This window comes from Corythoichthys intestinalis, chromosome 16, assembly GCF_030265065.1.
Source record: "Corythoichthys intestinalis isolate RoL2023-P3 chromosome 16, ASM3026506v1, whole genome shotgun sequence".
Taxonomy (NCBI): Eukaryota; Metazoa; Chordata; class Actinopteri; order Syngnathiformes; family Syngnathidae; genus Corythoichthys; species Corythoichthys intestinalis.
In genome coordinates, this window is record NC_080410.1 from 50,089,946 (window position 1) to 50,234,124 (window position 144,179).

At 39.0% G+C, this 144,179-nt stretch overlaps 1 protein-coding gene across 4 annotated transcripts; it reads left to right on the forward strand.

The window, feature by feature from the left end:
- Positions 1-890: 890 nt before the first annotated feature.
- LOC130904472 (suppressor of cytokine signaling 3-like) lies at positions 891-88,629 on the forward strand. Of its 4 annotated transcripts, XM_057817237.1 has the most exons (4): positions 891-1,287; positions 3,120-3,288; positions 14,711-14,826; positions 15,124-16,118. In XM_057817237.1, the coding sequence occupies exons 1-4, from the start codon at positions 1,128-1,130 to the stop codon at positions 15,264-15,266; spliced, it is 588 nt and encodes a 195-aa protein (XP_057673220.1). In that variant the 5' UTR covers positions 891-1,127; the 3' UTR covers positions 15,267-16,118. The 4 variants fall into 4 exon arrangements, with proteins under 4 accessions (XP_057673220.1, XP_057673218.1, XP_057673217.1 ...); XM_057817235.1 differs by lacking the exons at positions 891-1,287; positions 15,124-16,118 and adding an exon at positions 87,578-88,629 and having other exon boundaries at positions 3,133-3,288; XM_057817234.1 differs by lacking the exons at positions 891-1,287; positions 3,120-3,288; positions 14,711-14,826; positions 15,124-16,118 and adding exons at positions 44,581-44,891; positions 87,578-88,629.
- Positions 88,630-144,179: the final 55,550 nt, after the last annotated feature.

The window sequence follows — 144,179 nt, forward strand, 5'->3', positions numbered from 1 at the left end:
TGGGAAAAAAATCCTAACTTTTAAGTGATGTGTGTTATCAAGCGTAACGGCATTTTTAGGTAATATATATATATATATAAATATATATGTATATATATTTTTTAATAAGATCTAAAAGTTTTTTGAGTGAAAGCAGTGAATTAGTCTTTTTTTTAATTCTACTTACATCTGAGATGCAATTGTTGGCTGTTTTCAACAATATACATCGAAAATAAAGACATTGATTGACTGAAAATGGTTCAAGATTAGATGAAATGTCTTGTTTTCTCATGTATATTTATAATTGCTCTTCACCTAAAAATATATTTGTTTTATCCGATTACTCGATTAATCGATAGAATTTTCAGTCGATTACTCGATTACTAAAATATTCGATAGCTGCAGCCCTAGTTCTATTCAATATATACTTAAAAACTTTAACATATTAAATATTTAACATATATATTTTTCCCTTTTTTTTTTTTTTTTTTTTTTTTTTTTTGCACAACACCCCCCCACCCCCTTTCTCTTAGCAGAGGATGGTTTGACCCCACTCTGGCGCACTCAAGGCTACACTACGTACGTGCCCTAAAGCGGGAAATTAAAATCTGTTATTGTTATAAACATAAATATGGCAAGTCCTCATAAATCGGGTGCACAGAAAAAAAAGAGATGAAAATCATAGAGGTGAACGAGAGAAAAATGTTTTTAAAAGGGGGACAAGAAGTCAGAAATAGGGCTAGAGTTGGCTGTGGACGGCGATGTCGGTAAGTGAACAACAGCCACTAAGGTAACCGGTGTGAAACGCGCCGCGCCCCGTCGCGATCTTCTCCCACCTTTCTAACCAGGCTGGGATGCGAAACCCACGCCGTGCTGCACGACGCTTCCACTCGGCAGGCAGGTACGCTAACCGCTGTGCCATAAGCTCGAGCCGACGGCACAGCCACCAGCGCGCCCACATGTAAGAATCGGCAGGGAGGTTTCTATGTTCCGCTACGGACCTGCGTGTACCTGTTACACTCACCCCCCGAAACCTTCGCTGCCGATCCGTGTAACGGCACCATTGTAACCGGTGTGAAATGTGCCGCGCCCCGACGCGATGTGATCCGCTCCCACCTCTCTAACTACGGTGGGACGCTATTGTTTCAATGTGTTTTATTTATTTTTTTAACAAAAATGATGTACCAAAAAGATTTTTTTCTCCCCAACACCAGGGGGTGCTGCAGCACCACACTTCACAGGCCACTGGCGTTTGGTCTGTCTGGACTGTCGCCTTGACTGAGGAGCAGACTCAGACGTCTGACATTGGTAAGAATGCCTGCGCTCTGGTTTGGCCCACATAAGCCTGTAAGTTGTTTCAGCTAATATATGTTCGTGTATGTATTTGTAATGAAGTTTACAGCTACAGTTTGTGGAGTTATGTGTAAGCGCTTTGCTATGAGAATTGTAAACACATTAGCATTCATAGCATTTAAGCTAGCGGACTTTTGTTAGGCATATTAGGCTAATTTAATCTACTAAATTTATATACTGATCAGACTAGGTGGACGTTTGAACGCCAATGGGGTTATTTTTGTCGAGTGTTTTATTGCTAAAATGCCTGCCGTTTTGTACATCGCGTAAGTCGAGTACGTCGTAACCCGGGGACGACCTGAACAGAAATTTGAGCCAATATTGAAAGAAACAAAATTCATTGATTTCTCAATTTTATTTAAAACTGCAGAATGGAAAAAAAATAAGCAATAAAATTGACTCCACTGTAAACAGAAGCTTAACAAATTCCAAAAAATCCAAAACTAAACCCATAGACTTCATAATTGTATTGAGGGGTCAATTTGGCCAGCCACTGCGCAACGCCTTCGAACGGGGCCAGGCATCCATCCCACAATCAGCTTCAGACACATGCAGCGATTCAACGCCGGATTTAGGAGAAATGTACGAAAGCTGTACCGCATACAAACATGAGGGATTGTGTCAGGAGGGATTTGTTCGAGGATTCAAGGTAATTATTATTTTTTTGCTTTGAACCCAAGAATTGAGACTGTTTTTCGTCCATTATCTATAAAGAATTCGGGAATTTAAGCATTTAGTTACAATAATTTTCACCGGAGAAGCTCTGTTCACATCAGGCGGCCACTAGCTACATTCACTAACAGACTAGCATTGTACTTTGACATATTTACTTAAAATAAATGCTTACTGCACAATTTTTTGCTTTTAACCAAGAATGGAGACTGTTTTACGACCTTATCTAAAAAAGAATTCTGGGTTTTAAGCATTTATCCACAAGAATTTTCTTCGGAAAAGCTCTGTTTACATCATGCAACCGCTAGCTACATTCACTAACAGATTAGCATTGTACTTTGACATATTTAGGTAAGATAAATGCTAACTGCAGATTTTTGTGTGTGCTTTTAACCAAGAATCGAGACTATTTTACGTCCATATCTATAAAGAATTCAGGGATTTAAACTTTTATTCAGAAGAATTCCACTCGGTCAGCTTTGACTGCCTCGCCAACAATGCAGGCCTCCTATTTATCGGCCCCGCACCCCTTGTCCCGTCAACACATTATGAAGTCTATGACTTACCTTAGCACCATTAACTATCGCAACTATCAGGTGCATATTACGACCTACTGTACAAGAGTGCCGCACGCATCCGAAGCCGTGCTGCTTTCACTGTTGGTTTTTAATTGGTCAATATCTTGTTCACCTGGCTAATCTTGCTTGTACTTGTGTTGCTAACTCTAGTGTTCAATTACGGTATAGTTGCACGAGGCTTATCGACTGCGCCGGAGGTACGAAAACGAAACTATCAATTCACAATGAGAAAAAAAACAAACAAAGGTAACATGTAACGCAGGCGACAATTAGAAAAATAGTGGGGTAAAAAGTATCACTTCATATTTGTACTCAAGTCAACTACAGATACACAAAAATGTACTTCGTTTCATTCCACCACTGATTGACGGCGATAGAAGTCCAATCTTTTTATGTTTTGTAAGGGGCTTGATGCCAAGTTCGTGACGTGGCTGAGTAGAAGCTTCCCAGGTGGTGGCACGAGTGTGCAAATAGCGGCATTCGTGTTGTTTCGTCTGATTTTATTTAAATGGAGACACATGTGACACTTCCAATTAGGACCAGGCTGTTTCCCAGAAGCGCCCCCAATCCACCCCGCCTTCTTCCTCCTCCCGGCCGGGCCTCAGGCCCAAGCAGGCACTGGCAGCAAGAGAGGAGAACCCAGTGAACACCCCCCCTCAACGGGAGTCCTCCTCGCGTGGAAACGACTAAGGCTCGTAAAAAAGCGGTGCGCGGCAACACAAACACACACAAACAAATGCTGTCCCCTCACTTCCACTTTTCTCACCATGACTACAGTGCTAATTGTTTGCAAATTGTTAGCCACCCCCAAATGGAAGTGATACCAACCTCTGCTATGTTGTTATTCGTCTACAGTAGGTATTTATTTTTATCTACCTATTCTCGATATAAAGTTAACGCACTTTAAATGTAATAAATGCAAAGCAGATGAAAAATAAAATCGTTGTTTAGTTGCTAGATACAGTGTCCCGTTCAGTAAACTAGTCAAGAATTAGAGCCACGTGCTCCCAAAATAAGGTTTGTTTTTGTTTGAGGTAATGTTTGTTTATGGATTTGTCATTTAGATTTGTTAAAAGCTTTGTTTTAAAAAAAAAAAAAAAAAAAAAAAAAAAAAAGTTAGCATTTTGTAGCATTGAAGCTAGCGGACTCTAGTGGCGACAGTGAATATGCCATAAATTATTTAACATGGCTGAATCCAGTTGCTCCAAACTTAAGGTATGTTTTTGTTTAAACTAATGTTTGTTTATGCATTTGTTATTTAGTTTAGAAGTGTATTTAGCAGTTTTTTTTGTGGGAATGTGTTTGAACGATTTGTTAGGAGGTTTGTTTAAAAAAAAAAGTTTGCATTTTGTAGCATTTAAGCTAGCGGACTCCAGTGACAACAATGAATATGCCATAACTTGTTTAACATGGCTGAATCGAGTTGCTCCCAACATAAGGTAGGCTTTTGTTTGAGCTAATGTTTGTTTATGCATTTGTTATTTAGTTTAGAAGTGTATTTAGCAGTCTTTGTGGGAATGTGTTTGAACGATTTGTTAGGAGCTTTGTTAAAAAACAAAAACAAAATTTTTTTTGTAGCATTTAAGCTAGCGGACGCTAGTGGCAACAGTGAATATGCCATAACTTGTTTAACATGGCTAAATCCAGTTGCTCCCAACATAAGGTATGTTTTTGTTTAAGCTAATGTTTGTTTATGCATTTGTTATTTAGTTTAGAAGTACACTCCCGTTCAAAAGTTTGGGGTCACCCAGACAATTTTGTATTTTCCTTCAAATGAGTTGCAAAATGAATATAAAATATTGTCAAGACATTGGCAAGGTTAGAAATAGGGATTTTTTATTTGAAATAATAATTTTCTCCTTCAAACTTTGCTTTTATTAAATATTTTTTTGCAACAATTACAGCTTTGCAGACCAATGACATACTAGCTGTTAATTTGTTGAGGTAATCTGGAGAAACTTCAATCCATGCTTCCAGAAGTACCTCCCACAAGTTGGATTGTCTTGATTACAGATAGAATACCAGCTGCCGGCTCCTTTCCTAAATAGTACTTGCATAGATTGGAGGTGTTCTTTGGGTCATTGTCATGTTGTCGGATGAAATTGGCTCCAATCAAGCGTTGTCCACAGGGTATGGCATGGCGTTTTGATTGTTATGTTTACATCTGTAGTGCTGCAATGCATGCTAGGAGGCATGTTGGACAACAACAGTGTTGACAGCAGGTGGCAGCAGAGGTTGACTGTCTCCTCCAAGAGAACAGTGATGGCCAAATGAAGCTTCTTGAAGCAATGACTCTTTGCAGCCATTTGTTTCAAAGCTTCATGGTGGTTCATTTGCTCTTATGACAGTCTTATGATGCCGCTGTCAAATAAAGTGTTACCGGTTGATAACTTTTGGTGTAAATATCCCATAATAGAGCGATGACAGCTGCGGCTTATAGTCCAGTGCGGCTTATTTATGATCAAATGCCATTTTAGTGTCAAATTTTGTGGGTGGCGGTTTATAGTCAGGTGCGCCTTATAGTGCGAAAATTACGGTAGTCGAAAATTAAATAAATGGATCATGCTGATTCAGTGCTATCAATTTCATTAGTTGGCTATGTAGTTTTTTTTAATCTTTATCAACCCTAAAACCTGATCAAATTGAAAAATCTGTCCAAAGCAAACTAAATTCTTGCTTTCGAGCACCTAATGTAGTGTCTGGTGACAGTGAGTGTAGCCTACGTGAACATCTGAGTCATAAATCTCCAAAAGTGTGCCACATACTGTATTTGTCGTAAATGCGAGCGATATTTGTTCTGCCAATCGACAATAAATAACCATTGCAGACTGAAGAGGGAGAGTGAATGATTCCTGAGGGCAGCGTTTCTCAGAAAGAGGATTAGAAGGCAGCCACAACATACAAAGCTGTGCACTCCTTTTCCTTCCCGTGGCATAGAATGCTGTCTTTCATTAGATGAGCCTCTCATCAAACTTCCACTTCTTTTGAAAAGGAAGTGTAACACAATCTGTTCAGTCACGCTAGTTGACTCCCAAGTTTTCACACACTTTTCCCTGTAAAATGTGAACTGATTATTAGGGTTGTTCCGATCATGTTTTTTTGCTGCCGATCCGATCCCGATCGTTTTAGTTTGAGTATCTGCCGATCCCGATATTTCCCGATCCGATTGCTTATTTTTTGCTCCTGATTCAATTCCAAGCATTCCCGATAATTTTTCCCGATCATATACATTTTGGCAATGCATTAAGAAAAAAATGAATAACACACGGACGAATATATACATTCAACATACAGTACATAAGTACTGTATTTGTTTATTATGACAATAAATTCTGAAGATGGCATTTACATTATTAACATTCTTTCTGTGAGAGGGATCCACGGATAGAAAGACTTGTGACTTTGTATATTGTGACTAAATATTGCCATCTAGTGTATTTGTTGAGCTTTCAGTAAATAATACTGCAGCCATTCAACCCAAATGCATGATGGGAAGTGGAACCATGACTGTGCGTAGTGCTACCAATTGATATATCTTCTCTGTGTTGGGAAATAACATAAGGTGTTAAGAAAAAGAGCAATTGCTACCTTGCTTCCCCACATTGCTTCCCATGATATTTCTAATTGTAGGGAGAGGGATTGTAAGGCTTTAGCCTATTAAAAAAAGCCTCCAAAGGCTGCTAAAATTAACCCTACTCATTTTACGCTGCCTTTTATCTCTCTAAATGGGTAAAACGGCGCCATTACAGATTGAACGCGACAATGCGTGAGTGGGTCGTGCATAGCATGCATTAATTGCGTTAAATATTTAACGTGATACATTTTAAAAAACTTAATTACTGCCGTTATCGGGATAAGTTTGATAACCCTACCTTAAGCCTAAACTAAAGACTCTGGATGAGTGTAACATATTATGTCTGTAAGTTTCCAACTATTTCCAATGAACATCGACAGACGAGCACATATTGTATTGTCTACAAGGACAACGCCAACCTGGTGATAAAACACACACAGCAGCGAAATGGTACATTATTTTCAGTGAATTATACCCACCTAAACGCCACAAACTGTAGGTAAAAAAAAAAAAAAAAAAACTAACCCCAAACCGTAACCCTGTCTGAGAGTTTTAGAAGACGCTCGCCGCTTGCATTAGCCTAATGCTAACGCGAATGCTATGCTAACACTACAAGTTACATTTAGTATGTGATGATCACTCAGCACAGACCTTTGAAGACTAAAGCAACATTGTGTATTCTCTCTGGCCAAGATTAGAAAACAAATCTTAGCGTGTGTGTATGCTGGAGTGACTAGAGACGACACTGGTGAGTCAGAGGGGGGCGAAGCACATCATGAGTGAGACAACCAGACGCTGCTACGGGTCATATCAGGTCTTTTGCAGACATTTGGGGGGCATGCCCTAGTCATATCAGGTCATTTGGGGACAATTGGGGGACACGTCTTATTGATATCTGGTCATTTCCTGTTGATTTGTGGACATTTTGTGAATTGTCCAGGTCATATCAGGTCATTTGGGGACATTTTGGGGCATATCCTGGTCATATCAGGTCGTTTGGGGACATTTGGGGTGGTGTCCTGGTCATATAAGGACATTTGAGGGGTGTGTTCTGCTCATATCAGGTCATTTGGGGACATATGGGGGGCGTGTTCTGGGCATATCAGGTCATTTTGGGACATTTAGGGGGGCGTGTCCTGGTCATTTCAGGTCATTTGGGGACACCCAAGGGGCGTGTCCTAGTCATATCAGGTCATTTGGGGGGAGTGTCCTGGTCATATCAGGTCATTTGGGGACATTTGGGTGGTTGGGGGGGTCCTGGTCATATCGGGTCATTTGCAGACATTTGAGGGACATGCCCTAGTCATATCAGGTCATTTGGGGACATTTAGGTGACACGTCCTATTGATATCTGGTTATTTCATGTTGATTTGGGGACATTTGGGGAATTTTTCAGGTCATACCAGGTAATTTGGGGACATTTGGGGGCGTTTCCTAGTCATATCAGGTCATTTGGAGACAATTGGGGGGGGTGTCCTTGTCATATCAGGTCATTTTGGGACATCTGGGGGGCGTGTCCTAGTCATATTAGGTCATATGGGGGCGTGTCCTAGTCATATCAGGTCATTTGGGGGGTGGGGGGGTCCTGGTCATATCAGGTCATTTGAGGACATTTGGGGGGGGGGTGTCTTGGTCATATCAGGTCATTTGGGAACATCTGGGGGGCGTGTCCTAGTCATATAAGGTCATTTGTGGGGCGTGTCCTGCTCATATGAGGTCATTTGAGGACATTTGCGGGGGGTGTCCTGGTCATATCAGGTCATTTGCAGACATTTGATGGGCATGCCCTAGTCATATCAGGTCATTTGGGGACATTTGGGGGACACGACCTATTGATATTTGGTCATTTCATGTTGATTTGAGGACATTTTAGGAATTTTCCAGGTCATTTGGGGACATTTGGGGGCGCTTCCTGGTCATATCAGGTCATTTGGGGACAGTTGGGGGGGCGTGTCCTAGTCATAACAGGTCATTTAGGGGGCGTGTTGTGGTCATATCAGGTCATTGGGGGACATTTGGGGGGGTGTCCTGGTCATATCAGGTCATTTGGGGGGGCGTGTCCTGCTCATATCAGGTCATTTGGGGACATTTGGGGGGCTTGTCCTGGTCATATCAGGTCATTTGCAGACATTTGGGGGGCTTGTCCTGGTCATATCAGGTCATGTGGGGACATTTGGGGGACACGTCCTATTGATATCTGGTCATTTCCTATTGATTTGGGGACATTTGTTTTTTTGTCATTGAAAATGAATGTGAAATCTGGACGTCCATGGCTGTCAATGACATCGACTTACATTTACATCAATGTAATCCAAGTACATTGGCATCAATAGAATTGATATACATGGCCGTCAATGCCATCAGTCTAAATTGGCCTCAATTTAATGTAAATGCCATTGGAAATTAATGGGAAAATTTTGCAATGCAAGATAATTTGCGTCTGATGAATGGGGGGGGGGGGCAACTTCACAGAGGTATTTTTTCAGTACTTCCGAAACCGATGCCTGCATTTTAGTCATGTATCGGGCCCATTGTGGTACTTGTATAGGTGTAACACTAGTGTTGAGTGCAAATTTTCTTATGTTTTAATATTTGCTAACAGTATGTAATGAATCGAACCTTTTCCATGTCAATGTAACTTCATTGAATTGTTCTATCGTTATCATCACATAACAGTGGTAGTTACCCATTTAAACTTCCCAAATGTCACCCCAGGGCAGGAAAAAAAAAGGCATTCCTGGAACCGGTGAATGTGTATGTTTAGTTTTTATGCGTCTTATCAGCAGCCCAGATTGTGACTAGGCCTCGCTTGTAAGTGTGAATATGTGTAGACAATAAAAGGCTTCTGTCAATGATTTGACACGTTAGCAGAAGTTGATGTCATGTAACCGCCCGGGTTGCCAGTAGTCATTATTACACTTACTGGAAGGAATGGACTTTGTTTTGGGGGGTAGTGGTGGGTAAGGAACAAGAAAGAAAATGTGGCATTTTCGGCGCATTCACTTACTTGTGAGTGTGTGTGGCTTTCATTCTGGGAATTCTACGTGTGTGTGTGTTTATGTGGTGCCAGCATTATCTCCTGTGGGATTTTAACAAGTGACCTCACATCTCATTACGTTATCGCTCGCCCAACAAAGCTGGCGGCGCACGTCCAGAAAGACCACATCTCGCATTTGAAGGCAGAGCTTTCTGGAATGTTGCGAGACCGTTTGTTTACAAGCCGTTCGGGACTGACTGTACCGGTCCTTCTAGGATTTCTGTCTGGGAAGAGGGATAGCCAAGGGAGTAAAACAATTAGGAGGGAAAAAAAGCAAACAAAAACAAAGGAGGCGGTGGTTTTGGAGCACTTCCAGAAGAATTTCCTGGCTTTGAGGAGTTCAGAAACAAGGGAACCAAAGCGGATTTTTCTCTTTAATTTTTTTTCCTTCTTAACTTATTCACTGCCTTTGATGGCAATACACGTCCAATACATTTCCAGTTTAAATGGATTGGACAATTTAGATTAAAGATGCACGATAATATCGATTACCGATAATTCTCAGCCGATAATGGCAATTATGACGTCCCATCAATAATCCAGATTAAAAAAAAAAATTCAACCGATCATAGACTTCATAACTAAAGATGTCCCGATCTCGTCATTTTCAAAGTATCGGAATCGGCAAAAAAATATCGGACATGCCTTTTTTAATATATATATATATATATATTTTATTAAATCGTTTTCTAATTGTATTTAACGTTACAGACAGAATGTCTTACACTCATCCAGAGTCTTTAGTTTTGGCTTAAAGTAGAGCTGTCAAATTTATTGAGTCAACGGTGGTAATAACATTAAAATATTTAGCGCAATTAACGCATGCGTTGCACTACCCACTCACGCATTGTCGCGTTCAATCTATAATGGCACCGTATTACGTATACATAGAGCTAAAAGGCAACGTAAAATGAGTAGAGAGAATTTTGGCAGCCTTTGAAGCCTTTTTTAAAATTGGCTAAAGCCTTACAATCCCTCTCTCAACGATTAGAAATATCGTGGGAAGCAATGTGGGGAAGAAAGGTAGTAGTTGATCTTTTTCTTAACACCCTACTTTATTTCCCAACGCTTAGAAGATATATCAATTGGTACCATTACGCACAGTCATGGTTGCACTTCCCATCATGCATTTGGGCAGAAGTTCAATGGCTGCAGTATCATTTACTGAAAGCTCATAAAAATCCACTAGATGGCAATATTTAGTCACAATATACTAAGTCACATTTATCCTTTAAGAATTACAAGTCTTTCTATCCGTGGATCCCCCTCACAGAAAGAATGTTAATAATGTAAATGCCATCTTGAGGATTTATTGTCATAATAAACAATACAGGGTTGTTTCAATCATGTTTTTTAGCTCCCGATCCGATCCCGATCATTTTAGTTTGAGTATCTGCCGATCCCGATATTTCCCGATCCGATTGCTTTTTTTTTTTTTTTGCTCCCGATTCAATTCTAATCATTCCCGATCATTTTTCCCGATCACATACATTTTGGCAATGCATTAAGAAAAAAAAATGAATAAAACTCGGACGAATATATACATTCAACATACAGTACATAAGTCCTATTCATAACCTATCGACATGACACGGGAAACGGGGCCGATTCGTAGGGGCCTATTTTCAAAAAGTTCAAGTTCAAATATTTTCAAAACCAAAGCTGCTACCGACCTAAAACCAAAACAGGCACATACCTTAGCCATATATGAGTCTCCATGAGCAGCGGTATCAAAAAATTCAAAGTCGTTCCCTTATAAAATCCAGATGATTTTTTTATATAAGTATAACACAACTTAAAATGGCTATAAAAGTCTCATATTTTAAACTAAATGCACAAAAATCACCAAATGCAGAGATAATCACCTATATTCATTTTATATTACTTCAGGATCAATAGCAATATTTAACATTTAAGGTTCTCACCAAAATAGCAACTTCTTTTTTTTTAGTGCAAGTTTTTTAACAGCAAATAAATCACTCAATTTAACATCAGAAATTTAATTTTTGAGAAAAACATGCAGAATCAATTATACATAATATGTAAATAGAAGATTAATTCTATATACAATCACAATATATAGAATAGCCCTTTATTATCATTATACACTATATACTGTTAGCGAATGAGGCTAGTGGCTGCCTGATGTAAACAGAGCTTTTCTGGCAAAAATTCCTATGAATAAATGCTTAAATGCCCTTAAGTCTTCATAGACATCGACGTAAAACAGTCTCGATTCTTGGTTAAAAGCAAAGAAACCGTGCAGCTAGTGTTTATTTTACGTACAGTATGTATGTCGAAGAACAATGCTACACTGTTAGCGAATGAGGGTAGCGGCCGCCTGACGTAAACAGAGCTTTTCTGTGAAAATTCTTGTGAATGCATTATAAAATCCATGAATTCTTCATAGATATGGACGTAAAACAGCCTAGATTCTTGGTTAAAAGCAAAGAAACCGTGCAGTTAGCGTTTATTTTAGGTATACATGTCGAAGTACAATGCTACTCTGTTAGCGAAAGAGGCTAGCGGCCGCCTAGCGTAAACAGAGCTTTTCTGACGAAAGTTCTTGTGAATAAATGCTTAAATCCACCCACTGTTAGCGAATGAGGCTAGTGGCCGCCTGATGTAAACAGAGCTTTTCTGGCAAAAATTCCTATGAATAAATGCTTAAATGCCCTTAATTCGTCATAGATATCAACGTAAAACAGTCTCGATTCTTGGTTAAAAGCAAAGAAACCGTGCAGCTAGTGTTTATTTTACGTACACTATGTATGTCGAAGTACAATGCTACACTGTTAGCGAATGAGGGTAAATGGTAAATGGTGTTATACTTATATAGCGCTTTTCCACCTTCCAAGGCGCTCAAAGCGTAGTGGCCGCCTGACGTAAACAGAGCTTTTCTGGTGAAAATTCTTGTGAATACATTATAAAATCCATGAATTCTTCATAGATATGGACGTAAAACAGTCTCGATTCTTGGTTAAAAGCAAAGAAACCGTGCAGTTAGCGTTAATTTAGGTATACATGTCGAAGTACAATGCTACTCTGTTAGCGAAAGAGGCTAGTGGCCGCCTAGTGTAAACAGAGCTTTTCTGGCGAAAGTTCTTGTGAACAAATGCTTAAATCCACCCAAATCAATTAAACTAAATGCAAACACTTTCAAAACAAACCATTACAATGCCACTTTAAGTAAGCGAATACTCGAATCAGCAAAATTTAATTTGAATATTTTTTCTAATAAAATTACTCGAGTTACTCGATTAATTTTTGCAGCATCCATTTGGAGTTCAAATGGATTGGATGTCTACCGCCGTCAATGGCAGCCAAGCAATGTAACGGTTGATTGACCGAAGGCCTACGCGTGAACACTGAATGAGGTCAGCTGATGCGTGAGTGTAAATGTAGAAGCATGCTGTCATGTATGGAGTCATACTCCCTAATTAAAATAGAGGAAGCGTGTCATGCAGTATGACCTACTCGTCTTGGACACTTTGGCGCCAGATGGGAGACTCCGTTTTGAAACCTCTCATGTCTGGATAAAATAGGGCTGGGCTATCTGGCAAAACAACAACAAAAAGGTATGTTTCAAATGGTCAGTTATCGTCTTTTATCACGATTGAACTCATTGAAGTGAACTCATTAATTGGCTCTCAGTGGCAATGACTTCATTTTGGCATTTTACGTCATTTCCTCTTTATTTTCGGTCGTTTTTCCTTTTAAGGCATTTTTGGGTCACTTCTGAGGGGTATGGTATCTTTTCTCGTATTTACAGTTTGACTGTTTGTATCACTCTAACACACCCAATATAAAGTAAATAGCATTTATATCATAGTTTAAGAAAGACTAGCCTAGTATCTTTGATATTATGAACAGTTGGACTTGGAATGATTAGAACTTGCAGCGCCAAGACAATGGGCAGATAAGGACAGAAAGATACAGGACGTCTTCTGACCACTGAAGACCAACGCGGGCCTCATGCAATTGACTGAGCAAGATTGACACTGACAACCAGGTGATAGGCAAGACATCTTCAAGCCCACGTCTGCACCACCATATCCTGCAATCAGTTCTTCCGGAAAGTCCAGAACAAATGGCGGGACTTCTTGTCTTGTCATAAGGAACATCTGATACGGAGGAACCCGCGACCGAGAAGTGAACACTCAGCACTCACGTGGCGCTAAGGGTGGCAAAGGATGGTGGGCTGTTGGGGTTTCCGTGGCGTGCCATGCCAGTTGGGGGCTGCGGTTGTGGCTCGTGGGCCGGGTGGACGGACGGACGGGGGTGGGGGTACGGTAGGTGGTGTGTCCCTTCTGCCCATCCCAGAAGGCGGGTGGCCCAGGGGACCACCCTGGATCCCGAGGGGTGACGATGGCCCCTTTGCTGGGCTGCGGGAGGGGGAATGGGCTGCGCTGGCTCCCCGGGCTGGCTGGGTGGGGACCGTAGCCCTGGGGTGGCGCCCGCTCAGCGTCTTCGCTTGTCTGCGGGGCTGTCACATGTTTGATGCGGCTCGCGCATGGCTGGATGTGATTGGGCACGCTCGGGATTGGCGGTGGGGCGGCGGCGCGGCGTAGGGTCGGTTGCCAACGGGCTTACACTCACAAGGGATTCACACGATTACTGGTTTCTAGATTACAGAGCTGATTTGTGTACACTCCACTCCTCCCGATCACTTATCTTATAGACTCCCGCCCCCCAACAAATACATCTAGCTGACAATAGCACCAACATATTCATAGTTAGTGTAGGCGTTCAATGTATTTCTTTTTTTTCTTTTTTTTGCTTGTTTCTTTTCTTCTCTTCCCCCATAACCCCTTCCTGTTCGCTGCTTTTTCTTATTAAACAAGGTATGTTAAATGATCACAATGGGAGGGAAAAAAAAGTAACGCCCGAATCCTCCTGCCCAATCCACAAACAGACAATAATCCTAAACAACACCCAAACACACCCTTCTTGCGGACCACAGCCCGCCTCACCAGAGCCTTTAAAAGACTGTTTAACTAATCATTGTCATTTTTCTCGGGAATCTTTTGTTACCTTGTGATATAGTGACCCTGGATCCAGTTTGCCTCCTTGCCTGGGTCTCTCTGTGCTGTATGATTGCTTTCGACTCAGAATAAATTGTCAATTTGTGTTTCGAAGCCTTTTTCCAGCTTTTAAAATTGAGTCAGTACAAGAGGTTAAGACTAAGGTGAACGCGTGTTGTTTGGCCTTTTGGCCAGGTTGTTGGTGTCCTCCGACCTGGGTTGTTGGAATTAACGCTAGCGCGGTTCGGCTGGCGTGGTTCCCACAATCTGAAAGGTCAAATTTCTTCACTACCTGATGATGTTGGGCATATACAGGTCAATGTCGATTTTATGTTGCGTTGTCGGCGGTGGCGTGTCACCTCATACCTTCCCTGAAAGCCAGTTAATGGGGTAGCTTATGGTCCGGGGGACATATCACCTTTATATCACCTTTTTGATATATTGTCACACCCATGTTGTGTAGTGAGTTGCTGTATTGTTTTCTGTGTCATAGGTTGCAGACCTGCGTGACAAAGGCACCATTGAGAAAGGCGCTCTCCTCATCTCAACTGAGTCACAAAGCAATCACTTCCTCATGGCGTACATCTTCTCATCCATCCATCCATTCAGGTGTGTGTGAGTTATTTTAACCTTGAGGCACACAAAGCACGTCCATGTGGAAACTTCTCAGCGCGCTTACCGGCACCGCGCCGGATCAGATTACCGCCCGTGTTTGCGTAGCGTCACGCTGCAGATAACCATTCTAACTATCCGTTTTGCATATGAATAAAGCGCATGCGTGTGTGCGCGCGCGCGTTTAAAAGCCACAAGGTTCTCAGCTATCGGCGCGGTCTCGTCCCGGCCGCTGTTCCGGCGCAGACGCATTCATTAGGCTTCTTCCCAATGACATCAGCCTGCTATTTGCAGGCTCGCTGGTGGGAATCAAAGTCCATTCTGAACATCCCCATTATGTCACCGCCTCGTCCGTCTCCCTCCCGCCACCCGATACTGATAAACGGGCGGCGGCGGCGGCGGTGCCAGGCAGCCCGGCCGGCTCGGATCAATCCTAATACCGCCGCGAATAACAACGAGGGCCGCTTCTCAGCATACGCTATTTGCCAGATAGGCATTTTTCACTGCCTATGACCTCATGTCTTTATTGAAGTCGCAAAGACAGGCTGTTTGTTTCCCAAAGTCTAAATATGATATAGTGCAAGAGGAGCAAATGTATTAATAGTAAGTTATGAGTTACAAGAAAATACTCACGTGATTGCAGGAATGAAAATAAATGCAAGCAGCCTGTGAAAACATTTATTGGGATTTGCACTACATTGATTTTTGTTGTATTTTTGCAAGCTATTTTCATCCTTCTGTTAGTTTATCACTAGTAGATGTCCAATCCATTTGGAGTGGGAGGGATGTCAGCAATGGGAGATTTGTAAACACTGAAGGATATACATAAGCGGATTTTAAGGGGGGGCAGGCTCCCGGTGGCCGAAAAGTGTCATTGCATGAAATTGACTATCCTATAAACCCTACCCACGTGACGTCACAACTCCTTCCTCCTGCCTGGTGCCGCCCAATTGTCCGTCAACACATCATGTTTACCTGTTACGGCTACGTACATTCCTCCTATTTACGACGAGTTTTTCTGCTCGTTAACATTAATAATCAAAATGGTGAAGGTGTGTGTGGCGGTCGGTTGCAATAACAGAGAAGATAGACGGAGAAGACGGAGAGACTTGAAGTTCTACCGGATTCCGAGAGACCCGGAGAGAAGAGAGCGAGATGGGCTGCTGCAATTCGACGAGAAAACTGGGCTCCAAACGATTACCACAGATTATGTAGTAGTCATTTTATATCTGGTAAGATGCATTTAATATATATTTAGAGGGTTTTGGGCTGACAACCACAATTAAGATCATTGCTAGGCTAATCGCCGACAACATACACCTATGTACTGGACTGTCTCAGAAAATTAGAATACACAATATTCTAATTTTCTGAGACAGTCCTGTACATTAATCCACCATTTAAAGCAGGGGTGTCCAAACTTTTTGCAAAGGGGACCAGATTTGGCGTGGTAAAAATGTGGGGGGCCGACCTTGGCTGACGTCCTTTACATAGAACAATATACAGGACTGTCTCAGAAAATTAGAATATTGTGTATTCTAATTTTCTGAGACAGTCCAGTATGTAGTGAGAGTGCTATCGCTAAACCATATAAACATTAAAAGCCCTAACTCCATTGACAAATGACATGAAATACATTAGACTTGACAGTGGATGTTAGCAATAACAAAAGATTTTGAATTGAAAATTTCGTAACTCACCTTTCCAAGCACAAGATAGATTCCTGCCGAATTTTCGTGGACGAGGACCTGTTTCACCCAACCGGCAATGAAGTATTTATAAGCCTCCAAGCTCTTAAAGTTTTTCAAACTTTCGTGAGAATAGGCTGATTTTGTGTGGACAAGATAGTTGTAAATATCTGGGTAGCTAGCAGATGTCAGGCAAAGACGGCGGGTCGAAAAACATCGATTTAGGCATCAAATATGGATCTGGCGAATGGATAAACTGAAGCTTTTCCACATAACGCCTTTTATGCAACGCATCAAGTGAGTTTACAGCATCCGAAAGCACCGGGTCTTCCATGAAATGCATTATAAATTGCTCGATCAATTGAGACCATTGATAATACAGACACAAAATGACGGACAAGGGGGCGGAACCATACAGCGAGCACGTGATTTTGTGACGTCGGTGGGTAGGGTCTATATACTGTATGTAAAAGTTTTAAAGCAATAAAACTGCAACAAAAATGAATGAAACGAAAAAAGAAAAAAAAAATAATAGGGCAAAATTATTTTTCGAACAGAACATGTGACTAGCACCTTAGACGGTCATTTGCTTTGCATATAATTTTCAAAAAAAAAAATAAATAAATAAAAAAATAGGGGAGGGCAATTTTATTTTTCAAATGACTTTTTTCTTTGATTACAAAAACATTTTTTTGATTGAAGCAACTTTTTTGGGAATTGAATGATTTAGACACAAATGTTCTACCTATAATATGGCCCAAACACAAAAAGGATTGCTTCAAACCAAGAGAACTTTTTCAAGAACTTTTTCAATGAAAAAATTAAGTGTTCAAATGCAAATTTTTCAATCTCAAATATTTTTTCGTATTGATTGAAATTTTTCATTTGTTGATTGAAGTGATTTTTCGTTTTGAAAATATATATTTTTTTGAAAAAACTTATTTTTTGATTGAATAATAAAGACAAAAATGTCCTAGCCAAAATGTGGCTCAAACACAAATCAACATTACTTCAATCCGCCGAGGGGATACAATTTTTTGACTGGGGTAACTACAATGCAACAACACCGGCGGGCCTCGTTTTTCCCCCTGTAAACTCTATGTTGATGCCTTTTCCCAAAATGCTCTACTTTTGTCTCATATGACCAAAGAACATTCTTCCAAAACGTTTCTGGCTTTCTCAGATAAGTTTTGGCAAACTCCAGCCTGGCTTTTTTATGTCTCTGGGTCAGAAGTGGGGTCTTCCTGGGTAGGTGGGAGAAGTGGACAGTTTGGACCATTATGGAGTAATTTTGCCATGACGTACTGAATAAATGCATTTTTAATATTTCGTATTCCATTTAGACTGTTATTTGTCATGACTATACCATTTATTTAGCAATGGCGTACCGCACGCAGGCTATTTTTAGACCGTGACGTCGCAACGTAAAGCGGAAGTAAAGCCGAAGTGGGACATTATAGACCCGCCCTCGCATAGACCCAACGTAAAAAGTGCTACTTTTTGCCGGTAATCTTTCAAAAACGAACATGCCGATCACGCATTGCTTTTTTGGAACTTGTAGAAACGACTCTAGACATTACGACCATGAAGGATGTTTTCTTCATACGTTCCCGGAAACCAAAAACTCGGGAGGAAAAAATGTGAAGACCAAATCAACTTGCGCGGACTTTAACAACAGCTCGGCGAATCCATTCACGTTTCATATGCAGTAAACATTATGTTGGGTTGGCATGGTCTTTCAGAGGACAAAGAGGTAAGCCATTTTTATATTTTTACTTTATTTTTTTAGCGTAACGTTGTGCCGTACTGCTTCTGTCTGACAATGAATGACCTGAAAAAAATTACAATGGTATCTGACTGCCACTGTTACCGTTTCTGTTATATATATATATATATATATATATATATATATATATATATATATATATATATATATATATATATATATATATATAAAACAACTTTAGTAAGGGGGAAGTATAAATAAATTATAGGATTATGATGTGTTATCAATGAAAAAATTAAAAGTGTTCGTTGGCTGTCACTGAGTAGCATTTGCGATCGCTACACAAACTAACTAAATTACCCCCAAGAACGGTAAGAGACGTAGGACAACCAGAGGATATATAAGAAAGACAGGGCTGATGGTAAAGGATAGCTTGTTGAAACCGGTGAATGTCATTGTCAGTCGCGTCGATTAAAAAAAAGCTAAAGCTATGCTTAGGTCAGCTCGTTTTTTTCGACTTTTTCAGCCTTCGACACTAAAGCCATCTCTTTAACTGAACATTTTTATGTTCTTCCACATCTATGCCAGTCAATTTGGCACCAGGCACATCATTTTCGGAGAGAATTGGTAGGTTTAGCGCTGTAAACATCTCCTTCGTACACGATTTCCATTCATTTCCTATTTGGGACAAACGGTGGCTTGTCCTTGCTTTAGCAACAGTAGCTAATGTCATGAATATTAATGAGCGGAAGTGACGTGTTGCTTGCGGTACGCCATTGGAGAAATTGGTAGGCGTGGCTTAACGGCAGATTAAAAGACTAATTTCTCGTCATCTGCGCTTTGCCAAATTGTTGTACATTGTCGAACCGTCTCAAAATATGATTCTAATTCACTTAATAATCCTAATTAAGACTTTTTTTCTATCCTGTCGTAGACACTTTAAATCTCCTCAGGCGGAGGGTTCACTTATTTTTTCCCCCTTCTGTCATTGTTTGCATGCTATCCTCAAATATGAAAACTAGGGGTGTCAAACGATTGAAATTTTTAATCGAGTTAATTACAGCTTAAAAATTAATTAATAGTAATTAATCGCAATTAATCGCAATTCAAACCATCTATAAAAGATGCCTCTGTAAATTATTATTGGAATGGAAAGATAAGACAAGATGGATATATACATTCAACATACGGTACATAAGTACTGTATTTCTTTATTATAACAATAAATCAACAAGATGTCATTACCATTATAAACATTCTGTTAAAGCGATCCATGGATAGAAAGACTTGTAGTTCTTAAAAGATAAATGTTCCTACAAGTTATAGAAATTTTATATTAAAACCCCTCTTCATTTTTTCGTGGTGTAAAATTTTCAATCAAAAAATAAACTAGTAGCCCGCCATTGTTGATGTCAATAATTACTTACACAATGCTCAGGGGTGCTGAAGCCTTTAAATCAGTCGCACCCAAGCACCAGCAGAGGGCGGCAAAACTCCGAAAAACACAACAAGTACACCTTTCACTGTGCTGTCATTTTAATGTTTGAGCGGGGCATTTGTCGTTAATTGCGTCAAATATTATAACGGGATTAATTTAAAAAATTAATTACCACTCGTTAACGCGATAATTTGACAGCCCTAATGAAAACCTGTAAATGTTTGGGTGATTTTAGTTAAACCAGACACTGTATTTTCATCTGTGTGATTTTGACAAAGACCAGATCACATTTGATGGTGATTTTATGCAGAAATGTGAGAAATTCCAAAAGGTTCCAATACGTTTTCATACCACTGTAATAGACAGGTAAACTGATCTCGGGCTTGGAATGAAATAAACTCTTGCATGGGAAAAAGTTGTTGAGAAAGCTTGGATGTGGCGTCAATGTGGGATAAACGGGAACAATCCAGAAGATGAAGCAAGCGGGATGGCTTCACTGTTGAAGGGCCGTTACGCAAGTTTCTGCCTCTCGCTATGTTGTGCAGCACCAAACACCCCAACCAAAAGGTCAAGAGTTTTGCAACGCGCATTGTGCCGTTTTTCTTTCACAAAGTGACTGCGTGACGTGGCGTGTGTCTGTCGCACAAAGTCAAAGTGGATTGATTAATCATGCCAATCTGTTCTTAAAGGAAGCCCGCGTCTTTCCTGTAAGGCTTCGGCACGCGGGATGAGATAGGAGGTTTTTTTTGGTTTTTTTTTTTGCACTAAGGACAACAGCATTGTGTATGATGTGTTTCCTATTCCTGTAGAGAAACAAAGTAACCCGTGACCTGTCATGCGCTGCACATGTCAGAGATGAGTGCACTGGCGGTCATTCCAGTTGTGAGTTGCTTGTCAAGTATTTCAGTCAAAATAACTTTTTAAAGCCTCTTTTTAATATAGCCAATAAACGTAAACTATTTTTAGCTGAATTATAGAAAGGACTAAATAATACATTTTTGATTAAGATAAAAAACGGCATTATTTTTAATGCAATTTTATTCATTTCTGAATTGCAACTTGAAAAAGAAATATAATTGAATCCGCTTAAGCAGCCGAATTTGATTTGGCCCTGTGACCTTTGACCTCATTACTCCAAAATTGAATGGCCTTAACTTACAATCATATCCTGCAAGTTTGATCATACGTGGTCCCTTTTTTTAGTGATCTTGAATGCAAACAAATTAACCCTTTGAGGCAGGGGTGTCCAAACTTTTTGCAAAGGGGCCAGATACGGTGTGGTTAAAATGTGGGGGACCGACCTTGGCTGACGTCGTCTACGTAGAACAATATAGTCAATCAAATTTTAGCAAGCCATTCTGTGTGTCACATTTGCTTTATTATTTTTAATTAATTATTTCAACAATCTCGCAACTAGCCTTTTTTGCATTCTCTTTCGACTCTCGGGCTCTTGCGATATACTGCTGATGTAAAGTTAAGCTTAAAGTCTACGAATCTTCCCTGTAATCTTGTCGTACATGTCATCGTGTCTTGTTTGGTAATATCGCCTCACATTGAACTCTTTGAAAACAGCGACTGTCTCTTTGCAGATGAGGCAGACACAGTTGTTGCGTATTTTAGTGAAGAAATAGTCCAATTTCCACCTATCCTTGAAGTGTCGGCCATTGCAATCAGCTTTCTTTTTTTTATTGATTGTCGCCATTATAGAAAATTGGGAGTAAAGGATCAACATAGGGTAATGTTGCTTCGAGTGCTGCTGCCTTTTAGCGGGTAAATGAGGAGCAGCATTTAGTGTGTAAGCTACTTCATATGCTGGTAGCAGTACTGCCGACCAATTTATTAAGTCTGTGCCAGACGTTATTGATTTCATGACAGAGGCTGGGGGCCGGATGAAATTTGACCACGGGCCGCATTTCTGCCCCCGGGCCGAACTTTGGACATGTCTGCTTTAAGGGCTTATTTTGTCGGAATTTGCACGCCTTGCAAACAGTAACATTAGCTGCTACTGGCTGTGTGCTGCGGTTGGCGAACCTCAGCAATGGCCGACGGGGTACTTCCGGTCGTTTTGCTCAGATTAAGCTGGCGTATGTAATACCATATTGGCCCGAATATAAGACTGTGTTTTTTGCATTGAAATAATACTGAAAAAGAGGGGGTCGTCTTATATTCATGGTCTAGACATTATATCCATTCACGATGCTAGATGGCGCCAGATATCATTGAAGCGATGTTCTGTCATGACAGATCTCAGCTACTCTCAAGTTTAACCAGTTTGCATTATTTTATTGCAATGTTTTTCCTTATTCAGATTTGTTTCAAGACTACAGTTACAGTTGGACTTCACTTTGATGGTTAATGCAGTTTTAGCAATGTTGTTGTTTTATCACAATAGATTGGTTTATTTTAGGGCTGTCAAAATTATCGCGTTAACGGGCGGTAATTAATTTTTTAAAAATTAATCACTTTAAAATATTTGACGCAATTAACGCACATGCCCCCCTCAAACATATTAAAATGACAACACAGTGCAATGCCAACTTGTTACTTGTGTTTTTTGGATTTTTGCTGCCCTCTGCTGACGCTTGGGTGCGACTGATTTTATGGGCTGAAGCACCTATGAGCATTGTGTAATTACTGACATCAACAATGGCGGGCTACTAGTTTATTTTTTGATTGAAAATTTTACAAATTTTTTTAAAACAAAAACATTAGGAGGGGTTTTAATATAAAACTTCTATAACTTGTACTAACATTTATCTTTTAAGAACTACAAGTCTTTCTATCCATGGATCGCTTTAACAGAATGTTAATAATGTTAATGCCATCTTGTTGATTTATTGTTATATTGAACAAATACAGTACTCATGTACCGTATGTTGAATGTATATATCCATCTTGTGTCTTATCATTCCATTCCAACAATAATTTACAGAAAAATATGGCATATTTTATAGATGGTTTGAATTGCGATTAATTACAATTAATTCATTTTTAAGCTGTAATTAACTCGATTAAAAATTTTAATCGTTTGACAGCCCTAGTTTATTTACATTTCAAAAACCAGAAGCCATTCATTTACGAATGTGATTATACTTTAGTTTAAGTATTTAAATGTTCAGATATTAAGATTTGAATGAGGCAAAATAACATGCTTTTTCTCTCAAATATATTGTTATAATAATTTGTTTCGGATATACTGTAATTATTTTCTATATAAAAATTAATTTGGTGTTCAAAAAGTCTTTTTTTTTTTTTTCAAACTTGACCCCCCCTCTTTTTCAAGACTCATCTTATAATCAGGGCCGTCTTATATTCAGGCCAATACGGTAATATTCCTATCTCCCAAGAAAAATAATGTTCACAAAAAGAAAAGCGCTCAATGCAAAGAGAACCGGCATTCCCGATCAAAATAGCTATGCAAAATACACATAAAACTTACTCAGGCTTTGGTCAAATTCTATTCAAACATTACGTTTAGCTCAACAAATTCACTAGATGGCAATATTTAGTCACAATATACAAACTATCAGAGGTCTCGTACGTTGTGAAGTCAACACTCAAATGAACGTAAGGTACAATGAACCCGGAAACTACGGCGTCAGTCGAGGGGCAAAATGCACTCGTTGGCTAGATCTCGCCATTGACGCCTTGTGGTATATTTCAATCACTACCTTATATTGTTAAAGATACTGTGGAAGAACGGCAGGGAGCCCATGTGACGTCCCGCTCGGCAACATCAACAATGGCGGGCTATTAGTTTATTTTTTGATTGAAAATTTTACAAATTTTATTAAAACGAAAACATTAAGAGGGTTTTTAATACAAAATTACTATAACTTGTACTAACACTTATCTTATAAGAAGTACAAGTCTTTCTATTCGTGGAGCGTAGATCCCTGTAACAGAAAAAAATGTTAATAATGTTAATGCCATCTTGTGGATTTATTGTTATTACAAAGTATCGGAATCGGCAAAAAAATATCGGCCATGCCTTTTTTTTAATATATATAATATATATTTTTTTATTAAATCATTTTCTAATTGTATTTAACGTTACAAACGTAATATGTTTCACTCATCCAGAGTCTTTAGTTTAGGCTTAAGGTAGGGTTATCAAATTTATTCCGATAACAGCGGTACTTAATTTATTTAAAAATGTATCACGTTAAAATATTTAACGCAATTAATGCATGCACTGCACGATCCACCCACGCATTGTCGCGCTCAAGCTGTAATAGTGCTGTTTTACCTATATAAAGAGATAAAAGGCAGTGTAAAATGAGTAGAGTGAATTTTGGCAGCCTTTGGAGCCTTTTTTTAATTGGCTAAAGCCTTACAATCCCTCTCCCTATGATTAGAAATATCATGGGGAAAGAAGGTAGCAAATGATCTTTTTCTTAACATATTATATTATTTCCCAACGCAGAGAAGATATATCAATTGGTAGTACTACGCACAGTCATGGTTCCACTTCTCATCATGCATTTGGGCATGGCTACAGTATCATTTACTGAAAGTTCAACAAATACACTAGATGGCAATATTTAGTCACAATATACAAAGTCACAAGTCTATCCCTGGAGCCCTCTCACAGAAAGAATGTTAATAATGTAAATGCCATCTTGAGGATTGTTATAATAAACAAATACGTTACTTATGTACTGTATGTTGAATGTATATATTCGTCCGAGTTTTATTCATTTTTTTCTTAATGCATTGCCAAAATGTATATGATCGGGAAAAATTATCGGGACTGATTGGAATTGAATCGGGAGCAAAAAAAAGCAATTGGATCGGGAAATGTCGGGATCGGCAGATACTCAAACTAAAACGATCGGGATCGGATCGGGAGCAAAAAAACATGATCAGAACAACCCTAATTGTTATAATAAACAAATACAATACTTATGTACAGTATGTTGAATGTATATATCAGTCTGTTTTTATCTTTCCATTTCAACAATAACTGACAGAAAAATATGGCATTTTTTAGAGATGGTTTGAATTGTGATTAGTTAGGATTATTTTTAAGCTGCGATTAACTCGATTAAACATTTTAATCGTTTGACATATTATATTATTTCTTATTTTTCAAAATGTAACATAAAACTGTCCCCTAATGTCAGTTAAGTCATTGGATTGAAAGGGAGTGGCAAAAAAGTAGTAGTAACATCATGGTAAAGAATAGTTGTTGTCATTCAATTCCAAGAAAAAAACTCATGACTTGCAGGACAGCTGGATTTTTTTTTTTTTTTTTTTTTCAGTAATATTTTAAAATAACCCTTTTTGTGTCATGTGGCACGTTTCTCGTACAATGACATCTCCATTATCGCAATAGTGCAGCTCTTTGTCGAAACAGGTGTGGTGAAATTCTCCATTTCCACATGATCACCTGACTTGTTGTAATGCATTTACTTGCTGTTTAATCAATGCATGAATCTCAACTTTTAGGTGTTTTTCTCCACCAAACGTCCAAAATACAGATCATTTCAATAGAGATTGTTTTAAGAGAGAGAGAGAAAAAATTTTTTTTTTTAAATGATGTTAATCCAACAATTTTTATTTGATTTTAAATGCAAAATATCATTAGCCACACAGCATTTAATCATAAATGGAATCTTGTCTGTGTGTGTCTTTGTTACCTATGGACTCTGAAACGCCTCGACTGATTTTCTTGAAAATATACACATTTGTACAACCCCTAGCAAAAACTATGGAATCACCAGTTTCGGACGAGCGCTTACTCAGACATTTTATCATGTAGAACAAACTCGGATAGAAAGCTTGAAAAAATAATGAATTAGTTCAAAAGTCATACCTTTCAAGTTGTATGGTTTCGGCGTAATTTGTACAAGTGAGCACTGATTTTTAAATGTGTACGCCGTACGTTCAAAATCTTTACGTTTTTCGTGTATTACGTTTTTTTTTCTCCGTTCGGATTTGGTCACGCTTTCAGCAACGAGACAATGTGCGTTAAGATGCGTTACTACATTGGTTGAACGACGTGAGAAAAGTCAGAGACACTTGAGAGAGAAGAGTGTTTGTTGTGATGCTGTAGCAAACGCGATGCTAGGCTAGGTGACTCCAATATTTCCTGACTGTAGCCGACAGCCTACATTCTATGCCTAGATATCACGTGCGAAATGACAGACTCGGCGGCGTTAGTAAACAGCCGCCATTTTAAAGCAGTAGACTCCTCAGAAAGGCTCTGTTGTAGTGAACCTTCCTAGCGAACCTAAGTCACTTTTTATCTAAAATACTCTTAAATTGGCAAAATCTTGACTTGAATCTATCTTTAAATGATGAAACAGTTTTAAAACTTTAACATGTCGAAAATAGACAGAAGGGAACTAATGCAAAAACGGTAGCAATTTAAACAACTTTAACAGTTGATTCACAACATTAAACGATTTTCAAACACAGCAAACGTGACTTTTTTTTTTTTTAAATAAAAAAAAAAAAACAAAAAAACATGAAAGGTAACGCCAGTTACTTTGCCAAGTAACTGAGTTACTAACTCAAATACTTTTTGGGAGAAGTAATTTGTAACTTTAATTAATTACTTTTTAACAGTAAGATTAACAACACTGGTCATAAAGATGAAGTCTGCCAAATAAAAAGTGACGAAAGTATTCTGCTGATTCGTTGTTGAACATAATTTGCCTGCAACTATTGCTGATCACTTCTCAGAATTAGCAAAAGAAATGTTCACTGACTCAAAGATTGCATCGATAAGTTCATTTTATCAATTGACATTTTGAATTTATAGTTGGACACACTAACGAACTACCTTCAAGTCAAACTGAATTGCGAGCTGAAGTGCAGCCATCAAGACATGATAGAAATTGCCAAAAGTGCTACATACAATTATAACAAAAATGTTAAATTTTAGTAATCTTGATGTAGCCAAACCAAACTTCACTGTTTTCTGAGTGAATCTCTGATCCATGCGGGCTCCAGTAGGTCTCCTGCAATATTTGCGGCAACTGTGGTGTAATTCAATGGAAGATTCAGATGAAAAATCCACCTTTTGCCACAAAACATTGAAGTTTGGTGGTGGCAAAATCATGGTCTGGGGTTACATCCAGAACGGGGGTGTGCGAGAGATCTGCAGGGTGGAAGGCAACATAAATAGTCTGAAATATCAAAAAAATCTTAGTTGCCTCTTACATTCCTAACCATAAAAAGGGACAAATTCTGCAGCAGGATGGTGCTCCATCGCATACTTCAATCTCTACCTCTAAGTTCCTCAAGGCAAAGAAGATCAAGAACCTCCAGGACTGGCCAGCCCAGTCACCAGACATGAACCGGATGAAAGAGGAAGCATGGAAGACGAAACCCAAGAATGTTGATGAACTCTGGGAGGCATGCAAGACTGCTTTCTTTGATGTTCCTGATGACTTCATCAATAAATTGTATGAATCCTTGCCGAAGCCCATGGAAGTCATACAAAATATTCAATTTGGATCTCACAGCACCACTACTTCATTCGCTTATGTTATGTACCATATTTTGTATTTGAAGTACATTTTTTGTTCAATTTTCACACTACTTTCTGTTGGCGACAAAACTTTTGTCTTGCCAAAATTTGACCTTTATGTCTTCATAAAATGATAAATCTTTTTTCAGTGAAACAAATATATTTTTGTACATTCAACATCATTTGGGAGGGTCTTAGCTTTCATATGAGCCATTTCTGAAACCAATTGAATAATTAAAAGTAGAGCTGAAACGAGTACTCAAGCAACTCGAGTAACTCGAGTTTAAAAACTGATCGGAGTAATTTTATTCCCCTCGAGTAATCGTTTATTTTGACAGCTCTAAGCATCACGTTTTGCTCGGACTACTTTTAATGCGGGACAACGCGCTGTCACGTGCGGAGAGGAAGAAGGAAAAAAAAAAAAAAACTTACTGCAGCCGACAGCCGCCACAAACGACGCCGACGTTGCTAAATACTAGCCCGCACGATGCTACGTTGGTACAGGTAGCGTCTGATAAGTCTCATAGAGATCACATGTATGTTGAACTAGGTGCCCATGACAGACTCGGCCGCGTCTGGGCAGCGTTAGTAAACAGCCGCCATTTTAAAGCAGTAGAGCGCTAAGCGCTAATAAAGAGCGCTAAGCGCTAATAAATAAGATTAACGTTACTGTCGCTACTAGCTCACGTAACGTTAGCCCTGCGGAGGGCTAGGTTTCAATTAATTATGACCACTGTCGATGCGTGGCTAACGTGTCTTACATACAGGCTTTAACATAACATAGCATTGTGGAGTGATGAGGGTGTAAAATAAAAACTTAATCATGCTAACTATCAATTTTAGCTCAGTAGTCATTGCTGGATAAAACACCAAGTAGCACTGGTCCCTAATGTGCTCCAATACAGCCTGTATCATACATTTATTTTGAGCACTGCAAAAACTCAGAATCCTATCAGGACTTACAGTTTAGACTAACTTAAAACTTAACTAGAACTTAAAAATGGCTTGACACAAAGAGAAATTCAATTGAAACACGTGGGAAAAAAGCCTAACTTTTAAGTGATGTGTGTTATCAAGCGTAACGGCATTTTTAGGTAAGATATATATATATATATATTTCTAATAAGATCTAAAAGTTTTTTGAGTGAAAGCAGTGAATTAGTCTTTTTTTTTTTTATTCTAGTTACATCTGAGATGCAATTGTTGGCTGTTTTCAACAATATACATCGAAAATAAAGACATTAATTGACTGAAAATGATTCAAGATTAGATGAAATGTCTTGTTTTCTCATGTCTATTTATAATTGCTCTTCACCTAAAAATATATTCGTTTTATTCGATTACTCGATTAATCGATAGAATTTTCAGTCGATTACTAAAATATTCGATAGCTGCATCCCTAATTAAAAGTCAGGTTATTAGCATTTGTTTCTACAAAATGGATTACCGACAAGACTGTAAATTAAATCTTCAATCCCTCCCCCGTTTGGTAATGAACAAAAAGCAGAAAATCGTGTAATTTTTTTCCCATCAAAAATTTTTGCTCATAAAATTCTGACTCTCCATATCTCTTAATTGGCGTGATGCAAGCAGCTTAGTAAAAGAGAAAAGTCCAACATAATGATTCAGTAACGTATTCTTAATGACGCTATCGCCACAAAAGGATATAGCAATCATTATTTCCATTTGTGGCAGCTACTGTCATGCTAGCATTTTTTTTTTTGCTTCAAATTGCAAACGTTATAGCATTGCATAATAACACCAATTGCTTTTCATAACTATAAAAAAAAATCCTTTGTGTGGTGTGGCTCAGCTACTGACGTGAGCTTTACGTCATTAGTTTTCACTATTGGCAGAGATCAATGGTCTGATGGATTGTTTCACCACCATTGATGGCGGCAGATGTTCAATCCATCTGGACTGAGGGCTGGCAGCGAAAAAAGAAATGCTTTTTGACGGTGGTCCAAATGGATCGGACGTCTATAGCCGTCAATGGCAGCCAAAGAGGTATCCGCCTAGCTTACAGATGATCTCAAAACGGTGAAAACCTGTTTGCTATGACACATACAGTATTATGGCAACACTGTACTTGTCACCGCCTGATGAGAAAAATCCAGAAGATAACAAGCGTTAACTGCTGTTTCCTGAAGGCGACAGGCTAAAAACAAAATGTTCCCCGGAGAATTCCTGGAATTCTGCCACACGCAGAAGTCAACACGCAGCACGTGCTGTTGGCCCGTCCCAGTCAGGAATGCGCTGTGGGGGAAGAAGAGAGAAGAAAAGCAAAGAACACGCTCGGAGGCCTGACACTTCCCGGCACTGACGGCCGGGGAGGCCTGTTGAGCAGGAAGGCTTCGTTAGCGGCGTAGCGGAGCTCGTTGCTCAATTGGCGGCCGTGCGCGAAAGAGGAAACAGACAGGTAGACACAGGAAGTGGATGCACATCACCGTCTGATGTGACGGGAAGCTAGCATGATGAGTGGAGACGTTTATTGCCAGGAAACGGCCACCTGACTGCGTGCATGGTTGGCACCTTGCATTCCACTCGCACTCACTGTCAATCTAGAAAATCTTTTGAGTCAACCCGGTTTTTAATATTTCCAACAGACTAATTTCTGAGTCAGGTTGTTGATGAGGTCCACGAATACATGTAGGGAAAAAAAAAAATATATATATATATATATTTTTTTAACTCATTCACTCCCAGACATTTTCACCGGTGCAAGGCCTTTCGCTTTTACTGGATTTTGACTGATTTTGCAAGGCCCACAGAAAATTCTGTTCTATTGCTATATAAACATGGAACCCACCAAAAGAAAGATTAGACTTTTTTTCAGCAGGAAAAAAAAAGTTAGTTCATATCATTTCCCATTCTTTCGAAATGAGCATTAGAAAATAGCTTAGTTTGAGTAATTTTCCAATTTCTGATGAAAAAATAGAGAAATTGAGCTTTTTGTAAAAGCATCAGGGCTGTCAAACGATTAAAAATTTTAATCGAGTTGATTACAGCTTAAAAATTAATCGCAATTCAAACCACCTATAAAATATGCCATATTTTTCTGTAAATTATTGTTGGAATGGAAAGACAAGGCACAAGATGGATATATAAATGCAACATACGGTACAAGAGTACTGTATTTTTTTATTATAACAAATCAACAAGATGGCATTAACATTATTAACATTCTGTTAAAGCGATCCATGGATAGAAAGACTTGTAGTTCTTAAAAGATAAATGTTAGTACAAGGTACAGAAATTTTATATTAAAACCTCTCTTAATGTTTTCGTTTTAATGAAATTAGTAAAATTTTCAATCAAAAAATAAACTAGTAGCCCACCATTTTTGATGTCAATAATTACACAATGCTCATGGGTGCTTAAGCCCATAAAATCAGTCGCACCCAAGCGCCAGCAGAGGGAACTAATCCATTATTTTTTCCAAGCTTTTTATCTGAGTTTGTTCTACACGATAAAATGTCTGAGTGAGTGTTCGGCCGAGACTGGTGATTCCATACTTTTTGCTAGGGTTTGTATTTCAACAATGTATTTAAAATATCATTTTTTTTGGTCTTTTATTAGTTTTCATTTGAATATGACCATAATAAAAATTCACCCATCCAATTAACGATTTTGATTAAATCAATGGATTATTATCACAAAAAATCTCCAATTTTTCTGACGTGTTACAGTTTAATTTTTTCTGTTTTATATTTTGGAAAAAAGGAAAAAAACATTCAAAATGAACTACGAACGCCCGGATTGATCACTGAACATCTCATCAGCCTAGAAACATTACAACACAACTAATTGCTCACTGCACGCAACACGTCACTTTTGATCATTAATATTCATCAGGTTAGCAACTGTTGCTAGGCGGGTCAAGCTCGCGTTTGTCCCTAATGCTAAATGCATGTAAATAGTGTACGAACGAGATGTTTACTGAGCTAAACCTACCAATTCTGTCCGAAAATGAGGTCCCTGGTGCCAAATTCACTGTTATAGATGTGAAAGAACAAGGACCGTCAAACGATTAAAATTTTTAATCGAGTTAATTACAGCTTAAAAATTAATTAATTGTAATTAATCGCAATTCAAACTATCTATAAGATATGCCATATTTTTCAGTAAATTATTGTTGGAATGGAAAGGTAAGACACAAGACGGATATATACATTCAACATTCGGTACATAAGTACTGTATTTGTTTGTTATAACAATAAATAAACAAGATGGCATTAACATTAACATTCTGTTTAAGCGATCCATGGCTAGAAAGACTTGTAGTTCTTAAAAGATAAATGTTAGTGCAAGTTATAGAAATTTTATATTAAAACCTCTCTTAATGTTTTCGTTTTAATGAAATTTGTAAAATTTTCAATCAAAAAATAAACTAGTAGCCCGCCATTGTTGATGTCAATAATTACACAATGCTCATGGGTGCTTAAGCCCATAAAATCAGTCTCACCCAAGCGCCAGCAAAGGGCGACAAAACTCCAAAAAACACAAGTAACAAGTGGACATTGCACTTTGCTGTCATTATAATCTGTTTGAGCGGGGCATGTGCGTTAATTGCGTCAAATATGATTAATTTAAAAAATTAATTACTGCCTGTTAACGCGATAATTTTGACAGCCCTAGAAAGAACATACAAATGTTCAGTTAAAGAGATGGCTTGAGTGTTGTTGTAGAGGGCTGAAAAAGAAAATTAGTTATCGTGATAGGCCTATAAGTCCAACCAAATTAAATCAGAGCCATCCACGAATAACAAGAGGAAAAATTTTAATGTCCTTCCCAAGAAGAAGAAAAACAACAAAGCAAGCGAGGTTTTGAGACCTCCCTCCGGGTAGTCTTAAAATTCAAAAGGCCACTACTGCTAACAAAGCAAAAAGCAACGAAAACTTCCTCGGCGGCGGCGAGAACCTCCGCTCTATGCCAGCGCGACAAATATTTGATATGAAAACACATTTTGGGCTGGTCATTCCAGAGGGAAGACTTCCTGCAAACTTCCCGTGTGTGCCCAATGGCTTTTTACGGGAATGCTGAGCGGGGCTACATTTCTGAGTCAGTGTGGGAAAAAGCAGCTGCTTTTTTTTTTTTTTTTTAGTTAGTTTAAAGCCACGAGTTGTCATGCGCTAGACCGCGATACATAAATATACTGACTGACTTTGCATAATAATGAGGCGGCGTACCCAAATCAAATGACTTGGCTGTCAATGGGAGCCAATTGGAGAACTCACATTTTCAAAATGAGGGATCTAACAAAAGATGAAGTTGGTTGTTGAACCAAAAAAGTGAGTTGATAACATTTATCATCATTTGGTAACACTTTATTTAACATTGCCGTCATGAGACTGTCACAATTATGACACTGTCATGAAGTGCCACCTGGCAAATATTGCCACCAAATACATTTACTGTACATCCATGCCGCATCTTTTACATCCGTTCAAAAGTGACAAAAATTGGCCAGATGACACTTCGGAACATCTGTCATCAGATGTAAAGTAAAATAAAATAAAAAATAAACTGTTTCACCAATGAGACGTCGCAAAAATAACCAAATGACTAAATTATACCAATCAGCGGTAATGTTTTTTCTCCGCTAGAGGGCTCTCATGCTTTTTGGATGGCTGATGTTTCATAGTGATGTTCCGATCTGAATTTGATGATTTTTGTATCATCCTTTTGGCCTAATATGGTCATGTAATACAGGGGTCCCCATCTGCCGGCCCGCGGACCGGTACCGGTCCGTGGCGCATTTGCGACCGGGCCGCACAGAAATAATAATTTAATAACGACTGCATTCTGGCCGAATTAACCCTGTGCCCCTGTTTAACACACCAATTTCTCTGTCTACTCTAGATATAATACTACGGGATAGATTACAATGTTGTCATAGAAGTCCATTGATTGGACTGCTAGCAGTACATCTTGTTTGTGTATATAATATATCTATGTGCGCTTGTCCTCGATAATAACGTATTACTAGGCCGCGGGCGCAGCACATTTGTTCCCGGAAATACGAGCGAAGACAACTGGAAAACAGACGTCTTTGGAGATATTTTTACGGCGAAAAGGATATTTTTACGGCGAAAAGGGCACCTGACGAGCCTACAACCTCGAAGACCCACGAACTGCGAAGGAGTGGATTCGTGACCCATTTGTGAATAAACAGAGAGATCGCAAAGGACGGCGACCTTATTAAACGTACATTCGAGACAACAACTCTACCGAGGTTCTGGATTAAAGTCATTCTGGAATATCCTGACATCGCTACAATGCTACAATTTCCAACATCGTATCTTTGTGAAGCGGGCTTCTTAATTAATGTTTAACGACAAGGCGAAGTCGTTAATGGTGAGCGCGGTGTGCAGATGTTGTGTGCAGCTTACATGGCAGGATGAATCTGAGAACTTTTCTACAAGTCCTTCCATGATCAAACGTAAGTTAATATTCCTTTCTTTCAAGAAAGTTTGTAGTGTTTACTTTGGAATCGCTGCACTTGCGCATTTTGCGGCTATGTTTAACATTACGCACATGCGTAGAACCGCATCGTTGCAATTGTTGATGGGTTGCAAAATTTGTCAGAACACCGGTCCGTGAAAAAAAAGACCCAAATAACACCGGTCCGTGGTGCAAAAAAGGTTGGGGACCCCTGATGTAATAGGTTATTGTACTACGAAGCCCCTAAAGCAGTCATATCCAAAGTCTGGCCCGGGGGGGCAAATGCAGCCCGTGGTCAAATTTCATCCGGCCCCCAGCTTCAGTCATAATAATCATTAACGTCCGGCCCGCACACAGACTTAATAAATTGGTCAGCAGTACTGCTACCAGCATATAAAGTAGCTTACACACTAAATGCTGCTCCTCATTTACCAACTAAACTGCAGTAGCACTCTGAGCAACATTACCCCGTGTGACCCTTTACTCCCAATTTTCGAAAATGGCGACAATCAACCAAAAAAAGTTGACTGCGATGGCCGACGCTTCAAGGATAGGTGGTAATTGGACTATTTCTTCACTAAAACATGCAACAACAGTGTCTGCCTCATTTGCAAAGAGACAGTCGCTGTTTTTAAAGAGGTCAATGTGAGGCGATATTACCAAACAAGACATGCTGACATGTACGAAAAGATTACAGGGAAGATCCGTAGCGAGAAACTGAGGCAGCTTGAAGCTAGTTTAATTTTACAGCAGCAGTATTTCGCAAGAGCCCGAGAGTCGAAAGAGAACGCCACAAAAGCTAGTTGCAAGATTGTTGAAATTATTAATTAAAAAAAATTAGGCCTGCAGCTATCGATTATTTTAGTAGTTGATTAATGGATGAACTAGTTAGTTCGAATAATCGAGTAATCGGATAAGGAACATGAAAAATTAAGATACCTGAGCTGAGCCTTAAACTTACATAGCAAAAGTCTGCTAGCTTAAATGCTATAAAACGCTGATGCTTTAAAAAAAATTTTTTTTTTACAATGCTCTTGACAAATGGTTCAGACACTTATTCCCACAAAAAACAACAACAACAAAACTGCGAAATATACCAATAAACAAAATTATGAATGCATTTAAAAAACTGACTCAAACAAAAACTTGGCTTATGTTGGTTTTAAGAGGGAGCAGCTGGATTCAGCCATGTGAAATGAGGCAGACTAGAGGGCAGTGCATCACTTTAATTAAACGAATACTTGAAGCAGCAAAATTTAATTCGGATCTTTTTTCTTTAATCGAATACTTGAGTTATTCGATTAATCGTTTCAGAACAAAAAAAAAATTGAAGCAAATGTGACACACAGAATGGCTTGCTAAAATTTGCTTAAATATATTGTTCTACGTAAAGGACGTCAGCCAAGGTCGGCCCCCCACATTTTTACCACACCAAATCTGGCCCTCTTTGCAAAAAGTTTGGACACACCTGCCCTAAAGGGACATTAGAAACTAGAAACTATCTCGTGCGCACAAGAAACAAGCTGGTAAACATTTGCAATATATAGAATTTATGCTAGCCAAATTGTGTCTGGTGTGTGCCAGACACAATCTAGTAAACATTAGCATTATATAGCATTTAAGCTAGCTTACTTTTGTTATGCAAGTTATTGTTCTTTTGTTGTACTTAGATCCTCATTTATTTTTTATATTAATTGAGGCTAAGCTCAGGTGCTAGTTGGGTCCAAGATTAAAGTAAAGCTCAAGTAAATCTTATTTTTAGCACGCATAAAAACTGATTGTGTCTGATGTGCACCTTAGCTTAGCATAAAACAATATTAAAATAAATAAATAGATACATAAGGATCTTACAAAAGAAAAAGTGCGCACCAGAAAAAAATTGATAAACATTAGCATTATATAGTATTTAAGCTAGCGGATTTTTGCTATGCAAGTTGGCCAATTGTTCTTTTGTAAGATCCTCATTTATTTTATGTTTTATATCGTTTGAGGCTAAATTCAGGCGCTAGTTAAGTCCAAGATTGGAGTAACTCAACTAAATCCTGTATTATCATTTTTAGCACGCCGAAACTGCTGGTGTCTGGTGCGCATCTGAGCATGGCCTAAAACAATAAAAAAAAAATAAAAAAAATAAATGAGGATCTTACAAAAGAACAATTGGCTAACTTGCATAGCAAAAGTCGGCTGGCTTAAATGCTATATTGCTAATGTTTACCAGATTGTTTTTGGTGCCCACTAGATATTTTGTAGTGCGCACCACGTAGGCTACTATCTGATGCGTACCAGATAGGTTACATTTTATTTCTGTCGATACAGTCCGTATAGTACAATATAATAATAACAGTTCACATAGACGAAGTTGGGCTGAGAAAATTAAACCATTGTGGCGATAAGACGTTGGATGGAGTCTTGTTGCCGTGCTCGGCGGCTCATGTGTCTCTTGTGACTCGCTAGGAACTCTCAGTCGGAACGCACACGGCTCTTAAGTGTCTGTCACGTGACTGTGACGTAGCCGGAAAACGCTCGGCCAAATATACACACAAGCTTTGTGGGTGAATTATGTCCTATAATAAAGAGTCACCACACCATTATTTTAAAAAAAAAAAAAACAACAACAACAACAAAAAAACCAGACATTTTAAGTTAGCCAATTATGCTTTTGTTGTATTTAGATGCTCATTTAAATTTTTTTTTTTTATATCAAATGAGGCTAAGCTCAGGTGCTAGTTGAGTCCAAGATTGAAGTAACGCTCAACTAAATCCTGTCTTATCATTTTTAGCATGCCAAAACTGCTGGTGTCCGATGCGCGCTTGAGTTTAGCCTCAAACAATATAAAACATTAAACAAATGAGGATCTTACAAAAGAACAATTGGATAACTTGCATAGCAAAAGTCTGCTAGCTTAAATGCTGTATAGTGCTAATGTTTAGCAAACTGTTTCTGGTGCGCACTGGATACTATCTGGTGCGTACCAGATGGTTTAAATTTTATTTCTGTCAATGCAGTCCGTATAGTACAATATAATAATAATAATAGTCCGTACAGATGAAGTTGGGCTGAGAAAATTAAACTTTTATTTATAACATACATTGTAAGCGGTTACTCACAATGTTACTCATTACTTGAGTATCCTTTTCAAAACGCTACTCTTAAGTCAAATTTTTGGCTACTCTACCCACTTCAGTCATAAGCATCCATTAAAATATGACTGTCTTTTGACTCTACTCAAATAAAGTGTTATCTTTTTTACCGAATAAAATTGCTTGGATCCCGACTAGCTTGTTCACTGCCATTTACAGCGATGGATGGCTAATCTATTTGGACTGTGAGGGCTGGCATGCTTTATAGGAGTGAGGAAGCAATTCCGGTGGTTTCCCAGAAGGAATTTCCACAGGTATTCTCATTTGATCTGGACTTTTTTTTTTGCCTTTGAGGGAGAACACTGCAATTAAAGTTTGCACAAGTCGGCATATCGTAATAGCGATGTTCCTCTCTGTGTTCTTCTGAGGGTGGGGGAGGGAAAGTTAAACGGGGTTAAGGAGCGTGGACGCCTCACCGCGATGACACAACGCACTTTCTGGAAACGAGCTCCGACACTATCGGGCCCCTTCCCCCACCGCCGTCCCCTGTGAATCAGACAACACCTGATTCCTTTGTGGACCCAGCTGGCATTTAGCAAAAGGCATTACTTCGGTACTACGGGTGGAACGGTACACACAAGTCAGGGTTCAGTACATACTTCGGTATGCGGGTCACTTGGGAGCGTCATGACTAGGGATGTGACAAAATATCGAAATGGTGATATATCGTGATACTTTGTATCCCAAAAGGTTATTGAAATGCTCCTGCAAGAATTGAGATATCATTTTAAAAAGGTGACAATGTCTAAAAAAAAAAAAAACTCAAAGGCTGCCTTGATGGTGCTCAACACCCAATTCCTTTAGACTGGGAACGTTCGTTCATTTGAAACCAGAACATTCACAGTCTTTCTTTCCGATTTTCAGGGCATTTATAGGTCACTTGCTGTTTATTTTAGGGCATTTCCAGGTCATTTCCTGTTGAGTTTGAGTCACTGCCTATTCATTTGGGTGATTCCCAGGTCACTTCCTGTTCTGTAACACAAAATGAACAGGAAGTGACCCATAAAATACCCCAAAATCACCAGGAAGTAACTGAAAATCAACAGGTAAATGACCTTAAATGGCCCAAAATGACCTCATTGCCTGGCATTGGCTGCTACTGACGGCCATAGACGTTCAATCCGTTTGAAGTGGGAGGGGTGGCAGCGAATGAACGAATGTTCATTCGCTGCCACCCTCCCACTTCAAATGGATTGGACGTCTGCTAGTGATAAACTCATTCCAATTCACAGCAGAAGCTGGTTTTTCTGTTTATTAGTTGTTTTTAGAATATCCGAGAATGATTTCCTAACCAATGTATCGATAATCGTTGTATCGCCATATCGTCAGATCATCGTTATCGTGAGCTTTGTATCGCAAACCGTATCGTATCATGAGGTACCAAGAAGTTCCCAGTCCTAGTCATGACGCCCGCCCTCTCCTCCGGTTCTCCCCTGGCTGCCGAGAAGGCGCCGTTTTCGTACCACTTCAAAAGAGAGAGTGACATTTTTCTTATTTCTTTTAGGACGGTAATTTGGTCCTGGAACATACGCAGAAAATGGTGCTGAAAACAACACACAAATGCCCACTTGCCATGCTGTGGGACTTACAAGCCTCAATTTCAGATAATATCCATGGTATAAATGTTTTGACAAAAAATTACAATTATTTAGACTACACTCTTCACAGCACGGGCAAATGCCCACATAACCACAGGTGGGACTTACAGTACACAGTAAGCAATTAGTTTCTCAACAGGTCTACTTGTAAAACCTAAAAAAAACAGATTACAATACATAACACAAACCCATTCTTTTGCGACTTTCAACCCCAAACCCCCCGTCTTCTCTGGCCCCAAAGTTCCCACCGCCTTACAAATTGTAAAACGTTAAAAAAAAAAATCAGAGATTACCATAAATAACACAAACCCATTCTTTTGCGAGTTTCATCCCCAAACCTAAATTTCCCTCAAGGGTACTGGCCTGTTGCTCTGGCTGTTGATGGTCCTCCTGGCTGACTGCTGGTGCTGTAGCTGGCCCCAACTCCAGATGGTGCTGAACCTGACCAGTTGCTGCCACGGTAGCAGCCTCCTGCCCCGGCTTTGCTGGCTGTCCGTGAACCTGGCAAGCTGTTGCGGCGCTAGCCTCCTGCTGCACCCGGTCCTGCCCGTTAGCATGATCGCTGCAGCTGTCCTCATTGCCGGTTGTTGCTTTTCTGACTCGTTTTGAACCATCTTCCTTCTTTTTGAAAAAAAGACCGTAAATGCTAGAGGTGTGCAAAATTTCCGATTCTTAGATTATTCGCGATTCGGCCGTGGAAGATTCGAGAACGATTCACAAACATCCAAATTCCGATTATTGAAATATGCCAAGTAAAGCGGAAGTACAACACACTCAGCGCGCCGCGCGGTCAATGAGGAACGGAGTGAGAGTAGCTAAACATCATGCTTCTCATTACCCGGCCCCTCGGGTAATGCCAATGCTCAATTCACGGCTCTAGCTCAACTCATGCCACGAGATAAAAAAAAACACAACAACATATCTGACTGCTGCCGAAAAGCTGCTACAAAGTACATCCACATAATGTTACGGTAGATATCATTTATATAGGACTAGATGCAATATAGATTTGGTAGCGTTAGCAGCACACTTACAAAAAGTTAGATGCAGGCATTAGTAAACGGCCGCCATCTTAAAGCAGTACACTTCCCTGCAAGGCCGTTGTGGCGAACCTTTCAAGCAAACCTAATTAACTTTTTATCTAAAATACTCCTAAATCGGTAAAATATTGACTTGAATCTATCTTTAAAATAGTTTTAAAACTTTCACTGTCGAAAGTAGACAAAAGGGAAATTATGGAATAACGGGAGCAATTTTAACAACTTTAACGGTTGATTCACAACATTAAATTAATTGAATGCAGTTTAAAGCTGCTGATACAGAATGGGGATTGGAGTTTTTTATTTACTGTTATTTTTGTATATTTGTTTACTGCTATATGTTAACTTGATACTGAAATATTTTTTGGTTTAGCCTGAGAGTATTTTTGAACAATTTTGGAACTAATGTACAAAACATTAAAAAAAAAAAAAAATTTTAAAAAAAAGGAGGGGGGTGCATCAATAATCGTTTTATAATCGAATCGGAGCCTCTGAATCGTAATCGTAATCGAATCGTTAGGTGCCCAAAGATTCCCAGCTCTAGTAAATGCAACTGTCTTTTTGGCATGTTGAAATACCGTTTGACTCTGGCTGCTTGCTCCCCAGATGCCGCAAATTTCCCAAATTTTTTTTTTTCTATGTCAGGGGCGTGATTTGTTGGTCCAGCTTTTCAGTGCATCAACAAATCTCCGACTCTCTTAAATGACGTTAAATTTTGTAAACAACATGCAATCCTTGGGATTTGTTCTGTAAATGAATTTATTCATATTATTATTTTATACTGTAATGTCATGTAATGTGAAGACGCCTGCCCGTCTCATCATACCATAGGACATGGTTCCAGTAATCCAAATGCTATGTTGACATGTCTTCAGCAAACTGTTAGCGGGCTTTCTTGGGTACCGTCTTCAGAAGAGGCTTCCTCCTGGGGTGACAGCCATGCACACGAATTTGATGGAGAGTGCGGCGTATGGCAAGGCAAATTTATTTATATAGCACAATTCAATACAAGGCAATTCAAAGTGCTTTACATCAGATGAAGATCATAAAAATCACATTATTATTAGGGCTGTCAAAATTATCGCGTTAACGGGCGGTAATTAATTTTTTTGATTAATCACGTTAAAATATTTGACGCAATTAATGCACATGCCCCGCTCAAGCAGATTAAAATGACAGCAGTGTCAGGTCCACTTGTTACTTGTGTTTTTTGTCTCCCTCTGCTGGCGCTTTGGTGCAACTGATTTTATGCACCATGAGCATTGTGTAATTATTGACATCAACAATGCCGAGCTACTAGTTTATTTTTTGATTGAAAATTTTACAAATTATATTAAAACGAAAACATTAAGAGGGGTTTTGATATAAAATTTCTATAACTTGTACTACCATTTATCTTTTAAGAACTACAAGTCTTTCTATCCATGGATCGCTTTAACACAATGTTAATGCCATCTTGTTGATTTATTGTTATAATAAACAAATACAGTACTTATGTACAGTATGTTGAACGTATATATCTGTCTTGTCTTATCTTTCCATTCCAACAATTATTTACAGAAAAATATGGCATACTTTATAGATGGTTTGAACTGCGATTAATTGCGATTAATTACGATTAATTAATTTTTAAGCTGTAATTAACTCGATTAAAAATTTTAATCGTTTGACAGCCCTAATTGAGGCAATTTCTTTTTGTGTTTGGGCCATATTATCGGTAGGACATTTGTGTCGAAATTATTCAATCCGTCAAAAAGTTGCTTCAAACAAACAAACAAACAAAAAATCATTTGAAAAATGAAATTGCCCTCCCCCAATTTTTTGTTGTTGAAAATGATATGCAAAGCAAATGACCGTCTAAGGTGCTAGTCACAATCTGTTCGAAAAATCATTTTGAGCCATTATAAAAATTATTTTTTTGTTCATTTCATTCATTTTTGTTGCAGTTTTATTGCTTTACAACTTTTATATATACAGTATATATATCTGGAAGTCAATTTCATGCAATGATATATTTCGGCCGCCGGGGGGGCCTGGCCCCCCTTTAAAATACGCTTATGAAAGATATACTTAAACATCTGCAGAAATGCGAGGGGTGTACTCACTTTTGTGATACACTGTAAAAAGAGTGGTTCTTAACCTTGGTTCGGTGAGTACTTTAGCTAGGTTAAGAACCACTGCTCTAAAATCGGGAAAAACGCTACAAATGACTCACCGTTCACAACAATGGTGAGCAGGCAGTCAAAGAGAGGCTGTAAACGCTGGTGGCCTGTTGTAATGATCTTATGGAAGACCTGCAAAGCAAACATGGTAAAACAAATACTACTACTAGTGCTAATAATTGAAATCAGCAATGGAGATAAGCACAACAGGAATAGAAAGCAAATAGATTGACATATATAGACAGTTATGGGTATGCAGTGTTAAACAAAAGCGTTTTTTTGCCCTGATTTAAAGGAGCTAACAGTTTGAGCATACCTCAGACAAGGGCTGCAGCTATCGATTATTTTAGTGGTTGATTAATCGATGAACCATTAGTTCGAATAATCGAGTAATCGGGTAAGGAACATGAAACATTAAATTACCTAAGCTGAGCCTCAAACGGTTTAAAATAAATAAATAAATGAGGATCTGTGTACAACAAAAGAATAATTGGCTAACTGACGTAGCAAAAGTCCGCTACTTTAAATGGTATAAAATGCTAACTTTTTAACAATGCTCTTAACAAATGGTTCAGACACGCATTCCCACAAAAAATGGCTAAATATACCTGTAAACTAAATTACGAATGCATTAAAAAAAATTTTTTTTAGCTCAAACAAAAACTTAGCTTATGTTGGTCTTAACAGGGAGCACCTGGATTCAGCTATGTGAAATGAGGCAGACTAGAAGGCAGTGTATCCACCCAAATCAATAAAACTAAATCCAAACACTTTCAAAATAAACCATTACAACGCCACTTTAATTAAACCAATACTCGAAGCAGCAAAATTCAATTCGAATCTTTTTTCTAATCGAGTACTCGAGTTAATCGATTAATCGTTGCAGCACTACTTCAGACCTTCAGGTAACTTGTTCCAGAGGTGAGGAGCATAACAACTAAATGCTGCCTCACTCTGCTTGGTTCTTGTTCTTGGAACATACAGGAGACTGGTTCCAGACGACCTCAGGGGTCTAGATGTTTCATAGAATCTAACAAATCAAGCATGTATTTTGGTCCAAGGCCATTAAGTGTTTTGTAGTATTTTATAGTCTATCCTTTGACTCACTGGAAGCCAATGTAAACCGGTGTAATGTGGTCCAGTTTCCTTGTATTTTTGAGGACTCTGGCTGCAGCATTCTGTCCTAGCTGCAGCTTCCTGACTGATTTTTTATCAAGACCTGTAAATATATTGTTGCAATAGTCCAATCTGCTGAAAATGAATGCATGCATAAGTTTTTCCATGTCTTGTTGAGTCAGAAGCCCCTTAAATCTGGTTCTATTTTTTTTAGGTGGTAATAAGCAGATTTAGTGATGGACTTTAGATGGCTATCAAATTTTAGGTCTGCGTCAATAATTACGCCAAGGTTTCTGACTTGATTTATAGCTGTAAGTGACATTGTGCTAAGGTGCATGCTTATCTTTGACCTTTCCTTTTTTGGCCCAAAAATGATCACTTCTGTCTTCTCCACATTTAAATGGAGAAAATTCTGGCACATCCATTCATTGATTTGATGAATGCATTTACTCAGGGAGACTAAGGGACTATAATCATGTGGGGACACAGAAATGTAAAGTTGTGTGTCATCTGCATAGGTGTGATCGGAGATGTCATACTGTTCCATGATCTGAGCTAGGGGAAGCATATACAGTGGGGCAAATAAGTATTTAGTCAACCACCAATTGTGCAAGTTCTCCGACTTGAAAAGATTAGAGAGGCCAGAAATCTTGCTTGTTTGTAGGTGACCAAATACTTATTTTCCACTCTAATTTGGAAATAAATTCTTTAAAAATCAAACGATGTGATTCCCCCCCCACACACACATTCTGTCTCTCATGGTTGAGGTTTACCCATGTTGACAATTACAGGCCTCTCCAATATTTTCAAGTGGGAGAACTTGCACAATTAGTGGTTGACTAAATACTTATTTGCCCCACTGTAGATGTTAAATAAGAATGGTCCAAGAATTGATCCTTGAGGGACTCCACACGTGAATTTGGTTCTTTCTGATTGTTTCCGATTGACACAAAGAAATCCCTATCATGTAAATAAGATATGAACCACTGAAGAACAGTGTCAGTGAGCCCTACCCACTGTTCCAATCTGCTGAGTAGTATGCTGTGATCAACCGTGTCGAATGCGGCACTGAGATCCAATAGTAGCAGAACAGATGATTTGCCTGCATCGGTATTCCAACGAATATCATTTAGGACTTTGATAAGCACTTTCTCGGTGCTGCTTTGTGGCCGAAATCCAGACTGAAATGAGTTAAATGAGCACTAACAGGCTGACCCCCCTCACCTCTTCAATCTCTGCAGAAATGCTGACAGTGCTCCTGTAACGAGTCACATGACATTTTGGAGGGAAAATGACAAGCAGTACTCAATTTGGACATTTAGGGATGTACATATTTACTAAGAGGTGTACTTACTTTTGTTGCCAGGGGTTTAGATATTAATGGCTATATTTTTTGAGTTATTTTGAGGGGAAAATAAATTAACTTTACTATATAAGCTGCACACAGACTACTTTTCTTTGTGTCAAAGTGTCATTTTGTCAATGTTGTCCCATGAAAAGATATACTTAAATATCTGCAGAAATGTGAGGGGTGTACTCACTTTAGCTGACATTGTGCCAAGGTGCGTGTTTCCTATGTTATGTGAATTCTACTACCCTCTTTGGCCAAGCAGCGCTACTGCAAGTTTAAACTTTTTTTTTTTTTTTTTTTTTTTTTCCCCTTCTTTGGAACTGCCTTCCCAAGAATTTTTGCAGAGCTGATTACACAACAAACAAACTTTCGGCACAGCCCTAATCATTACCTCACTGCTTGACAATAATGAGGAAATTCTAGTATGCAAATACCCAATTACGTACACCATTAACTTTTTTTTTTTGCCTTGTGATAAGAGAACAAAAACGGTTGATTAATAAACAAGTGAATTCACTGGTTAGGGGAGGAGTAGAGCAGGAATACAACAGAGAGAGAGAGAGAGAGAGAGAGAGAGAGAGAAAATGGAGCTTCCTGTCAATTTGCCAGCGCTTTACTGGAACGAGAAGTGGGCGGGGACTGCGAGCACAGCAGACTAAGCAGCAGGGTGATGTGTATAAAGGCAGTCCTGTGCGTCAGTACAGGACGCAGACGCCTTACAAAACTGCGAACACTCAACTTTAAGGCAAACTCTTGCAACTGCCTTTTTTTCCCCAGCTAGGAGTTTCCATTTATTAAAAAAAAATCATAAGGCTCCTCAACACTGAGGAGCATTTGGACCATTTGGATTTAAACTTTTCAAGGACTTTGGGCAAGAGGTGAGCATCATTCTTCTCTTCACTCTAAAACTTTGAAATCATTGCACCTGAATGTTATGATTAGTCTTAGATCGTATGCAAATTTGGAAACAAATTGTTCTAAAAAGCAAAAAGTTTATTTGTCCTTCAGACTTGTATTTCTGTGCGTGAGCGCAGAAGGGCTTCTCGTCCAAATTTCACAACAACTTTACTGGAACTGACCGTGGTGCCTGAGGCAGAGCGTTGCACAAACAAAAAGTACTTACGGGATTTGCGCATCATCGTAAATAGGAACGTATGAATCAAACACGCCAGTATAAACCAGCGCAAGTTAACTGGCCAGGAAAAACCACGTCAGGTTTTGCAAAAAATTATTTTCAATATGTTGGAAATAAGAGGATTCTCACATACAGTGGTACTTCTACTTAAGAAATTAAATTGGTTTTGAAAGTAGTTTCGTGTCTTGAAAATTCCGTAAGTAGAGACGCGTTTTTCATGTGTAGGGGTTGACAAAATAATGGAAACACCTCAAGGACGTAGGTTTAGTTTCAATAATGGTAGGGACGATGTAACAGCACAACCTGCATGTACACCAATAAGAACCTAATTAATTGGTAGGCTAAATGTTTAATGCAAAATAAATCTATTGATTTATACCGACTTTCACACTGCAAATTTACAGTATAACGTGTAATCTGATCATTTTTCTTTAATCTTGTTTTGAGTCTAAAGGCTAGTTAACAGATTAATGTGTCAGATTCTTCCCCTTTTAGTAAATATTACCATATGTTCTTATTAAGCCCATAAATCTGAAAGTTAAAGCTAAAGTTAAATCAAGAAAAAATGCTTTCAAATAATGTTTTGAACAATATCTATTCTTGAATTAACATTTCTGACAAGTTTTTTTTTTTTAACATATAAAAGCTTTTTGCTTAAAATAAGTCTGTTAAGCTTATTTTCAGCTAGCTATTTCTCTTATTTCAAGAAATCAGAGTAAAATTTACTTGAAGCACTGGCAGATAATTTCACTTATTTCTGGTAGATTTACACTGATTCAAACCTTTGTTTTCAAAAACTACGGGAGAAACCTTTTGGAAACTTCCAGAATAAATGTCCTGATTTTATTAGCAAATTTAAATTGTCATAATAGAACACAAATTTGTGTATTAACATACAAAGAAATACAAAATTGTTAATCATCTCTTAACTATCCAGGAATGGACAAAAAAATAAACATTTGTCTTAACACCAGTCAAAATTGTCTGTCTAAATAACTTAAATATAACAAAAAAACATCTCAGTCAGGGAATACCAAAAAACAAATAAAAATGAAGCCTTCCTACAGGAAAAACACTACTGCTTTTGTCCACATGCACAGCCAAACTCAACAAAAAACTCAACAAAAAAAAAAAAAAAAAGAAAGCTCCTTTGGGATGCTTTAAGACCACATAAGCAAAATAAAAATGAAAACTGGGAAGTTCTCCTGAACAGCTTCCAACTCAGGTTGGCAAGTTCACACAGTTTAAAGTAATGGTAATGCTAACCTGTGATGCAGGTCGGACTTTCAGTAGCAAAATTAGTGGTGCGTTTCCCACCTTCACAACAATGACTTTTCACATTACTCACAGCGGGGGTATGAGGGTGGGGGGGGGGGGGGGGGTTGGGGGTTCAAGTCATCAGCCAATCAAATATGCGTTTGAGGAAAAAAACATGGACTGGCTTATTCAGCAAGTCTGAAAATAATGAAAATAATAATAATGGTAGGGTCAATTCTATCGTTACAACATATGGGAAGACAATCTAAATGACCTATATAACTGAATACATTATATAATGCAAATAATGTTGCTTAAAAGTTAGTGGGGACAATTTGAGCGTCCTGAAAAGTTGGTAGTGTTTTGTCCCTATCGTCCCTATGCCAACCTACGCCCTTGAAACACTTTAAAAAATCAACAAAAACTAATTTAACATGGTGTAGCTCCACCTTTTGAAGCAATTGCAGTATTAATTCTCCGAGGTATTTATTCATACGACTTGTGAATTGTTTCCAAGCATTTCTTCAGTTAGAATACCCTCTAACTGGAAATCGACATCCTAATCTAATCTCTAAAATTGATCATATATCCTCAACAGGGTTGCGGTCTGGGGATTTTGATGATGCTCAACTTCATTAGAATGTTCCTCATGCCAATTATTTTCAGTGATTATGATGCCAAAATGTTAGGTGTTCCCATTTTTTTGTCCAACTCCTGTAAATGCCCTAATCCTATTCCTAATCCACCAAAATTCAGACATAAATCTTTTATAATGCGTAAAAATGCATCAAAACATTTAGCAAAAACATGTTACAACTAGAAACTGCAATTTCGGGAGAAATTACACACCTTGGTCTTTCCTCTGTGGAGACACAGATCTTAGCCCCACTCAGGTCTATCAATAGAATGGATCATAATGCCAGTCATTGGCAAAAAACAAAGTAAAAGCCGTTAGAAATGAATGGGAGAATTGGACGTCCATGGACGTCAATGGCGGCACCTTTCATAATTGTTAATGGAATCGGGGAAGTTTGGGGGACACGTCCTAATGATATCTAGTCATTTTCTGTTGATTTGGGGAAAAAAAAAAAATTCCCATTGAAAATGAATGGGAAAAATTTTGGACGTCCATGGACGTCAATGGTATCAACTTACATAAGCGTCAATGGAATCCAAGTACATTGGCATCAATAAAATGAACAAACATGAAGAAATGCCATTGGAAATGAATGGGAAGTTTAGACGTCCATGAACGTCAATGGCATCACCCTCCATAAGCGGCAATGCAATCGGGGACATTTGGGGGAAACGTCCTAATGATATCTAGTCATTTTCTGTTGATTTGGGAAAAAAAAAAAAAAATCCCATTGAAAATGAATGGGAAAAATTTTGGACGTCCATGGACGTCAATGGTATCAACTTACATAAGCGTCAATGGAATCCAAGTACATTGGCATCAATAAAATGAACAAACATGAAGAAATGGCTTTGGAAATGATTGGGAAGTTTGGACGTCCATGGACGTCAATGGCATCACCCCCCATAAGCGGTAATGCAATCGGGGACATTTGGGGGACACGTCCTAATGATATCTAGTCATTTTCTGTTGATTTGGGAAAAAAAAAAAAAAATCCCATTGAAAATGAATGGGAAAAATTTTGGACGTCCATGGACGTCAATGGTATCAACTTACATAAGCGTCAATGGAATCCAAGTACATTGGCATCAATAAAATGAACAAACATGAAGAAATGCCATTGGAAATGAATGGGAAGTTTAGACGTCCATGAACGTCAATGGCATCACCCTCCATAAGCGGCAATGCAATCGGGGACATTTGGGGGAAACGTCCTAATGATATCTAGTCATTTTCTGTTGATTTGGGAAAAAAAAAAAAAAATCCCATTGAAAATGAATGGGAAAAATTTTGGACGTCCATGGACGTCAATGGTATCAACTTACATAAGCGTCAATGGAATCCAAGTACATTGGCATCAATAAAATGAACAAACATGAAGAAATGGCTTTGGAAATGATTGGGAAGTTTGGACGTCCATGGACGTCAATGGCATCACCCCCCATAAGCGGTAATGCAATCGGGGACATTTGGGGGACACGTCCTAATGATATCTAGTCATTTTCTGTTGATTTGGGGAAAAAAAAAAAATTCCCATTGAAAATGAATGGGAAAAATTTTGGACGTCCATGGACGTCAATGGTATCAACTTACATAACCGTCAATGGAATCCAAGTACATTGGCATCAAAAGAATGAACAAACATGAAGAAATGCCATTGGAAATGAATGGGAAGTTTGGACGTCCCTGGACGTCAATGGCATCACCCTCCATAAGTAGCAATGCAATCGGGGACATTTGGGGGACAGGTCCTATTGATATCTAGTCATTTTCTGTTGATTTGGGGAAAAAAAAAAATTTCCCATTGAAAATGAATGGGAAAAATTTTGGACGTCCATGGACGTCAATGGTATCAACTTACATAAGCGTCAATGGAATCCAAGTACATTGGCATCAATAAAATGAACAAACATGAAGAAATGGCTTTGGAAATGATTGGGAAGTTTGGACGTCCATGGACGTCAATGGCATCACCCCCCATAAGCGGTAATGCAATCGGGGACATTTGGGGGACACGTCCTAATGATATCTAGTCATTTTCTGTTGATTTGGGGAAAAAAAAAAAATTCCCATTGAAAATGAATGGGAAAAATTTTGGACGTCCATGGACGTCAATGGTATCAACTTACATAACCGTCAATGGAATCCAAGTACATTGGCATCAAAAGAATGAACAAACATGAAGAAATGCCATTGGAAATGAATGGGAAGTTTGGACGTCCCTGGACGTCAATGGCATCACCCTCCATAAGTAGCAATGCAATCGGGGACATTTGGGGGACAGGTCCTATTGATATCTAGTCATTTTCTGTTGATTTGGGGAAAAAAAAAATTTTCCCATTGAAAATGAATGGGTAAAATTTTGGACGTCCATGGACGTCAATGGCAGCACCCCCCATAAGCGTCAATGGAATTGGGGACGTTTGGGATATACGTCCTATTGATATCTGGTCATTTTCTGTTGATTTGGAGAAATGTAGTTTTTTCCCCATTGAAAATGAATGGGAAAAATTTTGGACGTCCATGTAAGTCAATGGCGGCACCCTTCATAAGCGTCAATGGAATTGGGGAAGTTTGGGGGACACGTCCTATTGATATCTGGTCATTTTCTGTTGATTTGGGGTAATTTTGTTTTTTCCCCATTGAAAATGAATGGGAAAAATTTTGGACGTCCATGGCAGTCAATGGCATCGACATCTATATAGTCAGTTGAATCCAAGTACATTGGCATCAGTAGATTCGACATGCATGGCCGTCAATGGCATCAATGCAATGTAAATTCCATTGGAAATCCCATTGGAAGTGAATGGGACTTTTCCCATTCGAAATGAATGGGATAGTTTTTGGCAAATTTCCGAGGAAGCGTAATTTTTTTCCAAATTCTGTATACAACTTTTATGCCCCTCACCGTCCCGGAATTTTTGATGCCCAAATTATGTGATTTGGTCAAAAATTGTAGGACTAGATACATTTTGAAACTTTTTTTTTTTTCACGGAAAATTGCCGTTTACGGACGAACGGAAAAATTTTCGGGGCCATTTGTAAAGTTTCCTGTGTCACGCGAAAATTCCGGTCGTGCCGATACTTGAACGGTGCCGATCGGTCTAACGGTTCGGGCTGTGAAGCGCGCGTTTTTTTTCCATTCAAAATGAATAGGAAAGTTTTTGGCAAATTTCCGGGGAACCGTAAATTTTTGCCAAATTCTGTATACAACTTTTATGCCCCTCACCGTCCCGGAATTTTTGATGCCCAAATTATGTGATTTGGTCAAAAATTGTAGGACTAGATACATTTTTAAACTTTTTTTATTTTTCGGAAAATTGCCGTTTACGGGCGAACGGAAAATTTTTCGTGGCGGTTTGAAAAATTCCCATCGTCACACGAAAAATCCGGTCGTGCCGATACTTGAACGGTGCCGATCGGTGCTACGGTTTGGGCTGTGCGTTGGCTCAAAAAAACGCGGAGAATAAGATGAATAATAATAATAACTAGAAACTGCAATTTCGGGAGAAATTACACACCTTGGTCTTTCCTCTGTGGAGATACAGATCTTAGCCCCACTCAGGTCTATCAATAGAATGGACCATAATGCCAGTCAATGGCACTAAACAAAGTAAAAGCCATGAGAAAAGATTGGGAGAATTGGACGTCCATGTCCGTCAATGGCAGCACCCTCCATAATTGTTAATGGAATCGGGGAAGTTTGGGGGACACGTTCTATTGATATCTAGTCATTTTCTGTTGATTTGGGAAAAAAAAAAAAAATTCCCATTGAAAATGAATGGGAAAAATTTTGGACGTCCATGGACGTCAATGGTATCAACTTACATAAGCGTCAATGGAATCCAAGTACATTGGCATCAATAAAATGAACAAACATGAAGAAATGCCATTGGAAATGAATGGGAAGTTTGGACGTCCATGAACGTCAATGGCATCACCCTCCATAAGCGGCAATGCAATCGGGGACATTTGGGGGACACGTCCTAATGATATCTAGTCATTTTCTGTTGATTTGGGAAAAAAAAAAAAATCCCATTGAAAATGAATGGGAAAAATTTTGGACGTCCATGGACGTCAATGGTATCAACTTACATAAGCGTCAATGGAATCCAAGTACATTGGCATCAATAGAATGAACAAACATGAAGAAATGCCTTTGGAAATGAATGGGAAGTTTGGACGTCCATGGACGTCAATGGCATCACCCCCCATAAGCGGCAATGCAATCGGGGACATTTGGGGGACACGTCCTAATGATATCTAGTCATTTTCTGTTGATTTGGGGAAAAAAAAAAATTTCCCATTGAAAATGAATGGGAAAAATTTTGGACGTCCATGGACGTCAATGGTATCAACTTACATAAGCGTCAATGGAATCCAAGTACATTGGCATCAATAGAATGAACAAACATGAAGAAATGCCATTGGAAATGAATGGGAAGTTTGGACGTCCCTGGACGTCAATGGCATCACCCTCCATAAGCAGCAATGCAATCGGGGACATTTGGGGGACAGGTCCTATTGATATCTAGTCATTTTCTGTTGATTTGGGGAAAAAAAAAAATTTCCCATTGAAAATGAATGGGTAAAATTTTGGACGTCCATGGACGTCAATGGCAGCACCCCCCATAAGCGTCAATGGAATTGGGGACGTTTGGGATATACGTCCTATTGATATCTGGTCATTTTCTGTTGATTTGGAGAAATGTAGTTTTTTCCCCATTGAAAATGAATGGGAAAAATTTTGGACGTCCATGGAAGTCAATGGCGGCACCCTTCATAAGCGTCAATGGAATTGGGGAAGTTTGGGGGACACGTCCTATTGATATCTGGTCATTTTCTGTTGATTTGGGGAAATTTTGTTTTTTCCCCATTGAAAATGAATGGGAAAAATTTTGGACGTCCATGGCCGTCAATGGCATCGACATTCATATAGTCAATTGAATCCAAGTACATTGGCATCAGTAGATTCGACATGCATGGCCGTCAATGGCATCAATGCAATGTAAATTCCATTGGAAATCCCATTGGAAGTGAATGGGACTTTTCCCATTCGAAATGAATGGGATAGTTTTTGGCAAATTTCCGAGGAAGCGTAATTTTTTTCCAAATTCTGTATACAACTTTTATGCCCCTCACCGTCCCGGAATTTTTGATGCCCAAATTATGTGATTTGGTCAAAAATTGTAGGACTAGATACATTTTGAAACTTTTTTTTTTTTCACGGAAAATTGCCGTTTACGGACGAACGGAAAAATTTTCGGGGCCATTTGTAAAGTTTCCTGTGTCACGCGAAAATTCCGGTCGTGCCGATACTTGAACGGTGCCGATCGGTCTAACGGTTCGGGCTGTGAAGCGCGCGTTTTTTTTCCATTCAAAATGAATAGGAAAGTTTTTGGCAAATTTCCGGGGAACCGTAAATTTTTGCCAAATTCTGTATACAACTTTTATGCCCCTCACCGTCCCGGAATTTTTGATGCCCAAATTATGTGATTTGGTCAAAAATTGTAGGACTAGATACATTTTGAAACTTTTTTTGTTTTTCGGAAAATTGCCGTTTACGGGCGAACGGAAAATTTTTCGTGGCGGTTTGAAAAATTCCCATCGTCACGCGAAAATTCCGGTCGTGCCGATACTTGAACTGTGCCGATCGGTGCTACGGTTTGGGCTGTGCGTTGGCTCAAAAAAACGCGGAGAATAAGATGAATAAATAATAAGTACAACTAGAAACTGCAATTTCGGGAGAAATTACACACCTTGGTCTTTCCTCTGTGGAGATACAGATCTTAGCCCCACTCAGGTCTATCAATAGAATGGATCATAATGCCAGTCATTGGCAAAAAACAAAGTAAAAGCCGTTAGAAATGAATGGGAGAATTGGACGTCCATGGACGTCAATGGCGGCACCTTTCATAATTGTTAATGGAATCGGGGAAGTTTGGGGGACACGTCCTAATGATATCTAGTCATTTTCTGTTGATTTGGGAAAAAAAAAAAATTCCCATTGAAAATGAATGGGAAAAATTTTGGACGTCCATGGACGTCAATGGTATCAACTTACATAAGCGTCAATGGAATCCAAGTACATTGGCATCAATAAAATGAACAAACATGAAGAAATGCCATTGGAAATGAATGGGAAGTTTGGACGTCCATGAACGTCAATGGCATCACCCTCCATAAGCGGCAATGCAATCGGGGACATTTGGGGGACACGTCCTAATGATATCTAGTCATTTTCTGTTGATTTGGGAAAAAAAAAAAATTCCCATTGAAAATGAATGGGAAAAATTTTGGACGTCCATGGACGTCAATGGTATCAACTTACATAAGCGTCAATGGAATCCAAGTACATTGGCATCAATAGAATGAACAAACATGAAGAAATGCCTTTGGAAATGAATGGGAAGTTTGGACGTCCATGGACGTCAATGGCATCACCCCCCATAAGCGGCAATGCAATCGGGGACATTTGGGGGACACGTCCTAATGATATCTAGTCATTTTCTGTTGATTTGGGGAAAAAAAAAAAATTCCCATTGAAAATGAATGGGAAAAATTTTGGACGTCCATGGACGTCAATGGTATCAACTTACATAACCGTCAATGGAATCCAAGTACATTGGCATCAAAAGAATGAACAAACATGAAGAAATGCCATTGGAAATGAATGGGAAGTTTGGACGTCCCTGGACGTCAATGGCATCACCCTCCATAAGCAGCAATGCAATCGGGGACATTTGGGGGACAGGTCCTATTGATATCTAGTCATTTTCTGTTGATTTGGGGAAAAAAAAAAATTTCCCATTGAAAATGAATGGGTAAAATTTTGGACGTCCATGGACGTCAATGGCAGCACCCCCCATAAGCGTCAATGGAATTGGGGACGTTTGGGATATACGTCCTATTGATATCTGGTCATTTTCTGTTGATTTGGAGAAATTTAGTTTTTTCCCCATTGAAAATGAATGGGAAAAATTTTGGACGTCCATGTAAGTCAATGGCGGCACCCTTCATAAGCGTCAATGGAATTGGGGAAGTTTGGGGGACACGTCCTATTGATATCTGGTCATTTTCTGTTGATTTGGGGTAATTTTGTTTTTTCCCCATTGAAAATGAATGGGAAAAATTTTGGACGTCCGTGGCCGTCAATGGCATCGACATCCATATAGTCAATAGAATCCAAGTACATTGGCATCAGTAGATTTGACATGCATGGCCGTCAATGGCATCAATGCAATGTAAATTCCATTGGAAATCCCATTGGAAGTGAATGGGAACTTTTCCCATTCGAAATGAATGGGATAGTTTTTGGCAAATTTCCGAGGAAGCGTAATTTTTTTCCAAATTCTGTATACAACTTTTATGCCCCTCACCGTCCCGGAATTTTTGATGCCCAAATTATGTGATTTGGTCAAAAATTGTAGGACTAGATACATTTTGAAACTTTTTTTTTTTTCACGGAAAATTGCCGTTTACGGACGAACGGAAAAATTTTCGGGGCCATTTGTAAAGTTTCCTGTGTCACGCGAAAATTCCGGTCGTGCCGATACTTGAACGGTGCCGATCGGTCTAACGGTTCGGGCTGTGAAGCGCGTGTTTTTTTTCCATTCAAAATGAATAGGAAAGTTTTTGGCAAATTTCCAGGGAACCGTAAATTTTTGCCAAATTCTGTATACAACTTTTATGCCCCTCAATGTCCCGGAATTTTTGATGGCCAAATTATGTGATTTGGTCAAAAATTGTAGGACTAGATACATTTTGAAACTTTTTTTTTTTTCCGGAAAATTGCCGTTTACGGGCGAACGGAAAATTTTTCGGGGCCGTTTGAAAAATTGCCCGCGTCGCACGAAAATTCCGGTCGTGCCGATACTTGAACGGTGCTGATCGGTGCTACGGGTCGGGCTGTGCGGCGCGCCGAAAAAACGCGGAGAATAAGATGAATTATAATAATAATAATAACTAGAAACTGCAATTTCGGGAGAAATTACACCTGGGTCTTTCCTCAGTGGAGATACAGATCTTAGCCCCACTCAGGTGTAGCAATAGAATGGACAATAATACCAGTCATTTGCATTAAACAAATTAATGCCATTAGAAATGATTGGGAGAATTGGACGTCCATGGCCGTCAATAGCGGCACCCTTCATAAGCGTCAATGAAATTGGGGACGTTTGGGGGAGACGTCCTATTGATATCAGGTCATTTTTTGTAGATTTGGGGAAAAAAAAAAAATTCCCATTGAAAATGAATGGGAAAAATTTTGGACGTCCATGGACGTCAATGGTATCAACTTACATAGGCGTCAATGGAATCCAAGTACATTGGCATCAATAGAATGAAAAAACATAATTAAATGCCATTAGAAATGAATGGGAAATTTGGACGTCCATGGCCGTCAATGGCGGCGCCCTTCATAAGCGTCAATGGAATTGGAGAAGTTTGGGGGACACGTCCTATTGATATCTGGTCTTTTTTTGTTGATTTGGGGAAAAAAAAAAATTCCCATTGAAAATGAATGGGAAAAATTTTGGACGTCCATGGACGTCAATGGTATCAACTTACATAGGCGTCAATGGAATCCAAGTACATTGGCATCAATAGAATGAAAAAACATAATTAGATGCCATTAGAAATGAATGGGAAATTTGGACGTCCATGGCCGTCAATGGCGGAGCCCTCAATAAGCGTCAATGCAGTTGGGGACATTTGGGGTAAAGGTCCTATTGATATCTGGTGATTTCCTACTGATTTGGAGACATTTTGTTTTTTCCCCATTGAAAATGAATGGGAAAAATTTGGACGTCCATGGACGTCAATGGCATCACCCTCCATAAGCATCAATGCTATCGGGGACATTTGAGGTAAAGGTCCTATTGATATCTGTTGATTTCCTACTGATTTGGGGACATTTTGTCCTTTCCCCATAGAAAATGAATGGGAAAAATTTTGGACGTCCATGGCCGTCAATGGCATCGACATCCATATAGTCAATAGAATCCAAGTACATTGGCATCAGTAAATTCGACATGCATGGCCGTCAATGGCATCAATGCAATGTAAAGTCCATAGGAAATCCCATTGGAAGTGAATGGGAACTTTTCCCATTACAAATGAATGGGAGAGTTTTTGGCCAATTTCCGGGGAACCGTAATTTTTTGCCAAATTCTGTATACAACTTTTATGCCCCTCAACGTCCCGGAATTTTTGATGCCCAAATTATGTGATTTGGTCAAAAACTGTAGGACTAGATACATTTTTAAACTTTTTTTTTTTTCCGGAAAATTGCCGTTTACGGGCGAACGGAAAATTTTTCGGGGGATTTTGAAAAATTCCCATCGTCGCGCGAAAAATCCGGTCGTGTCAATACTTGAACGGTGCCGATCGGTGCTATGGTTCGGGCTGCGCGGCGCGCCGAAAAAACGCGGAGAATAAGATGATGATATAATAAATAATAATAATAATAACTAGAAACTGCAATTTCGGGAGAAATTACACACCTTGGTCTTTCCTCTGTGGAGATACAAATCTTAGCCCCACTCAGGTCTATCAATAGAATGGACCATAATGCCAGTCAATGGCACTAAACAAAGTTAAAGCCATTAGAAAAGATTGGGAGAATTGGACGTCCATGTCCGTCAATGGTAGCACCCTCCATAATTGTTAATGGAATCGGGGAAGTTTGGGGGACACGTCCTATTGATATCTAGTCATTTTCTGTTGATTTGGGAAAAAAAAAAAAATTCCCATTGAAAATGAATGGGAAAAATTTTGGACGTCCATGGACGTCAATGGTATCAACTTACATAAGCGTCAATGGAATCCAAGTACATTGGCATCAATAAAATGAACAAACATGAAGAAATGCCATTGGAAATGAATGCGAAGTTTGGACGTCCATGAACGTCAATGGCATCACCCTCCATAAGCGGCAATGCAATCGGGGACATTTGGGGGACACGTCCTAATGATATCTAGTCATTTTCTGTTGATTTGGGAAAAAAAAAAAAATCCCATTGAAAATGAATGGGAAAAATTTTGGACGTCCATGGACGTCAATGGTATCAACTTACATAAGCGTCAATGGAATCCAAGTACATTGGCATCAATAGAATGAACAAACATGAAGAAATGCCTTTGGAAATGAATGGGAAGTTTGGACGTCCATGGACGTCAATGGCATCACCCCCCATAAGCGGCAATGCAATCGGGGACATTTGGGGGACACGTCCTAATGATATCTAGTCATTTTCTGTTGATTTGGGGAAAAAAAAAAATTTCCCATTGAAAATGAATGGGAAAAATTTTGGACGTCCATGGACGTCAATCGTATCAACTTACATAAGCGTCAATGGAATCCAAGTACATTGGCATCAATAGAATGAACAAACATGAAGAAATGCCATTGGAAATTAATGGGAAGTTTGGACGTCCGTGGACGTCAATGGCATCACCCTCCATAAGCAGCAATGCAATCGGGCACATTTGTGGGAAACGTCCTATTGATGTCTAGTCATTTTCTGTTGATTTGGGGAAAAAAAAAAAAATTCCCATTGAAAATGAATGGGAAAAATTTTGGACGTCCATGGACGTCAATGGTATCAACTTACATAAGCGTCAATGGAATCCAAGTACATTGGCATCAAAAGAATGAACAAACATGAAGAAATGCCATTGGAAATGAATGGGAAGTTTGGACGTCCCTGGACGTCAATGGCATCACCCTCCATAAGCAGCAATGCAATCGGGGACATTTGGGGGACAGGTCCTATTGATATCTAGTCATTTTCTGTTGATTTGGGGAAAAAAAAAAAATTCTAATTGAAAATGAATGGGTAAAATTTTGGACGTCCATGGACGTCAATGGCAGCACCCCCCATAAGCGTCAATGGAATTGGGGACGTTTGGGATATACTTCCTATTGATATCTGGTCATTTTCTGTTGATTTGGAGAAATTTAGTTTTTTCCCCATTGAAAATGAATGGGAAAAATTTTGGACGTCCATGTAAGTCAATGGCGGCACCCTTCATAAGCGTCAATGGAATTGGGGAAGTTTGGGGGACACGTCCTATTGATATCTGGTCATTTTCTGTTGATTTGGGGTAATTTTGTTTTTTCCCCATTGAAAATGAATGGGAAAAATTTTGGACGTCCATGGCAGTCAATGGCATCGACATCCATATAGTCAATTGAATCCAAGTACATTGGCATCAGTAGATTCGACATGCATGGCCGTCAATGGCATCAATGCAATGTAAATTCCATTGGAAATCCCTTTGGAAGTGAATGGGACTTTTCCCATTCGAAATGAATGGGATAGTTTTTGGCAAATTTCCGAGGAAGCGTAATTTTTTTCCAAATTCTGTATACAACTTTTATGCCCCTCACCGTCCCGGAATTTTTGATGCCCAAATTATTTGATTTGGTCAAAAATTGTAGGACTAGATACATTTTGAAACTTTTTTTTTTTTCACGGTAAATTGCCGTTTACGGACGAACGGAAAAATTTTCGGGGCCTTTTGTAAAGTTTCCTGTGTCACGCGAAAATTCCGGTCGTGCCGATACTTGAACGGTGCCGATCGGTCTAACGGTTCGGGCTGTGAAGCGCGCGTTTTTTTTCCATTCAAAATGAATAGGAAAGTTTTTGGCAAATTTCCGGGGAACCGTAAATTTTTGCCAAATTCTGTATACAACTTTTATGCCCCTCACCGTCCCGGAATTTTTGATGCCCAAATTATGTGATTTGGTCAAAAATTGTAGGACTAGATACATTTTGAAACTTTTTTTATTTTTCGGAAAATTGCCGTTTACGGGCGAACGGAAAATTTTTCGTGGCGGTTTGAAAAATTCCCATCGTCACGCGAAAAATCCGGTCGTGCCGATACTTCAACGGTGCCGATCGGTGCTACGGTTTGGGCTGTGCGTTGGCTCAAAAAAACGCGGAGAATTATTGAATAATAATAATAATAAAGTTGCACAACAACATAACCTTGTTCTTTCCTTCAGAAAGACCAAGGTAATAAAGTTGCACAATAACAATACCTTGTTCTTTCTTTCAGAAAGACCAAGGTAATAACTAGAAACTGCAATTTCGGGAGAAATTACACACCTTGGTCTTTCCTCTGTGGAGATACAGATCTTAGCCCCACTCAGGTCTATCAATAGAATGGATGATAATGCCAGTCATTGGCAAAAAACAAAGTAAAAGCCGTTAGAAATGAATGGGAGAATTGGACGTCCATGGACGTCAATGGCGGCACCTTTCATAATTGTTAATGGAATCGGGGAAGTTTGGGGGACACGTCCTAATGATATCTAGTCATTTTCTGTTGATTTGGGAAAAAAAAAAAAATTCCCATAGAAAATGAATGGGAAAAATTTTGGACGTCCATGGACGTCAATGGTATCAACTTACATAAGCGTCAATGGAATCCAAGTACATTGGCATCAATAAAATGAAAAAACATGAAGAAATGCCATTGGAAATGAATGGGAAGTTTGGACGTCCATGAACGTCAATGGCATCACCCTCCATAAGCGGCAATGCAATCGGGGACATTTGGGGGACACGTCCTAATGATATCTAGTCATTTTCTGTTGATTTGGGGAAAAAAAAAAAAATTCCCATAGAAAATGAATGGGAAAAATTTTGGACGTCCATGGACGTCAATGGTATCAACTTACATAAGCGTCAATGGAATCCAAGTACATTGGCATCAATAGAATGAACAAATATGAAGAAATGCCTTTGGAAATGATTGGGAAGTTTGGACGTCCGTGGACGTCAATGGCATCACCCCCCATAAGCGGCAATGCAATCGGGGACATTTGGGGGACACGTCCTAATGATATCTAGTCATTTTCTGTTGATTTGGGGAAAAAAAAAAATTTCCCATTAAAAATGAATGGGTAAAATTTTGGACGTCCAAGGACGTCAATGGCAGCACCCCCCATAAGCGTCAATGGAGTTGGGGACGTTTGGGGTATACGTCCTATTGATATCTGGTCATTTTCTGTTGATTTGGAGAAATGTAGTTTTTTCCCCATTGAAAATGAATGGGAAAAATTTTGGACGTCCATGGACGTCAATGGTATCAACTTACATAAGCGTCAATGGAATCCAAGTACATTGGCATCAATAGAATGAACAAACATGAAGAAATGCCATTGGAAATGAATGGGAAGTTTGGACATCCATGAACGTCAATGGCATCACCCTCCATTAGCGGCAATCCAAGTACATTGGCATCAATAGAATGAACAAACATGAAGAAATGCCATTGGAAATGAATGGGAAGTTTGGACGTCCATAGACGTCAATGGCAGCACCCCCCATAAGCGTCAATGGAGTTGGGGACGTTTGGGGTTTACGTCCTATTAATATCTGGTCATTTTCTGTTGATTTGGGGAAATTTAGTTTTTTCCCCATTGAAAATGAATGGGAAAATTTTTGGACGTTCATCGAAGTCAATGGCGGCACCCTTCATAAGCGTCAATGGAGTTGGGGACGTTTGGGGTTTACGTCCTATTGATATCTGGTCATTTTCTGTTGATTAGGGGAAATTGTATTTTGTCCCCATTGAAAATGAATGGGAAAAATTTTGGACGTCCATGGCCGTCAATGGCATCGACATCCATATAGTCAAGAGAATCCAAGTACATTGGCATCAATAGATTTGACATGCATGGCCGTCAATGGCATCAATGCAATGTAAATTCCATTGAAATCCCATTGTAAGTGAATGGGAACTTTTCCCATTAGAAATGAATGGGAGAGTTTTTGGCAAATTTCCGGGGAACCGTAAAGTTTTGCCAAATTCTGTATACAACTTTTATGCCCCTCACCGTCCCGGAATTTTTGATACCCAAATTATGTGATTTGGTCAAAAATTGTAGGACTAGATACATTTTTAAACTTTTTTTTTTTTCCGGAAAATTGCCGTTTACGGGCGAACGGAAAATTTTTCGGGGGATTTTGAAAAAGTCCCCGCGTCGCGCGAAAAATCCGGTCGTGTCAATACTTGAATGGTGCCGATCGGTGGTACGGTTCGGGCTGCGCGGCGCGCCGAAAAAACGCGGAGAATAAGATGATGATATAACTAGAAACTGCAATTTCGGGAGAAATTACACCTTGGTCTTTCCTCTGTGGAGATACAAATCTTAGCCCCACTCAGGTCTATCAATAGAATGGACCATAATGCCAGTCAATGGCACTAAACAAAGTAAAAGCCATTAGAAAAGATTGGGAGAATTGGACGTCCATGGCCGTCAATGGCATCACCCTCCATAAGCGGCAATCCAATCAGGGACATTTGGGGGACACGTCCTAATGATATCTAGTCATTTTCTGTTGATTTGGGGAAAAAAAAAAATTCCCATTGAAAATGAATGGGAAAAATTTTGGACGTCCATGGACGTCAATGGTATCAATTTACATAAGCGTCAATGGAATCCAAGTACATTGGCATCAATAGAATGAACAAACATGAAGAAATGCCATTGGAAATGAATGGGAAGTTTGGACGTCCGTGGCCGTCAATGGCATCACCCTCCATAAGAGGCAATGCAATCGGGGACATTTGGGGGACACGTCCTATTGATATCTAGTCATTTTCTGTTGATTTGGGGAAAAAAAAAAAAATTCCCATTGAAAATGAATGGGAAAATTTTTGGACGTCCATGGACGTCAATGGTATCAACTTACATAGGCGTCAATGGAATCCAAGTACATTGGCATCAATAGAATGAACAAACATGAAGAAATGCCATTGGGATTTAATGGGAAGTTTGGACGTCCATGAACGTCAATGGCATCACCCTCCATAAGCGGCAATGCAATCGGGGACATTTGGGGGACACGTCATAATGATATCTAGTCATTTTCTGTTGATTTGGGGAAAAAAAAAAAATTCCCATTGAAAATGAATGGGAAAAATTTTGGACGTCCATGGACGTCAATGGTATCAACTTACATAAGCGTCAATGGAATCCAAGTACATTGGCATCAATAGAATGAACAAACATGAAGAAATGCCATTGGAAATAAATGGGAAGTTTGGACGTCCATGGACGTCAATGGCATCACCCTCCATAAGCGGCAATCCAATCGGGGACATTTGGGGGACACGTCCTAATGATATCTAGTCATTTTCTGTTGATTTGGGGAAAAAAAAAATTCCCATTGAAAATGAATGGGAAAAATTTTGGACGTCCATGGACGTCAATGGTATCAATTTACATAAGCGTCAATGGAATCCAAGTACATTGGCATCAATAGAATGAACAAACATGAAGAAATGCCATTGGAAATGAATGGGAAGTTTGGACGTCCGTGAACGTCAATGGCATCACCTTCCATAAGAGGCAATGCAATCGGGGACATTTGGGCGACACGTCCTATTGATATCTAGTCATTTTCTGTTGATTTGGGGAAAAAAAAAAAAATTCCCATTGAAAATGAATGGGAAAAATTTTGGACGTCCATGGACGTCAATGGTATCAATTTACATAAGCGTCAATGGAATCCAAGTACATTGGCATCAATAGAATGAACAAACATGAAGAAATGCCATTGGAAATGAATGGGAAGTTTGGACGTCCATGAACGTCAATGGCATCACCTTCCATAAGAGGCAATGCAATCGGGGACATTTGGGCGACACGTCCTATTGATATCTAGTCATTTTCTGTTGATTTGGGGAAAAAAAAAAAATTCCCATTGAAAATGAATGGGAAAAATTTTGGACGTCCATGGACGTCAATGGTATCAATTTACATAAGCGTCAATGGAATCCAAGTACATTGGCATCAATAGAATGAACAAACATGAAGAAATGCCATTGGAAATGAATGGGAAGTTTGGACGTCCATGAACGTCAATGGCATCACCTTCCATAAGAGGCAATGCAATCGGGGACATTTGGGCGACACGTCCTATTGATATCTAGTCATTTTCTGTTGATTTGGGGAAAAAAAAAAAATTCCCATTGAAAATGAATGGGAAAAATTTTGGACGTCCATGGACGTCAATGGTATCAACTTACATAAGCGTCAATGGAATCCAAGTACATTGGCATCAATAGAATGAACAAACATGAAGAAATGCCATTGGAAATGAATGGGAAGTTTGGACGTCCATGGACGTCAATGGAATCACCCTCCATAAGCGGCAATGCAATCGGGGACATTTGGGGGACACGTCCTAATGATATCTAGTCATTTTCTGTTGATTTGGGGAAAAAAAAAATTTCCCATTGAAAATGAATGGGAAAAATTTTGGACGTCCATGGACGACAATGGCAGCACCCCCTATAAGCCTCAATGGAGTTGGGGACGTTTGGGGGACACGTCCTATTGATATCTGGTCATTTTCTGTTGATTTGGGGAAATGTAGTTTTTTCCCCATTGAAAATGAATGGGGAAAATTTTGGACGTCCATGGCCGTCAATGGCATCGACATCCATATAGTCAATTGAATCCAAGTACATTGGCATCAATAGATTCGACATGCATGGCAGTCAATGGCATCAATGTAATGTAAATTCCATTGGAAATCCCATTGAAATGAATGGGAAATTTTCCCATTAGAAATGAATGGGATAGTTTTTGGCAAATATCCGGGGAACCGTAAATTTTTTCCAAATTCTGTATACAATCTTTATGCCCCCCACCGTCCCGGAATTTTTGATGTCCAAATTATGTGATTTGGTCAAAAATTGTAGGACAAGCAGCGTTTTGAAAATTTTTTAAAAAATCGGAAAATCGCCGTTTACGGGTGAACGGAAAAATTTTCGGGGTCGTTTGAAAAATTCCCATCGTCGCGCGAAAATTCCGGTCGTGTCGATACTTGAACGGTGCCGATCGGTGGCATGGTTCGGGCTGCGCGGCGCGCCGAAAAAACGCGGAGAAACCATTGCATAATAATAATAATAACTAGAAACTGCAATTTCGGGAGAAATTACACACCTTGGTCTTTCCTCTGTGGAGATACAGATCTTAGCCCCACTCAGGTCTATCAATAGAATGGATCATAATGCCAGTCATTGGCAAAAAACAAAGTAAAAGCCGTTAGAAATGAATGGGAGAATTGGACGTCCATGGACGTCAATGGCGGCACCTTTCATAATTGTTAATGGAATCGGGGAAGTTTGGGGGACAAGTCCTAATGATATGTAGTCATTTTCTGTTGATTTGGGAAAAAAAAAAAATTCCCATTGAAAATGAATGGGAAAAATTTTGGACGTCCATGGACGTCAATGGTATCAACTTACATAAGCGTCAATGGAATCCAAGTACATTGGCATCAATAAAATGAACAAACATGAAGAAATGCCATTGGAAATGAATGGGAAGTTTGGACGTCCATGAACGTCAATGGCATCACCCTCCATAAGCGGCAATGCAATCGGGGACATTTGGGGGACACGTCCTAATGATATCTAGTCATTTTCTGTTGAATTGGGGAAAAAAAAAAATTCCCATTGAAAATGAATGGGAAAAATTTTGGACGTCCATGGACGTCAATGGTATCAACTTACATAAGCGTCAATGGAATCCAAGTACATTGGCATCAATAGAATGAACAAACATGAAGAAATGCCTTTGGAAATGAATGGGAAGTTTGGACGTCCATGGACGTCAATGGCATCACCCCCCATAAGCGGCAATACAATCGGGGACATTTGGGGGACACGTCCTAATGATATCTAGTCATTTTCTGTTGATTTGGGGAAAAAAAAAAATTCCCATTGAAAATGAATGGGAAAAATTTTGGACGTCCATGGACGTCAATGGTATCAACTTACATAAGCGTCAATGGAATCCAAGTACATTGGCATCAATAGAATCAACAAACATGAAGAAATGCCATTGGAAATGAATGGGAAGTTTGGACGTCCATGGACGTCAATGGCATCACCCCCCATAAGCGGCAATGCAATCGGGGACATTTGGGGGACACGTCCTAATGATATCTAGTCATTTTCTGTTGATTTGGGGAAAAAAAAAAAATTCCCATTGAAAATGAATGGGAAAAATTTTGGACGTCCATGGACGTCAATGGTATCAACTTACATAACCGTCAATGGAATCCAAGTACATTGGCATCAAAAGAATGAACAAACATGAAGAAATGCCATTGGAAATGAATGGGAAGTTTGGACGTCCCTGGACGTCAATGGCATCACCCTCCATAAGCAGCAATGCAATCGGGGACATTTGGGGGACAGGTCCTATTGATATCTAGTCATTTTCTGTTGATTTGGGGAAAAAAAAAAATTTCCCATTGAAAATGAATGGGTAAAATTTTGGACGTCCATGGACGTCAATGGCAGCACCCCCCATAAGCGTCAATGGAATTGGGGACGTTTGGGATATACGTCCTATTGATATCTGGTCATTTTCTGTTGATTTGGAGAAATTTAGTTTTTTCCCCATTGAAAATGAATGGGAAAAATTTTGGACGTCCATGGAAGTCAATGGCGGCACCCTTCATAAGCGTCAATGGAATTGGGGAAGTTTGGGGGACACGTCCTATTGATATCTGGTCATTTTCTGTTGATTTGGGGTAATTTTGTTTTTTCCCCATTGAAAATGAATGGGAAAAATTTTGGACGTCCATGGCAGTCAATGGCATCGACATCTATATAGTCAGTTGAATCCAAGTACATTGGCATCAGTAGATTCGACATGCATGGCCGTCAATGGCATCAATGCAATGTAAATTCCATTGGAAATCCCATTGGAAGTGAATGGGACTTTTCCCATTCGAAATGAATGGGATAGTTTTTGGCAAATTTCCGAGGAAGCGTAATTTTTTTCCAAATTCTGTATACAACTTTTATGCCCCTCACCGTCCCGGAATTTTTGATGCCCAAATTATGTGATTTGGTCAAAAATTGTAGGACTAGATACATTTTGAAACTTTTTTTTTTTTCACGGAAAATTGCCGTTTACGGACGAACGGAAAAATTTTCGGGGCCATTTGTAAAGTTTCCTGTGTCACGCGAAAATTCCGGTCGTGCCGATACTTGAACGGTGCCGATCGGTCTAACGGTTCGGGCTGTGAAGCGCGCGTTTTTTTTCCATTCAAAATGAATAGGAAAGTTTTTGGCAAATTTCCGGGGAACCGTAAATTTTTGCCAAATTCTGTATACAACTTTTATGCCCCTCACCGTCCCGGAATTTTTGATGCCCAAATTATGTGATTTGGTCAAAAATTGTAGGACTAGATACATTTTTAAACTTTTTTTATTTTTCGGAAAATTGCCGTTTACGGGCGAACGGAAAATTTTTCGTGGCGGTTTGAAAAATTCCCATCGTCACACGAAAAATCCGGTCGTGCCGATACTTGAACGGTGCCGATCGGTGCTACGGTTTGGGCTGTGCGTTGGCTCAAAAAAACGCGGAGAATAAGATGAATAATAATAATAACTAGAAACTGCAATTTCGGGAGAAATTACACCTTGGTCTTTCCTCTGTGGAGATACAAATCTTAGCCCCACTCAGGTCTATCAATAGAATGGACCATAATGCCAGTCAATGGCACTAAACAAAGTAAAAGCCATTAGAAAAGATTGGGAGAATTGGACGTCCATGTCCGTTAATGGCAGCACCCTCCATAAGCGTCAATGTAATTGGGGAAGTTTGGGGGACACGTCCTATTGATATGTAGTCATTTTCTTTTGATTTTGGGAAGAAAAAAAAAATCCCATTGAAAATGAATGGGAAAAAATTTGGACGTCCATAGACGTCAATGGCAGCACCCCCCATAAGCGTCAATGGAAGCAGGGAAGTTTGGGGGACATGTCCTATTGATATCTGGTCATTTTCTGTTGATTTGGTGAAATTTTGTTTTTTCCCCATTGAAAATGAATGGGAAAATTTTTGGACGTCCATGGCCGTCAATGGCATCGACATCCATATAGTCAATAGGATCCAAGTACATTGGCATCAGTAGATTCGACATGCATGGCCGTCAATGGCATCAATGCAATGTAAATTCCATTGAAAGTGAATGGGAACTTTTCCCATTAGAAATGAATGGGAGAGTTTTTGGCAAATTTCTGGGGAACCGTAAGTTTTTTCCAAATTCTGTATACAACTTTTATGCCCCTCACCGTCCCGGAATTTTTGATACCCAAATTATGTGATTTGGTCAAAAATTGTAGGACTAGATACATTTTTAAACTTTTTTTTTTTTTCGGAAAATTGCCGTTTACGGGCGAACGGAAAATTTTTCGTGGCGTTTTGAAAAATTCCCATCGTCACGCGAAAATTCCGGTCATGCCGATACTTGAACGGTGCCGATCGGGGCTACGGTTTAGGCTGTGCGTTGGCTCAAAAAAACGCGGAGAATAAGATGAATAAATAATAATAATAACTAGAAACTGCAATTTCGGGAGAAATTACACACCTTGGTCTTTCCTCTGTGGAGACACAGATCTTAGCCCCACTCAGGTCTATCAATAGAATGGATCATAATGCCAGTCATTGGCAAAAAACAAAGTAAAAGCCGTTAGAAATGAATGGGAGAATTGGACGTCCATGGACGTCAATGGCGGCACCTTTCATAATTGTTAATGGAATCGGGGAAGTTTGGGGGACACGTCCTAATGATATCTAGTCATTTTCTGTTGATTTGGGGAAAAAAAAAAAATTCCCATTGAAAATGAATGGGAAAAATTTTGGACGTCCATGGACGTCAATGGTATCAACTTACATAAGCGTCAATGGAATCCAAGTACATTGGCATCAATAAAATGAACAAACATGAAGAAATGCCATTGGAAATGAATGGGAAGTTTAGACGTCCATGAACGTCAATGGCATCACCCTCCATAAGCGGCAATGCAATCGGGGACATTTGGGGGAAACGTCCTAATGATATCTAGTCATTTTCTGTTGATTTGGGAAAAAAAAAAAAAAATCCCATTGAAAATGAATGGGAAAAATTTTGGACGTCCATGGACGTCAATGGTATCAACTTACATAAGCGTCAATGGAATCCAAGTACATTGGCATCAATAAAATGAACAAACATGAAGAAATGGCTTTGGAAATGATTGGGAAGTTTGGACGTCCATGGACGTCAATGGCATCACCCCCCATAAGCGGTAATGCAATCGGGGACATTTGGGGGACACGTCCTAATGATATCTAGTCATTTTCTGTTGATTTGGGGAAAAAAAAAAAAAATCCCATTGAAAATGAATGGGAAAATTTTGGACGTCCATGGACGTCAATGGTATCAACTTACATAAGCGTCAATGGAATCCAAGTACATTGGCATCAATAAAATGAACAAACATGAAGAAATGGCTTTGGAAATGATTGGGAAGTTTGGACGTCCATGGACGTCAATGGCATCACCCCCCATAAGCGGTAATGCAATCGGGGACATTTGGGGGACACGTCCTAATGATATCTAGTCATTTTCTGTTGATTTGGGGAAAAAAAAAAAATTCCCATTGAAAATGAATGGGAAAAATTTTGGACGTCCATGGACGTCAATGGTATCAACTTACATAACCGTCAATGGAATCCAAGTACATTGGCATCAAAAGAATGAACAAACATGAAGAAATGCCATTGGAAATGAATGGGAAGTTTGGACGTCCCTGGACGTCAATGGCATCACCCTCCATAAGTAGCAATGCAATCGGGGACATTTGGGGGACAGGTCCTATTGATATCTAGTCATTTTCTGTTGATTTGGGGAAAAAAAAAAATTTCCCATTGAAAATGAATGGGAAAAATTTTGGACGTCCATGGACGTCAATGGTATCAACTTACATAAGCGTCAATGGAATCCAAGTACATTGGCATCAATAAAATGAACAAACATGAAGAAATGCCATTGGAAATGAATGGGAAGTTTAGACGTCCATGAACGTCAATGGCATCACCCTCCATAAGCGGCAATGCAATCGGGGACATTTGGGGGAAACGTCCTAATGATATCTAGTCATTTTCTGTTGATTTGGGAAAAAAAAAAAAAAATCCCATTGAAAATGAATGGGAAAAATTTTGGACGTCCATGGACGTCAATGGTATCAACTTACATAAGCGTCAATGGAATCCAAGTACATTGGCATCAATAAAATGAACAAACATGAAGAAATGGCTTTGGAAATGATTGGGAAGTTTGGACGTCCATGGACGTCAATGGCATCACCCCCCATAAGCGGTAATGCAATCGGGGACATTTGGGGGACACGTCCTAATGATATCTAGTCATTTTCTGTTGATTTGGGGAAAAAAAAAAAATTCCCATTGAAAATGAATGGGAAAAATTTTGGACGTCCATGGACGTCAATGGTATCAACTTACATAACCGTCAATGGAATCCAAGTACATTGGCATCAAAAGAATGAACAAACATGAAGAAATGCCATTGGAAATGAATGGGAAGTTTGGACGTCCCTGGACGTCAATGGCATCACCCTCCATAAGTAGCAATGCAATCGGGGACATTTGGGGGACAGGTCCTATTGATATCTAGTCATTTTCTGTTGATTTGGGGAAAAAAAAAAATTTCCCATTGAAAATGAATGGGAAAAATTTTGGACGTCCATGGACGTCAATGGTATCAACTTACATAAGCGTCAATGGAATCCAAGTACATTGGCATCAATAAAATGAACAAACATGAAGAAATGCCATTGGAAATGAATGGGAAGTTTAGACGTCCATGAACGTCAATGGCATCACCCTCCATAAGCGGCAATGCAATCGGGGACATTTGGGGGAAACGTCCTAATGATATCTAGTCATTTTCTGTTGATTTGGGAAAAAAAAAAAAAAATCCCATTGAAAATGAATGGGAAAAATTTTGGACGTCCATGGACGTCAATGGTATCAACTTACATAAGCGTCAATGGAATCCAAGTACATTGGCATCAATAAAATGAACAAACATGAAGAAATGGCTTTGGAAATGATTGGGAAGTTTGGACGTCCATGGACGTCAATGGCATCACCCCCCATAAGCGGTAATGCAATCGGGGACATTTGGGGGACACGTCCTAATGATATCTAGTCATTTTCTGTTGATTTGGGGAAAAAAAAAAAATTCCCATTGAAAATGAATGGGAAAAATTTTGGACGTCCATGGACGTCAATGGTATCAACTTACATAACCGTCAATGGAATCCAAGTACATTGGCATCAAAAGAATGAACAAACATGAAGAAATGCCATTGGAAATGAATGGGAAGTTTGGACGTCCCTGGACGTCAATGGCATCACCCTCCATAAGCTGCAATGCAATCGGGGACATTTGGGGGACAGGTCCTATTGATATCTAGTCATTTTCTGTTGATTTGGGGAAAAAAAAAAATTTCCCATTGAAAATGAATGGGTAAAATTTTGGACGTCCATGGACGTCAATGGCAGCACCCCCCATAAGCGTCAATGGAATTGGGGACGTTTGGGATATACGTCCTATTGATATCTGGTCATTTTCTGTTGATTTGGAGAAATTTAGTTTTTTCCCCATTGAAAATGAATGGGAAAAATTTTGGACGTCCATGTAAGTCAATGGCGGCACCCTTCATAAGCGTCAATGGAATTGGGGAAGTTTGGGGGACACGTCCTATTGATATCTGGTCATTTTCTGTTGATTTGGGGTAATTTTGTTTTTTCCCCATTGAAAATGAATGGGAAAAATTTTGGACGTCCATGGCAGTCAATGGCATCGACATCTATATAGTCAGTTGAATCCAAGTACATTGGCATCAGTAGATTCGACATGCATGGCCGTCAATGGCATCAATGCAATGTAAATTCCATTGGAAATCCCATTGGAAGTGAATGGGAACTTTTCCCATTCGAAATGAATGGGATAGTTTTTGGCAAATTTCCGAGGAAGCGTAATTTTTTTCCAAATTCTGTATACAACTTTTATGCCCCTCACCGTCCCGGAATTTTTGATGCCCAAATTATGTGATTTGGTCAAAAATTGTAGGACTAGATACATTTTGAAACTTTTTTTTTTTTCACGGAAAATTGCCGTTTACGGACGAACGGAAAAATTTTCGGGGCCATTTGTAAAGTTTCCTGTGTCACGCGAAAATTCCGGTCGTGCCGATACTTGAACGGTGCCGATCGGTCTAACGGTTCGGGCTGTGAAGCGCGCGTTTTTTTTCCACTCAAAATGAATAGGAAAGTTTTTGGCAAATTTCCGGGGAACCGTAAATTTTTGCCAAATTCTGTATACAACTTTTATGCCCCTCACCGTCCCGGAATTTTTGATGCCCAAATTATGTGATTTGGTCAAAAATTGTAGGACTAGATACATTTTTAAACTTTTTTTATTTTTCGGAAAATTGCCGTTTACGGGCGAACGGAAAATTTTTCGTGGCGGTTTGAAAAATTCCCATCGTCACACGAAAAATCCGGTCGTGCCGATACTTGAACGGTGCCGATCGGTGCTACGGTTTGGGCTGTGCGTTGGCTCAAAAAAACGCGGAGAATAAGATGAATAATAATAATAATAACTAGAAACTGCAATTTCGGGAGAAATTACACACCTTGGTCTTTCCTCTGTGGAGATACAGATCTTAGCCCCACTCAGGTCTATCAATAGAATGGATGATAATGCCAGTCATTGGCACAAAACAAAAAGCCATTAGAAATGAACTGGAGAATTGGACGTCCATGGACGTCAATGGCGGCACCCTTCATAATTGTTAATGCAATCGGAGACGTTTGGGGGACACGTCCTATTGATATCTAGTCATTTTCTGTTGATTTGTGGAAAAAAAAAAAATTCCCATTGAAAATGAATGGGAAAAATTTTGGACGTCCATGGACGTCAATGGTATCAACTTACATAAGCGTCAATGGAATCCAAGTACACTGGCATCAATAGAATGAACAAACATGAAGAAATGCCATTGGAAATTAATGGGAAGTTTGGACGTCCATGGACGTCAATGGCATCACCCTCCATAAGCGGCAATGCAATCGGGGACATTTGGGGGACATGTCCTATTGATATCTAGTCATTTTCTGTTGATTTGGGGAAAAAAAAAAAATTCCCATTGAAAATGAATGGGAAAAATTTTGGACGTCCATGGACGTCAATGGTATCAACTTACATAAGCGTCAATGGAATCCAAGTACATTGGCATCAATAGAATGAACAAACATGAAGAAATGCCTTTGGAAATGAATGGGAAGTTTGGACGTCCATGGACGTCAATGGCATCACCCCCCATAAGCGGCAATGCAATCGGGGACATTTGGGGGACACGTCCTAATGATATCTAGTCATTTTCTGTTGATTTGGGGAAAAAAAAAAATTTCCTATTGAAAATGAATGGGAAAAATTTTGGACGTCCATGGACGTCAATGGTATCAACTTACATAAGCGTCAATGGAATCCAAGTACATTGGCATCAATAGAATGAACAAACATGAAGAAATGCCATTGGAAATGAATGGGAAGTTTGGACGTCCGTGGCCGTCAATGGCATCACCCTCCATAAGAGCCAATGCAATCGGGGACATTTGGGGGACACGTCCTATTGATATCTAGTCATTTTCTGTTGATTTGGGGAAAAAAAAAAAATTCCCATTGAAAATGAATGGGAAAAATTTTGGACGTCCATGGACGTCAATGGTATCAACTTAGATAAGCGTCAATGGAATCCAAGTACATTGGCATCAATAGAATGAACAAACATGAAGAAATGCCATTGGGATTTAATGGGAAGTTTGGACGTCCATGAACGTCAATGGCATCACCCTCCATAAGCGGCAATGCAATCGGGGACATTTGGGGGACACGTCCTAATGATATCTAGTCATTTTCTGTTGATTTGGGAAAAAAAAAAAAAATTCCCATTGAAAATGAATGGGAAAAATTTTGGACGTCCATGGACGTCAATGGTATCAACTTACATAACCGTCAATGGAATCCAAGTACATTGGCATCAATAGAATGAACAAACATGAAGAAATGCCATTGGAAAAGAATGGGAAGTTTGGACGTCCATGGACGTCAATGGCATCACCCTCCATAAGCGGTAATGCAATCGGGGACATTTGGGGGACAGGTCCTAATGATATCTAGTCATTTTCTGTTGATTTGGGGAAAAAAAAAAATTTCCCATTGAAAATGAATGGGTAAAATTTTGGACGTCCATGGACGTCAATGGCAGCACCCCCCATAAGCGTCAATGGAATTGGGGACGTTTGGGATATACGTCCTATTGATATCTGGTCATTTTCTGTTGATTTGGAGAAATTTAGTTTTTTCCCCATTGAAAATGAATGGGAAAAATTTTGGACGTCCATGTAAGTCAATGGCGGCACCCTTCATAAGCGTCAATGGAATTGGGGAAGTTTGGGGGACACGTCCTATTGATATCTGGTCATTTTCTGTTGATTTGGGGTAATTTTGTTTTTTCCCCATTGAAAATGAATGGGAAAAATTTTGGACGTCCATGGCAGTCAATGGCATCGACATCTATATAGTCAATTGAATCCAAGTACATTGGCATCAGTAGATTCGACATGCATGGCTGTCAATGGCATCAATGCAATGTAAATTCCGTTGGAAATCCCATTGGAAGTGAATGGGAACTTTTCCCATTCGAAATGAATGGGATAGTTTTTGGCAAATTTCCGAGGAAGCGTAATTTTTTTCCAAATTCTGTATACAACTTTTATGCCCCTCACCGTCCCGGAATTTTTGATGACCAAATTATTTGATTTGGTCAAAAATTGTAGGACTAGATACATTTTGAAACTTTTTTTTTTTTCACGGAAAATTGCCGTTTACGGACGAACGGAAAATTTTTCGGGGCCATTTGTAAAGTTTCCTGTGTCACGCGAAAATTCCGGTCGTGCCGATACTTGAACGGTGCCGATCGGTCTAACGGTTCGGGCTGTGAAGCGCGCGTTTTTTTTCCATTCAAAATGAATAGGAAAGTTTTTGGCAAATTTCCGGGGAACCGTAAATTTTTGCCAAATTCTGTATACAACTTTTATGCCCCTCACCGTCCCGGAATTTTTGATGCCCAAATTATGTGATTTGGTCAAAAATTGTAGGACTAGATACATTTTGAAACTTTTTTTATTTTTCGGAAAATTGCCGTTTACGGGCGAACGGAAAATTTTTCGTGGCGGTTTGAAAAATTCCCATCGTCACGCGAAAATTCCGGTCGTGCCGATACTTGAACTGTGCCGATCGGTGCTACGGTTTGGGCTGTGCGTTGGCTCAAAAAAACGCGGAGAATAAGATGAATAAATAATAAGTACAACTAGAAACTGCAATTTCGGGAGAAATTACACACCTTGGTCTTTCCTCTGTGGAGATACAGATCTTAGCCCCACTCAGGTCTATCAATAGAATGGACCATAATGCCAGTCAATGGCACTAAACAAAGTAAAAGCCATTAGAAAAGATTGGGAGAATTGGACGTCCATGGCCGTCAATGGCATCACCCTCCATAAGCGGCAATCCAATCGGGGACATTTGGGGGACACGTCCTATTGATATCTAGTCATTTTCTGTTGATTTGGGGAAAAAAAAAAAATTCCCATTGAAAATGAATGGGAAAAATTTTGGACGTCCATGGACGTCAATGGTATCAACTTACATAAGCGTCAATGGAATCCAAGTACATTGGCATCAATAGAATGAACAAACATGAAGAAATGCCATTGGAAATGAATGGGAAGTTTGGACGTCCGTGGCCGTCAATGGCATCACCCTCCATAAGAGGCAATGCAATCGGGGACATTTGGGGGACACGTCCTATTGATATCTAGTCATTTTCTGTTGATTTGGGGAAAAAAAAAAAATTCCCATTGAAAATGAATGGGAAAAATTTTGGACGTCCATGGACGTCAATGGTATCAACTTACATAAGCGTCAATGGAATCCAAGTACATTGGCATCAATAGAATGAACAAACATGAAGAAATGCCATTGGGATTTAATGGGAAGTTTGGACGTCCATGAACGTCAATGGCATCACCCTCCATAAGCGGCAATGCAATCGGGGACATTTGGGGGACACGTCCTAATGATATCTAGTCATTTTCTGTTGATTTGGGGAAAAAAAAAAATTTCCCATTGAAAATGAATGGGAAAAATTTTGGACGTCTATGGACGTCAATGGTATCAACTTACATAAGCGTCAATGGAATCTAAGTACATTGGCATCAATAGAATGAACAAACATGAAGAAATGCCATTGGAATAAATGGGAAGTTTGGACGTCCCTGGACGTCAATGGCATCACCCTCCATAAGCAGTAATGCAATTGGGGACATTTGGGGGACACGTCCTATTGATATCTAGTCATTTTCTGTTGATTTGGGGAAAAAAAAAAATTCCCATTGAAAATGAATGGGTAAAATTTTGGACGTCCATGGACTCAATGGCATTACCCTCCATAAGCGGCAATGCAATCGGGGACATTTGGGGGACACGTCCTAATGATATCTAGTCATTTTCTGTTGATTTGGGGAAAAAAAAAAAATTCCCATTGAAAATGAATGGGTAAAATTTTGGACGTCCATGGACGTCATTGGCATCACCCTCCATAAGCGTAAATGGAATTGGGGAAGTTTGGGGGACACGTCCTATTGATATCTGGTCATTTTCTGTTGATTTGGGGAAATGTAGTTTTTTCCCCATTGAAAATGAATGGGAAAAATTTTGGACGTCCATGGCCGTCAATGGCATCGACATCCATATAGCCAATTGAATCCAAGTACATTGGCATCAATAGATTCGACATGCATGGCCGTCAATGGCATCAATGCAATGTAAATTCCATTGAAATCCCATTGAAGTGAATGGGAACTTTTCCCATTAGAAATGAATGGGAGAGTTTTTGGCAAATTTCCGGGGAACCGTAAATTTTTTCCAAATTCTGTATACAACTTTTATGCCCCTCACCGTCCCGGAATTTTTGATACCCAAATTATGTGATTTGGTCAAAAATTGTAGGACTAGATACATTTTTAAACTTTTTTTTTTTTTCGGAAAATTGCCGTTTACGGGCGAACGGAAAATTTTTCGTGGCGTTTTGAAAAATTCCCATCGTCACGCGATAATTCCGGTCATGCCGATACTTGAACGGTGCCGATCGGGGCTACGGTTTGGGCTGTGCGTTGGCTCAAAAAAACGCGGAGAATAAGATGAATAAATAATAATAATAATAACTAGAAACTGCAATTTCGGGAGAAATTACACACCTTGGTCTTTCCTCTGTGGAGATACAAATCTTAGCCCCACTCAGGTCTATCAATAGAATGGACCATAATGCCAGTCATTGGCACTAAACAAAGTTAAAGCCATTAGAAAAGATTGGGAGAATTGGACGTCCATGTCCGTCAATGGCAGCACCCTCCATAATTGTTAATGGAATCGGGGAAGTTTGGGGGACACGTCCTATTGATATCTAGTCATTTTCTGTTGATTTGGGAAAAAAAAAAAATTCCCATTGAAAATGAATGGGAAAAATTTTGGACGTCCATGGACGTCAATGGTATCAACTTACATAAGCGTCAATGGAATCCAAGTACATTGGCATCAATTAAATGAACAAACATGAAGAAATGCCATTGGAAATGAATGGGAAGTTTGGACGTCCATGAACGTCAATGGCATCACCCTCCATAAGCGGCAATGCAATCGGGGACATTTGGGGGACACGTCCTAATGATATGTAGTCATTTTCTGTTGATTTGGGAAAAAAAAAAAAAATCCCATTGAAAATCAATGGGAAAAATTTTGGACGTCCATGGACGTCAATGGTATCAACTTACATAAGCGTCAATGGAATCCAAGTACATTGGCATCAATAGAATGAACAAACATGAAGAAATGCCATTGGAAATTAATGGGAAGTTTGGACGTCCGTGGACGTCAATGGCATCACCCTCCATAAGCAGCAATGCAATCGGGCACATTTGGGGGAAACGTCCTATTGATATCTAGTCATTTTCTGTTGATTTGGGGAAAAAAAAAAAATTCCCATTGAAAATGAATGGGAAAAATTTTGGACGTCCATGGACGTCAATGGTATCAACTTACATAAGCGTCAATGGAATCCAAGTACTTTGGCATCAATAGAATGAACAAACATGAAGAAATGCCATTGGAAATGAATGGGAAGTTTGGACGTCCCTGGACGTCAATGGCATCACCCTCCATAAGCAGCAATGCAATTGGGGACATTTGGGGGACACGTCCTATTGATATCTAGTCATTTTCTGTTGATTTGGGGAAAAAAAAAAAATTCCCATTGAAAATGAATGGGTAAAATTTTGCACGTCCATGGACGTCAATGGCAGCACCCCCCATAAGTGTCAATGGAGTTGGGGACGTTTGGGGTATGCGTCCTATTGATATCTGGTCATTTTCTGTTGATTTGGAGAAATGTAGTTTTTTCCCCATTGAAAATGAATGGGAAAAATTTTGGACGTCCATGTAAGTCAATGGCGGCACCCTTCATAAGCGTCAATGGAATTGGGGAAGTTTGGGGGACACGTCCTATTGATATCTGGTCATTTTCTGTTGATTTGGGGTAATTTTGTTTTTTCCCCATTGAAAATGAATGGGAAAAATTTTGGACGTCCATGGCAGTCAATGGCATCGACATCCATATAATCAATTGAATCCAAGTACATTGGCATCAGTAGATTCGACATGCATGGCCGTCAATGGCATCAATGCAATGTAAATTCCATTGGAAATCCCATTGGAAGTGAATGGGACTTTTCCCATTCGAAATGAATGGGATAATTTTTGGCAAATTTCCGAGGAAGCGTAATTTTTTTCCAAATTCTGTATACAACTTTTATGCCCCTCACCGTCCCGGAATTTTTGATGCCCAAATTATGTGATTTGGTCAAAAATTGTAGGACTAGATACATTTTGAAACTTTTTTTTTTTTCACGGAAAATTGCCGTTTACGGACGAACGGAAAAATTTTCGGGGCCATTTGTAAAGTTTCCTGTGTCACGCGAAAATTCCGGTCGTGCCGATACTTGAACGGTGCCGATCGGTCTAACGGTTCGGGCTGTGAAGCGCGCGTTTTTTTTCCATTCAAAATGAATAGGAAAGTTTTTGGCAAATTTCCGGGGAACCGTAAATTTTTGCCAAATTCTGTATACAACTTTTATGCCCCTCACCGTCCCGGAATTTTTGATGCCCAAATTATGTGATTTGGTCAAAAATTGTAGGACTAGATACATTTTGAAACTTTTTTTATTTTTCGGAAAATTGCCGTTTACGGGCGAACGGAAAATTTTTCGTGGCGGTTTGAAAAATTCCCATCGTCACGCGAAAATTCCGGTCGTGCCGATACTTGAACTGTGCCGATCGGTGCTACGGTTTGGGCTGTGCGTTGGCTCAAAAAAACGCGGAGAATAAGATGAATAAATAATAAGTACAATAAAGTTGCACAATAACAATACCTTGTTCTTTCTTTCAGAAAGACCAAGGTAATAATAAGTACAATAAAGTTGTAGAATATCATTACCTTGTTCTTTCCTTTGGAAAGACCAAGGTAATAAAGTTGCACAATAACAATACCTTGTTCTTTCTTTCAGAAAGACCAAGGTAATAATAAGAACAATAAAGTTGCACAATAACAATACCTTGTTCTTTCTTTCAGAAAGACCAAGGTAATAATAATAAGTACAATAAAGTTGTAGAATATCATTACCTTGTTCTTTCCTTTGGAAAGACCAAGGTAATAACTAGAAACTGCAATTTCGGGAGAAATTACACACCTTGGTCTTTCCTCTGTGGAGATACAGATCTTAGCCCCACTCAGGTCTATCAATAGAATGGATGATAATGCCAGTCATTGGCACAAAACAAAAAGCCATTAGAAAAAATGAACTGGAGAATTGGACGTCCATGGACGTCAATGGCGGCACCCTTCATAATTGTTAATGCAATCGGAGACATTTGGGGGACACGTCCTATTGATATCTAGTCATTTTCTGTTGATTTGTGGAAAAAAAAAAAATTCCCATTGAAAATGAATGGGAAAAATTTTGGACGTCCATGGACGTCAATGGTATCAACTTACATAAGCGTCAATGGAATCCAAGTACATTGGCATCAATAGAATGAACAAACATGAAGAAATGCCATTGGAAATTAATGGGAAGTTTGGACGTCCATGGACGTCAATGGCATCACCCTCCATAAGCGGCAATGCAATCGGGGACATTTGGGGGACACGTCCTATTGATATCTAGTCATTTTCTGTTGATTTGGGGAAAAAAAAAAAATTCCCATTGAAAATGAATGGGAAAAATTTTGGACGTCCATGGACGTCAATGGCAGCACCCCCATAAGCGTCAATGGAGTTGGGGACGTTTGGGGTATACGTCCTATTGATATCTGGTCATTTTCTGTTGATTTGGAGAAATGTAGTTTTTTCCCCATTGAAAATGAATGGGAAAAATTTTGGACGTCCATGTAAGTCAATGGCGGCACTCTTCATAAGCGTCAATGGAATTGGGGAAGTTTGGGGGACACGTCCTATTGATATCTGGTCATTTTCTGTTGATTTGGGGTAATTTTGTTTTTTCCCCATTGAAAATGAATGGGAAAAATTTTGGACGTCCATGGCAGTCAATGGCATCGACATCCATATAATCAATTGAATCCAAGTACATTGGCATCAGTAGATTTGACATGCATGGCCGTCAATGGCATCAATGCAATGTAAATTCCATTGGAAATCCCATTGGAAGTGAATGGAACTTTTCCCATGTGAAATGAATGGGATAGTTTTTGGCAAATTTCCGAGGAAGCGTAATTTTTTTCCAAATTCTGTATACAACTTTTATGCCCCTCACCGTCCCGGAATTTTTGATGCCCAAATTATGTGATTTGGTCAAAAATTGTAGGACTAGATACATTTTGAAACTTTTTTTTTTTTCACGGAAAATTGCCGTTTACGGACGAATGGAAAAATTTTCGGGGCCATTTGTAAAGTTTCCTGTGTCACGCGAAAATTCCGGTCGTGCCGATACTTGAACGGTGCCGATCGGTCTAACGGTTCGGGCTGTGAAGCGCGCGTTTTTTTTCCATTCAAAATGAATAGGAAAGTTTTTGGCAAATTTCCGGGGAACCGTAAATTTTTGCCAAATTCTGTATACAACTTTTATGCCCCTCACCGTCCCGGAATTTTTGATGCCCAAATTATGTGATTTGGTCAAAAATTGTAGGACTAGATACATTTTGAAACTTTTTTTATTTTTCGGAAAATTGCCGTTTACGGGCGAACGGAAAATTTTTCGTGGCGGTTTGAAAAATTCCCATCGTCACGCGAAAAATCCGGTCGTGCCGATACTTCAACGGTGCCGATCGGTGCTACGGTTTGGGCTGTGCGTTGGCTCAAAAAAACGCGGAGAATTATTGAATAATAATAATAATAATAACTAGAAACTGCAATTTCGGGAGAAATTACACACCTTGGTCTTTCCTCTGTGGAGATACAGATCTTAGCCCCACTCAGGTCTATCAATAGAATGGATGATAATGCCAGTCATTGGCACAAAACAAAAAGCCATTAGAAAAAATGAACTGGAGAATTGGACGTCCATGGACGTCAATGGCGGCACCCTTCATAATTGTTAATGCAATCGGAGACATTTGGGGGACACGTCCTATTGATATCTAGTCATTTTCTGTTGATTTGTGGAAAAAAAAAAAATTCCCATTGAAAATGAATGGGAAAAATTTTGGACGTCCATGGACGTCAATGGTATCAACTTACATAAGCGTCAATGGAATCCAAGTACATTGGCATCAATAGAATGAACAAACATGAAGAAATGCCATTGGAAATTAATGGGAAGTTTGGACGTCCATGGACGTCAATGGCATCACCCTCCATAAGCGGCAATGCAATCGGGGACATTTGGGGGACACGTCCTATTGATATCTAGTCATTTTCTGTTGATTTGGGGAAAAAAAAAAAATTCCCATTGAAAATGAATGGGAAAAATTTTGGACGTCCATGGACGTCAATGGCAGCACCCCCATAAGCGTCAATGGAGTTGGGGACGTTTGGGGTATACGTCCTATTGATATCTGGTCATTTTCTGTTGATTTGGAGAAATGTAGTTTTTTCCCCATTGAAAATGAATGGGAAAAATTTTGGACGTCCATGTAAGTCAATGGCGGCACTCTTCATAAGCGTCAATGGAATTGGGGAAGTTTGGGGGACACGTCCTATTGATATCTGGTCATTTTCTGTTGATTTGGGGTAATTTTGTTTTTTCCCCATTGAAAATGAATGGGAAAAATTTTGGACGTCCATGGCAGTCAATGGCATCGACATCCATATAATCAATTGAATCCAAGTACATTGGCATCAGTAGATTTGACATGCATGGCCGTCAATGGCATCAATGCAATGTAAATTCCATTGGAAATCCCATTGGAAGTGAATGGAACTTTTCCCATGTGAAATGAATGGGATAGTTTTTGGCAAATTTCCGAGGAAGCGTAATTTTTTTCCAAATTCTGTATACAACTTTTATGCCCCTCACCGTCCCGGAATTTTTGATGCCCAAATTATGTGATTTGGTCAAAAATTGTAGGACTAGATACATTTTGAAACTTTTTTTTTTTTCACGGAAAATTGCCGTTTACGGACGAATGGAAAAATTTTCGGGGCCATTTGTAAAGTTTCCTGTGTCACGCGAAAATTCCGGTCGTGCCGATACTTGAACGGTGCCGATCGGTCTAACGGTTCGGGCTGTGAAGCGCGCGTTTTTTTTCCATTCAAAATGAATAGGAAAGTTTTTGGCAAATTTCCGGGGAACCGTAAATTTTTGCCAAATTCTGTATACAACTTTTATGCCCCTCACCGTCCCGGAATTTTTGATGCCCAAATTATGTGATTTGGTCAAAAATTGTAGGACTAGATACATTTTGAAACTTTTTTTATTTTTCGGAAAATTGCCGTTTACGGGCGAACGGAAAATTTTTCGTGGCGGTTTGAAAAATTCCCATCGTCACGCGAAAAATCCGGTCGTGCCGATACTTCAACGGTGCCGATCGGTGCTACGGTTTGGGCTGTGCGTTGGCTCAAAAAAACGCGGAGAATTATTGAATAATAATAATAATAATAACTAGAAACTGCAATTTCGGGAGAAATTACACACCTTGGTCTTTCCTCTGTGGAGATACAAATCTTAGCCCCACTCAGGTCTATCAATAGAATGGACCATAATGCCAGTCATTGGCACTAAACAAAGTTAAAGGCATTAGAAAAGATTGGGAGAATTGGACGTCCATGTCCGTCAATGGCAGCACCCTCCATAATTGTTAATGGAATCGGGGAAGTTTGGGGGACACGTCCTATTGATATCTAGTCATTTTCTGTTGATTTGGGGAAAAAAAAAAAATTTCCCATTGAAAATGAATGGGAAAAATTTTGGACGTCCATGGACGTCAATGGTATCAACTTACATAAGCGTCAATGGAATCCAAGTACATTGGCATCAATAAAATGAACAAACATGAAGAAATGCCATTGGAAATGAATGGGAAGTTTGGACGTCCATGAACGTCAATGGCATCACCCTCCATAAGCGGCAATGCAATCGGGGACATTTGGGGGACACGTCCTAATGATATCTAGTCATTTTCTGTTGATTTGGGAAAAAAAAAAAAATCCCATTGAAAATGAATGGGAAAAATTTTGGACGTCCATGGACGTCAATGGTATCAACTTACATAAGCGTCAATGGAATCCAAGTACATTGGCATCAATAGAATGAACAAACATGAAGAAATGCCTTTGGAAATGAATGGGAAGTTTGGACGTCCATGGACGTCAATGGCATCACCCCCCATAAGCGGCAATGCAATCGGGGACATTTGGGGGACACGTCCTAATGATATCTAGTCATTTTCTGTTGATTTGGGGAAAAAAAAAAAATTCCCATTGAAAATGAATGGGAAAAATTTTGGACGTCCATGGACGTCAATGGTATCAACTTACATAAGCGTCAATGGAATCCAAGTACATTGGCATCAATAGAATGAACAAACATGAAGAAATGCCATTGGAAATTAATGGGAAGTTTGGACGTCCGTGGACGTCAATGGCATCACCCTCCATAAGCAGCAATGCAATCGGGGACATTTGGGGGACACGTCCTAATGATATCTAGTCATTTTCTGTTGATTTGGGGAAAAAAAAAAATTTCCCATTGAAAATGAATGGGAAAAATTTTGGACGTCCATGGACGTCAATGGTATCAACTTACATAACCGTCAATGGAATCCAAGTACATTGGCATCAAAAGAATGAACAAACATGAAGAAATGCCATTGGAAATGAATGGGAAGTTTGGACGTCCCTGGACGTCAATGGCATCACCCTCCATAAGCAGCAATGCAATCGGGGACATTTGGGGGACAGGTCCTATTGATATCTAGTCATTTTCTGTTGATTTGGGGAAAAAAAAAAATTCCCATTGAAAATGAATGGGTAAAATTTTGGACGTCCATGGACGTCAATGGCAGCACCCCCCATAAGCGTCAATGGAATTGGGGACGTTTGGGATATACGTCCTATTGATATCTGGTCATTTTCTGTTGATTTGGAGAAATTTTGTTTTTTCCCCATTGAAAATGAATGGGAAAAATTTTGGACGTCCATGTAAGTCAATGGCGGCACCCTTCATAAGCGTCAATGGAATTGGGGAAGTTTGGGGGACACGTCCTATTGATATCTGGTCATTTTCTGTTGATTTGGGGTAATTTTGTTTTTTCCCCATTGAAAATGAATGGGAAAATTTTTGGACGTCCATGGCAGTCAATGGCATCGACATCTATATAGTCAGTTGAATCCAAGTACATTGGCATCAGTAGATTCGACATGCATGACCGTCAATGGCATCAATGCAATGTAAATTCCATTGGAAATCCCATTGGAAGTGAATGGGACTTTTCCCATTCGAAATGAATGGGATAGTTTTTGGCAAATTTCCGAGGAAGCGTAATTTTTTTCCAAATTCTGTATACAACTTTTATGCCCCTCACCGTCCCGGAATTTTTGATGCCCAAATTATGTGATTTGGTCAAAAATTGTAGGACTAGATACATTTTGAAACTTTTTTTTTTTTCACGGAAAATTGCCGTTTACGGACGAACGGAAAAATTTTCGGGGCCATTTGTAAAGTTTCCTGTGTCACGCGAAAATTCCGGTCGTGCCGATACTTGAACGGTGCCGATCGGTCTAACGGTTCGGGCTGTGAAGCGCGCGTTTTTTTTCCATTCAAAATGAATAGGAAAGTTTTTGGCAAATTTCCGGGGAACCGTAAATTTTTGCCAAATTCTGTATACAACTTTTATGCCCCTCACCGTCCCGGAATTTTTGATGCCCAAATTATGTGATTTGGTCAAAAATTGTAGGACTAGATACATTTTGAAACTTTTTTTATTTTTCGGAAAATTGCCGTTTACGGGCGAACGGAAAATTTTTCGTGGCGGTTTGAAAAATTCCCATCGTCACGCGAAAATTCCGGTCGTGCCGATACTTGAACTGTGCCGATCGGTGCTACGGTTTGGGCTGTGCGTTGGCTCAAAAAAACGCGGAGAATAAGATGAATAAATAATAAGTACAATAAAGTTGCACAATAACAATACCTTGTTCTTTCTTTCAGAAAGACCAAGGTAATAATAATAAAGTTGCACAATAACAATACCTTGTTCTTTCTTTCAGAAAGACCAAGGTAATAAGAACAATAAAGTTGCACAATAACAATACCTTGTTCTTTCTTTCAGAAAGACCAAGGTAATTAGATTATTGCACAATAACATAAAATCAGAATTGTGCATAATGTAAAAAAACAGGAATACAGTAAAAAATTTAAGTTATTACACTCATGTAAAGCTGTCGGGACACGAGGGGCGAATGAAGAGGACACTGGACTCCAAAGTGACTTTTTCGATACTTGCTATGCTCAAATGTTGGTGGACCCTAAGCATATACTACAAAAAGGCAAAACAAAAAAACAAAACATAATTGGGCTCCAAATGTAACTTTTATACCTGTACTGCAAAAGAAAATAAATAGAGCAACCTATGTTTTTATACAGTACATCAGGGTTACTCCGAAGTAACTTGTTATAATTTTTTTCGTTGGAGATCCTGTGTGAAAGTGCCTCGGGTCACTCCAAACTTTGTAATTAACGGCGAGTGTTGTTTAAGGCAGCGTTTTCCAACTTCGGCTGAACCAAGGTGCATATTTTACAATGCAAAAATATCTCATTGACGCGCCAGCAAACAAAAAAATGAGACAAAAAGTGGATAAGCAATTGAACAGTTGTCAAATTAGTGTATTAATTAGCGGGAATCTGTTTTAATTGGGTTAACTTGTCTGGAATCCTTGAGTATTCATCTTTTGATGTTGTATGAGAAGTTAGTGACGTGTCTTTAGGCGAGATTTAAAAAACAAAAAACAAAAAAAAACGAACGTCTCCACATACAGAATTTTCAGGGTAAGACGCCTCAACGGGAAAATATTGCCTCTTGGGACAAAAGAAATTTCGGGATACAAAAGGCAAAAATACAGTATAGTATGGCTGGTATTCGCGGAGTTTACTGAATGTAACATTCCTATAGCTGCTCTGCCATTGGCTATTGCCGAGCATTCCTGGCATCCAATTGGCTAAGAGGGACCTCGACAGTATGTGTATGTGTGTATCCCAACGTCCTCTTCATTCACCCCTCGTGTTCCGACAGCTTTACACGAGTGTATTAACTTTAATTCTTTTCTCTATTCGTGGTTTTCACAACTCTGATTTTATGTTTATTGCGCAATAATCTAATTTTAACATGTAGTTGATACATTTTTTGATGCATTGTTATGTGTTACGAAAGATTTATGTCTAATTTCTAGGTGGCTTGGATCAGATTAGGGTATTTAAATGGGACAATCTCTACTTACGGAATTTTCAGGTTGCGAAACTACTTCCAGAGCCAATTAATGTCGTAAGTAGAGGTACTACTGTATTGTACGGCGCCCCTAAAGGGACATTGACAGAAATTAAATAAATTTAAGCAATCTGGTGTGCACCAGAAACTATCTGGTAAACATTAGCGTTATATAGCATTTAAGTTAGAGGACTTTTGCTATGCAAGTTAGCCAATTGTTGTAAACATTAGCATTATATAGCATTTAAGTTAAGTTAAGCAAGTTAGCCAAATGTTGACAGAAATTAAATAAATTTAAGCAATCTGGTGTGCACCAGAAACTATCTGGTAAACATTAGCATAATATAACATTTAAGCTAGCGGACTTTTGTTCTGCAAGTTAGCTAATTGTTGTAAACAATAGCATTATATAGCATTTACGCTAGTGGACTTTTGCTATGTAAGTTAGCCAATTGTTGTATACATTAGCGTTATATAGCATTTAAACTAGCGGACGTTTGCTATGGAAGTTAGCCAATTGTTCTAAACATTAGCATTATTTAGTATTTAAGTTAGCAGATTTTTGCTATGCAAGTTAGCCAATTGTTGTATACATTAGCATTAGGCTATATAGCATTTAAAATAGCATTTTTTTGCTATGCAAGTTAGCCAATAGTTGTAAACATTAGCATTATATAGCATTTAAGCTATTGGACTTGAGCTAGTCAACTTATCCATTTGTTGTAAAAATTAGCATTACATAGCATTTAAGCTAGCTGACTTTTACCCTGCAAGTTAGTGAATATTTGCTCTGCAAGTTAGCTAATTGTTGTAAACAATAGCATTATATAGCATTTACGCTAGCGGACTTTTGCTATGTAAGTTAACCAATTGTTGCATGCATTAGCTTTATACAGCATTTAAACTAGCGGACGTTTGCTATGCAAGTTAGCCAATTGTTGTAAACATTAGCATTATTTAGTATTTAAGTTAGCAGATTTTTGCTATGCAAGTTAGCCAATTGTTGTATACATTAGTATTAGGCTATATAGCATTCAAAATAGCATTTTTTTGCTATGCAAGTTAGCCAATCGTTGTAAGCATTAGCATTATATAGCATTTAAGCTATTGGACTTGAGCTAGTCAACTTATCCATTTGTTGTTAAAATTAGCATTACATAGCATTTAAGCTAGCTGACTTTTACTATGCAAGTTAGTGAATTGTTGAAAACATTAGCATTACATTGCATTGAAGCTAGCCGACTTTTGCTATGCACGTTAGCCAATGGTTGTAAAGATTAGCATTATATAGGATTTAAGCTAGCCGAGTTTTTGATATGCAAGTTGGCCAATTGTTGTAAACATTCGCATTATATAGCATTTAAGCTAGCGCACTTTTGCTATGCAAGTTAACCAACACTGCAACAATTGGCTAACTTGCATAGCAAAAGTCGGCTAGTTCAAATGCTATATAACGATTATTATTATTATTATTATTTCTGCTGATGTTCCTTTAGGGTCTAGTTAATATTTGCTGGTGCAATGGTTGCAAAGTTCTCCCACTGATTTTTGTGCAAAACATACTAATGGCGGTTTCCCCCTTAGGTCGCCTTATCCGCCGTTTCTCTACCGGCCATGGTAACTCTCAGCAAGCCCTACTCCGCCATGAGCAGCAGCCACTCGGACTCTCCCGGCATGCGGCTGCCTCAACGTTACAAAACCTTCTCGTCCAAAGCTCAGTACCAGATGGTGCTGAGCACCCTGCGCAAGCTGCAAGAGAGCGGCTTCTACTGGGGCGCCATCACGGGCAAGAACGCCAACAGCCTGCTGGGCGCCGAGAACGCCGGCACCTTCCTGGTGCGCGACAGCTCCGACAACCGCCACCTTTTCACCCTCAGCGTGAAAACGGCGGCGGGCACCAAGAACCTGCGGGTCCAGTGCGACGCCGCCTCCTTCTACTTGCAGACGGACCCCAAGAACATTCACGCCGTGCCCCACTTCGACTGCATCCTCAAGCTGGTGCACTACTACATGCCGCAAAGCAGAGGCAACGGCCGCAACGTGGACTACATTTACTCGGGCGGCGAGAAAGTCCCGCTGGAGTTGGTCAAACCTCTGGCCTGTTGCCCGTCCAGCCTACAACACTTGTGCAGGAAGACCGTCAATGGACATTTGGACATTTCTTCCACAAGAGAGCAGCTCCCTCATCCTCTCAGGCAATACATGCAGGATTATGACTCTCCCATTTAAGAAGCGCATTCCAAGTCTCGGGGAAGCCAGAAAGAAGGAGGGGCGGAGCCGGCAATGAGGTTCCCGGCCGGGATGACGCACAGTTTCCCCCCGTCGCTGCTAGCAATGAGTTGCGCGGCCTCGGAAGCTTTAGACTGAATCCTCTGTGAGGTCCAATTGGATTGTTTTGAACTTTTTCCGGCACTGACAGGAAGGCCACTCCCTCGCCAATGAATGTATTTGAAGCAGACCTTGTCTTCTTTTACCGTCTTTTTTGACGTCGCCATGTTTACATTGAAGACAATCTTTTATAAAGAAGTACTAAAGATGCTTGAAGGTGGAGCGGTCGACACGACCATTTGCACTTATTTATATGTGGACGAACATTTCAGTAATTTATAATAAAGAATGTTATTTTTCTACTCAGACGCAGCTGTGTGTGTGCTTTGTTTGTCGCTCTGATGAACAGCGACGTCTTGTGGAGTTTCAACTGTCGCATGTAATTAGACACAATGAGCCCTAACGATTGCAGGATTAGGATTAAATTAGGCACAATTTGCAGCGTGACATCATGCACCTGTTTCCTCCAAATTGCCTTCTGCATATGATGATGATGAATCAATTGCGTTTTAAAAACTAATCATGAAATCAGGCGGCATTACATCAAAACTTAATTATAGTGTGTTTGTGACTTTTTAAAAAAATAAATATATGGCGGAAAACACTCAGATGACTTGAAGTTCCGCTCTGAGACCCCCAATTTGGCCAAATTTCAAAATTATATATGTATATACGTGTGTGTATATATATATATATATAATATATATATTATTAGAGATGCACGATAATATCGGTCACCGATAATTATCGGCCGATAATGGCAATTATGACGTCACACAGATAATCCAGATAAAACAAAATTCAACCCATAATGCAATCCGATAATTATATACTTGATTAAGCCTCCAAATGTGCGCAATCAACAGTTTTGTCCAATTCTGCTAGTTTTAAGGAGGTGTTTTTGCAGTGTAGTAATGTGATATATGTTAGGAACGGCTTACTTTTAAAGGCATTTTTGTGCAACTTGGGTGTTTATTCTCTAAGTAATTGTTGCCAAAAGCGTACCCTTACAAAATGTCATTGCCATCGTTTAGATGTTAGAATTTACTACTTGTTCACATTTGGTGTGAAAAAAATAGCACTAAATTACATTTTTGCACAGTAAAATTTGATCTTTGTATACTTTAAAATTTTACATACATATTTGAATAGAATTATCGGCGTGACATTATCGGTTATTGGGTGGAAGGGGCAGGAAATTATCGGTTATCGATATCGGTTGAAAAATTTATTATCGTGCATCACTATATATTATATATATACTGTATATTAGGGGTGTCAAACGATTAAATTTTTTAATCGAGTTAATTACAGCTTAAAAATTAATCGCAATTCAACCCATCTATAAAATATGCCATATTTTTCTGTGAATTATTGTTGGAATGGAAAGATGAGACATAAGCTGGATATATACATTCAACATACGGTACATAAGTACTGTATTTGTTTATTACAACAAATCAACAAGATGGCATTACCATTATTAACATTCTGTTAAAGCGATCCATGGATCGAAAGACTTGTAGTTCTTAAAAGATAAATATTAGTACAAGTTATAGAAATTTTATATTAAAACCCCTCTTGTTTTAATAAAATTTTCAATCAAAAAAACTAGTAGCCCGCCATTGTTGATGCCAATAATTACTTACACAATGCTCATGGGTGCTGAAGCCTATAAAATCAGTCACACCCAAGCGCCAGAGGAGGGCGACAAAACTCCGAAAAACACAAGTACAAAATTCACGATGCTGTCATTTTCATGTTAGAGCGGGGCGTGTGCGTTAATTGCGGCAAATATTTTAACGTGAATAATTTTTAAAATTACTGCCCGTTAACGCGATAATTTTGACAGCCCTAATATACACATACATGTATATATGTATATATGCCTATATGCATGTGTGATACATCATTGGACAGCTTAGAATCTTTTGAAACATTTTGAACAGGAGGGCATTAAAAAAAACAACAACAACAAAAAAAAAACAGCAGAACCCTAACTGGAGGTGAGAGCAAGCGAGAGCAGAATTAAAGACGCAATGACTTTAATGAGATATGATCGCGTACTTACCTCTTTTCGATCCAAAATCTCCATGTAGCATGTATCAACGAGTGTCAAGACACAGCTGTGAATTGCCACAGCTGGATTTTGGGGGGATTTTATGGGTGAAACATGGTCATATAACAAGGGTCGCAATGCAGAAACCGCAGACATCAAGGAGTGGTCAAGATAGTCTTTTTCATATATTTACCCTTTTAAACATTTTTTTAAAATCAATTTTTCTGTGTTTGGATCGATTATTTGTCATCTAACATATAGGAGGAAAATGCGACAGTAGTAGAAAAAATACAATTAGGCGCTAGTTATGAGGTAGATATCAGTGACTTTTTTTACAGACGCCAATTTTTTTATTGTGACATAATTTGTTTAAAAGTTTAAAATATGCGAGTGAATCATTTTTCAAAGACGAAATATTAGACATCAATTAATGATTCTAAGACAAAAAAATGACAGAAATTTTGAATAATTATAATTACCTTGGTTTTATGGCTAGGTTGAAACAAAAGCGGTTGCGCGACGTCTGTAAACGGGGGTTTCCAGGGTAAAACGGACAAATTCAAAATAGCTCGGGGGCTTAATACGCCATGAATCTGCTATGGCAGCATATAGACATATTGTTCTATCAAACACAACAGTTGTTTTGGCTTAAAATACAGCAGTTACTTTTAAAGAGAAGTGCAAGAGCAGAAACTGCTTTTTCAGTCTTGTCTGTTTTTCCGTCATATGATAATGATGAATCAAAAATGTAATTGCGTTTGAAAAACTTACCATGAAATCAGTCGGCATTACATCAAAACTTCATATATTGTGTTTGTGACTTTTTAAAAAAAATAAATAAATGGCGGAAAACACTCAGATGACCTGAAGTTCTTCTCTGAGACCCCCAATTTGGCCAAATTTCAAAATCGGCCGATATGCACGTGTGATACACCATTAAAAAGCTTACAATCTCAATTTTCTGGGAAGGAAAATTTTTGAACAGGAGGGCATTTCTAAAAAAAATTAGAGACGCCAGAATTACAGACGCCAGGACTTTAACGAGATATGATCGCGTACTTACCTTGTTTCGATCCAAAAACTCCATGTAGCATGTATCACCGAGTGTCAAGACACATTTGTGAATGACCACAGCCGGATTTTTGGCGGATTTTATGGGTGAAACATGGTAATATAACTAGGGTCGCGATGCAGAAATCACAGACATCAAGGATTGATTGAGATTTTCTTTTTCATATATTTACCCTTTTAAACGTTTTTTTTTTTTTTTTTTTTGCAATTTTTCTTTGTTTGGATATATTATTTATCATCTAACACAGGGGTCCCCAAACTTTTTCCTGTGAAGGCCACATAACTTTTCCCTTCTCTGATGAGAGGCCAGGGTCAGTTTTGTAACAGAAAAAGTGTGACGACTGCAGGAGTGCTGAGATGTAAAAAATTATTGTCTTTCAGAAAGCCACAATCAAATAACCCTTTCTGGATTTTTCACGGAACAAAAGTAAAAAAAAAAAAAAATAATAATATAATATAATATATAATATAATTAATATAATATAATTAATAATAATAACACTATTAATTTACTATTACTAACTATTGAGGGGGAAAAAAAAAAAAAAATTCAAATTGCTCTCTGGTATTGTTCAGGGGGCCGGACCAAATGTGGAGGCAGGCCGTATCCGGCCCGCGGGCCGTAGTTTGGGGACCCCTGATCTAACATATCGGGGAAAATGCGACAGTAACAAAAAAAATACAATTAATCGATAGTTATGAGGTAGATATCCGTGACTTTTTTACAGACGCCAATTTTTTCATTGTGACGTCATTTGTTTAAAAGTTTAAAATATGCGAATGAATAATTTTTTAAAGTCATTTTTTTCCCTTTAAACTAAATATTAGACATCGATTAATGATTTTAAGCTAAAAATGAGAGACATTTCGAATAATAAATACGATTACTTACTTTTTATGGCTAGGTTGAAACAAAAGCGGTCGCACGACGTCTGTAAGTGGGGGGTTCGAGGATAAAACGGACAAATTAAAAATAGTTTGGGGGCTTAATGTGACATGAATCTGCTATGGCAGCATATAGACAGATTGTTCTATCAAACACAACCATTCTTTTGGCTTAAAATACAGCAGTTTATTTTAAAGAGGGGTGCAAGAGCAGAAACTGCTTTTTCAGCCTTGTCTGTGTTTTCCGCCATATACGTATCACCGGAAAAGCTCTGCTTACATCAGGCGGCCGCTAGCTACATTCACTAACAGACTGGCATTGTACTTCGACATATTTACGTGAAATAAACGATAACTACACGTTTTTCTTTGCTTTTAACCAAGGATCAAGACGTCCATATCTAAAAATAATTCGGGGATTTAAGCATTTTTTCACAAGAATTTTCACTGTAAAAGCTCTGTTTACATCAGGTAGCTGCTGGCTGAACTCACTAACAGGCTAGCATTGTACTTCGACTTATTTACGTAAAATAAATGCTAACTGCAGTTTTTTTTTTTTTTGCTTTTAACCAGGAATCAAGACTGTTTTACGTCCATATCGATAAGGAATTCTGGGATTTAAGCATTTATTCACAAGAATTTTCACCTGAAAAGCTCTGTTTACATAAGTCGGTTGCTAGCTACATTCACTAACAGACTAGCATTATACTTCGACATATTTATATAAAATAAACGCTAACTGCATGTTTTTTTTTTTGCATTTTTTTGGGGGGGCTTTTTACAAAGAATCAAGACTGTTTTACGTCTATATCTATAAAGAATTTGGGAATTTAAGCATTTATTCACAAGAATTTTCACCGGAAAAGCTCTGTTTACATCAAGCGGCCGCTAGCTAAATTAATTAACAGACTAGCATTGTACTTCGACATATTTACGGAAAATAATTGCTAACTGCACTTTTTTTTTTGTTTTTTTTTTGCTTTTAACCAAGAATCGAGACTCTTTTATGTCCATATCTATAAAGAATTCGGGGATTTAAGCATTTATTCACAAAAATTTTACTGGAAAAGCTCTGTTTACATCAGGCATTGCTAGCTACATTCACTGAATAGCATTGTACTTCGACGCAGTCTTCCTTAAGGCAAAACACTACCGCTTTTTTCCACCGGCGTCACTAAAATCGACCAAAACTGTAAAATGACCAAATGTTGCTTTAAACGATTAAAAAAATGTCAAACTTTTAAAATCTGAAATATGAATGAATTTAAACTTCAACATATCTAATACAGATGTTGTAAATACACAAATGACTAAAACACATAAATGCATATGAGTTGTTACATTTTACAAATATACATAAAGCACTGGAGGAATACATGAGTACATACAATTAGTATTGTAGTGGTCCCTTGTTTTTCGCAACCTTCAAAAAGCACTATTGCCTTGTTTGATGTCTGTAAAGCTGAACAACTTCACGTTTAGTGAGGACAGAACACGTCATATTTATAAAGTAAATAAGATACTGTGAGGTACAATAAGGTACTGTTTTTACGACTTAAAACAAAACAAAAAAAACGACTGGAGACAAAATGGCGGACAAGACTTCATAAAGTTGTAATCGAGTAAGTTGAGTATGTCATAACCTGGGGACTACCTGTAAAATAAAACAGTTTTAAAGTAGGCCATTCATTGAAGGTGCGCCTTATATTCCGATGCACCTTATAGTGCGGAAAATACGGTAATGATTATATATTTATGATAATTATACCCCAACCTGACTTAGATACAAATCTGAGTCACATGGAAAACAATTTATCAGGCAGCAATGTTGTTTTTAATACAAAAAAATACTAGAATATAATTAACATCTATCCAAGGGCGTAGGTTTGCATAGGGACGGTAGGGACATAACACTACCAACTTTTCAGGATGCTCAAATGATCCCCACCAACTTTGAAGCAACCTTATTTGTATTATATAATGACTTCAGTAATATAAGTCGTTTAGATTGTCTTCCTATATGTTGTATGGATAGAATTGATCCTACCATTATAAGTGAATCACAGTACTTTCTATGTTCAGACTTACACTGACCCCTTTTCACTTGCTGAATGTGCCAGTCCATTTTTTCCCCTCACACGCACGTTTGATTGGCTGATGACTTGAACCCCCCCCCCCCCCCCCACACACACACACACACACACACAGCCCAACAGAAATACAACATGCCGCCTCCCCTGCCCCCTTCAAAGGCAAGGGATATTAGAAGTTGTTTTTCCCGCCAGCAGCAGCCACTGTAAGTAAATTAAAAAGACGTCAATGTTGTGGAGGTGGGGAACGTTCCACTAATTTTGCTACTGCTACAGTGCTTCAAGTCGATTTTACTGAGATTTCTTGAAATAAGAAAAACAGCCAGCTGAAAATAAGTTTAACAGACTTATTTTAAGCAAAAAGTTTGTAAATTTAATCTTAAAAGAAAAACTTGTTTGTCAGAAATGTTCTTAATTGAAGAATATTGTTTAAAACATTATTTGAAAGATTTTTTTTTTTCTTGATTTTGGTGAAAGATGACCAACTTTTAGATAGAGATGTCGGGTCCGATCACATCATTTTCAAAGTAACGGAATCGGCAAAAAAATATCGGCCATGCCTTTTTTTAATATATATATATTTTTTATGAAATCTTTTTCTAATTGTATTTAACATTACAGACATAATATGTTACACTCATCCAGAGTCTTTAGTTTAGGCTTAGGGTAGGGTTATCAAATTTATCCCGATAACGGCGTTAATTAATTTTTAAAACATTTATCACGTTAAATATTTAATGCAATTAATTAGGGTTGGGAATCTCTGGCATGAAGCCGATTCGATATGTATCTAGATACACAGGTTACGATTCGATTATAAAAACGATACATTTTTAAGGCCGAGCGATTCGATACGATTCGATACAGTTTAAGAACGATACGGTTCGATACAGAGTGAAACCGATACGATAGTAAACATTTGTTGTGTGTGTTCGTACAGTATTTTAAAAATATAAAAAAGATCACATTTTTTAATAGCAAAATTAACAAAATGTCATACCAATGCTATGTTTTATTTTTTATGAGAAAAAAATAAGGCTTACTATATGACCGTCATTTTGTTGGATGGGATTGATAATACAATAAAACTCCAGTCACAGACAACAATAAAGTGCAGTAATTCAATTACTGTATTTCCTGGTGTTTTTAACACAAGAGGTCAGTAATTTAAGTGCAAACTTTCAATGTAAACATCTTAAAAACAAAAAATATTAATTATATGCAGCAGCTCTTGAAAAAAAAATTAAACCTGCTAGAGTTATCATAAATAATAAATGTTGCTTTACGACTGGTATAATTGGGGGAATAAAAACATAGCATTTTAGAAAGGTCAATAATCATTACTTTAACCTAATACACAGCAAAGTCATTCACTTATGCCCGTGCTTCCTCATTTTTTATTGCTCATCACTGTCCATATCTTTTTTGAAGGGCAGATTTTTCTTGAGGAAGATCAACTAATCCACATGTTCATGTTTAAGCAGACTGCGTTTCGTGGAAACAATATGCCGCCCTTTCCAGCATTGTAGTGGGTTATTTTTCAGGGTTAAAACTCACGATTTCTGTACCGCTCCACATTTCACGCAAGCTCTGTCCCATGCGAACAGATCTGGCTGCCTTCATCACTTCAAAGTCCGACTTTTGTTTTCCTGGGTGCGTTGAAAATCAATCACAGCACGTCGCTGCCGTCGGTGATCACACTGTCCATTGTTTTAGCATGTTGCTTCGTTGCCTCTACGAGTTTCGTTTTCGTTTTGGGCTGTGAAGAAAACGCTACGCTGCGTGCGTTACAGTGGTTTCGTTAGCTCTCGCGTTGTTATGACACGCCCGTGACGATCGGGTAATGACGGCGACTTGTAGCGGTTCTGCCGAAATGCATGGGAAGTAACTTGTGGCAACCACGACTGTGAGTAGTGCTTGTCCATATTATATCATGCGTGCGGTCTCGATCTAAGTCTGAGCTGATTGGTGAATGACGCGCACTTGTGTCATTCACTGAAAGACACAAGCGCAGCATGAGAAGTAAAAGCTAAATTATAATATTAAGCAATGCATTGAACTAGGCATTAGAAGCCGATTCTTGTGCTCACGATAGCCGAATTCTATCTCTACTATCGGTTCACTGAATATTTCATGGCTAATTACTGTCGAATGGTAACTTTACTATCGATACATCTGTATCTCTCACCTGGAAAACCGGATATCCGGTCGTATTGGTTTATCGTTCTCAAGCTTACAATTAATGCATGTGTGGCACGACACACTCACGCATTGCCGTGCTCAATCTGTAATGGCGCCGTTTTACCCATTTAGAGAGATAAAAGGCAGCGTTTAATGAGTAGAGTGAATTTTGGCAGCCTTTGGAGCCATTTTTTAATAGGCTAAAGTCTTACAATCCCTCTCCCTAAGATCAGAAATATCATGGGAAGCAATGTGGGGAAGCAAGGTAGCAATTGATCTTTTTCTTAACACCTTATGTTATTTCCCAACACAGAGAAGATATATCAATTGGTAGCACTACGCACAGTCATTGTTTTACTTCCCATCATGCATTTGGGTTGAATTGCTGCAGTATCATTTACTGAAAGCTCAACAAATACACTAGATGGCAATATTTAGTCACAATATACAAAGTCACAAGTCTTTCTATCCGTGGATCCCTCTCACAGAAAGAATGTTAATAATGTAAATGCCATCTTGAGGATTTATTGTCATAATAAACAAATACAGTACTTATGTACTGTATGTTGAATGTATATATTCGTCCGAGTTGTATTCATTTTTTTCTTAATGCATTGCCAAAATGTATATGATCGGGAAAAATGATCGGGAATGATTGGAATTGAATCGGGAGCAAAAAAAAGCAATCGGATCGGGAAATATCGGGATCGGCAGATACTCAAACTAAAACGATCGGGATCGGATCGGGAGCAAAAAAACATGATCGGAACAACCCTACTTTTAGATTTATGGGCTCAATACGGACAAATAGTAATATTTACTTCGAGTAAGTGGAAGAATCTGACACATTAATCTGTTAACTAGCCTTTAACACTCAAAAAAAAAGAATTTTTTTTGACTAGATTAAAAAAAAAAAATCAGATTAAGACATATTAAATTTGCAGTGTGAAAGTTAGTGTAGGTCTATACAGATTTATTTTGCATTAATCGTTTAGCCTATCAATTAATTAGGTTCATATTGGTGAGAAATGTAGCCCCGTTCACCCAATATGTTTGGTCTTATTAATGTCCCGTCCCCAGCAAAAAGTGTACATGCAGGTTATTCTGTTATATCGTCCCTACCAATATTAAGACCAAACCTACGCCTTTGCAACTGTCCTGCTAAATTTAAAACTGTGTAATTTAACCCTTAAAGTACTGAGCCTTTATTGAATGTCTTTTTATTTTTATACATGCACTAATTTTTTAAAAGTTTGTGGACGAAAACATTTTGAGTTATTGTCGTTTAGAACTAGACAAAGATGAACACATTTTTAAAGGACTAGGATATGACAAGACTAATATATGTATTTTTGTCCAAAAGACTAAGGCTGCCAAAAACAACACCGTTTCCGACTAATCATTCCAACTCAATTATCCTATTTTCCCAATGGCTCTTCTATGGTCAAACAACTAAGCATTTGCCACCCGGAAGAAAAAGCAAACAGTGATGTTGACTTCCACGTTAGGCCGCGTCATTTAGCCAAATGAGGAACTTTCCGGGAACCTAGAAAACTACAGACAAGTACTTCCTGCTTCAAAGTGGATACCTGTTTGTCGCAAAGCAGCTCTGGCATTTTTAAGTGACTCATTGGATTCCGTCTCGGCACATTGCCACTGTCATAACTTCGCAGAAGTGTCATCTGTCTTTTGAGATGTTTTCTGCAGCCCTTTAAAGTTTCGTCGTCTTTGGATGAAAATACGTATTAGTCTTAGTCATATTTCATAGTCAGTTCAAAATGAGTTCGTCTAGTTTTTGTTGACGATTACGCAATTTTTGTCTGTAAAAGTAAAAGAAGCATAAATCAGCCTTTTGTCGAAAAATAAATGTTTCCAATTAGGGTTGTTCCGATCATGTTTTTTTACTCCCGATCCGATCCCGATGGTTTTAGTTTGAGTATCTGCCGATCCCGATATTTCCAGATCCGATAGCTTTTTTTTTTTTTTTTTGCTCCCGATTCAATTCCAAATATTCCCGATAATTTTTCCCAATCATATACATTTTGGCAATGCATTAAGAAAAAAATGAATAAAACTCGGACGAATATATACATTCAACATACAGTACATAAGTACTGTATTTGTTTATTATGACAATAAATCCTCAAGATGGCATTTACATTGTTAACATTCTTTCTGTGAGAGGGATCCACAGATAGAAAGACTTGTAATTCTTAAAGGATAAATGTGACTTTGTATATTGTGACTAAATATTGTCATCAAGTGTATTTTTTGAGCTTTCAGTAAATGATACTGTAGCCATTTAACTGTTCTGCCCAAATGCATGATGGGAAGTGCAACCATGACCGTGCGCAGTGGCACCAATTGATATATCTTCTCTGGGTTGGGAAGTAACATAGGGTGTTAAGGAAAAGATCAACCACTACCGTTCTTCCCCACATTGCTTCCCATGATATTTCTAATTGCTGAGAGAGGGATTTTAAGGCTTTAGCCAATTAAAAAGAGGCTCCAAAGACTGCCAAAATTCTCTCTACTCATTTTACGCTGCCTGTTAGCTCTATATAGGTAAAACAGCGCCATTTTAGATTGAAACGCGACAATGCGTGAGTGGGTCCTGCAGCGCATGCGTTAATTGCATTAAATATTTTAATGTGATTAATTTAAAAAAAATCAATTACCGCCGTTTACGTGATATATTTGATAGCCCTACTATAAGCCAAAACTAAAGACTCTGGATGAATGTAAGACATTTTGTCTCTACCGTTAAAAACAATTAGAAAACGATTTAATTAAAAAATATTTTAAAAAAGGCATGTCCGATATTTTTTTGCCGATTCCGATACTTTGAAAATGACGTGATCGGACCCAGCCGATCGATCGGGACATCTTTATTTCCAATATTTCAAATGAACATTGACGGACAAGAACATATCTTATTCAATCTGCATCTGCAAGGACGTCAACTTGGTGATGATAATACATACTCAGAAGGAAAACAGTACATTATTTTCCATTATTTATACCCACCTGGATGCCACGAATTGTATGTAACAAAAAAAAGTTGCTCAACAGTTTAAGACGACGGTCGCCACGCAAAATACTAATGCTAATACAAGTGCTATGCTAATACTACGAGTTACCAAGGCAAATTTTTGTCCGCAACTGGTGCCCATGAAAGTCAAAACCAGTGACAGCCATGTACGTCCAAATTTCCCGTTAATTTCCAATGGCATAAAAACCTGTGTAGTTGTGATTTTTGACCAAAAAAATGACCATTATCGTCCATTAACATTCAACTGGTGCCCAAGTAAGTCAATGCTAGGGACAGCCATGCATGCCTATTCCTTTCATTTTCAATGGCAAAAAAACCCCTGTGTGGTTATTTTTTAACAAAAATGTACCATTACAGTCCAGTGACATTCAACTGTCGCTCAGGTAAGTCCATGCCATTGACAGCCATGCACGTCCAAATTTCCCATTCTTTTTCAATCGCATAAAAATCTGTGCGGTTGTGATTTTTGACCAAAAACATACCAGTACGGCTCATTGACATTCAACTAGCACCCAAGTAAATCAATGCTATTGACAACCATGCAGGTCCAAACTTCCCATTCATTTTCGATGACATAACATTTCTGTGCAGTGGTCATTTTTGACCAAAAACTTACCATTACGGCCCATTGACATTCAACTGGCGCCCAAGTAAGTCGATGCCATTGACAGCCATGTACGTCCATGCTTTTGACGGCCATGTACGTCCAAATTTACCATTCCTTTTCAATGGCAGTAAAACCTGTGCGGTTGTGATTTTTGACCAGAAACTTACCATAACGGCACGTTGACATTCAACTTTCGCCCAATTAAGTCAATGCCACTGACAGCCATGCATGTCCAAATTTCCCATTAATTTACAATGGCGTAAAAATCAGTGCAGTTGTGATTTTTGACCAAAAACTTACCATTACGGCCCATTGACATTCAACTGTCGCCCAAGTAAGTTTATGCCATTGACAGCCATATACGTCAATCCCATTGATGGCCATGTACGTCCAAATTTCCAGTTCATTTTCAATGGCAGAAAAATCTGTGTGGTTGTGATTTTTAACCAAAAAAATTACCATGACAGTCCATTGACATTCAACTGGCACCCAAGTAAGTCCATGCCATTGACAGCCATCCACGTCCAAATTTCCTATTCATTTTCAATAGCAGAAAAACCTCTGTGGTTGTGTGTTTTTGACCAAAAACTTACCTTTACAGCTCATTGACATTGAACTGGAGCCCAAATAAATCAATGCCATTGACAGCCATGCAGGACCAAAATTTCCATTCATTTTCAATGACATAAAAATCTGTGCGGTTTTAATTTTTGACCAAAACCTCACCATTACGGCACATTGACATTCAACTGGCGCCCAAGTAGGTCAATGTTATCGACGGCCATCCACGTCCAAATTTCCCATTAATTTTTACTAAAAAAAAAAAAAAAAAAAACACAGAACTTATCATTACAGCCCATTGAGATTCAGCTGGAGCCCAAGTAAGTCCATGCCATTGACAGCCATGTACGTCCAAATTTCCCATTCATTTTCAGTGGCAGGAAAACCTGTGGAGTTGTGATTTTTGACCAAAAACTTACCATTACAGCCCATTGACATTCAACTGCCGTCCTAGTAAGTCGATGCCATTGACAGCCGTGCTCGTCCAAATTTCCCATTAATTTACAATGGCGTAAAAATCTGTGCAGTTGTGATTTTTGACCAAAAACTTACCTTTACAGCCCATTGACATTCAACTTGAGCCCAAGTAAATCAATGCCATTGACAGCTATGCAGGTCCAAAATTTCCATTCATTTTCAACTACATAAAAATCTGTGAGGTTGTAATTTTTTACCAAAACCTTACCGTTATGGCACATTGACATTCAACTGGCGCCCAAGTAAGTCAATGTTATTGACAGCCATCCACGTCCAAATTTCCCATTCATTTTCAATGGCAAAAAAAAAAAAAAAAATCCTGTGTGATTGTGATTTTTGACCAAAAACTTACCATTACATCCCATTGACATTCGGCTGGAGCCCAAGTAAGTCCATGCTATTGACGGCCATGAACGTCCAAATTTCCCATTTATTTTCAATGGCAGGAAAACCTGTCCAGTTGTGATTTTTGACCAAAAACTGACCATTACAGCCCATTGACATTCAAATGGAGCCCTAGTAAGTCAATGCCATTGACGGCCATGCATGTCCAAATTTCCTATTTGTTTTCAATGGCATAAAAATCTGTGCGGTTGTGATTTTTGACCAAAAACTGACCATTATGGCCCAATGGCATTCAACTGGCGCCCAAGTAAGTGGATGCCATTGACAGCCGTGTACGTCCATGCCATTGACGGGCATGTTTGTCAATTGTGTTGATGCCAATGTAGGTAGATTACATTGATGAGTATTAAGTCTATGCTATTGAAGACCAGGTATGGCGATTCTATTGATGCCAATGTACTTGGATTAGGTTGATGCATATGAAAGTCGATGCCATTGACCGCCATGTTGTCAAAATGTCAACAGGAAGTGACCTGGTATTAACAGGAAGTGACCCCAAAAAGCCTCCAAATCAACAGGAAGTGACTCCAAAATGCCACAAAATCAAGATCTGTATCTATCACAGCAAAGCTCCCATCAAAATTTCTCCAGTTTCTAGTTTCTACTAGACGTCCAATCCGTTTGAAGTGGGATGGATGGCAAATGTTCATTCGCTGCTTCCCTCCCATGCATTCGCAAAAATGCATGTCAATTGGGAAATGTCCTACTTCTTACTGAAACAAAAGGAGAAAACTGGGAAGGCGGACATTAGGTTAGGTTAGGAAAGTTGCATAGAGTCCTCACTAAAATTCCTGGAAAGTTCTGAGATTTCCAACTCTACCTTGCATTTGTCTTACAATGATGCAATGACATTTTTCATTTCGATTGATGTTTGTCTGTCTTTCACACTGTATCTTTGAAGTACTGCGACGGCAACAGAAGTTTGCAGTCTGTGATTTAGTGCTACACAGAGTGAAGTTCATGTAGTAAACAAGCACCCAAGCCAGATGACATCCAGGATCATAAAGGCGCACTATATTTACAGCGACCTGCTAAAATGACGGATGAGCCGGAATGCGCAGGAACCTCCCGCGCCGTTCCGGGAAGAGACGCTCGGGATTCGACCTGCTTCAGCAGCACTTTTCCATTTGGGCTCTGATTTGTGAACTGTCAGTGGTCAATTAGGATTTCCTTGGCATCTTTACTCCTGCAGCGCCTTGATATGAGACTTAAATCAAAAAAGCATGTGTAATTACTGCCGCGTTTGGATACCGTCCTCTGTGCGTGTGCAACACGAGTCGATAGCTGGAGCAGCTGAACCCGGCACTATAAAAAGAACCACTCTTGCTTCTACTGTTGCTCAGAGGAAATTCTCTGGTAGAGACGTCACATGACCGCCGGCAGATATATATCCGTCGCCATAGATACTGTGCAGTACACTTCCTCTTTGAATGTTGCGCAACATTTCATGGACATTTGAAGGAACGCCATTGACTTACTAAAAAGTGCTTTTTCGATTTCTTTGGAAGTATGTTTACAGTTCTCACTTAACTGTATTCTTTTCATATGTTGTATGCAGGGCGGAAATGTATACTTAGTCTTATTTGGAAATGGCATTGCACATTTCCAGGGTACTGTATTTCCTTCCGACCTTTTTAGTGTAGCTATTAATGATACTGTAGATCAGGAGTGTCCAAACTTTTGTCTCTGAGGGCAAGGGCCAATTTGAAATCCTTCTACGTTCATTTGTTCAACATGATATACCATATTGGCCCGAATATAAGACGGCCCTGATTAAAAGACGACCCCCTCTTTTTCAAGACTCAAGTTTGAAAAAAGATTTTTTGAACACCAAATTAATTTTTATACAGAAAATAATTACAGTACATCCGAAACAAATTATTATAACAATATATTTGAGAGTAAAAGCATGTTATTTTGCCTCATTCAAATATTAATATCTGAACATTTGAATGTGTAAACTAAATTGCAATCACATTCGTAAATGAATGGCTTCTGTTTTTTTAAATGTAAATAAACCTATCTATTGTGATGAAACAACAAAATTGCAATAACTGCATTAACCATCAAAGTGAAACCTAACTGTAAATGTAGTATTGAAACAAATCTGAATAACGAAAAACATTGCAATAAAGAAATGTAAACTGGTTAAATTTGAGAGTAGCTGAGATCTGTCATGACAGAACATCGCTTCAATTATATCTGGCGCCATCTGGCGTCGTGAATGGGTATAATGTCTAGACCGCGAATATAAGACGACCCCCTCTTTTCAGTGTTATTTCAATGCAAAAAAACACCATCTTACATTTGGGCCAATACGGTATACAGGGGTGAAGTGGCTAGAATTTCTTGACACAGAGCCAGAATGTTTCTTTTCCTCTTCCTCTTTTTTTTTCTTTTTTAAAATTTTTTTAGGGGAGGGGGGAAATACTCCTTAAACAGGGGTCCCCAAACTTTTTCCTGTGAGGGCCACACAACTTTTCCCTTCTCTGATTAGGGGCCGGGGTCAGTTTGTAACAGAAAAAGTGTGATGATTGCAGGAGTGCCTAAATGTAAAACATTTTTGTTTTTCAGAAAGCCACAATCAAATAACCCTTTCTGTATTCTTCATGAAACAAAAGTAAATAAAATAAAAATAAAAATATGATATAATTAGGGCTGTCAAAATTATCTTTTTTCCTGACTTGTTCAAGTCAATGATTGTTCAAGTCAATAATCACTTACAAGAAATTGCTAATTCGTGTTGCTGTATGTATATTTTTGACCCAGCAGATTTGATCACTTTTTCTGTTAACCCATAATAAAGTCATAAAAGAACCAAACTTCATGAATGTTTTTTGTGACAAAGAAGTATTTGTTCCAATCACTCTATCGGAGAAAAATCAGAGTTGTAGAAATAACTGGAAACTCAAGAGAGCCATGACATTATGTTCTTCACAAGTGTATGTAAACTTTTGACCACAACTGTATATATTCGTCCGAGTTTTATTCATTTTTTTCTTAATGCATTGCCAAAATGTATATGATCGGGAAAAATTATCGGTAATGATTGGAATTGAATCGGAAGCAAAAAAAAAGCAATTGGATCAGGAAATATCGGGATCGGCAGATACTCAAAACGTTCGGGATCGGTTCAAGAGCAAAAAAACATGATCGGAACAACCCTAATTTCGATATTTTGCCAAACCCCTAAACGCACGGAACTAATACTAGTATGTATGTTAGGGATGTTCCTGGTCTCATCACGTCGTTTTTAGAGGATCGGGAAAAAAATGGTGGCATTGGTTCAATCGCTGCCAGCACTCCAAGTGACAAACTCATTTAAATTCCCAGCAGAAGGATGAAAACAACCACATGATGATGAGATGGACATCCATCATCATCAAGAGTTGAACTTTACAGAAACCAGCTTAGAATTTTTTTTGCCGAACTAATCTCGAGGTTGTAAGCAAAATTAGTTACGGAGATGATTTTTTTTTTTAATCTCAAGTCTGAGAAATGGCCACCGCAAACCAAAATAAATGACTTCCTGCAACTTGAATACAAATTGTTCAGTGTCTACAACTGATAGGACATTTCATAAGCCAATGCTTGACTATTTTGAATGAGCGTCCTCGGAGACTCCGGTTCAAACCAATAATAACTGGACTCCCGTGTTCTTGTATACGGTCTACCAAAATTCTTGTTGCTAAGTAATACTAGCTTCGGGGGCTGAATTCGTAAAAACGGGTATCATTTTTCTTAGACTTATGACGTAAGATGAAGCACTGTATCGTATGTCAACAAAATTGCGGTCAATCCTTTTAGCCTAACACGCTCTCTGTGACCTCAGCGTGCCGAGGCAAGCATTCTGAAGACGGCGCATCAGCCAAGAGCAGCTTCCCGCTCGTCTCTGCGACCGGCTGGGCCTGTTTACAATTCCACAACTGCCGGTTGCTATGGAGCGCCCTCGTCAATGAGCTCCAGATGCCAGATAGCGCGCGGCGGGCCAGAAGCCTTGAGTCATCGCCGCCGAGTAAGTCCCGCCCTCCCCTCTAAAGTGTCTTCTCCGGGCACACTGCTGCTCTTCCTCAAATACTTGATCATCAACTGTTAGCATTCCAGTCACCCCCCTACTGCGCTCCCTTCCATGTAGAGGAAAATTTGGCCCAAGCACACAAACTGAGTGATGCTTTGGAGGCCTTCCAATTTAGAGAACAAAATGCAGATGTAGGGGTGAAATAAGGAAACCTGAAAAAAAAAAAAAAGCTCAAAAATACATTCAAAAAGACAGTGGCACATTTATTCAAAATAAAAATACAGTACTACATGTACACACACCCCGTTGGGAATATTCTAACCCAGGGGTCCCCAAACTACGGCCCGCAGGCCGGATACGGCCCGCCTACACATTTGGTCCGGCCCCTGAACATACAGTGGGGCAAATACCGTATTTTTCGGACTACAAGTCGCTCCTGAGTATAAGTCGATCCAGCCATAAAATGCCCAACGAAGAGAAAAAAAACATATACAAGTCGCACCGGAGTATAAGTCGAATTTTTGGGGGAAATTTACTTGATAAAATCCAACACATAGAACAGACAAGTCATCTTGAAAGGCAATTTAATATAAAAATACAATAGAGAACAACATGCTAAATAAATGTACAGTGTACAGTGTATGAACAACGAAATGTGAATATACTGTCCTACGTTACGGCTCGGTCCTGGCTAGGAATGGGAATTGATAGGATTTTTACGATTCTGATTCCATTATCGATATTGCTCAACGATTCGATTCTTTATCGATTCTCTTATCGATTCTAATTTGGGGAAAAAGAAGAACAAACGTTTTGATTGGCATCGAGTTTGTTTAATCCGAACTCACAACCTTACAAACTCACAACGAGATCAAAAGAGGCCCAAAGCCTCAATGTTAACTGTGGCAATAAGTGGCAAGTACACAAGAATGTGTAACATTTTACTGAAACATTTATCTAATAGAAATAAAAAAGATTGGTATATATTGGCAGATAGGTTGTTGTTCTGCCTTTGGCAATATGTGTTAAAGCAGGGGTCCCCAAACTTTGTCCTGTGAGGGCCACATAACTTTTCCCTTCTCTGATGAGGGGCCGGGGTCAGTTTGTAACAGAAAAAGTGTGACGATTGCAGAAGTGCATAAATGTAAAAAATTATTGTTTTTCAGAAAGCCACAATCAAATAACCCTTTCTGGATTCTTCACGGAATGAAAGTAAATAATATAAAAATAGTAATATAATAATAATAATAATTAATAATAAAAACACTATTAATTAAATAGATAATATCCAAATAACCCTCTCTGAAATCTTCAAGGAAAAAGGGGAAATAAATAACACGATTGAGAAAAAAAAAAAAAATTCAAAATGGCCGGACCAAATGTGGAGGCGGGCCGTATTTGGGCCTCTGTCTCTGGGTTGTGTGATGACACGTGAACACCAAGCAGCTATTGCTATTGGCCTGCTCCAGACCAATGACAGCGGGCCAATAGCCACTCCTGACCAATCAAAAGGGGGCTTTTTCATATGGACGAAAAACAAACCAGGAAATATGGCGGCGGTCGGGAAATATTTCCAAATAGAAATCCCTTCGATTAAAATCAATGGCTGCATGTAAGATTTGCGGCCTGAAAGTTTGGAGATGTGGAGTTAAATCGGCCAGTTTCAATACCTTGAACTTGATAAAACATTTGAAGACGAAACGTGAACGAACACAACGAGTTTGAGCCTGCAAGAGCAGGACTGCTATCCAGAGGAAGAAGGCCGCTGGACCGGAGCAACAATCTCTGGTCAGTTCGCTTCGTCTACTTTACTTTTATTACCTTTTACTGAAAGAAATGCCGCAGTAATTTGGGAAGTGTTTCCAAAGTATTGTTGCCACCTTTCAGAAATAGAAATAAGGGACTCCCACCTCCCGAAAAAAAGGAGAGACGGGATGCTGTGGTCAATTATTATTACTTATAATTGTTAGCGTCCGCAAATGCGGAAACAAGGTTGAACCTCGAAGCAGACAACAAGCGGGGGATACATAAAAGGGTTTAATGATTGCAAACAAAAAATAACACGCGATCGCGGGATAGTAGAAATAACAAAAGGAGTCCGTGACAGCAGGTCGATGGACAAACTAAGACGATAGGCAGCGGTTACAAACGAAAGCAGCACACTAACAGAAAAACCCAATGCAGGGGCATAACAAGCAAATGTAGCGAGATTATTGTGCCAGATGTCAAATAGCGATCAGCATGGCAAATATCTCGACAGCCTTCTCTGAGATCACCCGTGCTTAAATGCTGCGTTGATGAGCCTGCATTGGATTCAAGTGCCACGCCCCCACGCCCAGCGACAAAACACAATCTAACCAGCAGCAGAATGTGACAATAATTTCATGAAAGTTGCACTGTTTGGACTTTGAGAGGTTTAAAAAAGTTTATTCAGTTCATTCAGAGTTTATTATTATGAATTTATTTTTACTTTCTTACTGTTGGGCTGGTATTATACATGTTTTATTAATTTCACAAATTTAGCACTATTTTGGCCTTTGAGAGCCAAAGGTTTATTCAACTATTGTCGACTAGGGTTTAGTGTACTTTTTCCTATTTTGCAAAGGTAAGCAACAGCCTGACAAAGCCTTGATAGCAATGATTTCACATCCAATTATGTAGCTCTTTGGGGAAAAAAAATTAAGAAAAAAAAAAAAATATATATATATATATATTAGGGCTGACAAAATTATCTCGTTAACGCGCGGTAATTAATTTTTTAAATTAATCACGTTAAAATATTTGACGCAATTAACGCACTTGTCCCGCTCGGAAAGTATTCTGCCTTTTGGTAAGTTTTACAGCAAGGGTTTTTGTGCTGTCCAACAGCGAACTCTTGTGGTCGCTTTGCGACATGGTTTATTGTTTTCTTGCCAGTTCATTATGGCTGCACGACGTCTCGGGCTGATAATGTTGTGCTTATATGATCCTTGGACAAGATTTGTCCGTAAGTGTGGTTGTTGTAAAGAATGTACATGTTATGTTAGTAAGCGAAATGTTATATTTTTTGTATGAGACCCTTTTGTTTATGTTTAGTGAACCTGTATAGCGTGCTAAGCTAACGTTGTTGCTAATGCAATGCTTGTGTACTTTTTGTAGTTTTACGACGGTCTAAAGAGGACAATGGTTTGAGGCCATTTTATTAATAAATCAGATGAAAAAGGAAGAAGTCTAATTATTATTTCGTCGTTCACTAGCTGTCTAGCTTTGGAAAAAGTAGACGCTTCGGAGTGAGGACAGCATAGACAGATTTAAATGACAGTAGAGTGAAATGCCCACTACAGTCTTTATGTACCGTATGTTGAATGTATATATCCATCTTGTGTCTTATCTTTCCATTCCAACAATTTATTTTACAGAATATATATATAATTTACAGAAAAATATGGCATATTTTATAGATGGTTTGAATTGCGATTAATTGCGATTAATTACGATTAATTAATTTTTAAGCTGTATTTAACTCGATTACAAATTTTAATCGTTTGACAGCCCTAATATATATATATATATATATATATATATATATATATATATATATATATATAAAAACATATATATAAACAGGGTGGTATCGGTATGGTATCGGTATCGGCCGATACTGCACAGCCAGGTATCGGTATCGGGGCCAAAAAATGGTATCGGTGCAACACTAAAAAAAAAAAACAGAAAATCACTTTGCTTGATTTTTCAAGAATTTATTAGCAAATCTTGGTGGAAAATAAGTATTTGGCCAATACCAAAAGTTCATCTCAATACTTTGTTATGTACCCTTTGTTGGCAATAACGGAGGCCAGAGTCTCAGAGTGGAACTTTAAGTCACCTGAGTGTTTTCCGCCATATAGTGAAGTGAGAGTAAAAAGTACCATTTCGTATTTGTACTCATGCAAAGTACAGATACACAAAAAATGTATTTAAGTACAGTAACTAAGTACTTTTACTTTATTAACTCCCACCACTGCTGGTCTGTTGGCCTGTGAGCAACCCCCCAAAAATGACCCCACACATACAGTACATTTAAGTGTTAAATTCAGTCCTTGTAACCATACTCAGTGATTCCTTCTAGTCCCGAAACTGTTGTCATCACAAATGCCAAGCGTGTGTTGTCTAAAATTGAGCAACAGATGGATTCAAAGTACGTGGTTTCTGTTGACAAAAAGTAGGTGTTTACGGCATCTTTTTCTGAAAGTGAGACATTTCCTGGAATTCTGTGTTGTAAAAGGTTGCCCCTGCAACATTTCCGGGTGAATACTACAAACATAACTAGAATTTCTCAAGTAGAGGCACTTCAATGTTAGTGCAACAAGATCTTCCCAGGCAATATTGCGCAGCATGTGCTTTTTTGTTGAGTGGGCGGAATTGCAACCGCATTGCATTTAGAAGGCCATAACGCAATGTGCTTGGACACCCCCCAGCAGTTAGTCATGTCAGAGCGCAATAGAAGAAGCGTGACACCAAATCTTTGTCACTTTTGCCATGTCTGGATTTGTTAATTCAAAATGATTTGACTTTTAACTAGGGCTGCAGCTATCGATTATTTTAGTAGTTGATTAATCGATGAACTAGTTTGTCGAATAATCGAGTAATCGGATAAGTAACATGACAAATTTTTAAATACCTGAGCTGAGCCTCAAACGGTATAAATTTTTTAAGATAAGGATCTATGTACAACAAAAGAAAAATTGGCTAACTTAAACAGCAAAAGTCCGCTAGCTTAAATGCTATAAAATGTTAACTTTTTTAATTTATTTATTTTTTTTCAATGCTCTTAACAAATGGTTCAGACACATATTCCAACAAAAAACAGCTAAAAAAAAAACATTAGCACAAACAAAAACGTATCTTATGTTGGTCTTAACATGGAGCAGCTGGATTCACCCATGTGAAATGAGGCAGACTAGAAGGCATTGTTTCCACTCAAATCAATAAAACTGATTGCAAACACTTTCAAAATAAACCATGACAACACCACAATAATTAAACGAATACTCGGAGCAGCAAAATTTAATTCGAATCTTTTTTTTTCTGATCGAATACTCGAGTTAATCGATTAATCGTTGCAGCACTACTTTTTAACCCATTCACTGCCATTTGTGGCAACCATCTAATTGGATGGAGTAGAACGCTATCCTAAATCACTATCCGCTGCTGCTCACTAAACTGTACAAAGTTTTGTTTAAAAATCCGGCTCAAGTCACGTCATTTTCAGAGATTCTGAATCGGATAAAAACAATTCCAATTTTAAACTGTTTTTATTTATTCTTAAATAATTCACTCATTGACAGCGACGGACGTCCAATCCATTTTGAATGGGAGCGCTCCACGGTCAATTTGTATTCGACATTTATCGCCGTCAATGGCAGTGAAACATGATCCCTCAATGTCAAACTGTCAAGGGCAGTAAACGGGTACGTTTACATGGGTAGTTTTCCTCAATTCAGTTAATTTCAATCGGATTAAGTGAATAGGATTTGATCTGTATTGACTGATCAAAACAGTGGTGGCCTGCCATTACTGGGGTGTGAACACACCTCAGTAGCAGCCTAGCGTCAGTCATTGTCAACAGTAACAGTTAGCTGCTGCTACGGTTGCCAACTCCCTTCTGGCCGGCTTGATAACCGTCAGCTTTTGATTATTTTTTTGTATGTGAAAAGTTATTTATATATATATATATATATATATATATATATATATATATATATTAGGGCTGTCAAACGATTAAATTTTTTAATCGAGTTAATTACAGCTTAAAAATTAATTAATCGTAATTAATCGCAATTCAAACCATCTATAAAATATGCCATATTTTTCTGTATGTTATTGTTGGAATGGAAAGATGAGACACAAGACGGATATATACATTCAACATACGGTACATAAGGACTGTATTTGTTTATTATAACAATAAATCAACGAGATGGCATTAACATTATTAACATTCTGTTAAAGCGATTCATGGTTAGAGCGACTTGTAGTTCTTCAAAGAAAAATGTTAGTACAAGTTATAGAAAATTTCTATTAAAAGTAGGGCTGTCAAACGATTAAAATTTTTAATCGAGTTAATTACAGCTTAAAAATTAATTAATCGTAATTAATCGCAATTAATCGCAATTCAAACCATCTCTAAAATATGCCATATTTTTCTGTAAATTATTGTTGGAATGGAAAGACACACGACGGATATATACATACAACATACTGCACATAAGTACTGTATTTGTTTATTGTAACAATAAATCCACAAATGGCACTAACATTCTTTCTGTTAAAGTGATCCATGGCTAGAAAGACTTGTAGTTCTTAAACGATAAATGTTATAGTTACGATTATAGTAATTTTATATTATAACTCCTCTTCATGTTTTCGTTTTAATAAAATTAGTAAAATTTTCAATCAAAAGTAGAGTTAATATAATAATAATAAGAATAAAAATAACAATAATAAAAATAGAGTGACCAAAGTCTAAGTTTTACGTGTATTTTGCATAGCTATTTTGATATGGAATGCCAGTTCATTTTGCGTTGTTGTTTAACTGTGTGTCAGAATACGGCCTCATTACTATAGACTGAAGTGCTTTTCTTTTTGTGAACATTATTTTTTTTTGGGAGAGATAGGAATATTATTTTTGCTGTGCTTTGTTGTGCGGTCCAAAGAACGCCTGTGTCCACTCGCCTTTACTGTATATACATATATCTCTACATATCTTACCCAAAATACAACAAGAGACACATAATTGCCACTAAAAGTAAGAAAACTTACCGAAATATGTGTGGAGCACAAATAGCAATTTGCATTGCATTGTGAATACAGCATAAACGTCTCACAACTACTAATTCTCCCACTTTGAGAAGAAATAACATGAGGATGGAACGGCGCTGCCCCCAAGCGGCCGGTGGCATTCTCTTCACTCTTGATGTCCATAAACGGCCTCATTGTAATCTGTTTGAGGCAATATGCGAGATGGTCATCCACCCAAGCGCCAGCAGAGGGCGGCAAAACTCTGTAACAACAAGGGAGCGTTTCACTGTACTGTCATTTAAATCTGTCTGAGCGGGACATCTGCGCTAATTGCGTCAAATATTTTAACGTGATTAATTTTAAAATTTAATTAACGCCCGTTAACGCGATCATTTTGACAGCCCTAATTAAAACCCCTCTCAATGTTTTCGTTTTAATAAAATTTGTAAAATTTTCAATCAAAAAATAAACTAGTAGCCCACCATTGTTGATGTCAATAATTACTTACACAATGGTCATGGGTGCTGAAGCCTATAAAATCAGTCGCACCCAAGCGCCAGCAGAGGGCGGCAAAACTCCATAAAACACAACAAGTGAGCGTTTCACTGTACTGTCATTTAAATCTGTCTGAGCGGGGCATCTGCGTTAATTGCGTCAAATATTTTAACGTGATTAACTAAAAAACATTAATTAACGCCCGTTAACGCGATAATTTTGACAGCCCTAATACAGTGCCTTGCAAAAGTATTCGGCCCCCTTGAATCTTGCAACCTTTCGCCACATTTCAGGCTTCAAACATAAAGATATGAAATTTAATTTTTTTGTCAATAATCAACAACAAGTGGGACACAATCGTGAAGTGGAACAACATTTATTGGATAATTTAAACTTTTTTATCAAATAAAAAACTGAAAAGTGGGGCGCGCAATATTTTTCGGCCCCTTTACTTTAAGTGCAGCAAACTCACTCCAGAAGTTCAGTGAGGATCTCTGAATGATCCAATGTTGTCCTAAATGACCGATGATGATAAATAGAATCCACCTGTGTGTAATCAAGTCTCCGTATAAATGCACCTGCTCTGTGATAGTGTCAGGGTTCTGTTTAAAGTGCAGAGAGCATTATGAAAACCAAGGAACACACCAGGCAGGTCCGAGATACTGTTGTGGAGAAGTTTAAAGCCGGATTTGGATACAAAAAGATTTCCCAAGCTTTAAACATCTCAAGGAGCACTGTGCAAGCCATCATATTGAAATGGAAGGAGCATCAGACCACTGCAAATCTACCAAGACCTGGCCGTCCTTCCAAACTTTCTTCTCAAACAAGGAGAAAACTGATCAGAGATGCAGCCAAGAGGCCCATGATCACTCTGGATGAACTGCAGAGATCTACAGCTGAGATGGGAGAGTCTGTCCATAGGACAACAATCTGTCGTACACTCCACAAATCTGGCCTTTATGGAAGAGTGGCAAGAACAAAGCCATTTCTCAAAGATATCCATAAAAAGTCTCGTTTAAAGTTTGCCACAAGCCACCTGGGAGACACACCAAACATGTGGAAGAAGGTGCTCTGGTCAGATGAAACCAAAATGGAACTTTTTGGCCACAATGCAAAACGATATGTTTGGCGTAAAAGCAACACAGCTCATCACCCTGAACACACCATCCCCACTGTCAAACATGGTGGTGGCAGCATCATGGTTTGGGCCTGCTTTTCTTCAGCAGGGACAGGGAAGATGGTTAAAATTGACGGGAAGATGGATGCAGCCAAATACAGGAACATTCTGGAAGAAAACCTGTTGGTATCTGCACAAGACCTGAGACTGGGACGGAGATTTATCTTCCAACAGGACAATGATCCAAAACATAAAGCCAAATCTACAATGGAATGGTTCAAAAATAAACGTATGCAGGTGTTAGAATGGCCAAGTCAAAGTCCAGACCTGAATCCAATGGAGAATCTATGGAAAGAGCTGAAGACTGCTGTTCACAAACACTCTCCATCCAACCTCACTGAGCTCGAGCTGTTTTGCAAGGAAGAATGGGCAAGAATGTCAGTCTCTCGATGTGCAAAACTGATAGAAACATACCCCAAGCGACTTGCAGCTTAACTGGAGCAAAAGGTGGCGCTACAAAGTATTAACGCAAGGGGGCCGAATAATACTGCACGCCCCACTTTTCAGTTTTTTATTTGTTAAAAAAGTTTAAATTATCCAATAAATTTTACTCCACTTCACGATTGTGTCCCACTTGTTGTTGATTCTTGAAAAAAAATGAAAATGTTATATCTGTATGTTTGAAGCCTGAAATGTGGCGAAAGGTTGCAAGGTTCAAGGGGGCCGAATACTTTTGCAAGGCACTGTATATCTATATACAGTATATGTATATATATATATATATATGTTGGCAGTGTATCAAATACTTGTTCTCCCCTCTGTGTGTGTATATATATATATATAAAGTCAAACATGGTGGAGATTCCCTGATGTTTTGTGTTTGTTTTGCTGCCTCTTGCACTGGACTGCTTGACCGTGTGCATGGCATTATAAAGTCTGAAGACTACCAACAAATTTTGCAGCATAATGTAGCACCCAGTGTGAGAAAGGTGGGTCTTCCTCAGAGGTCATGGGTCTTCCAGCAGGAACACACTTCAAAAAGCGCTAGAAAATGCTTTGAGAGAAAGCAATGGAGACTTCGAAAGTGGCCAGACCTGAATCCCATAGAACTCCTACGGAGAGATCTGAAAATGGCACCCTTCAAATCTCAGAGACCTGGAGCAGTTGGCCAAAGAATAATGGTCTAAAATTCCAGCAAAGCATTGTAAGAAACTCATTGATGGAGACCGGAAGCGGTTGTTCGCCGTTATTTTGTCCAATGGTTGTGCTACCAAGTATTAGACTGAGGGTGCCAATACTTTTGTCCGGCCCATTTTTGGAGTTTTGTGTAAAATGATAATGATTTCATTTTTTTATTAATTGCAAACAAAATAAATGAAGAGATTACTTCCAAAACATTTGTAATTGCAATCAGTTTCTGGGAGAAATTGAGCATTATCTGACAGAATTGCAGGGGTCGTTTAAGATTTTATGATGGCAGTAATTACACAGAAAAAAGCAAGCACATACAAAAATATAGCATAGGCCATTAAACATAGTATAGGCTACACTGATAGATTGAATGGATGATTATACTTTATACTGAATACTGAGCTGATCCATTTTGAAATCTATCAGAGAAGTCACACACACATAGATACAAAATAAACCGACATACTGATTGCTAGGTGCAGTCGGTGCCAAAAGCACTGCTCCCGCATCAACTCATTGAGTTCAGCCGCTTCGACAACGTTAGAGCCGCTGTCGGTGTTCATGGCGACCTCACGTCCCACGAAAAGAACATTTGTTCCCGTGCCTGAGCAATCATTTCAATCGTGTGGTCGTCCCAGAAATAGGCTGTATCCATCAGCAGGGGTGCGCATCTCCCACTTGTCGTCTTTGAAATGGACCGTGAAACTAGTTTAGTGCTTCAAAATACAACAGACATTGAGTTCTTTCTTGGCTCCTAACCCCACATTATGAGTGTCGACTAATACTATACTCGAAATGCCTGTGGCCTGGCTACCAGTAGCCATTTCACTATTATCCGACTCCATCACGTTCACTTGTAGGTTGTTCCAATTAGGGCTGGGCGATATGGCCTTAAGTACGTATCACGATAAATTGAGCAGATTTACCTCGATAACGATAAATGACGATAAATTCGCCCAAGCAAACTGTTATATAATTTGAAAATTTGAATCAATGCATGGAATACAAATTAACAGTTTCTCGTTAAAATTATTTACCAGCTTTCAATTTAACAATTGCACATGCAGTCTAAACATTAAGTATTAAAAAAAATCTTGTAAACAATAAGAATTCTTGTGTGAACATTTATAACAGCTTGTATGACTTGAAAAATATCATCACTTGAATTTCATTAAATTCATTCAGCATTGTTATACACTAGATAGTGGCATACGTTTAGATATTTAGATTAGATACAAATACGACACATCCACCCGCCCCCCAGAAATTATACTTAATTAAAAAATAAAATGTTTCACAAACCTTTCTTTTATTCGGCTCAATTATTTACATCTTATGATTTTGGAAATCCTTACAGTATGCAATAAATAATATTACTGTTCCCAAGCACTGTGCTTACTGTACTGTAATTTTTACAAAAAATAAACAATAGTAGTTACTCCCCGTCATCTAGGACGAGCCACTTACAAGACTAGCACTGTCGTGTATTACAAATACTGCTTTGAACACATCTTCACAGACAAAAGCAATGACACAGGCTTAAAGAGGTCAACTTTAATTGTGTAAATCGCACTTAATGACGACACGATCTCCTGGTTGAAATAGACGACATCCACTTAATTCTATTGAAGATATGTAATGCTGAGGCAATTTGCCAACTTTACTTTTAAAAGGAAACGTGCACTGTTTATCCAGTAGATGGGGCTCTTGCAGTGCGTCAAACAGTGATTCAATTTAGGGCAATTGTCTTAAAAGTGGTTCATTGTTTCAGAAAGCCTCGGTTTTTCCATCCCTATTTGGAACCCGTCAAGAGTTTACTTAATGTCGGGTGAAAGTTTGGCGAAGCTAACTTAAGCCCGACTTCATCCCGTTTACTTGTAGCGTTAGCCGCTAGCGTTAGCTGCTAGCGTTAGCCTACCGGGCTTCTGTTTGATTGGCTTCCTGAAAACCATGTGACTCCAAACGTAAGCACACTGTCTGCTTTCTTAAAGGGGAATGAACATAGCCGAACAACACAGAGTCAAAGCGGGATGAAAAGACTATATTTTCTTCTTTTATTAAATTACCGAATTTACCGACATGGTCAAAATTACGTCGGTCATCGTGAAGAATTTCGGTAACGGTAAATTTTCGGTTTACCGCCCTGCTCTAGTTCCAATCATGTTTTTTTGCTCCCGATCCAATCCCTATCGTTTTAGTTTGAGTATCTGCTGATCCCGATATTTCCTGATCCGATTGCTTTTTTTGCTCCCGATTCAATTCCAATCATTCCCGATAATTTTTCCCGATCATATACATTTTGGCAATGCATTAAGAAAAAAATGAATAAAACTCGGACGAATATATACATTCAACATACAGTACATACGTGCTGTATTTGTTTATTATGACAATAAATCCTCAAGATGGCATTTCCATTATTAACATTCTTTCTGTGAGAGGGATCCACTGATAAAAAGACTTGTAATTCTTAAAGGATAAATGTGACTTTGTATATTGTGACTAAATATTGCCATCTAGTGTATTTGTTGAGCTTTCAGTAAATGATACTGTAGCCATGCCCAAATGCATGATGGGAAGTGGAACCATGACTGTGCGTAGTGCTACTAATTGATATATCATAACATAAGGTGTTAAGAAAAAGATCAATTGCTACCTTGCTTCCCCACATTGCTTCCCACGATATTTCTAATCGTAGGGAGAGGGATTGTAAGGCTTTAGCCAATTAAAACAAGGCTCCAAAGGCTGCCAAAATTCACTCTACTCATTTTACGTCGCCTTTTATTGCTCTATATAGGTAAAACGGCGTCATTACAGATTGAGAGCGACAATGCGTGAGTGGGTCGTGCAGTGCATGCATTAACTGCGTTAAATATTTTAACGTGATGCATTTTTTAAAAAATTAATTACCGCCGTTATCGGGATAAATTTGATAACCCTACCTTAAGCCTAAACTAAAGACTCTGGATGAGTGTAACATATTATGTCTGTAACGTTAAATACAATTAGAAAACGATTGAATTAAAAAACATAGATATATTAAAAAAAGGCATGGCCGATAGTTTTTTGCTGATTCCGATACTTTGAAAATGACGTGATCGGACCCGATCATGCCGATCGATCGGGACATCTCGAGTTAGCACACCGGTTGATAGCAGTTGTTGTCTTTCAGTATCATAATGACAACCCACAGTACCTCGACCAATGAGATGAGCGGGATTGTCATTGTTCTGTCTGAATGCGTTCCCCAACATATTCTTAAAAAACCATCCCAGTATTCATTCATTCTACAAATAAAACACTATGTTCGATTTTCATGACAATACAGGTAGTCCCTGGGTTACGAACGAGTTCCGTTCCTACGCTGGCAACGTAAACCAAATTTCTGCGTGAGTCGGAATTAACTCTTTAAGTACCCCAGAACAACTATCCAAAAAGTCCAAAAGTATCGTATCATAGACTTCATGGTAACACTTTATAATAACTATCCATTTGACTAGTTTTACAAGTTGAAAGATCATTAGGAAACTGTTGATAAATGATTTATTGTTGATTTGATAAGTATTTGTTAACTGTTTGTTAAGCATTTACAGGGTGTTCTTAACCTGAAACACAGTTTGTGTAAAAACGTTTCAACTTTTGTGTGTAATGTTTGGCATTTCTATCTTTTCAGGTTAAGAAATGCCGTTCACTTCAAAAGAAAAGGCATTTTGATAAGGCATTTTGTAGACAGTACTCATGTTGCACTTTTATGAAAATCTGCCATAGAACCAACAAATATTTGTACTTTTCTTTGTATATTTAACCACTAAAACTTATGACCTTCAACATAAAGTGTATATAGTTTTATTAAGAGCCCTCAACTAGCATGGGCATTCAGAATGGGGTCAACCATATTGGAACACCCTGTAAATGCTTAACAAATTGTTAACAAATACTTCACAAATCAACAATAAATCATTTATCAACAGTTTACTAATGATCTATTAACTAGTAAAACGGATAATTATTATAAAGTGTGACCACTTCATAATGTATTGACGTGACACGGGGCGCGGGACCGATAAATAGCGGGGCCTGCATTGTTGGCGAAGCAGTCAAAGTGGACCGAGTGGAATCACAGATAAAGAGCTCTTTTCGTTGAAAATTCTTGTGAATAAATGCTTAAATCCCCGAATTCTTTATCGATATCGATGTAAAACAGTCTCCATTCTTGGTTAAAAAAACAAAAAAAACATGCAGTTAGTATTTATTGTACGTAAATATGTCGAAGTACAATGCTAGTCTGTTAGTGAATGTAGCTATCGGCAGCCTGGTGTAAACAGAGCTTTCCGGTGAAAATTCTTGTGATTAAATGCTTAAATCCCCGAATTCTTTATAGATATGGACGTAAAACACTCTTGATCCTTGGTTAAAAGCAAAAAAAAAAAAAAAAAAAATCGTGTAGTTAGCATTTATTTTACGTAAATACATCGAAGTACAATGCTAGTCTGTTAGTGAATGTAGCTAGCGGCCACCTGATGTAAACAGCTTTTCCGTTGAAAATTATTGGGAATAAATGCTTAAATCCCTGGATTATTGATAGATATGGACGTGAAATAGTCTCGATTCTTGGTTAAAAGCACACAAAAAAAAGTGCAGTTAGCATTTATCTTACGTAAATATGTCAAAGTACAATGCTAGTCTGTTAGTAAATGTAGCTCGCGGCCGCGTGGTGTAATCAGAGCTTTTCCGGTGAAAATTCTTGTGATTAAATGCTTAAACCCCCGAATTCTTTATAGATATGGGCGTAAAACAGTCTTGATCCTTGGTTAAAAGCAGAAAAAAAAACTGTGTAGTAACGTTTATTTTACGTAAATACATCGAAGTACAATGCTAGTCTGTTAGTGAATGTAGCTAGCGGCCACCTGATGTAAACCGCTTTTCCGTTGAAAATTATTGGGAATAAATGCTTAAATCCCCGAATTATTGATAGATATGGACGTAAAATAGTCTCGATTCTTGGTTAAAAGCACACAAAAAATTGTGCAGTTAGCATTTATCTTACGTAAATATGTCAAAGTACAATACTAGTCTGTTAGTAAATGTAGCTCGCGGCCGCGTGGTGTAATCAGAGCTTTTCCGGTGAAAATTCTTGTGAATAAATGCTTAAATCCCCGAATTCTTTATAGATATGGACGTAAAACAGTCTTGATCCTTGGTTAAAAGCAGAAAAAAAATTTGTGTAGTTAGCGTTTATTTTACGTAAATACATCGAAGTACAATGTTAGTCTGTTAGTGAATGTAGCTAGCGGCTGCCTGATGTAAACAGCTTTTCCGGTGAAAATTATTGGGAATAAATGCTTAAATCCCTGAATTCTTTATAGATATGGAGGTAAAAAAGTCTAGATTATTGGTTAAAAGCACACAAAAAACGTGCAGTTAGCATTATTTTTACGTAAATATGTTGAAGTACAGTGCTAGTCTGTTAGTGAATGTAGCTAGTGGCCACCTGATGTAAACTGAGCTTTTCTGGTGAAAATTCTTGTGAATAAATGCTTAAATCCCTGAATTCTTTATAGATATGAACATAAAACAGTCTCGATTCTTAGTTAAAAGCAAAAAAATGTGCAGTTAGCATTTATTTTAAGTAAATATTGCGAATTATGACACCAGTGCCGTAGTGGTTAATTTCTCCTTTTGATATTTTTCACAACATTTCAAAATGCAGGCATGGAACGAAGAATATAATGATTACATTGAATCCTTGAACAAATCACTCCTGAGAGAATCCTTCCTGTTTGTTTGCGGTGCAGCTTTTTCACTAAATGCGGCATTGGATCTCTGCATGTGTTTGAGAATAACTGCAACCGACTTCGACCGACTGAAGCAGAGTGTGGGATGGCCCCCTACTTGAAGCGTGGTGCAGTGTCTGGGGTAGGTGTCCTGACAAAATCATTATGGAGTTCATGGTTCGCCATACCAGTATTCGTTCGTTCTACAAATAAAACACCGTTTTCGATTTTCCTGACAATACAGGTAGTCCCCGGGTTTCGAACGATTTTGATTCCTGCGCTGGCAACGTAAGCCGAATTTGCGCGTAAGTTAGAATAACCCTTTAAGTACCCCAAAATATCTATCCAAAAAGTCCAAAAGTATTGTATTTTGTTAAATGATGGACTGAACTGTCGCCTTGCACTCGTCTGACAAAGATAAAGCACAACTACGCTCTGTAAGTTGTTTCAGCTAATATATGTATGTGTATTTATTTGTAATTAAGTTCATGGCTACAATTTGTGGAGTTACGTGTGAGCGATTTGCTTTGAGAATTGTAAATACGTTAGCATTCGTAGCATTTAAGCTAGATGACTTTTTTTAGGTAAATTAGGCTAATTTAAGCTTCTAAATTTACATCTTGATCAAACTAGATGGACGTTTGAACAGCAAGTGTTTTATTGTTAAAATGTGTGACACTCTTGGGACTGGCTGGACTGTTGCCTTGCACTGGTCTGACAAGGATCAAGCACAACTGCGCTCTGTAAGTTGTTTCAGCTCATATAAGTTTGTGTATGCATTAGCAATTAAGTTTACAGCTACAGTTTGTGGAGCTATGTTTGATCGATTTGCTATGAGAATTGTAAATACATTAGCATTCGTAGCATTTAACTCATTTGTTCCCAAAAACGTATAAATATGCTCTATTTTTAATTGTTTCAGTGTCCCAAAAACGTTTTTATACGTCTTTTACGTTATTTTTCACAAGAGACATCTCTAGGTTCTGGTGCAACTTCGCTCCAAAGCACAATGGTCAAAATCCATTTTAAAGCAATAAAACTGGCCACTGGAGGGTAGTAGCGCATTTGGTAAGAACTCATATTGGACCATGAAAGGAAGTGAGGAGAGGAGGCGTAACCCGATTTAATGGACCGAACAGTCGGGTTGCACGGCTGTTGGAAGACGACTGAATGGATGATCAGGAGGACGTCCAGGATGCCAGGTGTGGGAAGTCCGAGTAGGACAATTGGGAGGACGTCCGGGATGCCAGGTAATGAACGACCAAGTGCGACGATCAGGATGACGTCCAGGATGCCAGGTGTTGGACGACCGAGCAGAACGATTGGGATCACCAGTGTAGCGGATGATGTTGTTGAGTTTGTGTTGCTCGTTGAGTAGAGTTCGCGATGTCGTGTTCGGCCACTCGTGTCTTTCGTGACTCTCTAGTGCAGGGGTGTCCAAACTTTTTGCAAAGGGGGCCAGATTTGGTGTGGTAAAAATGTGGGGGGGGCGAACTTGGCTGATGTCCTTTACGTAGAACAATATATTTGAGCAAATTTTAGTCTTAGTGTGTCACATTTGCTTTATTATGTTTTTTTAATTGATAATTTTAACAATCTCGCAACTAGCCTTTGTGGCGTTCTCTTTCAACTCTCGGGCTTTTGCGAAATACTGCTGCTGTGAAATTGATTTGAACGGATTCTGACTGTTGTTTGCGCTTATGCACCAAACAGCAGCTCAGAATACCCACCCTTTTTGGAGTCCTTGGAGGGTGTGCTGGAAAGCGCCCCCTCTGGGGACTCCCTCGTTCTACTGGGGGACTTCAACGCTCACGTGGGCAATGACAGTGAGACCTGGAGGGGCGTGATTGGGAGGAACGGCCCCCCCGATCAGAACCCGAGTGGTGTTCTGTTATTGGACTTCTGTGCTCGTCACGGTTTGTCCATAACGAGCACCATGTTCAAACATAGGGATGTCCATATGTGCACTTGGCACCAGGACACCCTAGGCCGCAGTTCGATGATCGACTTTGTAATCGTGTCATCGGACTTGCGGCCACATGTTTTGGACACTCGGGTGAAGAGAGGGGCGGCGCTGTCAACTGATCACCACCTGGTGGTGTGTTGGCTCCGATGGCGGGGGAAGTTGCTGGCCAGACCTGGCAGGCCCAAACGTATTGTGAGGGTCTGCTGGGAACGTCTGGCAGAATCCCCTGTCAGAAAGAGTTTCAACACCCACCTCCAGCAGAACTTCTCCCTTGTCCCGAGGGAGGTGGGGGACATTGAGTCCGAGTGGGCCATGTTCCGCACCTCCATTGTTGAGGCGGCCGATCGGAGCTGTGGCCGTAAGGTGGTTGGTGCCTGTCGTGGCGGCAATCGCCGAACCCGCTGGTGGACACCAGCGGTAAGGGATGCCGTCAAGCTGAAGAAGGAGGCCTATCGGGCCTTTTTGGCCTGTGGGACTCCGGAGGCAGCTGACAGGTACCGGCTGGCCAAGCGGACTGCGGCTTCGGCGGTCGCCGAGGCAAAAACTCGGACATGGGAGGAGTTCGGCGAGGCCATGGAAAACGACTTCCGGACGGCTTCGAGGAAATTCTGGTCCACCATCCGGCGTCTGAGGAGAGGAAAGCAGTGCACTATTAACACTGTGTATAGTGAAGATCGTGTACTGCTGACCTCGACTCGGGACGTCGTGAGTTGGTGGAGAGAATACTTCGAAGCCCTCCTCAAATCCACCGACACGCCTTCCTTTGAGGAAGCAGAGTCTGGGGACTCTGAGGTGGGCTCTTCGATCTCTGGGGTTGAAGTCACTGAGGCAGTTGGTAAGCTCCTCGGTGGCAAGGCCCCGGGGGTGGATGAGATCCGCCCGGAGTTCCTAAAGGCTCTGGATGTTGTAGGGCTGTCATGGCTGACACGCCTCTACAACATCGCGTGGACATCGGGGACAGTGCCTCTGGATTGGCAGACCGGGGTGGTGATCCCCCTTTTTAAAAAGGGGGACCGGAGGGTGTGTTCCAATTATAGAGGAATCACACTCCTCAGCCTCCCCGGTAAAGTCTATTCAGGGGTGCTGGAGAGGAGGGTCCGTCGGGAAGTCGAATCTCGGATTCAGGAGGAGCAGTGTGGTTTTCGTCCCGGCCGTGGAACAGTGGACCAGCTCTACACCCTCGACAGGGTCCTCGAGGGTGCATGGGCGTTCGCCCAACCAGTCTACATGTGTTTTGTGGATTTGGAGAAGGCGTTTGACCGTGTGCCTAGGGGAATCCTGTGGAGGGTGCTCCGGGAGTACGGGGTACCGAGCCCCTTGGTAAGGGCTGTTCGGTCCCTGTACGACCGGTGTCATAGTCTGGTCCGCATTGCCGGCAGTAGGTCGAATTCATTCCCAGTGAGGATTGGACTCCGCCAAGGCTGCCCTTTGTCACCGATTATGTTCATAATTTTCAGCCGAAGCGTTGAGGGTTTCCGGTTTGGTGACCTCAGCATTGCATCTCTGCTTTTTGCAGATGATGTGGTGCTATTGGCTTCATCAAGCCGTGACCTCCAACTCTCACTGGGAAGGTTCGCAGCCGAGTGTGAAGCGGTTGGGATGAAGATCAGCACCTCCAAATCCGAGACCATGGTCCTCAGCCGGAAAAGGGTGGCGTGCCCTCTCCGGGTCGGGGATGAGATCCTGCCCCAAGTGGAGGAGTTCAAGTATCTTGGGGTCTTGTTCACGAGTGAGGGTGGGAGGGAGCGGGAGATTGACAGGCGGATCGGTGCAGCGTCTGCAGTGATGCGGACTCTGCACCGGTCCGTTGTGGTGAAGAAGGAGCTGAGCCAAAAGTCGAAGCTCTTGATTTACCAGTCGATCTACGTTCCTACCCTCACCTATGGTCACGAGCTTTGGGTCGTGACCGAAAGAACAAGATCCCGGATACAAGCGGCCGAAATGAGTTTCCTCCGCAGGGTGTCCGGGCTCTCCCTTAGAGATAGGGTGAGAAGCTCAGTCATCCGGGAGGGGCTTGGTGTCAAGCCGCTACTCCTCCGCGTTGAGAGGAGCCAGTTGAGGTGGCTCGGGCATCTGGTTCAGATGCCTCCTGGACGCCTCCCTGGAGAGGTGTTCCGGGCATGTCCCACCAGCAGGAGGCCCCGGGGTCGACCCAGGACACGCTGGAGACACTATGTCACTCGGCTGGCCTGGGAACGCCTTGGGATCCCGCCGGAGGAGCTGGCTGAAGTGGCTGGGGAGAGGGAAGTCTGGGCTTCCCTGCTAAAGCTGCTGCCCCCGCGACCCGACCCCGGACTAAGCCCCCGAAGATAATGGATGGATGGATGGATGGACAGTTGTTGCTTATTTTAGTGAAGAAATAGTCCAATTTCCACCTATCCTTGAAGCGTCGGCCGTCGTATCAACTTTTTTTTGTTCATTGTTGCCATTTTAGAAAATTGGAAGGGTCACACACGGTAATGTTGCTTAGTGCTGCTGCCTTTTAATGGGTAATTGAGGAGCAGCATTTAGTGTGTAAGCTACTTCATATGCTGGTAGTAGTACTGCTGAACAATTTATTAAGTCTGTGTGCGGGCCAGATGTTATTGATTTTATGACAGAGGCTGGGGGCCGGATGAAATTTGACCATGGGCCGCATTTGGCCCCCGGGCCAGACTTTGGACATGTCTGCTCTAGTGTCTCGTGACTCAGCTGGAAACGCGCACAGCTAAACTAGTTCCCCCCAGGAACACAACATGCCCAACACAAGTTCCCTAGGTGAATTCTGTTATGAGGTAGAGGTCACTACAAAAGAAAGATTTTTTTAAAAATTATCTTGATGAGACAGGGAGTGATGAGGGAAAAGTTTACCCCGTCTGGCAAGACAGCCGCGGTCACAACAGCGTCATCTCTCAGTTCATTGGTTCAGTTGTGTGTAAATAAATTGTTACTTTGCTATCAAAATCTCTATTTGTCTTGTTGTTTATGTTATTTTGTAGAAGGAAAACATTATTCAGATGTTTGGGATGTCACAAAAGCAAAAAATAGCTGTGTTAAAGTCAAAGTTATGTTTGAAATGTATGCTTTTGCAAAAAGCTCAATTTCTGTTTTTTTCATCAGAAATTGGAAAATTGCTCAAACGAAGCTATTTTCTAATGCTCATATCTAAAAATGGAAAAAGATATGAACTAACTTTTTATCCTGCTGAAAGAAGAGTGTAATCTTTCTTTTGGTGGGTTCCATCTTTATATAGCAATAGAACAGAATTTTCTGTGGGCCTTGCAAAATCAGTCAAAATTCAGTAAAACGCCTGGGAGCGAAGGGGGTTGCTCTGGTGAAAATGGCTGGGAGTGAATGAGTTAAAGGGATCCTCTATTTTTAAGAAAAGTAATTCTTAAAAGATGAATGTTAGTATGAGTTATAATAATTTGATATTGAAACCCCTCTTAATGTTTTTGTTTTAATAAAGTTTGTATAATTATTTTAAGTGATAGGTCGCCATTCTTGTTATGTCGCAGTGCGTGACGTCACCGGTCGCGTTGCCGAAATTCCAGCGTGTCACTCGTTAGATTTCCCAATATGTCGTCAGTTCTACCCTTCCTATTTGAACCAGATCTGAAAAGTGAAGAGCAGGACAGCACTGTCGGTCGTTCACAAGACGAGCTTCAGGGAAAAATGCGTGCAGCAAATACCTGATAAGACAAAAGTTGGGCAAAACTGGTGATGCGAGAGAGTGCTGTTAGGAAGTCCGAGAGTGTATCCTGTTGGGAACTCCGGTTTTATTAGCAGATATTCAAGGTAAGCATATTGCGTTTTCAAACTTATCCCAATATAATTATGAAGATTGTTAGCATCCAGAGCTGCCGTGTGCTTTACATACAGTACAGGCCAAAGAGCACACCTTGTGTAATCCATGTCTTGTACATTGCAGTGTTTCCCACAAATGAACGAGACTGTGGCGGGCCCCGCCGAATAAAAAAAAAAAGATAATAATCAGATGCGTCAATCAGCCGATTACACAGCTGTAGCCCACTCCACTCTACTACCCGCGAGAGCGCGCGCGGGTAGTAGAGTAGCATTTTAGAGTAGTATTTTATTTATTTATTTATTTATTTAAGAGACGCAAGGGGAACGAGTAGGAAGAATGCGAGAACGAGCGAGATAGCGAGAGATAGCGGTCGCATGTCTTAGCAGCACGCTGTTATTTTGTTATTGTTTTTCTGTATTATTGTTACCACAATCAAGTGGGTAAGCAAATACAGACTCCTCTCCTTCTTCCCCATATCCGGGGCATTACAATAGTTTGGATCGGACTTTTCGGCGAAAGTGAGCGGTGGACGGCCGTCTTGGACGGAAAGCAAACTTTGAACTTGCGCGGAGAGGCGGGGCCCAAAATAAAGCCTTGCTCTATTTTCAGAGCGTTGGTCACAGTAAAATATTTATTAGTTCAAGCAGAGTAAAATGATACATATTCACGGTACAAGAACGTCGTTTCCGTGTCCATCGATTGGTAAGAAAAGGCTGTTTGTACGAGTGACGCGTGGGCACTCCCGTCAGGGGGGACATTTCGCGTGGAGTGGCTATTTTTCGGCGCAACACCGGCGCGCCAACTTCAGACAAATTACGGCTGACGAAACTTTGATAAATGCGCCCCCCCCCCCAATTTCGCGAGCTCTGGGACACTCGAAAAATGACTCTCATACCTCTCCTTGCTAAGTTAATGGTACCTCGATGTGCGTTTGTGTGGAAATTTAGTTCACGAACAACAGGGAAAAAACTATTCACCTTCTCACCGAATCAAGTAAAACTCTTTACACGGCTATTAGAATTCCCCCAGTCCTGTAAATGGGTCAGTTGACCGAAGGACTGTTATTGTTGTGGTAATGTAGTACTTACGAGGGTCAAATAAAAAGGAAAAAGGAGGACTACGACGGCGGTCTGAAACCCGCGGCTCTCGGGCTGCATGCAGCTCTTTAGCGCTTTTTTTTTTAAATGGAAAAAGATGGGGGAGGGAAATATATTTTTTGTTTTAATAGGATTTCTAGGAGGACAAACATGACACAAACATTCTTTCAATTCATTAATACTGTAATGAAGTTAAACTTGTGGTGGCATCGTACAACAGAGTAGTCACGTGGTGCGCTATAGGATCCACTGCAGGGAAAATAAACATTTAATCATGAAGGCTAATTATGTATTTCTAGCCAACTTAGTCATTTTTATAGTAGGCTAATATAGCTAGTATTGATAATTATAAGGCTTGTACAAGGCTTTGAATTTTTTGCTGCTCCAGACATACTGTATCAGTTTTTTTTGTGTGTGTGTGTGTGTGTGTGTGGGGGGGGGGGGTCAAATATGGCTCTTTCAACAGTTGAAAGAGCCATATTTGACCCCCCCAACAGTGGGTTGCCAACCCTGAGTCACTACGAGATGTAAGTCGTACTATTGCTACGAGAAAAAAAGTCGCATTATTACATAGGGTAACGTAGCTGTAATCAGCTACGCATTTTACATACATATACCGTAGCTGAGAGCTATAACATTAGCCTAGCTAATGAAATATTTCAAATATATCTTTGTTATGGTTCTTCTTGGGGGAAAAAAATAATGAAGAAAAAAAAATAAAATTCGCCGCGGCACGACATGGTGAGGCTGTCCGACTCCGATGCAGCCCACCACCACAGTTTCAAAAAATCCTATGGGAAACACTGCATTGTAATGTGTGGTAGCTAGGATACGTGTATAAAAGTACCAAAAAGGGGAGAAGCTTCCACTTACGCACATTTATTCACAAAAAATAATATTTCTACCTTGACCACTCTTCACTCGGGAGCTCAGCAGTACGCAAACACGCGTTCCCTGACGAACTCCAACATTGTTGTAAGGTCCACGTCAGAGTCAGTCGTCACTGTAGCGTGCCATAGTGCTTTAATTATTTAGTATGATTTGGGGAAAACTCCCACGAAGAATAGTCAACAAAAAAGATAGCAATAGTAATCCAAATCCGCGTTTTTTACTCACTCGAAGATCCAGGAATTAGACGGATCAGCCGCGATCAGGCCGTCGATTCCACAAAATAGAGTGATCTGAAAAGCCGCTGTGGGACCGACAAATCAAAAAAATGGACAGATCCGAAACCAATATTGCAGACGCGGTAGGACCGTCGGATCCAGAAAATAGACGGATCCCTTACTTGACTGAGGGTCCAGGAAAAATGTTGCGGGCGCCAGTTGTAACTCGTGGTGGGTAGGATACGTGCATACAGGGACCAAAAAGGTGGAGAAGCTTCCACTTATGCACATTTATTCACTAAAAATAATTATTCCACCTTGACCACTCACTTCACTCCCCTTGTTTCCATTTGACTGGAAATTGCATCCAAAAGCAGCATATCGTGGCATTTTACTTTGCGAGTTTAGGCAGCAATAAGCAATTGTTGAACACGCTACACATTTGGAAAGATCCCAATGACGTCATCACTGCGAGCCCGCAAACCATGGCGCCAACTAACTGTCAAAATATGGACTAAATATTATACAATATTGCCATTGATTTAACATTTTATGTGTTTCTAACAACATATTTTAGTACAAGAGAACAATTGTGGTTTATTAGAGCCTACATGTATTTAAGTTAGAGGATCACTTTAAGATAGTTGGCTTTTGTTAGGCAAATTAGGCTATTTTAATCTTCTAAATTTACATCTTGATCAGACTAGATGGACGTTTGAACACCAAGTATTTTATTTTTAAAATGCGTGCCACAGTTTGCCCGCGGGCCCTAGTTTGGACGACCCTGCTATAAAGGGAAAATGTCCCAGTTTATAGGTTGAAACCATGTTGAATTACATGTTTGAAGGTTTACAGAATATTTCCCAAGTTCGGAGTGTTCGCCCTTTGGACATTATGTAACTATCGTCAAGCAAAACAAAGACAAAAGCAAAACGTCAGCTGAGCAGAAATCCCGAGCAGACGCTGGCGCTCTGTCGGGAAACACCCCGTGAGTCACCGCCAGAAACCGAGGCCTGGAGGCTCGCCCTTTCTGCTTCGCGGACGCTCCACTTACGCAAAAGGAGCGCTCGTTAACTCTACCATGGTAACCACAAACAGTAGAGTCATCGGCTAAATAACAGTGAGCAAATAGACTCTCATCTCCCGTACTTGGTATCCGGGATGTCGTGATCCAGGCGGAAAGTAGTACAAACGACTGTAATTGTATTTTTAGACATTTCAAACACGCCAAGAAAGAAATGTAACAAAGCGCTGTCAGGAAAGGCAACTCCAAACATGTTTATTTCTCAAATTACTGAGTGCACGCTTTCAGTGCCATTGAGGATGATAGACGCTCTTCATCCTTCTGCTCTGAATTTTAAATCCACTAGTAGAAGTCCAATCCTTTTGAACTGGGAGGGCGAGCACATTTGTATACAAACTTGAAATACAACTGGATGGCACGCAGGTCAGATTGGTGGCAGATCGTCCCCGTCATCTCATGAGCACCTAACATGCTCGAAACACATCTCTTTTTGGAGATTAGAAATACATTCACACACCTAGGAGAAAAAAATCCCTTTTGAAGAGGGTCCTAGAAAAAAGGAGGCACTACTGAGCTGTGCAGCCACGGCCTTATTCAACACAAAAAATAATATTCTAATTGGGCCAATTCGAGCAACTGTGCCAAATTTTGTGGCCCTAGAAGCTACCTCAGTCCCTGAAAAAAATCGACTTTCTTTTAATGTTGAACAAAGGGTGACTTTCTGTTGCCACTAGTTGGCGCTGTAGGGTTGATAAAAAAATGACCCCTACAGGACCCTTCAGGGTACGACTCTCACCAAGCACAAGAGTTTTGGTGCAGATACAGTGCTGCTCAAAAGTTTGTGAACCCCCTCAACATTTTGGAATTTTCTATTATTTCAACCTGATTTCCTAATCAATCAATTCAGTAGTTTTTTTTTTGTTTTTTTAACAGTTGTGTTGTCGAGACTAAATTAAAAAGAGTTTTCATCAACTGATGTAGGTGCAAAATTGAACTGTTTGGTCACAACCAAAACCGCCATGTCTGGCGAAAAGTCAACACTGCATACCACCAAAAGAACCTTCTCCCAACAGTGAAGCATGGAGGTGGGAATGTCAAGATCTGGGCTTGCTTTTCATCCTCAGGACCTGGACAACTCCACATAGTCCAGGGAATCATGAATTCTGAGGAATATTGTCAAATCCTAGAGCATAACCTGACGCCATCTGTTTTGAAGTTAAAGCTTGGCAGAAGGTGGATCATGCAACATGATAATGATCCAAAGCATTCCAGCAATACAACCAAGGAATGGCTGAAAAAGAAGAAGATTCGTGTTCTGGACTGGCCCAGTCAAAGTCCTGACCTAAATCCCATTGAAATGCTGTGGCGGGACCTGAAGCGAGCAGTTCATGCCAGACGCCCATCAAACCTCTCTCAACTGACTGCGTTCTGCAAGGAAGAATGGGCAAAAATCCCCCAAAGTAGATGTGAGAGGCTGATTAGTCACTACAGAAACCGTTTGGTTGAGGTAATCTCTGCAAAAGGAGGCGCAATATCCTATTAACTGAAGGGGTTCACATACTTTTGCACACATGATATCTGAGTTTTTCTTAAATCAACCACTTTTGTTAAATAAAGAACGACAATATAACTATTTCTTTTGTTTCAGTCCATTATTTGGAATGTCAGTATTGTGGATTTGGGTATAACTTAACATTTAATAAGGTTATTTTAGTTTTTTATACAAAAAATCTGACCATCGCTGTGGGGTTCACAAACTTTCGAGCAGCACTGTATGTTGTATGTCTGCCAAGTTATGACTGTTCAAAATTGGTGTTTATTCAAAAGTGTCGTTTTTAGCTTAGAATCATGAATTGATGTCTCATTTTTTGTTTAAAAAAACGACTTTAAAAAATTATTCACTCACATATTTTCAACTTTTAAAGATATTATGTCACAATGAAAAAAATGGCGTCTGTAAAAAAGTCACAAATATCTACCTCAAAACTATGGGTTAATTGTATATATATATTAGGCCTGAACGATATATCGTTTAAACATCGCCATCGCGATGTGCGCATGCGCAATAGTCCCATCGCAAGGACGTGCGATAGTTTTTTCATTTCATTTTTTTAAATCCACAAACGTTTGTTTTGAGCAAGGAGCGAGAAAGAGAGTGCACAGTCTCTCATTCTCTCCAGCTCGCAGTCATCGGCTCCTCCCCCTCCCCTGCTAGAGCGAAGTGGAGGGAGGAGGGGCCGAACAGCAGAGCGGAGGGAGGAGGGGCCGTTTTCAAAGTGAAAGCAAGCAACACGTTGAATAGGGAAGACTGTCTCCAAAAGGAGTTTTGGAAGTATTTTGGCTATCGACAAGAATATAAGGAACAAAAAACAGCCCTGTTGACAGTGCCTCGCCATGGTTGCCTCAACAAGAAGTAATCCGTCGAACATGTGGGACCATTTAAAACGCAGGTATCTATGCATTCCTGCTACGAGCTTCCCATCAGAGGCTTTTTAGTACAGGTGGGAACATTGTTACGTGCCAACGTTGTTGTCTCAAGCCTGCAATGGTGGATAAACTAGTAGTCTTGGCCAAAAACCTATGAGACCCAGTTGAGAATTGCTGAGCAAGGAAGGTGGACGATATGCAGACAAATACATAAATTTGGGAGTTAAAATGGTTCTGTTATTCATCAGTTATTTGCTGTTATTCAGTTCAATTATTTACAAGTTCAATTGAGTTTCTGTTTCTTTTATATTTAAATTAACTGTAAATCGTATTTTTCAAATAACTATAGTACAGCTGCACATAAAGTTTTGATACTTAATATTTTTTAAATATTTTTACAACTTTGTTGCAGTTTTGCAGTTCTATATTGTTATATTTTGTGTAAACAACTCAGGGGACTAATGCACTTGCACTTTTATTTGACAGATTTAATATTTAAGTTCAAATATGTTGACAACTTTATTGTTTTACTGAGGTTCTTATTTATTGTTATAGTTTGTGAACAACTCTTATTTGTCATATTTAATATTTTTGTTCAAATATGTTTACAACTTTGTTGTTATTTTACCGAAGTTGTTATTTATTGTTATATTTTGTCAAAAACTCAGGGGACGAATGCACCTGCTCTTTTATTTGTCATTTAATGTATTTGCTGCTGTTGAAGTGTCAAATATTGTGTTCAAGAAATTATCTATTTTGTGCAGACATGGCTTCCTGGATCCCTTCATAATAATACAGCAATCTTAATCATTCACAAATGAAACGGTATTATATGAATACACTGTGGTCATGGTGTGTCATGCAAAGTATTTCCAAACAGCTATTCAAGTCATCTAGTGAATATTTCTTAAAATTTTTTTTTTTTTTTTTTTTTTTTTTTTTTTTTTACTATCGCAATATAATATCGCAATATATTGCACACCTAAAAAAAATCGCAACAATAGTTTTTTCCAATATCGTTCAGGCCTAATATATATATTTTTTGGTTACTGTCGCAAAATTCTCCGATACGTTAGGATCCAAACAAAGAAAAATTAAAAAACCTTTAGAAGGGTAAATATATGAAAAAGAACATCTTGACCACTCCTTGATGTCTGCGATTTCTGCATCGCGACCCTTATTATATTACTGTTTCACCCATAAAATCCCCCAAAAATCCGGCTGTTGCCATTCACACCTGTGTCTTGACATCGGTGATACATGCTACATGGAGTTTTTGGTTCGAAACAAGGTAAGTACGCGATAATATCTCTCTAAAGTCATGGCGTCTTTAATTCTGCTCTCGTGTGCTGTCACTTACAGATAGGGTTTTGATGTTTAAAAAAAAAACAAAAAAAAATTGAAATGCCCTCCTGTTCAAAATGTTTCTGTTTTCCGCCAAAACACTCAGGTGACCCAGGAGGGCATTAAAAAAAAACAAAAACAAAAAAAAAAACCATTAAACAGCAAAACCTTATCTGGAGGTGAGAGCATGCGAAAGCAGAATTACAGACGCCATGACTTTAATGAAAAATTATCACGTACTTACCTTGTTTCGATCCAAAAACTCCATGTCGCATGTATCACCGAGTGTCAAGACACAGCTGTGATTTTATGGGTAAAACATGGTAATATAACAAGGGTCGCCATGCAGAAATGGCAGACATCAAGGAGTGGTTGAGATTTTCATTTTAATATATTTACCCTTTTAAACTTTTTTTATTTTATTTTATTTCTTTGTTTGGATCGATTATTTATCATCGAACATATTGGAGAAAATGCGACAGTAACAAAAAAAAAAACACAAAACACAATTAAGCGATAGTTATGAGGTATGAGGTCGATATCTGTGACTTTTTTACAGACACCATTTTTTTCATTGTGATTTATTGTGACATAATGTGTGTAAAAGTTTAAAATAAGCGAGGGAATAATTTTTCAAAGTTTTTTTTTTTTTAAACAAAATAATAGACATCAATTATTGATTCTAAGCTAAAAATGACAGACATTTTGAAATATAATTACCTTCATTTTATGGCTGGATTGAAACAAAAGCGGTTGCGCGACGTCTGAACGGGGTTTCCAGGGTAAAACGGACAAATTAAAACTAGTTTGAGGCTTAATGTGCCATGAATCTGCTATGGCAGCATATAGGCATATTGTTCTATCAAACACAACAGTTGTTTTGGCTTAAAGGCAAGGCAAGGCAAGGCAAATTTATTTATATAGCACAATTCAACACAAGGCAATTCAAAGTGCTTTACATCACATGAAGATCATAAAAATCACATTTAAATCAACACAACGTAGAAACGAAGACAAAAGATCGCATTTAATCACAGAATAAAAATAAATAAATAAAATAAAAATAAAACAAAAACTACTACTACTACTAATAATTGAAATCAGCAATGGAGATAAAAACAAGAGGAATAGAAAGCAGGTAGATTGAAATATATAGACAGTTATAGATATGCAGTGCTAAACAAAAGCGTTTTTAGCCCTGATTTAAAAGAGCTAACAGTTTGAGCATACTTCAGACGTTCGGGTAACTTGTTCCAGAGGTGAGGAGCATAATAACTAAATGCTGCCTCACCCTGCTTGGTTCTTGTTCTTGGAACATGCAGAAGACCGATTCCAGACGACCTTAGGGGTCTAGATGTCTCATAGGAATCTAACAAGTCAAGCATGTATTTTGGTCCAAGGCCATTAAGTGTTTTGTAGACGAGCAGTAGTATTTTATAGTCTATCCTTTGACTTACTGGAAGCCAGTGTAGCGATTTCAAAACTGGTGTAATGTGGTCCAGCTTCCTTGTATTTGTGAGGACTCTGGCTGCAGCATTCTGTACCAGCTGCAACTTCCTGACTGATTTTTTATCAAGACCTGTAAATATACCGTTGCAATAGTCCAATCTGCTGAAAATGAATGCATGCATAAGTTTTTCCATGTCTTGTTGAGTCAGAAGCCCCTTAATTCTGGTTATATTTTTTAGGCGGTAATAAGCGGATTTAGTGACGGACTTTAAATGGCTATCAAATTTTAGGTCTGAGTCAATAATTACGCCAAGGTTTCTGACTTGATTTGTGACTTGTAAGTGACATTGTGCTAAGTTGGCTGCTTATCTTTGACCTTTCCTTTTTTGGCCCAAAAATGATCACCTCTGTCTTCTGCACATTTAACTGGAGAAAATTCTGGCACATCCATTCATTGATTTGATGAATGCATTTGCTCAGGGTGACTAAGGGACTATAATCATGTGGGGACACAGAAATGTACAGTTGTGTGTCATCTGCATAGGCGTGATAGGAGATGTCATACTGTTCCATTATCTGAGCTAACGGAAGCATATAGATGTTAAATAAGAGTGGTCCAAGAATTGACCCTTGAGGGACTCCACACGTGAATTTGGTTCGTTCTGACTGATGGTTTCCGATTGACACAAAGAAATCCCTATCATGTAAATAGGATGTGAACCACTGAAGAATCGTGTCAGTAAGCCCTACCCACTGTTCCAATCTGCTGAGTAGTATGTTGTGATCAACCGTGTCAAATGCGGCGCTGAGATCCAATAGTAGCAGAACAGATGATTTGCCTGCATCGGTATTCCGACGAATATCATTTAGGACTTTGATAAGCACAGTCTCGGTGCTGTGTTGTGGTCGAAATCCAGACTGAAATGAGTTAAAAAGATTGTTTTGCATCATATAATTCTGGATCTGTTCGAACACAACCCTTCCGATAATTTTCCCCAGGAATGTCAGATTTGATATTGGCCTGTAATTACTAATGGTTGAGGCATCCAGATTAGGTTTTTTTAGGAGAGGTTTTATTACTGCAGTTTTTAAAGTCTGAGGAAACTCTCCTGTTTGGAGAGAAGTATTTATAATCTGAAGTATGTCTGGGGCTATGCAATGAAAAACAGTTTTGAAAAAGTTTGAAGGAAGGATGTCAAGGCAGCATGTTGTGGGCTTTAATTTCGACACAATTTCTGTTAAAGTGGCATAGTCCAAGAGGCTAAACTGTCTAAGATTGACGTGGAGGACATTTTGGGAGGCATTTAGTGTAACATTTGTTAATCCGGAGTTGCACACAGTCTGTCTAATCTTTAGTAGGTTGTGTGTAAAGAATGCTGCGAAATTATTACAGGACACCTCAGATGCCAATTCCTGAGGTATTGATGCTTGTGGGTTTGTCAGTTTGTCAACAACAGAAAATAGTGTGCGGGTATTGTTAGTGTTTCTACTAATGATCTCTGAAAAATATGACTGTCTAGCATTTTTCAGTTCCTGGTTGTATTTGCGAAGACTGTCTTTGTAGATATCATAAAAAACTAGGGAGTTTGTTTTTTCGCCATCTGCGTTCTGCTCGTCTACAAACTTGCTTTTGTTTTATAGCTAGTATGGCATTTCTCCAGAATCCTCTTCTATCTTGACAAAGATTTTGTCTTAATCGGGGCAATAGTGTCAATTACAGTCATCGCACTGGAACTGAAACTATTTACAAGTTCTTCCACTGGAGCTATTGTAGGGGTTAATGGTGAGGCATAGGCCTGTGTGAATAACGCACAAGTGTTATCACTTATGTAACGCTTCCTAATCAGCTCTGTTTCCCTTTTCAGAGGATGGACAGGGGTGGTCATTTTAAACATAATGCAGTAGTGATCAGACAGAGCAACATCATTCACTGTGACCTCAGAGATGTTAAGACCTTTGGATATTATTAAATCCAGTATGTGCCCTCTGTTATGTGTTGGAACTGTGACATGCTGAGATAAACCAAATGTATCCAAAATATTTAAAAGCTCTATAGCACATCCTTCTTCAGGATTATCAACATGAATACAACATTAAAATACAGCAGTTTCTTTGAAAGAGGAGTGCAAGAGCAGAAACTGCTTTTTCAGTCTTGTCTGTGTTTTCCGCCATATATATTTATAATCCAACAAAAAGAAAATGATGAGAGACATTTTCATGAATAACCATTTGCACGTGCTTGAAGCTGTTGCTACTACAAAGGCTGTTCAGAGTTACTATGGTTAATATGCCTCTTTTGTTACCATCAGTTGTTATATTTATGGCTCTCAAGAGCCCCACAATGGATTTGATCCGAGTTTACCGTCAACCAAAATCTCCCGTCTAGCCTGTCTTTATTATACAACAAAGACTACTAGAAAGACGTGTTTTTGAACGATTGCCAGCAAAAAAATCGTTGAGTTGTTTGCGGTGAAGTGGCAGCCTGTCCGAATTGAGCTGTAACGCAAGATGACGAACGGTGTGCGTGATTGTCATCGTTTCAGGAAACCCAGTCGCTCGCTTAGAAGAACGTTAAAAAAAAAAAAGAATACTAAAACAAAAAAAAACTTTTGTACAAGTAGTTGTTTTTTGTGTTTGTTGCTTAGAATAGAACAAACATGTAAGAACAATGCTTTATTCAGATTTAAATGACATGTTTGAATAAAAGCAGCTGTAATCAAACGGTTTTCAATATATACCAAGCAGCATTATAAAACGAGATTACTTGTTAGATGCGCCTCCCTTCTGCTGAATGTGTGAATCAGCACCAGACTTCCTCTGAAACGCTCAGGCGCTTCTACAGAGCGAGAGAGGGCGGGATTGTATGCTTTGTGCTCTGTTGTCATTCTCGCGGTCGCGGGTCAGATAAGGACACCGCTCAAGATACGATCAAATGAGGATGTAAGACGGGAAACCGACACGCGCTTGAATGCCGCATTTGTGCTCATGATGGGGCTTCCCATTTGAGAACTTGTTGCTATTTCGGGGGAAGACAAGGACTTTGAACACAAAGATAACGCTTAACAAAAGTAAATAGAAACCCGGCAGCATTGGCGTCGTTAGGCCTTTTTATGGGGGCTTCAATTATTGATTATTCATTGTGTTTCGTTTATTAGGAGAAAGCAGCGAATTGGAAGGGGTTATGAGGGGACAGAAAGGAAAATAGAAAAGGAGAGAGAGAAGAGAAGAACAAACAACAAGAAATACATTCAACGCCTGCACTAACTATGAATATACAACCCCGAGCAAAAAGTATGGAATCAGCACTCACTCAGACATTTTATCATGTAGAACAGGGGTCCCCAAACTTTTTCCTGTGAGGGCCACATAACTTTTCCCTTCTCTGATGAGGGGCCGGGGTCAGTTTGTAACAGAAAAGGTGTGACGATTGCAGGAGTGCTTAAATGTAAAAATGTATTGTTTTTCAGAAAGCCACGATCAAATAACCCTTTCTGGATTCTTCACGGAACAAAAGTAAATAAAATAAAAAATAATATAATATAATATAAGATAATATAATAGGTAACACTTTACAATAAGGGTCCCTTAACTAACATTAGTTAATGCATTTTTAAACAATAACTAATCTTTAAGTAACATTACAATAATTAATATAATCGCTTATCTTACATTTATTAATATATTAATTAACATGAGTTAATGCATAACCAGACAGTAACTAATGATTTGGTAAAATGTATATAGGCCTACAGTATATAGGGTCAGGCTTTAGGGTTAGGGTTTGTTAACGTAGCATTTATGATTTCTTAGTTAAGTATTACTTAACCTTAATTAACCATTACTGAATGTTTTTTGGACCCTTATTGTAAAGTGTAGCACGCGTATCCCTTAACTAAGAAATACTAAATGCTTAAGTTCCCCCCCTTTACCTTTATTAACCATTAATGAATGCTTTTTGGACCGTTATTGTAAAGTGTAGCACACTAAGAAATTATAAATGCATAAGTTAACAAACCCTAAATCCTAACCCTATATATATAGGCCTATATAATATTTTTAATTTTACCAAACTATTAGTTACTGTCTGGTTATGCATTAACTAATGCATTAGCTAATGCATTAAATCATGGTAATTAATATATTAATAAATGTTAGATAAGCAATTATATTAATTATTGTAATGTTACTTAAACATGAGTTACTGTCTAAAAATGCATTAACTAATGTTAATTAAGGGACCCTTATTGTAAAGTGCTACCATATAACTTTTGTTTGTTAAAACTTTCTGGATTCCCCCGTCATTTTGTTGGTACTTTGTTTTTTGTTGGCATTAATTAAAACTAGGGCTGTCAAACCATTCAAATTTTTTATCTAGTTAATTACATTTTAAAGATTAATTAATCGTAAATAATCTCAATTCAAACCATGTATAAAATATGCCATATTTTTCTGTAAATTATTGCTGGAATGGAAAGATAAGACACAAGACGGATATATACATTCAACATACAGTACATAAGTACTGTATTTGTTTATTATAACAATAAATCAACAAGATGGCAGTAACATTATTAACATTCTCTTAAAGCGATCCATGGATAGAAAGACTTGTAGTTCTTAAAAGATAAATGTTAGTACAAGTTATAGAAGTTTTATATTAAAACCCCCTCTTAATGTTTTCGTTTTATTAAAATTTGTAAAATTTTCAATCAAAAAATAAACTAGTAGCTCGCCATTGTTGATGTCAATAATTACACCATGCTCACTCATGGTACTAACCCATAAAATCAGTTGGACCCAAGCGCCAGCAGAGGGCGACAGACACCAAAAATAAGTAACAAGCGGACATTACATTGTACTGTCATTTTAATCTGAGCGAGGCATGTGTGTTAATTGCGTCAAATATTTTAACGTGATTAATTAAAAAAAATAATTACCGCCCGTTAACGCGATACTTTTGACAGCCCTAATTAAAACATTATTGCGCCGCTTTTTTTGCCTTGCTTCCCTTCTCCTGCGTTTGGGTCCACACACCACCTGCCTGCCCGTTTCCTGACAGATATTGAAAAAAAAAAGGTCCACAGCAAGGCTCCAAGGATGATCTGGCAACTGCAATACAAGAGAGAGTTGGCACCAAAATGATGAAGAATACTCTTCAAGTCCAGGCCTCAGAGACTGCAAGCTGTCATAAAAGCCAGAGGTGGTGCTACTAAATACTAGAGATATGTTTTGATTAGGAGTGGGAACCTCAGGGCACCTCACGATACGATACGATTCGCGATACAAGGCTCACGATAACGATTATATCACGATACAGCGATTATCGATATATTGGTCAGAAATTGGATGCATGACATTCTACGATACAACTGTTGAAACAAACAAAAAAAAAAGATATTTAAAAATAGAAAAAATACTGTTTAAGTCATTTATTAAACAGTTACACCTTTTCTGTGCAACATTGCTGTAAAATATAAATCTACTGCAAACCGTGCCCCTGCACATATAGAGGAAACCAACCACGACCACTGATATCACTTGGAGAGATCATGATGAATGGCACCCTTAATTTCTTTAAAGTTTTAAATCTTTAAAAAAATAAATAAATAAAAAGTGCCGTAGGTGTCAGCAGTTGAGCTTGGAGTGGGGCAATGATAAAATTGGTGGGTCTTTTCTTCGTATATGACCTTTGTTGCTTGGTTTGAGCACTTCCGCTATCTGCTTCAACATTTAAGAGGTCAGACTTGCTCAGTCACAGTCTTCTTCACCTTAAAAACAACAAAATAAAACAAAAAATATTAGATACTTCATAGCGTTTGAGTTGAAATCCTGATTTTTTTTTGTGTTGGAAGTATTGAATTAAAAAAAATATGAATTGAATGTATAGAAATTAAAAATTCAATAATTACCTATTTTTAATATGTAGGCTACATTAATTATCATGCACATCACTTCATATATCTTGGAACCTATTCAAACCATTTTTATAGCTTATTGTATCCAAATGACAGTAATAACAGTTTGTGTAGTAAAGATGGAAATTGGTTCTCAAATAATATCAAATAAATCGGTAAATTCATGTGGGCTTGTTCGATATTCATTTTCATCCAGTTTAGGGTCCTGGTTTATTTTATATCATTCAACACCAAATGTCATCAAAATAATACATGTAAATTAAAAAGTCAATTACATTGCAAAACTTTCTTACCTCAAGTGATGAAAGCGAAGCTCACAAACTCCAGTGTCCACTACGTCACCAGCTCCCAGTGAAACTTATTTTTCTTAGACAATTCTTGCATACAGCAAAGTCCTTGTTCACCTTACTTCCTTTCTTGTTGGTGTAAAATCTAAAGTGTGTCCCCATATGTGATTTGTAGCAATATTTTTCTCATTTTTTCCTCCACCGTTCTCACGGAGCTTTTTTATTTTTTCAACCCGCTTGGAGCTCCCTCTCTTCTTCTCTAGACAACTTGTGCGCACTTTACCCTCACCGCCACTCCCGAGCGCCCCTAGTGGACCGCCAAGGAATTGCTCAACAAACATTGAGCAGTTTACAGCATCCATACTCCATTGTATGGCCAATATGTTAAATAAAAGTATCGATTCTTGGCGGGAGCGTATCGATAACCCATCGGGTTGCAAAATATCGCGATATATCGCTGTATCGAGATATTGTCACACTCTTAGTTTTGATTGTTATTTCTTTGTTTGTTTCTCATGAGTCCATATTTTTTTCCTCAGAATCCATATATATTTCCCTTTACTTGCTCTATAAAAGTAACATTTACTGACCACCACAATGTTTTTTATTCATTTCTTTTAGTGTTTCTGAATGCTAAAGAGTTGCACTTTTGAACAAATTCATTATTTTTCAAGCTTTTTATCTGAGTTTGTTCTACACGATAAAATGTCTGAGTGAGTGCTTGTCCTAGACTGGTGATTACATACTTTTTGCTCGGGGTTGTAGTAATGCTTTCGCTAAAGCCCTTTTCAGACTTCTATTCCGGTAAATTCCCGTGCAAACTGACGCGGGATTTACGCACGTCATGGCTTTCAGACATGGAGAGATGTCCCGGGAATAACCCGGGTTGGATTTTCACAGACTTGTGTTGGCGACTGGGCGAGATTTTGTAACCTGGACATTAGAGCTGAAACGAATACTCGAGCAACTCGAGTAACTCGAGTTTAAAAACTGATCCAAGTAATTTTATTCACCCCGAGGAGTCGTTTAATTTTGCCAGCTCTAAGCATCCCGTTTTGCCCGGACTACTTTTAATGCGGGACAACGCGCTGACGTCACGTGTGTAGAGGAAGAAGCAGTAAAAGAAGAAAAAAAAACTTACCGCAGCCGACAGCCGCTACAAACTGCGCCGACGTTGCTAAAAATTACGCCCGCATGATGCTAGTTTGGTAGCAGGTAGTGTCCGATGCTTCTCATAGATATCACATGCATTTAGGACTAGATACGAAATGACAGACTCGGCCGCGTCTGGGCAGCGTTAGTAAACAGCCGCCATCTTTAAGCAGTAGACTTCTCATCGCTAATAAATATAACGTTACTGTCACATGCTCACGTAACGTTAGCCCTTCGGAGGGCTAGGTTTCTATTGATCATGATCTCTGTCGATGCGTGGCTCACGTGTCTTACATACAGGCTTTATTTAATCTGTAAAAACACTGCGCTGTAGAGTGATTAGGGTGTAAAATTAAAACATAACAAAGCTAACTGTCAGTTTTAGCTCAGTAGTCATTGCTGCATAAATGTGCTCCAATACACCAGGTATCATACATTTATTTTGAACACTGCAAAAACTCAAAATCCTACCAGTACTTACAGTTTAGACTAACTTAAAACTTAACTTAAAAGTAGCTTGACACAAATGGAAAGTAAATTGAAACACGTGGGAAAAACATGCTATATATGATAGATTTCAAATCATGTGTGTTACTCAAGCGTATTTACATTTTTAGGTAAGAAATATGTTTGTCTGTTTTATATATATATTAGAGCTGTCAAAATTATCGCGTTAACGGGCGTTAATTAATTTTTAAAATCAATCACGTTAAAGTATTTGACGCAATTCACGCAGATGCCCCGCTCAGACATATTTAAATGACGGTACAGTGAAACGCTCACTTGTTAATTGTGTTTTATGGAGTTTTGCTGCCCTATGCTGGCGCTTGGGTGCGACTGATTTTATAGGCTTCAGCACCCATGAGCATTGTGTAAGTAATTATTGACATCAACAATGGCGGCTACTAGTTTATTTTTTGATTGAAAATTTTACAAATTTTATTAAAACGAAAACATTAAGAGGGGTTTTAATGTAAAATTTCTATAACTTGTACTATCATTTATCTTTTAAGAACTACAAGTCTTTCTATCCATGGCTCGCTTTAAGAGAATGTTAATAATGTTAATGCCATCTTGTTGATTTTTTGTTATAATAAAATAATACAGTACTTATGTACCGTATGTTGAATGTATATATCCATCTTGTGTCTTATCTTTCCATTCCAACAATAATTTACAGAAAAATATGGCATATTTTATAGATGGTTTGAATTGTGATTAATTGCGATTAATTAATTTTTAAGCGTAATTAACTCGAGTAAAAACTTTAATCGTTTGACAGCCCTAATATATGTGTGTGTGTGTATATATATATATATATATATATATATATATATATATATACAGTGCCTTGCAAAAGTATTCGGCCCCCTTGAATCTTGCAACCTTTCGCCACATTTCAGGCTTCAAACATAAAGATATGAAATTTGGACACAATCGTGAAGTGGAACAACATTTATTGGATAATTTAAACTTTTTTAACAAATAAAAAACTGAAAAGTGGGGCGTGCAATATTATTCGGCCCCTTTACTTTCAGTGTTTC

What these genes read in the sequence shown, in the direction of transcription:
- LOC130904472 (XM_057817235.1), top strand. Translation starts at nt 87,608, where the DNA reads ATGGTAACTCTCAGCAAGCCCTACTCCGCCATGAGCAGCAGCCACTCG.